The sequence below is a fragment of the Dioscorea cayenensis genome, chromosome 12 (assembly GCF_009730915.1).
Source record: "Dioscorea cayenensis subsp. rotundata cultivar TDr96_F1 chromosome 12, TDr96_F1_v2_PseudoChromosome.rev07_lg8_w22 25.fasta, whole genome shotgun sequence".
Taxonomy (NCBI): Eukaryota; Viridiplantae; Streptophyta; class Magnoliopsida; order Dioscoreales; family Dioscoreaceae; genus Dioscorea; species Dioscorea cayenensis.
In genome coordinates this window covers 21,197,806-21,336,156 of record NC_052482.1, presented here as the reverse complement: position 1 = coordinate 21,336,156, position 138,351 = coordinate 21,197,806, and the positions used below count along the sequence as shown (strand labels likewise).

General features: G+C 34.6%; 23 protein-coding genes and 3 pseudogenes across 30 annotated transcripts in view; 14 read left to right on the top strand and 12 right to left on the bottom strand.

Moving 5' to 3' along the window:
• LOC120273990 (E3 ubiquitin-protein ligase XB3-like) overlaps nucleotides 1-1,091 on the bottom strand; it is a 3,025-nt gene extending 1,934 nt beyond the window's left edge. Inside the window, exons 1-5 of the mRNA XM_039280738.1 lie at nucleotides 763-1,091; nucleotides 608-667; nucleotides 437-508; nucleotides 212-333; nucleotides 1-98 (exon numbers count right to left, since the gene is read on the bottom strand). The exon at nucleotides 1-98 is cut by the window's left edge and continues 43 nt beyond it. Coding sequence (XP_039136672.1) covers nucleotides 1-98; nucleotides 212-333; nucleotides 437-508; nucleotides 608-667; nucleotides 763-945 — 535 coding nt within the window. The 5' untranslated portion in view covers nucleotides 946-1,091. The remainder of the gene's footprint in view (nucleotides 99-211; nucleotides 334-436; nucleotides 509-607; nucleotides 668-762) is intronic.
• LOC120273321 lies at nucleotides 965-7,706 on the top strand (annotated as a pseudogene).
• A 7,219-nt stretch (nucleotides 7,707-14,925) lies between these two features.
• Nucleotides 14,926-16,820, bottom strand: LOC120273379 (dof zinc finger protein DOF2.4-like). The gene is made up of 2 exons (XM_039280004.1): nucleotides 16,394-16,820; nucleotides 14,926-16,178 (listed from the first exon to the last, which is right to left on the bottom strand). The coding sequence occupies exons 1-2, from the start codon at nucleotides 16,442-16,444 to the stop codon at nucleotides 15,225-15,227; spliced, it is 1,005 nt and encodes a 334-aa protein (XP_039135938.1). The 5' UTR covers nucleotides 16,445-16,820; the 3' UTR covers nucleotides 14,926-15,224.
• A 10,499-nt stretch (nucleotides 16,821-27,319) lies between these two features.
• On the bottom strand, nucleotides 27,320-29,947 carry LOC120273424. Its single transcript, XM_039280052.1, has 9 exons — nucleotides 29,845-29,947; nucleotides 29,709-29,770; nucleotides 29,532-29,622; nucleotides 29,070-29,156; nucleotides 28,592-28,645; nucleotides 28,216-28,400; nucleotides 27,955-28,037; nucleotides 27,751-27,851; nucleotides 27,320-27,639 (listed from the first exon to the last, which is right to left on the bottom strand). The coding sequence occupies exons 1-9, from the start codon at nucleotides 29,902-29,904 to the stop codon at nucleotides 27,427-27,429; spliced, it is 936 nt and encodes a 311-aa protein (XP_039135986.1). The 5' UTR covers nucleotides 29,905-29,947; the 3' UTR covers nucleotides 27,320-27,426.
• An 844-nt stretch (nucleotides 29,948-30,791) lies between these two features.
• On the top strand, nucleotides 30,792-33,977 carry LOC120274107 (geranylgeranyl transferase type-1 subunit beta). Its single transcript, XM_039280866.1, has 10 exons — nucleotides 30,792-31,035; nucleotides 31,109-31,243; nucleotides 31,330-31,469; nucleotides 31,931-31,986; nucleotides 32,087-32,163; nucleotides 32,283-32,328; nucleotides 32,618-32,742; nucleotides 33,171-33,238; nucleotides 33,323-33,410; nucleotides 33,508-33,977. The coding sequence occupies exons 1-10, from the start codon at nucleotides 30,877-30,879 to the stop codon at nucleotides 33,652-33,654; spliced, it is 1,041 nt and encodes a 346-aa protein (XP_039136800.1). The 5' UTR covers nucleotides 30,792-30,876; the 3' UTR covers nucleotides 33,655-33,977.
• Nucleotides 33,978-33,996: 19 nt separating this feature from the next.
• Nucleotides 33,997-35,434, bottom strand: LOC120274108. Of its 2 annotated transcripts, none has more exons than XM_039280867.1 (3): nucleotides 35,312-35,434; nucleotides 34,319-34,505; nucleotides 33,997-34,255 (listed from the first exon to the last, which is right to left on the bottom strand). In XM_039280867.1, exons 2-3 carry the CDS (start codon nucleotides 34,487-34,489, stop codon nucleotides 34,181-34,183), a joined length of 246 nt encoding a protein of 81 aa, XP_039136801.1. In that variant the 5' UTR covers nucleotides 34,490-34,505; nucleotides 35,312-35,434; the 3' UTR covers nucleotides 33,997-34,180. The 2 variants fall into 2 exon arrangements, with proteins under 2 accessions (XP_039136801.1, XP_039136802.1); XM_039280868.1 differs by lacking the exon at nucleotides 35,312-35,434 and adding an exon at nucleotides 34,605-34,730 and having other exon boundaries at nucleotides 34,117-34,255.
• A 367-nt stretch (nucleotides 35,435-35,801) lies between these two features.
• LOC120272962 (beta-glucuronosyltransferase GlcAT14C-like) lies at nucleotides 35,802-38,275 on the bottom strand. The gene is made up of 4 exons (XM_039279596.1): nucleotides 37,595-38,275; nucleotides 37,237-37,312; nucleotides 37,026-37,141; nucleotides 35,802-36,657 (listed from the first exon to the last, which is right to left on the bottom strand). The coding sequence occupies exons 1-4, from the start codon at nucleotides 38,082-38,084 to the stop codon at nucleotides 36,143-36,145; spliced, it is 1,197 nt and encodes a 398-aa protein (XP_039135530.1). The 5' UTR covers nucleotides 38,085-38,275; the 3' UTR covers nucleotides 35,802-36,142.
• A 3,478-nt stretch (nucleotides 38,276-41,753) lies between these two features.
• On the top strand, nucleotides 41,754-44,655 carry LOC120273067 (vacuolar protein sorting-associated protein 2 homolog 1-like). The gene is made up of 5 exons (XM_039279708.1): nucleotides 41,754-41,923; nucleotides 42,045-42,175; nucleotides 43,026-43,130; nucleotides 44,052-44,312; nucleotides 44,404-44,655. The coding sequence occupies exons 1-5, from the start codon at nucleotides 41,887-41,889 to the stop codon at nucleotides 44,536-44,538; spliced, it is 669 nt and encodes a 222-aa protein (XP_039135642.1). The 5' UTR covers nucleotides 41,754-41,886; the 3' UTR covers nucleotides 44,539-44,655.
• Nucleotides 44,656-46,908: 2,253 nt separating this feature from the next.
• Nucleotides 46,909-49,483, top strand: LOC120273670. Its single transcript, XM_039280346.1, has one exon. The coding sequence runs from the start codon at nucleotides 47,406-47,408 to the stop codon at nucleotides 48,999-49,001; it is 1,596 nt and encodes a 531-aa protein (XP_039136280.1). The 5' UTR covers nucleotides 46,909-47,405; the 3' UTR covers nucleotides 49,002-49,483.
• A 1,363-nt stretch (nucleotides 49,484-50,846) lies between these two features.
• Nucleotides 50,847-54,369, bottom strand: LOC120273452 (annotated as a pseudogene).
• Nucleotides 54,370-55,797: 1,428 nt separating this feature from the next.
• On the top strand, nucleotides 55,798-59,491 carry LOC120272965 (pentatricopeptide repeat-containing protein At3g24000, mitochondrial-like). The gene is given in 3 exon segments (XM_039279600.1): nucleotides 55,798-58,488; nucleotides 58,491-58,985; nucleotides 59,151-59,491. Coding segments are annotated over 2 exon segments (2,811 nt in total). The 5' UTR covers nucleotides 55,798-56,091; the 3' UTR covers nucleotides 58,905-58,985; nucleotides 59,151-59,491.
• Nucleotides 59,492-64,536: 5,045 nt separating this feature from the next.
• On the top strand, nucleotides 64,537-67,238 carry LOC120274028 (annotated as a pseudogene).
• A 511-nt stretch (nucleotides 67,239-67,749) lies between these two features.
• Nucleotides 67,750-69,419, bottom strand: LOC120273402. Of its 3 annotated transcripts, none has more exons than XM_039280029.1 (3): nucleotides 69,265-69,419; nucleotides 68,161-68,751; nucleotides 67,750-67,971 (listed from the first exon to the last, which is right to left on the bottom strand). In XM_039280029.1, the coding sequence occupies exon 2, from the start codon at nucleotides 68,680-68,682 to the stop codon at nucleotides 68,185-68,187; it is 498 nt and encodes a 165-aa protein (XP_039135963.1). In that variant the 5' UTR covers nucleotides 68,683-68,751; nucleotides 69,265-69,419; the 3' UTR covers nucleotides 67,750-67,971; nucleotides 68,161-68,184. The 3 variants fall into 3 exon arrangements, with proteins under 3 accessions (XP_039135963.1, XP_039135966.1, XP_039135964.1); XM_039280032.1 differs by having other exon boundaries at nucleotides 68,205-68,751; XM_039280030.1 differs by having other exon boundaries at nucleotides 68,161-68,742.
• Nucleotides 69,420-70,228: 809 nt separating this feature from the next.
• LOC120274090 (cysteine-rich repeat secretory protein 55-like) lies at nucleotides 70,229-71,144 on the top strand. The gene has a single exon (XM_039280842.1). It carries the CDS (start codon nucleotides 70,247-70,249, stop codon nucleotides 71,030-71,032), a length of 786 nt encoding a protein of 261 aa, XP_039136776.1. The 5' UTR covers nucleotides 70,229-70,246; the 3' UTR covers nucleotides 71,033-71,144.
• A 1,159-nt stretch (nucleotides 71,145-72,303) lies between these two features.
• On the top strand, nucleotides 72,304-73,362 carry LOC120273478 (cysteine-rich repeat secretory protein 55-like). The gene has a single exon (XM_039280104.1). It carries the CDS (start codon nucleotides 72,353-72,355, stop codon nucleotides 73,139-73,141), a length of 789 nt encoding a protein of 262 aa, XP_039136038.1. The 5' UTR covers nucleotides 72,304-72,352; the 3' UTR covers nucleotides 73,142-73,362.
• Nucleotides 73,363-76,337: 2,975 nt separating this feature from the next.
• LOC120273666 (glutathione hydrolase 3-like) lies at nucleotides 76,338-80,383 on the top strand. The gene is made up of 7 exons (XM_039280341.1): nucleotides 76,338-76,517; nucleotides 76,581-76,933; nucleotides 78,466-78,984; nucleotides 79,065-79,300; nucleotides 79,387-79,651; nucleotides 79,727-79,864; nucleotides 79,946-80,383. The coding sequence occupies exons 1-7, from the start codon at nucleotides 76,424-76,426 to the stop codon at nucleotides 80,219-80,221; spliced, it is 1,881 nt and encodes a 626-aa protein (XP_039136275.1). The 5' UTR covers nucleotides 76,338-76,423; the 3' UTR covers nucleotides 80,222-80,383.
• A 1,378-nt stretch (nucleotides 80,384-81,761) lies between these two features.
• Nucleotides 81,762-82,099, bottom strand: LOC120273667. Its single transcript, XM_039280342.1, has 2 exons — nucleotides 81,908-82,099; nucleotides 81,762-81,808 (listed from the first exon to the last, which is right to left on the bottom strand). The coding sequence occupies exons 1-2, from the start codon at nucleotides 82,026-82,028 to the stop codon at nucleotides 81,762-81,764; spliced, it is 168 nt and encodes a 55-aa protein (XP_039136276.1). The 5' UTR covers nucleotides 82,029-82,099.
• A 4,545-nt stretch (nucleotides 82,100-86,644) lies between these two features.
• On the top strand, nucleotides 86,645-87,173 carry LOC120273932 (histone H4). The gene has a single exon (XM_039280681.1). It carries the CDS (start codon nucleotides 86,692-86,694, stop codon nucleotides 87,001-87,003), a length of 312 nt encoding a protein of 103 aa, XP_039136615.1. The 5' UTR covers nucleotides 86,645-86,691; the 3' UTR covers nucleotides 87,004-87,173.
• A 2,014-nt stretch (nucleotides 87,174-89,187) lies between these two features.
• LOC120273931 (ACT domain-containing protein ACR9-like) lies at nucleotides 89,188-92,567 on the top strand. Its single transcript, XM_039280680.1, has 6 exons — nucleotides 89,188-89,394; nucleotides 90,141-90,350; nucleotides 90,438-90,543; nucleotides 91,397-91,739; nucleotides 91,921-92,202; nucleotides 92,307-92,567. Exons 1-6 carry the CDS (start codon nucleotides 89,235-89,237, stop codon nucleotides 92,451-92,453), a joined length of 1,248 nt encoding a protein of 415 aa, XP_039136614.1. The 5' UTR covers nucleotides 89,188-89,234; the 3' UTR covers nucleotides 92,454-92,567.
• A 3,353-nt stretch (nucleotides 92,568-95,920) lies between these two features.
• Nucleotides 95,921-107,701, top strand: LOC120273491. Of its 4 annotated transcripts, none has more exons than XM_039280117.1 (19): nucleotides 95,921-96,365; nucleotides 97,927-98,006; nucleotides 98,386-98,436; nucleotides 98,558-99,088; nucleotides 99,252-99,509; nucleotides 99,986-100,051; nucleotides 100,525-100,704; nucleotides 101,410-101,461; nucleotides 101,539-101,826; nucleotides 102,269-102,379; nucleotides 103,175-103,366; nucleotides 104,066-104,341; nucleotides 104,732-105,352; nucleotides 105,822-106,330; nucleotides 106,416-106,476; nucleotides 106,593-106,661; nucleotides 106,769-106,951; nucleotides 107,207-107,287; nucleotides 107,461-107,701. In XM_039280117.1, exons 1-17 carry the CDS (start codon nucleotides 96,114-96,116, stop codon nucleotides 106,853-106,855), a joined length of 3,684 nt encoding a protein of 1,227 aa, XP_039136051.1. In that variant the 5' UTR covers nucleotides 95,921-96,113; the 3' UTR covers nucleotides 106,856-106,951; nucleotides 107,207-107,287; nucleotides 107,461-107,701. The 4 variants fall into 4 exon arrangements, with proteins under 4 accessions (XP_039136051.1, XP_039136050.1, XP_039136049.1 ...); XM_039280116.1 differs by having other exon boundaries at nucleotides 107,207-107,365; XM_039280115.1 differs by having other exon boundaries at nucleotides 107,207-107,701.
• Nucleotides 107,702-112,020: 4,319 nt separating this feature from the next.
• LOC120274143 lies at nucleotides 112,021-115,596 on the top strand. Its single transcript, XM_039280902.1, has 2 exons — nucleotides 112,021-112,075; nucleotides 114,589-115,596. Exon 2 carries the CDS (start codon nucleotides 114,604-114,606, stop codon nucleotides 115,285-115,287), a length of 684 nt encoding a protein of 227 aa, XP_039136836.1. The 5' UTR covers nucleotides 112,021-112,075; nucleotides 114,589-114,603; the 3' UTR covers nucleotides 115,288-115,596.
• A 1,613-nt stretch (nucleotides 115,597-117,209) lies between these two features.
• LOC120273089 (THO complex subunit 4A-like) lies at nucleotides 117,210-120,626 on the bottom strand. Its single transcript, XM_039279735.1, has 5 exons — nucleotides 120,338-120,626; nucleotides 120,091-120,219; nucleotides 119,106-119,174; nucleotides 118,847-119,028; nucleotides 117,210-117,552 (listed from the first exon to the last, which is right to left on the bottom strand). The coding sequence occupies exons 1-5, from the start codon at nucleotides 120,500-120,502 to the stop codon at nucleotides 117,390-117,392; spliced, it is 708 nt and encodes a 235-aa protein (XP_039135669.1). The 5' UTR covers nucleotides 120,503-120,626; the 3' UTR covers nucleotides 117,210-117,389.
• Nucleotides 120,627-121,900: 1,274 nt separating this feature from the next.
• On the top strand, nucleotides 121,901-124,508 carry LOC120273613 (cation/H(+) antiporter 20-like). The gene is made up of 3 exons (XM_039280273.1): nucleotides 121,901-122,157; nucleotides 122,244-124,067; nucleotides 124,161-124,508. Exons 1-3 carry the CDS (start codon nucleotides 121,933-121,935, stop codon nucleotides 124,491-124,493), a joined length of 2,382 nt encoding a protein of 793 aa, XP_039136207.1. The 5' UTR covers nucleotides 121,901-121,932; the 3' UTR covers nucleotides 124,494-124,508.
• Nucleotides 124,509-124,570: 62 nt separating this feature from the next.
• LOC120273615 (probable ADP-ribosylation factor GTPase-activating protein AGD6) lies at nucleotides 124,571-128,045 on the bottom strand. Of its 2 annotated transcripts, none has more exons than XM_039280275.1 (4): nucleotides 127,911-128,045; nucleotides 127,035-127,829; nucleotides 125,837-125,926; nucleotides 124,571-125,213 (listed from the first exon to the last, which is right to left on the bottom strand). In XM_039280275.1, exons 2-4 carry the CDS (start codon nucleotides 127,809-127,811, stop codon nucleotides 124,734-124,736), a joined length of 1,347 nt encoding a protein of 448 aa, XP_039136209.1. In that variant the 5' UTR covers nucleotides 127,812-127,829; nucleotides 127,911-128,045; the 3' UTR covers nucleotides 124,571-124,733. The 2 variants fall into 2 exon arrangements, with proteins under 2 accessions (XP_039136209.1, XP_039136210.1); XM_039280276.1 differs by having other exon boundaries at nucleotides 127,035-127,821.
• Nucleotides 128,046-128,351: 306 nt separating this feature from the next.
• Nucleotides 128,352-129,016, bottom strand: LOC120273619 (histone H2B.11). Its single transcript, XM_039280282.1, has one exon. The coding sequence runs from the start codon at nucleotides 128,950-128,952 to the stop codon at nucleotides 128,491-128,493; it is 462 nt and encodes a 153-aa protein (XP_039136216.1). The 5' UTR covers nucleotides 128,953-129,016; the 3' UTR covers nucleotides 128,352-128,490.
• An 8,365-nt stretch (nucleotides 129,017-137,381) lies between these two features.
• Nucleotides 137,382-138,351, bottom strand: part of LOC120273621 (actin-depolymerizing factor 7) — a 1,464-nt gene continuing 494 nt past the window's right edge. Inside the window, exons 2-3 of the mRNA XM_039280287.1 lie at nucleotides 137,878-138,143; nucleotides 137,382-137,774 (exon numbers count right to left, since the gene is read on the bottom strand). Coding sequence (XP_039136221.1) covers nucleotides 137,624-137,774; nucleotides 137,878-138,143 — 417 coding nt within the window. The 3' untranslated portion in view covers nucleotides 137,382-137,623. The remainder of the gene's footprint in view (nucleotides 137,775-137,877; nucleotides 138,144-138,351) is intronic.

Here is a 138,351-nt window from a genome sequence, read left to right as displayed (position 1 = left end):
GTAGAATATGGACACAATTCGGCCGTCTATGTCTCGCAGCAAGGTGCAAAGGTGTTGCGCCAGTATCATCTCTGACATTCACAAAGCGTGTGAACCCCCTGTAATTCAACATTATAAAACAAAAACGAATGAACAAAAGATTCAAATGATGATCAAATTCTCAACATCTCAATTAATTAGAAGCATCCACTGCTCTGTAATGAACTCCTACCAAGAATCAGTAACAGGACTGGAACGGGCAGCATCTAAAATGACTTGCAAGCAATCTGAATGCCCATAATAAGCAGCATAATGCAAGCAAGTCCTCCCATGCAGTGAATCAAACATCAAGATCTAATACAAACACAAACCATACCAGATCAAACTTCCATCAACTCAAATGACAAAACACTAAAATAAAAACAACAAAAAGTTGAGATTTTAAAATTTTACATACATTAGCACCAGCCTGGAGAAGCTTATGCACGCAGGCGACCTTCCCATGCATTGCAGCCAACATCAACGGAGTCTAAATTAAAGAAAAACCAATAAAAATCACATCTTTATGCACAACAAATTTGAAAAAGGTAAAGGAATAAAAGATCCAATTTTTATGAAGAAATCATACTTGTTTATGCCGGTTCAACAAATCAGGATTTCCAGATTGGTCTAAAATCATACAAATAACCTGAAAAACACAAAGAAAAAAAGAGAATCAAAACCCTCCAAAAAGAAAAACCAAAAAAATGCTGAAAAGAAAAGTGAGGATAAAAGGCGACAGACCTCGACGCGGCCATTAGCAGCGGCGATGTGCAGGGCGGAGAGGCGGTCATAGATGGTGGTCTGAAACACCATCTCCGGGTCTCTCCGGAGGGCAAGCTCCACCAATTCTAGATCGCCTGACTGCACGGCGGTGAAGAACTCATGCTCATAACTCGAGCGGCTGCAGCTCACCCCCTGGCCCATCTTCCTCTATAATCCGATGATGCCCCCTTCTCTTCGTCTCCGGCGACTCCTCCGCCACTCCGAACGGCTCACGGTGGCCTAATCATGCGCCGTTCGCAGAGGAGAAGAGAGCTTCGCAGTGTCCTTATTTTACTGTTGTGTGGATACCGTCACCTCTGTACCGGTGAAGTTACCTCCATCCGTTTTAATAACGATATTACTTAAAAAAAATCCTCATTTTTTTTTTTCAAAAAACTACCTGATAAATCCCTTATAGCAATTCTCCTTAACGTCCCCATAATTTATAAAGGTAGAGAGACACTAAAAAGGAGATAGATAGAGAGATATGTTCATGAACATGATCGAAACAGTAACCAATGAGTGTGCTTTGAACAAACGGGTTGGTATCATGTTTTTCCGGTTTTGTTTAGTTTAATTGGTTCTTGTACTGCTGTAGGTCCAGTAGAAATGAGATTGTATTGTTTATAAGCACAGTGCTATTATTTCTCAAATAATTTATCATCGTTGGATTCAAATCTAATGGTTCGTAGGATATTCAACCTCATATATATATATGTTATGAATATTATAAATTGATGTCACTGTAGCAATAAGATTGTAGCAGATTAGTATTACTATAGCAACCGCCGCATTGTATCAACTACTAGTACTATTACTATTCCACATACTCAGTGGTATTTTAAACCATCAAATCAAATTAATTATGACCATTCATTCAACTCTTGTAAGCCTATAAATACCCCCTCATGTGTATATTTGTTGATATAGAAAAATAATAAGAGATAAGAGGACTCATGGTGTTTAGTAAATATTTTAATTATTCTCTTTATACTTATAATATAACTATAGAAATATATATATATATATATTTATATTGAGGATGAGTTATTAGTTGCTTTTACAATAATATTTTTGTTTTATCATGTATAAAACTTTTGTTCATAATCTTTAGCCGTTTGATATTATATGTGAATATGTTGGTATAATTTATTGGAAAAATATTATTTAAATTTATTTGTTTTAACCTACTTATTTGATATTTAGACATATAAGTGAACTAGAGCCCTCTCTAGTTGTTTACCAGTGTTTTGTATTTATGTCGCTCTTGTTTGATTTATGTTTTAATTATTTTAATTGTTTATTATTTGTTAGTTTTCATGGATTATTGTCTTTTGTATTTTTTTATTCAAAGTGTTTTACTTATTGGTCTGTACTTCTTCACTTTATTGAATGAATGAAGTTTATTCAATTTTCAATATATATATATATATACTTATTTAAATGTGTTATGTATTTGCACACATTTATTTTAACTTCATAGTTCATACATAAAAATTATTTTAAAAAAATCAAAAGTTTAAATTACAATAAAATCATGGAGATTATGATGATTAAACTCTTATCTATAATAAAAAAACTATGTTTATTTTTGTTGATATGAAATTATCAATCATCTATCTATTATTTAAATATATATATATATATATAACAGATGCTGAAAACACCTAACACCAAAAATGAAAAAATAAAATAAAACAAAATCAGAAATTATGAGATATTTATGCTGTAAGTGATAAAAATAACATGTAATTTTTCCATTTCTTAGGGGGCGGCAAGTAAAAACATTTATTATGTATTAAAGTATTAAACAAGGGAATCACGCGAACTCCTAATTATTCTAAAAAATAATAATAGTAATAAATAAATAAATAAATAAAATTAATTGTTATTCTCACCGGAAGTGACCATACCCCTCCACTGCGTCAAATGGAATACAGTCAAACACTCAACAAAGTCCGAATCCGACATCTTAATCGGATCCTTGTTCACACTTATCGGATCCGACAACCCGTTCACCATCCAAGACCGTTTTATTAAAATAATAATATCTATTCAATATTCCAAGAAGACCCACTTAATATATATAAATATATTATATATGTGTGTGTATGTATAATGAGAATAATAAAAAAATAATGAAATTTATACTTTGATTAAACATTCTTTGCCTCTCTTGGTGAGAAAAATTCAACCATCCTTTTTGGAATAAAGTTATGAGATTATGATGTTTTGAGTTACATGCACTCAATTTGCTTGTTTTTGGAATAAAGTTACAATGTGCTTTTTTACAATCTTTTGATTAACAATTCTTATTCATCTTTTCCGTACGAAATTTATTATTTTATTATGTTAAAATAAAACTTGCTACTAAATTTCATTATTTAATACTAAAATATAATTACTTTATTAATTTTATGTTAGGTTAGTTTATTTTAAATAAAGTAACAAAATCCCACGCGTATATATATTATATTAATAAAAGCTTTGATTTATAATTTTCCCACGCGTTGAGAATAAGAGAAAAACATAAACAATAACATCACCCAAATGAGTGCAATTTAAACTAATCTTTTTAATTATTCTTTATTATTTGTGAAAATAAGACAAACAAGAAGTCAAGGTGGGTTGAGCTAAAGCTTATATTATATTTTCTTTGCTTACAATTACACTCCAACTATATTGATATACATATGTATATATTCAAACTTGTAGATGACTAATGAGGAAAAATAATACAATTTTAATTAATGAAGTTAAGTTAAATATAATTTATTGGGATTATATTTATGCCACGAGGTTGATTTAAATTGGTACGTTTGGTTGTTGTCAAAGTGTGATGTGTTAACCATAAAGTATGATTCTTAAGATATTTTTCTAAGATTTTTCTTTTCTTACTTGATATAACTAAGTAACTTTTAAGACTTTTTCATTGAGCAATCATAACACCAAAATTAATCAAAGTTAACTCATACTCTAACATTAAATCAATTTGACTAACTCTTGTGGTTAGGGAACCTTGGGCTAGCCCAATGGTAACTACCCATGATTATAAGTGAGAGGTCTCGAGTTCGAACCTCTCAGTTTATAATTCATATTTAGGGTCCCCTATAGGATTTCTGTGTGAGGATTACTCTCGTTCTCCCCTCTTGTGGTTAGTATATATAATTGGGTTAGTTAATGAAATGTTATATATTTTTAAGATTAAAAAACTTTAATATATTAAATAACCCTGGCCAAGTGTTTTCATTAAAAAAATTATATATATATATATGTTAAGATAACACATGAAAACAAAGGTGTTAGTCTGTTCCCTATGTAAAATTTATTATGAAATTATAATTATTATTAAAAAAATTATTATTCACAATTTTATCATAAAATAAATTATAAATATTATTTTTTTAAATATAATTAAGCAGTTTTTTTTAATTTAATAGTACAAGTGATCCCAAAGCATTTTCATTTGCCTAAATTGCATCCCTAATTAATCAAACTAAAATCAAACTTTGCTTCTCACATTCCTAGCTAACTCATACGGTTACTTTGGACATGGTATAGTCAATGAAATGATTTGCCTAATTTTTTCAATATTTTTTTAAAGAGACCTAATTTTTTTAAATAAAAAGTATATATATATATATATATATATATCTCAAAATAATGCATGAAAATAAAGGCGTCAACCACATTGACCTCTTCACTTTAAAAATTCATTATAATTTTTTTATTTTGATTTGAAAAATTATATTAAATTATTTTTTTTATAAAAAAATATAAAAAAAGATTTATTTTTTTCCCCCAATAATATAACCAGGCAGTAGTATCGATTAGAGTATTATTATGGATCTCACAGAGCAATTGAAAGTCATCAGGCCCATAAACCAAACACGTTAGTCGGGCTTAACATAGAAAAAGGCCCATAAGCTTCTATTCAGTTGCAACCGATCTGAACCGTAAGATCTAGTAATCGAGCGTCACTATCTGACGGTCCAGATCTTGGGTAGTTTAGTCATTTCCTGCTCCTCAACACCTGTATATATATTCGGCTAAGCAGGAAATTAGGGTTCTTGTTCGCCGCTGCCCGCTAGGGTTTTCGCAGAGGTATGATTCACGATTTTGCTCTATTTCATTCGCGTATTATCGCCATTTAACATTGATTTCCATGTGTTTGGTGTTCTAATTTCAAAATCTTAGCTCAGAATGTTTAAAAATCAGCATGGAAACTTTGGATTGTTAGATCTCAGTTGTCTGCCATTTTTTTCCATTGATTCAGCATGCGTGCTTTAATTCAGAGTCCATCAGTGATCACATTTTGTGCTGTTTTGATGACAAAGGTGTTGTTTTTTTATTTGTTTGCTATATAGAGTTGGGGATCGGAGAGATGGCGCCCGGCGCAGCCGAACAGTGGGCTCTTTGTGGGTTTGAACAAGGGTCACATCGTCACCAAGCGCGAGTTGGCCCCTCGCCCATCCAGCAGGAAAGGGGTAAGAGTCTGAGAGATCAAAGGAACTCTTTTGTTAATCTTATTGTATATTTTGATGGCGTGCTAGTATAATTTATGCTCAAACAGCCCCATATCTTAATACGCAATTCCAATGTAGTTGGTACTTAAAGAAGCAATCTTTCTAAACATACATTTTTATGCTCAAAGAGTTTGATATCTTAAGATGCAATTCGAATGTAGTTAGTATTTAAGAAGCAATCTTTGTTAATATGCATTTAGTTCTTGGATGAGTACTTGGTTTTTAATAGGTTTTGGGATTCCGTTTTTGTGAGTTTCTTTGCAGTTATTGCCTCATATCATGCCGGTGTTTATCATAATGCACTAATAACTCATTTTAGTGCGAAATACAGAGCAACAGTAGATAATTCTAGGTAGTTGCATGTATACCTGGCTGTTGGAAGTTTTAGATGGCAATGCTGTTTGATTTGATTTTATTTCCAAGTTAAACAAACAACAATAAATAATTGCAGGTACATGCAATGTGATCCTAGATGTTGGAAGTTTTAGATGGCTGTTTGATTTGATACTATTTTTAAGTGAAACATTTGGTAAGACAAGCAGCACTAAGCCATGGAAAGTTAGTGAGAAACAGGGAAAGCAACAGTAAATAATTTTAGGCAGATGCAACGTGCTCTTTGTTGCTGGAAGTTTTAGATGGCCATGTTGTTTGATTTTATTTTATTTTAAGTGAAACATTTATTAAAATAAGCTGCAATAAGTTATTACAAGCGAGTGTGAAGTATGGAAAGCAATAGTAAATAATTGCAGGAGATTCATTGTGCTCCTAGTTGCTGGAAGTTGTAGATGGCTGTGCTGTTTAATTTGATTTAATTTTTAAGCAAATTATTTGTTAAAACAAGCACCTATTCATGATAAATTAGTTTTGTCTTGTTTGTCATTCAGTTTAGTTGATGGGATGATACCAGTGTATTGACCATATGGAAGTTTTGGATATTTATGTAGTGATCATGTACTGTTGATTTGGTTAAAACACTGTCAAGTTATTTATGCCTTCAAATATTTAGCTGGTTGTTTGACATTGTTTGAGATTTTTGTGATTTTCATTCATTTTGTTTTTAGTAAATTGGATCTATAATGAAACGATTGCCTACATTTTCAAGTAAGTCAGTATCCTTTAGTTTGTATTTTTAGAGTTTACTGTTGAATTGTTCGATTGATTATTTTTCTTCATGGGCAATGTAATTATTAAGTTGTCTGGAATTTGCAAGATATTTGATACAGCTGCATTCTATCTTTCAGAAAACCAGCAAGCGTGTGCATTTTGTCAAGAATTTGATCAGGGAAGTAGCTGGATTTCGCTCCTTATGAGAAGCGAATCACTGAGCTTCTCAAGGTTGGGAAAGATAAGCGTGCGTTGAAAGTGGCAAAGCGAAAGTTGGGAACCCACAAGAGGGCTAAGAAGAAGCGTGAGGAGATGGCTAATGTTCTCAGAAAGATGAGGTGAGTGCTGATTATTTGCTCAATTGTTTTTTGAATTGGGTTTGAAGTTTGCATTAATTAATGATAGAACTTGGTGCATGTATCAACTTATGATTTCATGATCCCGACCCAATTTTCTGGTTCTCATGATATGTGATAAAGTATATGCATTGCATCCTTTTCTTTAGAAAATATTGAGATGGTAAACAATTAAAGAACTTCATTCTGATCTAAGTAGGAGATTATTTTATCCCACGGTAGGAAACTATGATTTTTGAGTTTGACAATCAAATCTCTCATTGTTATTATCTTAGCTTGGTTGGATTTCTGTATGTTATATATTCATGCATTTGTATCCATCCTATCTTTTCTTCAATTTCTAAGAGTGGCCAGTGCAGATTTTGTGCATTGTTAGATAGATCTCACATGTTTCAAGATGCATAAATGCATGTTGTTACATAGATCTAGTTAAATGGAAATATATCCTATGTTTTTCGTAATATCAAATTATAAATTTGTTGGGCTGGGCCGGCTGGCTATTTCTGTTCTATTGGGCTTTCTTATTCCAATTTCAGTGTTCATTTGGGGTGGTGGTTGTATATATTTTTGATTCTGGTGTTCAATTCAATGTGCAGATCTGCCGGAGTATCTGATAAGAAAAAATGATCTAAGTTTCAGATGGAAATGCTGTAGCTGAATGTTTCATTTTGTGTGTGTGTTTTTTTTTTCTCTTTGTAACTCAAAAGACCATCTTCTTTTTCTATTTAGAATCTTTAAGACTAATGGTCTGTCTCTCAGAGTTTTCTATTGTTTGTGGTAATCAAATTTTGAGATGGTTCAAGAACTGTGATGGTTCCGTCATTTATCTATTTTTACCAAGTTGTTCTTTTCCCAAACCCCTCATGACTACTTCATTGCAAGAAGAGGATTGGTCAGACAATATATGATGACTTATGAGCAAATTATTATTATTCTATTTTGTGCTTTTTTTGCTGAACTAGTACTGAAATACCCCATGAAAAATGCTTCAGGCTTAGCAGGTGTCTTGTATTCTCAGAGGGTATGAAACAAATCAGATGATCTGTCTTTTGAATCTGTTATTAAACACAAATGAAAGAAATATCTGATTTATATGAGCAGAGTAAAATGTAATGTGATAACTACTTTTTCTTATTTGAAAGTGATCACTACTTTTATGAAGCAAAAATGTAATGTGTGGCTGAGCTTTATTTTCTTTATTAGGTAAAGTATTTTTTTATCACATTGATTTTATTTTTGTTGTGCCAATTCTTTACTATGTTTATTTTGCCTTTTTATCAAATGGAGATAAGTTAGCATATTGGACTTTGCCTGCTTTGTAGAAGTAGTGATAAGGTTTGCTTCTCTTATCCCTTGCATCATCAACTAGACCTAACATCAACTTGCAAATGTTTTCGCCACATTTCTTTTGATTCAAATGAAAAAAAGAAAAAAAGAAAAAGGAGAGCAAATCTCTTGTATTTTTCCATGGACAAATGAAGTGGCTGAAATTGGTTCTTTTTTCTTTTGCCTGATTATAATGCACACACACAAAAAAATTAGTTGAGTTTTTAAACTTTATTGAATTGTTTCTTTTGATTTTTTTGTTTTTAATGTCTTAAAAAGTGATGGAATATACTTGAGTATCTGCAACATCTATCACATCCTTGGATAGATTCCAATTGATTTTGAGACAAAGGTTTTGGGACTTGGAGAGTATTATTGGACTATGTCTTTCTAAAAGATAAGTGCAAAGGAAAGGAAAGGAAAGGAAAGGAAAGGAAATGCACATGTTAGTGATATCACCCTGCACCATTCCCACCCTTTCAATTGATGTCATTATACTTTGGTCTTAATCAACCATCAAGTATAACAGTTTCTCCACTCCCCTTATTTTTTCCCTTTTATATATATATATATATATATATACATTTATAATAAGTTTTTTAAGTGTGTTATTAGTTTTTTTAAAACAATAAAACGAGGATGATAGCTGTTAAATTATGATCTAATCATTGTTATTTATAAAAGTGTGTACGTAATCTGTTTAATTAATATATTATTAAATACTATTAAATATTGTTAGGTATTGTATGAGAAATCTTACTGTTATTATGAAATATTCTTAAATTTAAATTCTACGGACATCTTAGAAAATATTTTAAAAAATACATTATACATAGAGTCTTACTATTTGTTATATTAATCTCCACAAGATGGATCACTCTCTTTTGTACTATTATATATGCAAATATTATAATTTATTTGTATTGTATTTGTACAGTTTGTTTTGTCTTTCAAATGTATTTTGAGCCGTTTATCTACTATTTTTTTTAAAATAATATATTTAAATAACATAGATGTATTAATTTTAGTCTTTTGATGACATTTTATTATGCTGCAATCCATTGACCAAAGTGAAACTTTTTTTTAATTACTTTAAAAAGATCAATATAAAATTGGGATAAAGTGAAAGAATTAACTGTAAAATTACACTTAAAAAAATTATTACATTTGTTAATATTATATTAATTTATCTTGTCAACCATCCGCAAGTGTTTGGTTTTGCATGATGATTATTGCTGGTTCACTAGAAAATAATTAATCCATGTGGTCATGTCATCTTCCTACATCCATGTAAATATCACTTCATTTAATTTGTTATACATTTATATACAGTAACACAGATTTGTATCTTGAATTGCAGTATAATAAACTGCACTGATATTAACAGTAAATATCTAAGAGATATATATAGTTTATTATGCCCATGCACCACATATTTAACAATACATTCAAGAGAAAAAATAAAATAAAATAAAGGTGTTGACCTTGTCTGCCTTAATGAGCATAGTTTCTTGAAAATTTTCCTTGGAATCTAGTGAATATCATTATCATATTACAGTGGATAAAATATTAAAAACAATGAGGCACATACATAAATATAAAATTAATATTTTAATATATTTATATTTTTTATTTTATATGAGTTTTAGGATTTAATTTCAGGTCATTTTTGAAATTAATATTTTACACAAGAGATCTAGTGTCAATACGTACTCTTATATTCTTTTCTCTCTCTATTTCTTTAAATCTCTATAAAATTCTATAAATAAAGTTTAACATTTACCTCTCTATTTATTAATTTTCTTAGTTATAGGCATATGCTTACTTTTATCATAAACTATAAATTATTTGTAAAACATTCAGTTTGATTCTAAATAAAAAATAAAAAAATTTATTGTAAATAAAAAAATTAAATAAAAATTTAAAGTGGAGTATAGAATTTCTTACTATTCATATAATTAATGAAAATTTTCTTGTTCTAAAATTAAGTACATGATTATATTCATACATTTATTTTTATGATATACATTTCACAGGATTTTCACAATAAAAATCTCTTTAATTTTTCAGAGTAAAGATATTTATTTAGTAATTATATCAAAATAAGGTTTGGCATGTAGTGTTAGATATATCATGATATTACATTATATATCTATATTATCCTATACTAGTCTTTATATTAAATTGTTGCTTTACAAAGCTATATATATATATATATTCCAATTAATATTGATAAATATCTTCATTTATAATATTTTACAATAATTTAATTAATATTTTTTATCATATATATATATAGACAAGCCACGTCAGGGATATGCACATATATAACATTACCATCTCAACGCAGTCGTACCTTTATTTTGTGTGAGTTTGACTTGAACTCTTATTTTCGGTAAAACACAAAAATCTTATGCTGGAATCAAATGTCAATAAACAAAAAGATTATTAATTTTTATATTATCAAAACTATCATTTTTAATCGAAAAGGTATACTGTCTTGTTATTATTATTTTTAAATAATAAATCTCTTTCAATACACACTGAACTTTATGATTCATATATACAAAGAAGTGAAATGCGCAACATCTCTCTCTATCTTAATTAAGATAAAAACACGTGTATGTGTGTATATAGATATCTATATATAAGAAATAATAAAAAAAAAAAGGTAAATGATTAAATGAAGCTATCAAGCCGCACTTGGTCCAAACAATGTCAAATGTCAATATCAAAGTGACGAGTCCAAGCAATGAATCAAAACATATTAGTCTTCAATCAAATCACTAGTGTGTTATGACATAGGCTTCCTCATCTAATCAATCTCTCTCTCTCTCTCTCTCTCTATATATATATATATATACAATTCATGAACAACACAAACTCTTCTTCATTTCATGCATTTTTTATAATTAATTAATTTGCCAACTTATAACATATATGTCCCTTATGCATCATCACATATAATGTCAACATCCTCATTGCACATTCAACAACACTTGGACATTCTCTTTTGAATCTCAATGGAACAAGATCATGCAATTAAATAAACATGACCAATTAACAAATGTATGGAATCTTATTCCAACTCTGATTCACTTTGCCATTTTCTATATTTTATTATTTTTCATCTCTCACTCATGATCCACCTCTTCATTAATTTAATCTAATTAAAGAAAACAAAATGAGACTAAGATTTTGAAGCAAATTAATTAAGAGTAGATATATAAGCCTTGTTGGCATGCAAGCTCATTCATTGCAAACTATTCCTGATGTAAAAGAAGATGCTCATTACTTTAACTTTCTAGCAACAATATATATATATATATATATATATATATAAAGAAGAAACAAGAAAGAAGAAAAGAAGATAAAACACAGCAGCAAAGTGTGTCTCAAACCCTAATGAGGAAAAAGCTCACAAGAACCCATGCACACCCACAAGCATAGAAAAAAGCAAGATCCTCCTTCCTTCTACTCTAATAAGACTAATGTTTATATATATATATATATATATAAACAACATATTATTATAATATAAATTACATACTAACTGCATTTCCGAATCTTATTATCTGGCAATCAAAGTTTGGAGTTCTTTAGATCAGACTTAGGATTGTGTCCCATGATTGACTTCATGTGATCAAACGTGAAATGATACTAGAGAATGTGTGTATGTACATGAGTGACATATGTGCATTTTTTTTAGTATTTTTAGTGAATTAAGATTTTTTTTCCTTTAAATTTTTGTCTTTATGATATTTTTAATTACGAAGAAGACTTTTATGAAAATTTGCAAATTTCAATGTTTGTTTTGCGATAGTTATATATAAAGCAATAGATGTGAGAATTTATTACTTATAATTCTTCTTTTGATTCTATTGCTCATAAGGGAAGGAAATTGGCAAAATTACCAAATCTCATAAATGTTTGTGTATAATTTTAAGTTATTAACTTGATTTCTTACTTTCATCTTAAAGTGTTTATACCATGAATGGCTTTGAGGAGTGTTAATTGCAAATAAAATTACATGTTTTTTCTTTTCTCTTAAAGGATTTTCTGCTTTCATCTTGCTTGTCAATATTATGAAGGGATGAGTTTAGGTAGAATTTTTATTAGAAAATCATAAATTTGTCATTCGTGAATTTTTACCTTTCAACTAATTATTTTTTTAAACTATGATTATCAGAGAGGATTTCATAAAATTTACTTAAAAAGTTAATAACTTTTTGGTCTATTGAAGCCGAATCTTTTATCTAGAGTGTTCATGTCTTATTAATGAACAAGTTTAAACATTAGCTCATGTAAAATAAAGACACAAGCATAAAGGTATACTGACTTCACTCCTATATATGCACACCTTTAACATAGTTTATTCGTATTAAAAAACAAAAGAATTTACATTTATAGCTATCGTCACTTTTCTCTTGCTTATCAACACCATATAACAAAAGATTGCCATAAGAATTTGTGTAGAAAATTATACCATGTACATAAGGATTTACAAAGTTTTTTTTATTTTGAGTGGCAAATAGCTTTTGTCTCTTGTAATTATATATATACACATCACTAAAATACTTATAGAATTAACAAAGGAATTATCTCTCAAATAATAGCATCTTTCAATGCACTTTTTGTCACTGTATTAATAATTTCAGATAGGATTTATCTCTTATAATTAACTGATCACAGATAACTTATAATACATATAAAAATTTAAAAAGGAATCAATTCTAAAACAACAGCATCTATAATCTATATATCTCTTAATATACTTTTCCTTACTTCATTAATACTTTTTAAATTTAAAAAATATATGTATCTTTCATGATCTTAGAATCAATAGTTGACTTGTATCTTTATTTTATAGTAAAAACATAACTTTTATTAAAATTTCTCAATTCTTGCTATAATTATATGTAAATTTTCATATTTGATGAGAGTGCAATTTATGCAACTTTTCAAGTTTTTTTTACCACATCAATAATCTCTTATATAATTCCTCAATAAGTAATAATCTATCCATATTCAAAATAAAATAAAATAAAATTACTAAGCATCATAAATAATTATAATTCTAATTTGTAAAATTAATATGTTTTTACTTAATTTCCTCACTCATCTTTGCTTCCACACACACACATATATATATATATATATTGATAAAGCTTCCACATATATATCGTTTTCATAAACCAATCACATATATAATAATAATAATAATAATAATAATAATAATAATAGAGACGGTGTCTAGGCACAACCACTATCCACTCATATACAATATCAAACAATATCTAACACCTCTTAACAACATCAAAACACATATTAATAAACACTAACTCGATATATTACCTTATAAATAATTACCATTAAATCGTTACCAATCAAACCGTCCCTAAATTTTAAAAAAGTCAGGACCTCTACAGGAAGCATCTATCAATAATAATAATAATAATAATATATAAATTATATAATATGTAGTGTGTGTGCGCATGAGAGAGAAAGAGAAAGAGAAAGAGAAAGAGAGAAAATTTTCATGGTGGTGGGCACTGAGATCTTCTTTTTCTTTCACTGTGTTTGTTGTTTGAGGAGCTGCTATGAAAAGCTAAAGCTGCTTCTCTTCTCTCCCAACACATAACAAGACTAGTAAACCTCATGCTCTCCAGTGCATGGTTTCCACTTACACTGTTACAAAGAACCTATATCTCTCTCTCTCTCTATTCCTCCTATAACTTTTTTGTTTTATGTCTTTCCTCTCATGGTTCTACATATATTAATTTTTGTGATTTATCTCCTCCTCTCAAAACAATAATCTACATTCATATATACATGGTTTCTCTTTCCCAGCTTTTTATGATGATGTTTTTCTTTTCCTACATGGCTGGCTGGCTGGCTGGCTGGCCTCCTACTTTATTCCTTCCTATTAGGGAGGGGTTGGCTGCCTTGATCTTTGTGAAAGCTAATGAAAACTAGATTCCCCTTAGAAATGGTCACATTATAAACAAAGAAATAATGCTTGTCTCTTTGCCCTGCCAGCTCTCTCTCTCTCTCTCTCTGATTTCATTATACCATCCATATCTCTCTCTTTTTCCTCTTTTCTTGTGTTTCAGTGCATGCATGCCTCCTATATACCTAGGCTTTGTTTGTTGTTCTAACTTCCAACTTCTAACTTCTAACTAGTTCTTGTTGCCATCCATGCATGGGCATGCATGGATTTTAGTGATCATATCTTCATCTTCTTCTGGTTCTGGAATTCCTATAAATATATCTGAATATATAACTTCTTAAATTAATTCACATGCATGTCTCTAAATAAAGTAAACAAAAAACATGCACATTTGAGGCATTAACTGTTAAAGTGCATGTGTCTCAGTGTACTCATTGTACCTTTTGTCTAAATAACTCTAGAGGAGTGAAAACATGGATGCTAGAATGAAGGACTTATAAAAGAAGTGCAATACTTACAGGATTTTAAAAAGAGATAGCCTTCTCTTTTACTGACAAGATAAACAGTGGAACTGCATAAGAGGAGATATATATATATGTGTGTGTGTGTGTGTGTGTGTATAATTCTCATCTCATGCATGAGACTTGGTCAAAGGGAACTGAGCTACAATGAAATCTCTCAAAAGATGAGAACCATCACTTAATCAAGGCTTTAATCTGCATGCAATCATGTCTAAGAAGAGAAAAGACTTCAAAGTTAACATTTTAGTTACCTCGAAGTAATATATATATATATATATATACATATGTTTTCATAGAATAAGAATAATAATAATAATAAGAAGAAGAAGATGAAGAATATTAGTGAAGAGAAATAAAAGTAAAAATAAAGTGTTCCTGCTCTTCATGTTGATCAGAGAGAGATATACCAAATTTTCATGCATGCATGAACTCATACACCCCAAATTTTGTAACCAAACTATAGAAAATTAACAACAAATACCAATCCAGATAAAATCAAAAGATTAGAAACCTACTTACCATGTCTCAAGCTCTCACCTTCAGAGATAATTAACACCATTAATTCAAGACCTTCCACTTCTTTACCGATCGAAAAAAAGAACTAAGCATCCAAAGTATAAGGTCATTCATGGCGAGCGATCGATCGATCGAGCTTGAATTATAAGAGATTACCAGATATATCAGTCCATTCGGCATTACCGGTGCCAGTGTTGCCACCGCCGACACCACCACCGATATTACTATTCCAATACTGATCATGAGTAGTAGCAGTAGTAGTAGTAGTAGTATTCCTTGAAGCTCCACCCATATACTGTCTAAACCTTTGAGAGTTATCTTCCATCTTAACTGAAGCAAACTGTGAAATGAGTCCTGAACTTGAAACTAGCTTGTATGGCATCATCCCTTCAGCTGGATCAAAAGGGAAAAGAGAAGGAGAGGAAGAAGAAGAAGTGTGTGCTTGTGGATCCATGCCACCCAAGAAAGGGAGTTGCTGGATTTGCTGAATCCTCCACTGCTCCAAACCTCCATCTTGAAACCCTACAGAGGGATGATCAATGGCTTGCATACCAGTGAAATTCAATCCTAGGTTTTGAACACCAAACTCTAAAGGGTGTAAAGAAGACATGAAATTAGGCAACTGAGTTAGACCAGTAGTAGCAGTAGCAGTAGCAGTAGCATGAATTGCACCAGCAGTGGAAGCAGAGGTGGCAGTTGAAGAAGACGTGGTGTTCATAGAAGGAGGTTTTGATGAGCTACTACTATTATTTCCACTGGATTTGCTTCTCTTGTTGCGACGGCAGCCACCGCCAACCGGAACGTTACGGAGAGCTCCTCCGCGTGTCCAGTATCGCCGGCAAGTCTTGCAAAAGTGACGAGGCTGAGAAAGAGAGTAGTTGTTGAAGTAGCAAAACTTAGTATTAGTAGATTCACACCGAGGACATTTGAGAGAAGTATCCGGTTGAGGGATTTTAGCAAGACGTGCTCTTTCGGCCATGGAATTAGGCCTGACCGAAAGAGAAGAATTGCCGTCCAGCCGTGGCAAAGCCACGGCACCGTGAGCTTGGATAGCTCCAGGATTGGTACTAGTGCTTCCTTCTTGATTTGCTTGAGCCTAGTGAAATTATAACATCAATAAGAGAAGAAGAGAAAGATTAGTAAGTGATTTTCTAGTGGTATATTCAATAAGGTATAGAGGATGGAAAAAAGTGAGAGAATATGAATATTATGAGCTTTTTAATCTTTGCTTTTTTCATTAGGAAGCTATGGATGAAAAAGATTGGAATAAAGAGGAGATGAAGAAGAGAAGAAGAAGAGAAGAAGGATCACCTGGTTCCAGTTTGGTGGATCTAGATAGGCAGGAACTGAAGGGAAGACCATGGTTTCTTTCTTTCTTGCTTTCTTTCTCTTCTTGCTTTTTCCTCTTTGTTGAGAAAAGTTGATGAGAAGGTGGAGAACCACACAGCCACAAAGAGTTGCAGAGATGTAGAAAGAGAGAAAGAGAAAGAGAGAAAGAGAAAGAGAAGGATAATTTTTACTTAGGCTTTAAGTATATATGAGAAGAAGGTAGTGTTTCATGCATGGAAGTGGAGGTGGGAAAGGACTTTGGAAGGGAATGGAGTGGAAGTCCAGGGAAACCCTAATTGGAGGAGAGCACTTGAGGAGGAAATAATAAAAAGAAGTTTTTGTTTAGTAACAGACAACCTCCATTATGTCTTTTGTATTATAAAGAAAAAAAGTTGGTTTTGGTGGGATGGCAATGTCTCTCTCCCTCTCTCTCTCTCTCTCTCTCTCTCTCTCTCTCTCTCTTAGGTCTATCTCATCTAACATACACTTGATCATACACCATGTTTCAATATATAGATGTGCATGTATTAGATGTTATGTGTATGTATATATCTCTGTGTCTCTTTCCTGAATGAACTATTTATTGTTGCAATCATGTATGTGAGAAAATCATTAAATTCAATTTTCATGGTGATAGAGTGAAAATAAATGGTGTAAATAAAGTTTTATTAGCATATGCTGTTTGTTTAATAGATTTATTTTAAGTAAATTGAGAGATATTCAAATTGATATTTTATATATTCTTTACTACTATTATTATTATTATCATAAACATACTCACTATTAATGTCTATAAATAATTATTACCAGTGATTTTTTTGGTTTATTAGTACTAAGTTCTTTATGTAAGATATTTGTTAAAGAAAAAAATCTGATATCAAAATTCAAAACCTATGTAAAATGAGAGCACATGTGCGTTGAAATGTTAACCTCATGCCTACACACATTTTTTTTTTTAAAACAGTGGCGCTTGCCACCTATTTATTAAAAACAAAAAAAAACTAAAAAATAAATTATTGCAACTATATATATTCCTGGAATAAACTTGATTGAAAAGTACATTAGTAGGGATATGTTTACAAGTTCATAGAAGAGTGATGTCTACTCATTTGTCAAACTATGAAAACAACAATATATATCAAACTAATTAAAAATTTTCTTAAAATTATTTTGGCTAGTCTTTCAATTTCATGAAGGTGAATCAATCAAATCTGTATCTTGTTATAATTATTAGACGATGAACAATAAGGTTGATTAGAACAAAAGTTTGGGTTTTATTCTCTTGATTTTACTTATTAACTATCATGAAATGTCAAGATTATATTTTATTTTTCTTTTAAAGTTACCATTATATCCTAATACTCTTTTATGTGACAATAAACATTTTATTAATTATATTATTTTATTTTAAAATTAATTTTTTATTTAAAATTGGTTTTTTACTAATATAAATCCTAAATTCAAATGAAACTCTTTAAATCAAACAAGTGCTATTAAATTATATATATATATATATATATATATATATAATAATAGGAAACTCTTTATAATATCTCACTTGCCACACCATGCCATCAAAATAAAACAATTGAAGTAACCATTTTCATAAAGAAAAAAATAAATAAAAACTAACATTTACTTAGATTTAAAAAACACAAAATCTTTAAACACACACACACACATATATACACACACAATAACTTCAGGAATATAATATGCATCGTCAAGAAAAGAATAACTTCAAAAATATTCGAGATAATAAATTAATTCATTTATATTGCAAAAATCAGCGAAAGTGATTTTGATATTAATCAAGAGATGATATAACAAAGAATGTTTTAGCACATGACTTAAATATATAGGGTGTTACTACATCATGTCATATATGTAACACCAAACCAAAATCAACCTTTGTAGATGTCATGTAATAATTAAATATGTGGTCTATAGTTCATATTTTTCAAGGATGAGAGAAAGTCATGAAACACATTTATTACAAGGAAGACTCTCAAAGCATTAAAAAAGGTAAAACGATGCAATTGTAGAATTTTCACAATATCTGAACTTTTATTTCATTGTCAACCCACTGATTCAAACAGAGAAAAATAAAAACCTAGAAGACAATTGTCATTAAAAAAAGAAATAGAATAATAAGGTGGAGAAATGATAATATTACATGGATTCTTTATAATTGTTTGCTTTTCTTTTGGTAATATAAATAGATTAATCAAAGTCATTATATTATAATTAGTAAAAAATTACTAATAATTGCACCATTGTGTGACATTTTTGAAAAAAACTAAGTTGTGCCAAAATAGTCTTTATCTTATAATTAGACTAGTGTAGGATATATTATTTTTTTCTCTTATTATTGCTCTCAAATAATTCATGGTTATATGCTGATTTTGGTTAGACATCAGTTATCTATCCTAAACTCTAAGTAGTGATTATTATATCGGATAACATCATCCTCCAGTATTAATTTGACCTAAATAATGACAAAAGTTATGATTATAAATAATTTTCTGCTCAAAATTAAGCATAGCAATTAGCTCAACAAAAAGTAGAACATTTTACCTTTAAAAGAATTGAAAAACAAAAACTAATCCTAAATAAATGATGAGTAAACCATAGAGAAGCTCACAAAACCTTAATCAACTAAACAATTAATTAACTTTGCTTTGTAAAAAATTCCAATATTAAATAAAAAGTCAAGACCATTGATCCTATTCAAAGTACAAAAACAGTGATGACATGCAATGAAGATAAAATTGATTAGAGGTCTAGTCAAATAGTTCTTGATAAAACAAATTAGTTGGTTCAGTTAGATATGATGAATATATTTAATCAAAATGAATATAAAACCCTCAATTTCAAATATGTCACATACACAACCACATAAGTGATCAACTTAGATCAATTGAGGATTAACAAAATTAAAAAAAAAATATAGATCAAACTGAATAATAATCCAAACTATGGTTTTAATCCTAAAATTTTAATACCTAATGAAGCTAAGTATGTTGGGGGGTTTTCAATTAATCTTCATCAAATAATGCACATCCTTGAAATTGATGATGATGATGACAATGATTGTGAACATGGTGATGATGATGATGATGATGATGATGATATATGATTCTGAAATGGAGAATGGAGCTGTTATTAAGGGAGGTGATGAGCAGGAAAAGAAGCCTTTGTTTTGACCCAAATATTGAAAAGTAAGAGGAGAGAAGGGAAGGGGGAGACTAATGGGCCAAGCATAAGATGCTTCCGGTCGGGCGGGAAAAAATGGGGGAGGGATTTTGGGTGGGGTCCACGTGGGACCCAAGGAATATATTTGTCGGTGGCATTCCACGTTGACGTCTAACCTATCTATATATCTATCAACCTAACTGAACCTTCCCAATCCCCATCGCTCTCAGGTTTATTCCTCCTGTCTCATCTCCATCGTTCATCATCATCATCATCACGACCACCACCACCACCATCATCATCAGCAGCATCATTCATCCTTAACTTTAAATAATGTCTTTTAATTCGATCATAAAAACTTATTTCATATTGGCAGAATAGAATCGAATAGAATTTATGCTTCATAAATTTTAAGGTTCCCCGCCAATTTCTATTCAATTTTGACGTTAAATGTTAACAATTGAATTATATATATATATAGAATTAAATGATCGTGATTGATTTAATTACATGTACATCTTTGATTGAACGGTTTATATAAAAATATTGTATATTCTATTTTTTTACTGTGCTATTTTTTTATAAATACAATAAAACTATTTAGCTGAATGATAGAGACTGTTGGATGATAATCCAACGGCTCACGATCAACTTGAGTAGATTTAAAATTTGAGAACCTAGGTAGTTGATGCAACCTCTTTACATATATGTATATATACATATTTAATTGTATTCAATCTTTATTTATTTATTTTTTTTGAAAAAAATAGATAAATTATATTAGATGTGTGCGCAAACATAAAGTTAATACCTTAATGTGTATGTACCTTTACTTTGAGTGAGTTGAAATTTGAACCCTTCTACTCGATAAAAACACAAATAGCCTGCACAAAAAATCCGATAACCATATATGAAAAAATCATTAACTCTTAAAATATTCATCATAGCAACGTGACAGTATATATTAAAATCTCGTCATTTATTATCATAAAACTTAATAAGCTTGCAGTTAATCTATGTAAAGGATCACTTTTATTTTTATTTTTTTTTAATTAAACTGAAAAGGAGTTTTTTATATGTGAATGTGTATGTATATATATATCATACTGTATTTCATATATTTATTTTAAATAATTCCTGAGGTCCTTTAATGGTACACTAGAAAAAATAGGAAAACAACCATATGGAAAAGTAGACCTGACTAATCATGCCCACAAGAAAAACATGCACCATGCCCTGCTTTCACCTAACATCATATAGTACCATGAAGCATAATGAATACATATACATCTGTTTGTATAAATGAAAGATAAATAGCACATTCATCTCCATAATAATATCATATTAAAAACTTAAAATACATATATACATACATACATATATACATGTCATCTCCAGACTAACGCTACACTACGAGGAAAACTAGGTCTAACGTCCATGCCAATACTAAAGCAATGCATCATGGCCCTACTTTCCACTCATGATATCAGAACACTTAAGAAGTAATACATAGATATAATATATGTTTGTTGTATGAGTGAAAAACAGATGGGCATTTCCTAATTAAGGCTTAATGAGACAGTGGAAAAGATGCTTGTGGTGATAGGAAGAAAGTGAAATGTCATAAAGAACACTGGTGTTAAATTAAAGATATCCATGTAACATCATCTTGATGAGTTGTGTTACTTGTGTGTAATTAATGTGATAACTCATGCATGTGCATACAGTGCAAGTGTACATGAAAAATAGCATGTGAAAAAACAGTCAAAATTGACGCTAAGTGTGGGTGTTTTACTCTCCACACAGGCCTTGTAGGTTGGTAAGTAAAAAAATAAAAAATAAAAAATAATAAATATATTATTATTTAATTATTTATATTTTTAAGTGGTCACCCATGTCTTTTATTAGAGATAGATCACTAATATTAATTATTAGATTTTATCATGAGGACCTTTCATTAAAAACAAGTATAAAAAAATGACATAAAATAAAATAACAAATTAATTTTATTATTTGCACTTGTTTTATTTTTTAAAATAAATTAATTTTACTAATTTTATAAAATAATATATATATATATATATATACTAATTACTTAAACTGGAAATTTTTATTTTTCTTCTAAATTTTCTTCATTTTAATAAAACTTAAGTCCTTCGAAATTGTGAAAAGAAGAAAATAACATTACCGTTTCATCTAACCCTTGCACTACTTGAATATCTCTTTGGACTCATCGATTTGATTGATTTATTTATTTTTATTTCTTAGATTTATAGTTTGAAATATTTCTTAAATCTCAAATTGTATAATATTTATAAGTCAAAAATTTAATTTCTTTCTAAGACACTACTTTGATGTCCTTTAAAGTTTTAACTGCTCTCTAGTGCAAATTTACACAAAACTCCTTTATCTTTACAATGATTTACAAATAATCTTTCACTTTTTTTTGCTTTATAAACCTCTCTAATGTTATTTTTGCACAATAAACCCCAATTTCTCCGTCTCATACAAATTTCATAATTTATGGAAATAAATTCCAAACATTTTTCTATTCACATTTTCACTAACTTTGCCAATAAACACAAAATTTTCACATTTTTATATTTTTCATACTTTTTTAAAAACATCTCAAGCATTGATCACTTTTTATATTTTCCATAAATTTTGTATAAACCCTCAAGCACTTCTTTTTTTCAAATTTTTTATGAAATTTCCAAATCAATCCCCAACCTTTTATTTTCCATAAAAATTTCAAATAAATCCCTTTTCATTTCTTTACATTATGAATAAATTTGAAAATAAATCTAAACACTTTATTTATTTTTAAGGGCATCCATTTGATTGTTTCACTAATGTCACATAAACTAAAAATAGAGGCAGAAAGCACAAACACTATCATTAAACTTCCAACCTCTCAGGTTCAATCACAACTTAAAACATCCTTTTCCACACTTTAAGGTGTACCATTTGAGAATTAAACTCTATCATGTATCTCCAATAAAACTCTCATTATTTCCGAACAATAAAATAAAATAATATACGTTTCCTCAAACTTCCATTCATTTGGTCATTCCATCTGTTTAATCCATGATTTCAATCACTTACTCTACTTTTATATTTAATTTGATTAATAAGCATTCAACAGAGTAACTTATTATCCTTTCATGCAGCATATGTTTTAAAAAAACATAAACATATGAATCTTCAGCATCATATACATTATCCATAACAGCATAGTCATACATCAACTTGCTTTTTAAAATATTTAATTTTTGATATAAAAAAAATATTTTTCTAAAAACACTGGATACCTGAACAACAAAATGTGGAAACATATAAAAATATGAGAAAATTTAAACAAAAGATGTGAAACTTACTTAAAGAGGAAATTTTAACAAAAACAAAATAGGTGATAATGATGGCAAAACAATTTTAGCAATAAGAGAAAATGACAGATAATCTAAAATTACAAAAAATATATATTTGTTAAGAATTATGAAAAAATCATGAGTAGGAAAAGAATGAAATGCTAACTACCATATTGCAGTAGTTATAAAAGAAACATTCATCATATTGTAATGTCAATAAAAAATAATTGAAGATCGAGAAGAAAGCTACACAAATTTTCAAAATCATATTACGTAAAGTGACAAAATTTAAGTGAAGATGAAATAAAGTGACAAATAATTGAAGAAAAAAAAAGGTTTATTGTTTTGAAAGCATACATAATGATTTTATATGATAGGTAAAATAACATAGTTATTCAAATACATCAAGACTGGCTAGTGGTCAAACAATTTGAATTCTTTAATATAAAAATAATAAAAATAAAAAATTGATCAAAAACATCTCAGTGGACTATAAAGTGAAATCCACATCAATCTACGCCTTCAAATATAGTTTAAAATTTCAAAATAATAAATATTTTATATTTGAATAAAAAAATATTATCTTGGTCAACAACATGTTTATGGAAGTTTCTTTTGGATTTATATTTCAACATGAACAATGAATATTAATTATTTTCAAAAGTGCACGGAAAATAATCCAAAAGAAAATTTGAGTATTAAACTATTTGATACTACATACATACATTAATACATAACCTATGAAAAACCAATGCTGACCTATATAACATGGGATTGATTAAATTTATAAACTTATTAACAGTAAGTGAATAACAATCTCATAAAATCAAGGAACATACCTGCATTGTCTGATATCATCCAAATTGGAAGTCATGTTCCACATGAAATGGAGGAATTTCATGATGTCTCGGCAAGTGTTTGGAAACTGAAAACTCTTGGATTTAAGAACAGTGAGCATTACGTGCATGTTTTCAAACACTAACCAAAGCTGGGGGCTGCATATCTATATTCAACATATAATAATGAGGGTAATTAATAAATGTAGAAATACTCCTAAAAGCAAGTGAGTTAAAGTAATTGAAATTTGTGCATGATTTCAAATAATTTCAAAATGACAACATATCAATCAAACTTTTCTTGCAAATGGAATTTTAAAAGTTAAAAAAGCAAGGTAAGGAGGCATCATCAAAGTATCGTTAAGTAAATGGTTGGCCCTTGGCCCATTGGTGCAAAAGAGATAAAGCAAGCAAACATGACAAGCCATTCAGTTGTTCAATATGCACATGTCATAAGTGCCAGCACCTAGGAACGTCCTGGAATTGATGGAATTGCAAATGCTTATGTGTCAGCTAGTTATTGTAGCTTGACATCAGTCTGCTTGTCATTAAATAGTGCTTGAATACATCAAAGAAAATGGTGGTCTAGATTCAGAAATTTGTAAATCAGTTGAACAACAACATTCCTTTCATAAAAAATACTAGAATTTGAACTTGGTCATCAATCAACATGGGGAAATTAATCAAACAACAACATTCCTTTCATATCACTGTAAATCAGTTTTATGGTAAAGAAACTTTTGCTTGAAATACTTCAACAATATGAAACGGCAATTAACATGAATACTGGAAAAAAACTACTGGAAAATTTTTTACTTTGAAGACTTCCTCTGAATCATTTCATGAGAGAAATGTCAAGGCAATACTATGGCACACTGACAAACTCTGGCATGGGAAGAAAAAGAAATTTCTACTGTGCCTCTTAACTAAAACACCTCTCAGTAATTCATGCGGTAAGACACTGTTAAAAAGAGTACGTGTTATCAAGACTCCATTGACCATTTAGCTCCAAGTACAACAGCCAACTATGAGAGTTTGACATCCAAATAAAAGGTGTTTAAAGAGATACAAAGTGAAAAAATAATTCATGTAAATGAGCGAATCCATCAAATTTGTGTCTTTTGATAAAATGACATCCACCAAAAAACAGCATTAATTATTTAAAAGATGAACTAGTCAGTACTTCAAAATTTCAAAGACACAGCTTACAGCTTTTTGGGAAAGCAACAACCAAATTAAAGGCCACGTCAAATTATTTCCAATCAATCCAATCCACTTCATCAATTGATATGTGTTGTCTCTATCATCTTTTAACATGAAAATATTGCATCCGAATCAAGATTTATCTTGCAGCTAACTGAACTTATATGGTAATGTCAATGAATGTTCAAACTATATACACAACGTGTGAGTATATGCAAAAGGGCTGATGTATACTGAGGCTAATGTTAACACTCTAGATAGATAAATAATAAGACATGGATGATATGAATCCAACCATATTTTACCTACTATTAACTTTTTTTAGCTGATGTTAGTTTCAAATAACAATTCAAAACAAACCAAATTCTCTGGCAAAGGGAACAAAATTTCTCTGGAGAAATTATCAATAAATGATTAAATCATTCATTAGTAATGGGTAATGCCATGTTGTGCAGCGGAGGAAGAGGAATAAGTTGGTACCCATGTGCATGAACCATTAAGTGAAGTACCTTACAACCACTCAATGGATGCCAAATTAAAGAAGCTCTTCTTAAAAAATCAGTTTTATTGTGTACTTTTAGAACCAGTGAACCTGAGCACCAAAAATTTGGGCCAAACATTCCAAAGAAGTCATCTCAAGAGGATGGCAAAAGCTGTGGATTTTGTTGTTTATGATCCAATAGATAGATATTTTCATATAGAATTTCAAGCTAAAGATTGTCCAATGAGAGAACTTTCTGGTAAGAATAATGAGACTAATAAACTGACCATATCTATTCAAATATAAAATCATCTTTGTTTATCATACAACAGAATTGTAGCTCATGTGTGCTTGAAAGCATGAAGGAAAATTAATTTTTGTCTGCAATTGAATGAAGAAATTAAAATGGATAAGCAAATGAAGGAAACATTATTGATAAAGTGTACTCCTTTTCCTTCCATCCTTTTCCATCCTCTCCATCTTATCTCAATACAAACACACTCTTGAAAAGTTATTATGTAGTACCATAGATTCCTCATGATCCATTGCTATCAATGGTGGAATTAAATAAATTATAATTACAAAAATATATGGACGGAAAGTGATATTAGAACGGCAAATCTCATGCAAAATTATCCAAAACTTAGTGTTGGGATCTATATTCACTTCTAAGATGCAAAGAGGCAAACCAATCCAAGGGCAAGCAACCAATTCAACAACCACTATCAAAATACACAAAAATCAGCACATATATAAAGTAAATGACTTGTAATTACAAAAGTATATGGAGAAAAAGGTGTGTTAGAACATCAAATCCCAAGCAGAATGATCTGAAACTTTTTCGATCTAAGATTAAAACACATTACCAGTTATTTCTATCTAGATCAATTTATAATCTCATTAATCAACACAAATATCAGAATAAATACCTAACGATTCAATCAAGCTACCTAGGAATGATCAACACATCAAAATTCTCAAAAATCCAAGCATATATAATGCAAGTGACTTATAATTACCAAAAATACATTAGAAGGTAAATTAAGGCATCAAATGGCAAACAGGATGATCAGAAACTTCATTGATCTAAGAATGAAAAACAAATATATGCGCAATGATAAAATATCAAACAATTTCGAGGATTAAACCACACGGTAATGATCAAAACATCAAAATCCACAAAAAAAAACCCACAAAAAAAGCAGCAGAGGTGGAGCATAGATGCATCTCAACAAGAAAACACAACGAGAAAAAAAAAATGGTGACAGGGATCTGAAGAGGATCACCAGAGACGGCATTGATGGAGATCAAGGGTTTCAAATTTCATCGGAAATGCGAGATTGAGACGAAGAACGAGAAAGAGGAACAGAGTGATGGCGCTGGTATTCCACCGTCAAGGGTTTTAAATGCCGATCTGAAAAAGTTGCGCGGGAAAGGATTTTTTCCATTTAGACCCTAAAAAGTAAGTTAATTACTCATTTACTTATTGAGTAATAAAAAATGTACATATATACCCCTACAAATGTTATAAGAAAAAGTGAATAACTAAAAGAGACTTTGCTATTTTTCTATTATGCCCCTACAAATGTGTATAATTGAAGAAAAATCTTTTAAAAACACATATTGTGGTTTAAAAAAAAAAAACTAAGTTTTTAGAAAAATATAGGTTTCCTTTTTCTAGATATATAGGCAAAAATAATTTTTATGTGATATGTATATAAACATCCACTTTTTATAGGGGTACATATGCAAGATTGCCCTTTAAAAGTTGTAAACTGAAAATTATGTGTTTATTTACCATACATCTAACCTTTGATAGCAAACATGTTGAATAAATGTTAAAATGGATTACTTCCAGGGACCATCTGACAATTTTCTTTTAAAAAAAAAGATTAAAAAAAAAAGGTTCTTTGGAAATACAAAGGGCAAGAACTATCCAAGTCCACTGTAGCTCTTGACACTCTCAAGAGCTTCCTCTTCTAATTCAACTAACAATCTGCAGAAAGATTCAATGTCAGAGGCTTCTTCCTTGAATGTAAACCTGAACTCCTTCCAATTGTATTGCTGATTCTGGTTAGAGTCTACTTCAGGGACTTTAGCCAAAATATCGAAACCTTTCCGATCAATGGAGAGCATCAATGCATCCTTCAGACAGCATCAAGAATTCCATCAGTTCTTTAATCATCAAACTTCGGGTTGGTTATAAAGCAACCGATCAGTTTTACATGAATTATTTGTATCATGTGGTGTACTTACCCGTGCACTTGCATTATGGTATTCCAAACAGAAGAGCATCAAAGCTCTGCGTCTTGCTTGACTTTGATTGATCCCGTCGATCAGCTTCTCAGTAAACAGTGCTAGGCAGAAGAAAGCATAGAAAGTTTCAAGAAGGCAATAAAAATTTGCAGGGATGTCAAAGTAAAAGATGCAAATCAACAATATGATAAATGCAATTCTTACATATTTCGTCTGCTTTAGGTGCAGTAATTTCTTCATTGTCCAAATCGTGAGCACACCCACTGCCATCAATGTAAGTGCAGGAACTGCAAGAAAGATTTGGAACATTAAGTTTGCCGTAATTAAGGTCTAACAATACAAATCTAATGGTATGTCTAATACTATCTTGTTGACAAAAATAAAAGGAAAATAAAATCATCAAGCATGCCAAGTATCATGAACAACATTAGCTACAAAGATGCATTGATAGAGAAACTTGCTTACTTTATGTCAAACTTATACACAGTATATTTGTCACTCTCACCCAAGATCTCCAGGAAGTTTTCACATCTTGATCCGCAACTCGCGCCAGCGGAACTTAAAAGAGCAGAAACTGTATAACTAGCTTGGTTTGCTAAGTTATATTCCATCAAAATTGATTCTCTTAAACTTTCTGCAACACGATGGACCTGTACTCAAACACCAAATGTTTTGGCTATTTGACAAAAAGTTCGAACAATGGCAAGAATAAATGCACAGCAATCAAATTTTAATTGATTGGCAAAACTGTTCAAGATAATATATGTATAAAGATATATTTGCCCAGATGAAATTGCATACAACCACAAGAAGATGCCTTAGATGGTGAATAGAATATTACCTTCTCTTCTTTTAGAGCTATGAGATCACCAGTCAAAGCTACACGAGCTGAAAACTGCAAAAACAAGTTCAGAACTCAGCTTTCTAACCCAAGAATCTACATAAAGCTTTCACTGGTATATCTGACTCAACAAAAGAGGAAAAAGAGTGGCATGAACTCAAGATCATCCTTCCACCGCATCATGATATCCCACAGTCTTTACAGCCACCAACTGTAGGATGGAGACGGAGATTCTATTACTAAACATCATTTCACCAATTACCACCTAATTGGTAGATCCATGCTGCTAAAAGGGCATACCATATCAACCTTGAATTAGTTTAAATATCAAGTTCACTTTTGTCATCCAAAAACTTCCTTCTGAACTACATTCAATCTGGGTGAATAACAAATTTATCTTTCCTAGATTATTTGCTATGGTCTATTGACATATCAATCAAAACACAAAGTGAAACAGTAAAACCAGTATTGCACCAACCTTTCTAATAGATCTCAGTAAGCTCATCAATGGACCTGGGACATTGCAACTTATAGCCAAGGAAGCACGCTCATCGATGATTGCATTCTGGAAACAAAAATCAAAACATATAAGCTATCAAGGAAATTGTTCAGATCAGTGCATGCATGTTAGATCCTAAATCCACCCAAAAGTCTAGTTTTTGTAGTCAGAAATTAACAAATCGAACAACAGAACTAGAAGATGAACTCAGAGCATCCAACTTGTTCAAGAGAACACTTATCCAAAATCTGTACTTAGATTGAGGCCAAACAGGGAAAGAAAGAAACTTTACTAACAGGATTACTTTCATTTTCTCATCTAACTTATTCTCTTCATTCAACCAAACAAAAGAAGCAAACTTTCCTCTTATTTCTCCCTCAGAACACACAAATCCAGAGTATTCAAGGCTATAAAACCAAAACTCTTGAAGAACATGCTCACCGTGTTGTGCAACTCCCCCTCGGGAATCCAGATATAAGGCCTTCCCCTCCTGAGCATATAATGAACCTTCGAAGTATAAATGTCCTCCTTGCTACACCAAACCGGTTCAAACGAAACCCATCGCACATCATTCAATCAAAATCCAAACAAAACACTATAAAAATTCACAAATTTTACCTGCCCTTGGAGTCGGCTTTGATGGTGTTGAGATGGGCTTGCCAATTCGAAGCCAAGATGTTCTGCAATACAAGAATACGAATCACAGCAAAGACAACAAGGAAATCCAATCAATGATCAAGAAATCGAGACTAACCTTGCATCTCTCCGCGACGGAGAGCGCCACTGCTTTGCTACTCCCCTTCAGCTGCTTCATCTCGGCAATGCACGCCAAGTGCTCGGAGAAATGCCTCACTGGCTTTTTTATAAACAAACCCTTTTTGCAGCAAAACCCAAAATAGAAACAATATTACTTGAATGTTTTTATTTCATGATATAAACCCTTTACTTTACTAATATTTAGAAAAAAGTAAACTTTAAATCCCGCAATTCAAGCTGAAACATTATTATCCACTAAAGTTATAATTTTATCAATTCAATTATTGAATCACTTAATCATCAATATTTTTTTTATTTTAAAGAGAATTTGGTTTTGTGATAAAATTTAAAAAACTATATATATATATATATTATTTGTCCAATTGCATGTCAATAATTCAACAAATTATTCACATTATCAAAAAATTGAAAGTGAAAAAACTTTAATTAATAATAATAATTAAAATTCATAACAAGCATGTATTTTTTTATAATTTTAAATCACTCCCATCTATTTCTATTATTTGTAAAATTAATCACAGATTTTTTTTTTATGATCTTCTATAACTCCCAAAAACAAATAGATTAGAACCGAAGATTTCAATATATAGAAGCCTCAAGTTTCTTCTTAAGTCCCAGATTGATTCTAAAAAAATAACAACAAATCTAAACACCAATTAAAAAGTGTATTAAATATTTTTTTCCATCCCGAGGACTTATAACCTGCTTTGTCTTTTAGCTTCTTTTCTTTTATACTTTTTCAATTATTTTTAACAAAAAGTTATAGTTAATCCATTTAATTAAAAAATGGCATATAATTATATCTAATAGTCACATTTTTCAGGGGCATATCAGGAAAAAAACAAACCCCTTACATTTTTAGGAAAAGATCCTGTGAATTATAAGATTTAAAAAAATAATAATTTTACCTTTAAATTCGAATAAAAAATAATCAAAGAGTGCCTTTTGCTCGTCTCGCTCTTCGGAGAGAGAGGGGCGAGAAACGCACGACGATCTCATCGCCGGAGAGATGGATCGGAGCTCGGAGTTCGATAAGATGCGGCACGTCGCATCCCTGGAGCTGATGATGGAATGGATGCCATCGCCATACGAGTCGCAGGAGATAAACAGGCTCACTCTTGCCCACTTCGCCATCTCCGGTCTCGCCATCCTTGGCGCCATAGATCAGGTACTCTGTCGCCTTTGTTCTTGAGAATTTCGATCAATTTGTGCATTTCGTGAGGTTTGTTCATTGATTTTAGATCGACAAGGACCGCGTCATCAATTGGGTTTTGTCATTGCGAGCACTGCCCAAAGACAAAGCCGAGCTTGAGAAGGGAGAGTTTTATGGATTTCATGGCTCTAGAAGCTCTCAATTCGATCGGCATGACGGCAAGGTATCATTTTGATACTTCCAGTACTAGAAAGCACTCGTTTTTGCTTGTAATTTTGTGAGAATATTGAGTTAATTTCATAGTAACAGGATTTAGTCCCCAATGGTAGTCATCTGGCGAGTACTTACTGTGCCCTGGCTATACTCAGAATTATTGGGTATGATTTGTCAAGCATGGACTCCGAATCTATCATAATTTCAATGAGACACCTTCAGCAGCCTGATGGGAGGTGCTCTTACTATACCTGAAACTCTTTCTTTGCCAATTAGTCAAAAGTTTTCATTAATGGAATGCTGCATTTTCCTTGTCAAAGAGTTCATTGTTTTGGTACCATGGTGTGTGTTTTCATCCATACATGTTGCTGTTTTGTCTGATCCTGCAGACTTGTTTGCTTTGTGATAAGTTTATACTTATGTGGCAATGATGATCACTACTAAATTCAGTAATTTATTAACAATTAAGAAAACCAAATTCTTAAAAAAGAAAAAAGAAGGAAAGACGTTCTTTTGTGGGGTAGGATTCATGTAAATCCAACAAATGTGTCAGTGTCACAGTACCGAAAATTATATGTATTTGGAGTGTGTGCCTAACAATGTGGGTTGTGGCAATTAATAGTTGTTTCCTTTCTTGAATCAAACTAATGTATAATTGCTATCACATGAGATAATAATTCTCTCTATTTGATGACAGTTTTACTCCCATTCATCTTGGAGCAGAAACAGATCTTCGGTTTGTTTATTGCGCAGGTAAGAAATACTCTTCTAGGTCATTATCTTGGATCAATCTTCATAATGATGAACAATCATCTTAGTAAACATTTTTACATTTTTTTTTTAATTCCTTCAGCTGCCATATGTTACATGTTCAATAATTGGACTGGAATGGACAGAGAAAAGGCCAAGGAGTACATACTCAGGTGCCAGGTGTGTGGTTGTTAGCTTCTTCCTAATCTTATTCCTTTTGGCAAGTTCATTTTTTTAAAATAAGTCATTCTACATTAAACTGCCACAAATTACTTAATTATTTTAGGTATTTCTTGCAGTCATATGATGGAGGCTTTGGTTTGGTACCAGGTTCAGAATCTCATGGTAAGTACTTAGATTTTGTGTTTATTAAGTTCACTTTATCTTCTATTTAAACCATAAAAATAGCACAGCTAATGTACATATTGTCTCCCTTGGCCTCAGTTTTTCATATATTTAATTAGAGTACCTGTACATATTATTTGGTTATGTTCATCAGCTTCTCTAATCAGACTTCCCCACCAAAGGGCACTTGTCTACATCCTGTTCTTATTTCATTTATTTTCCCTTTTGTTTGTGAATATTTCTTTAACTTTCCCACTTGGACATAAAAAATTTATTTTTAGTGCTACAGGTGGTGGGACTTATTGTGCTGTTGCAGCTCTCCGACTAATGGGTTTTATCGAAGCTGATATTTTGTCAAAATCAACACTAGGGACAACTATCAATGTACCTTTGCTATTGGAGTGGTGCATTCAGGTATTATTCAGTTTGAGCTTCAATCATTGCTCGGAACATGATTTGTATGAATAAGATGATGGTGGACATGTCAAACAAAGATCAATTTGGAAATTAGAATTCATGTCAAAGGAACAATGTCGAAACCCAGTTTTAGGCTTTTAGTGCTGAAACATCATTAGGCTGGTATGTACTATGGACATATTCAGATGCTCATCAGTTATCTATATTTGTCCAGTACACACAGCTTTCCTTGAAACTGTATCACTTTCAAGTTGCTTGTGACCTTTTGAGAAGATGAGGGAATGCCAATTTTCTATACTTAAATGGTTTCCATAAGTATTTTGTTTTTTATTAGTAAAATGAGAACATTTTCTAAGTTAATTTCATTGTTCTACTTTGAAAAGGTCGCCCTAATTTGTTTTTCTTAACTTGTTTCCTTGTTGCAGCGGCAAGGAGTTAATGGTGGATTTCAAGGAAGAGCCAACAAGGCCAGTGATACATGTTATGCATTTTGGTAAAAACTAAACCTAAACATAGCCATTGAGCCAGACCACTTATACTAGCATCACCGATAACAATCTTCCTGTGATCCATACAGGGTTGGTGGAGTCTTAAAAATTCTAGGGGCCTACCATTTTTTGGACAAGAATGCATTGCGAAGATTCTTGCTTTCTTGCCAGTCTCAGGTTTTACCATTTTTCTTTCTTTGATCGACTCTTTTATAATAGAGTAATCGGTCCGGGCATAAGGCCTATTGTTTTACTTTTATTCTTTTATTTCCAGTATGGCGGGTTTCAAAAATTCCCAGAAGATGCAACGCCTGACCTTTATCATTCTTACTATGGCCTCGCCGCATTGAGCTTGCTAGAGGAGCCTGGACTCGTGCCACTTTGTGTCGAACTAGGCATTCCTTCTCCAGAAATCGTCTGAATATGACCATCTTATGTTTTTACTGATTTTTCTCTTCTTATTCAAGAACCAGCACACCTGATTCATCGTATTTTGTATCTCATTACTTATGATTGACATCTTGATAAGGTATATTTGTAACAACAGGTACTATAAATTCATTAGATCCAGACTCAGTTTCACCAACAAAGCATGTGTTATTGCAACATTGCAAGCTCTGATTTATGTGCTTTATTCATCTTTCTTGTTTATTTTCCATAGCAATAGCATGATCAAGAGCTTACTATAGCAACAATGATCAACATCCAAAGCAATAAGCATTTGCTGCAAAACTAACTGGAAAACATGACGATAAAAAGCAACAACAAATACAAGAATGCAGCATTATTCTAACTCTTTCAACATCGTCTATTTTGATCGGAATATCACATCATTTGGTTACACCTGAAAATGCCACTCTTTTTTATAACCTTGACATATTACTTCAAAAAGTTGTCAACAGCAAAATCAAAAATCAACAGCAGGCTAAATGAAAACATTCGGTAACCTAAAAAAACTTGTCTCTCCCAAGCCGCTGCAAATGATAATTGATTGTCCTTGCAGGATTTTTCGGCTTTCCTCTCTACAAGAAACACGAGAATTAGTTAACAATTCAAGGTGTTACTAAAATAAAGTCGAAACTTACCTGAGATTCCACACACGCAAGTAAGAGATCCTTTTGTCGAACACACTTATCATCGTTGTTCTTGTTTAGAGATAAACAGCCAAGGAAGCTCACCATTTCCTTCATACAAGGCTTTCCAACAGCACCGAATTTCTTCGGGTTGATGTACAAACCACCGGCCTTTCGACCCATACTTCAAACTTTCAACCTACAAAACAAGTGACAAACAATTAACCACCGATCAATCTCACATGAACAATTTAACGAACCGAAAGAATCGAATGATGAGCGTCAACAATACTACTACCTATCGTCTCTTCGGTTCAACAAAGTTTTCTTTTGGTGTAATGTTTAGCTTCGAAGAAGAAAAGAAAGCCGCAATATTAACCATCATTTGCTTATCTATATTGTTTTCTTTATTCAACAAAACACAAAGAAAATAATTTTCCTTCTTGATTTCTTCTCCATTTTTTTGTTTTTCATCCATCTCCCTCAATCCAAACATATTCTTTGTTTTGTGATCTAGTGAGAAAATTCCAAAAATTCAAAAAATCAAGCTATTTGTTCATCCATACATAGAACACAAAAAAAGGGAAATTTTCACATCATACATTGATCAAAATATTGCAGATCTTCCAAACAATGAACTTCAATAGCAAAGCACAATATAACATTAAAAATGGAAATATAGAACATTCTCTTCAATCAATTAAGACTCACAAAACAAAAATTAAACATTCAAAAAAACATGAAAAATTCTAACAAACTAAAAGTCCAATGTCAGAAACCCTAAATAATCAAGACTCTGGAACATAGATTTCTATTTTCATTCTTCATTTTGTTTTGGCTGCAACGAAATGGAGCATCATAAATATCACAAGAATAAGATTAAAAAAAAATAAATTATTGTTTGTTTGTCAAGAATCCATACAAAACGATAAATCCAAACTCTAGCCTAAAAAGGAAAATGCCCTAGATCCAAAGAAATTTTGGAAAAGAGACATGTTTCCTCACCGAAAAAGATCGAACTCCTTTCGATCTTAAGCTTGAGCTCTTCTTCAACTTCTTCGAAAGATCGATCTTTTCTCTGGAAAAAATGAGGCGGCGATGGAGAGTTTCTTGAAACCGGGAATATGAGAGAAGATGTTTTTACATTTGACACCCTCGAAAAGTTTAAATTCTTTGTTATCACTCCATTATTCCTCAAAAGCCCTCGGCAGTAATTTATTTACAGAAACATCCCTGGTAGGACAAGAAAAAGAGTGGAGCTATTTCTATTTGATTAATATTAAGAAGAAAAAAAAACAATGACAAACACAATTCAATAAAATCATAAATGGAAATAAACAAGAAATAAAGGCCGTAAAAATATTTACAGGAATGATTCAAGCTGAAAATTTACTGGTAGATTGACTGGGCAATTTAAAGTCACATGCAACAATAAATTATGGAAAATGAAAATCAAACAGTAAAAATCCTTAAGAAGAAAGCAAAAAACACAATATTCGCGAGTAATTCACTTTGTTCAATTCAATATAAATGGATTTTCCGATTTTCATTGCAACCCCGATTACAAAGATGAACTCAGAAGTTGTCGAAGTTACAATGTCTCTTTAACAATCTACAATGGAGATTGCTGCAGTTTCTATACAATTTTCACATCCCTCCTAAAAAAACAGCAGGTTTGTGACTTTCAGATTCTAATGCCTCTGACAGTAAAAGAACCAAAGAAAAAAAAAAGGGCTATCCATGAAATTAACATTGCTCTATAAACTGCCGGGAAGCATCTTTGCTGTTGGCGGCCAGTTAAGCATTCACCACAATATTGATGTTGCTACCTGTGAACTATTTACACTGGCCGGACTTGAAGTTTTTAGGATCAAGGAGCTTTAATAGCAACCTCTCTAGTCTTTTGGAGCTCGTACTTGGTCTAATAACATTCGGCTTCTCATGAACTGAACATAAATCCATGGCAGAATCAGAATTCCCGACACACCACCCACCAGGAGTAAATCGGCTCCCTGATCTTTTCAATAGCTCAAGGTCAATTATGTCTAGGACTTGCTCATCCTTGATGAAATTGTAGGCAAAAGGAGCACCACTTTCAACCATTTGATCAAAATTTGCGGAAGTCAAGTTAATTGGAGCAGGGCGAGGAGGATCATCCCACATCACAAACCGTAAATCATGGTTAACTGTTGTATTCTGGAAGTCCCTGGAATTGCAGATTACTGTATGAAAATAACCTTCCGATGAAGATATGAAGTTTGTGTAGTACATGAGCAACGTCCGTGGGAGATTGTCCCAACCCCAGATGCAAAATTCAAGAAATGACCGGGATAGCACCACAAAGGAAGAACCTGCATTTCATCAATATGACTTCATACTGAATAACAAAGTATTACATTAGTATAATTGTGCAATATTTAGCTCAATCCTCCATTGAGAACCAAAATAAAAAATCAATCTTGACGAAACATGCATGGGATAACAAATTTCCAATGAATTATGCTACTAGCATGAAGTAGAGTACAGAAGAAAAAAAAAGGACCAAGTGCATGTGGTTCTGTCAAGATACAATATTAAAGAACAGCTCAAAAGAAAACTGCCTATTGCAAGTTGTGACATGAATAAGAAAATATCAAAAAGAAAGTGATCCTTTTTAAGGCATAATCTTTTCCTACCCTTTAAAAATGAACCTTCAAACAGAAAAGATTCAAAGCTATACCTGCAAATAATTTGAAGGAAGAAGGCAAGGACCTTTTCTCTTTAGCCAAAAATACATCTTTTCTATTTGAACCATACAATCCCGGATCTACTATGATAGGCCTTGCTCTTTGATATCTGTAAGAAAGAAAAACAATGAACAATCTTTTAATATCCATTGGCATAAAGGAGGATCTCACAAACATAACCAAAAACTGCCTAAGATCAATTACTCTTTCAAGCCAATATCACTTGTATGCTCAATGAAGTTCAGATCCCTCGGCAAATATGAGAAAATATGAAGAAGATCTGCAAGATTTCGTGTGACAAAGAGGAAAGTTAGATACCGAAAAGAAGCATGCTAAGACCAAGTACTATTGATTCTATATTGAAGTAAGTATGAACACATTGCCAAGAAGCAGATTTGTTCTTCAATCAAAGTTACTCAAATATTAACTATAAAGCTTAAGGTTTTGTGCAAAGGTAGGCAATGATAATTGCTTCACTTTCCAGCATTCATTCATCTCAACAAAATGAAAAAAAAAAAGGCATCTTTCTGGAAAACAATGCATTGAGAGGCAAGAAATTCACCATCTTGGGGCATGAGAGGATAATCTCCAGCGCTGAGATTGATGAACCAGCTCCAATCCTTGCATTCCCTCAATAAAATCGCAACAGCATGAAGAGTAGAAGCGATCATAGTCGGCCCCTTGCGCGTCACCTCATCAGCATCTCCAGCAACCCAAACATTCCCAAACTTCTCAAACACCGCATCGGAAGCAACAAACTTCGCCAGATCCACCCGCTCATCCACCGCCGCGGCAGCGTCCAGACTCAACAAGTAGTAGTTCCACGGATGGTACACGGCTCTAAGGAGCCTCGCGAGGCGAACGCCGTCGCCACTGGATCCGTAGATCAGGTAAGCGAGTCTGGGGACCGTCGGGGGTTGCCGGAGGGGCTCGGAGGAGGAGGAGGTGGAGATCAGGGGAAGCAGGATGAGGGGGAGAAGGAGAGGAAGAGAGAGGAGGAAGAGGAGGAGGATGGGAAGACAATGGCGATCCGAACGGTGGGGTTTTCTCATCGGAAAGGGATTAGGGTTAGGGTTAGGGTTAGGGTTTTAGATTGAGGGCATCGTACGGCGGGATCGGACGGTGGAGACTGGTTTGAATTCCGGTCGGAAGAGTAGTAAGAGTTTCCAGCTCATCAGTTTGGTCTGTCTGTTTTGGTTTGAAGAGGAGCTGAAATTTTTATTTTTTTTTATTTATTATATAATGGAAATAAAAAATTAAAAAAAAAATCATGCTTAAAAATTTGATAAATTTTAATTTAAATAAATATTAAAAATGAAAAATATTATATTGATTTAGTATGTTATATTGCAAAAATATATATATATATATTATACTGTACTTATCGTATTTGTCAAAAATATATATACATAAATATATATATATATATATATATATTTAATATGTTATATTTATATGTTAACAAATTGTTGGAAGTGCACTCTTTGTTGTTGATTAATAATAATATTTTGTATTTAATTATATAAATTTTTTGGTCATGGAAAGAAGGAAAATATATATGGATGAATTAAACAATAATTGTTAAAACTTGGTTATTATTAATATTAAGTAGATCTTTACCCTAAATATTAATTTTAATATAATTTTTTCCCTTTTACAATTATGGTCAAGGTTGAGAAGATAGCGAAATAAATAAGGATTGTGTATTTTATATAAAAATTAATATTATTAAAAAATTGTATATTTTTTAAATGGTGTGATTTTATTTTATTTAAAAATCAAAATAAATATAGAAATGTGGAATGTTTTATTAAAGAGGACATCATACTCATACATTGTGTATGTTGAGATGTAAGGTCATGTTTTGTTTGAGATTTAAGTTATCTTTAAAAACTAAAAAACATTTCTTATTAAATAAAGACATGCTGACAGTATGAGAAATGGGTTGTTGGGATTCTTGGGAAAGTTGTGTTTATTTTTTAACCTCCCCAAAATTATATATTTAATATTCAATTGTTTGAAGTTTCATATTAATATTTATATTTATAAAGATAATGATAAATATCTTATCTAATTTATTCTGTGTTAAAGAACCAATGACAGTAAAAATCTTCATTTCCAAACAAACATTAAAAACACAACAAAAAAGGAGATGACCACCAAGGTAAAGGTACAATAAATAAATGTACATATTTAAAGTAAGATAAAAACATAATGAATTTCTGTTTGATTTTTATTTTTTATTTTTTAAATAAAATAGATAAACCACTAATTTATTAAAAAAAAATAATGCAGGGAAGTACAAAGTATAATAGTAGCAACGATAAAAAAAAATAAATAAAAAACTGAAAACCTCACCAGAGATGAGGAGAACAGAGAGCAAAAAAAACATAAAAAACACACAAAAAAAAAAGAAAAATTTGGAGCCGGTGAAGTCAACTATTTGGAGACACAGACATGTCCAAAAACGGATGTAACGGATTACTCCTGGCTTTTGATTTTTCCAATTTCACAAAAGGAAAAAAACATTTAAAATTTTCATACCAAACAAAACTTCATTTGCTTTTAAATCTAAATCTACATAATCCTCTACATTTGTGCATAGTGGGTGTGATGGTGATATAACAAATTACTAAGAGAATAAAGATTAATATATATATATATATATATATACAGAGTGATAGAGAATCAGCTTCCTATCAAAATTTTATAGAGATTCACATGTCAGCTATTAAATTTAAATTCAATCTGTAATAATAATGAAATCATCAACAAAATAATTGAAAATAATTAAGATGATGAAATCAAAAGATCATCTGAAACAGTCTAAAAAAATCCAAAGAAAGCCTAAAAGCACAAAAAAAAAAAATCAATCCAGACAAAGGCTAATCCGGAAAAAAATTAAGAAGTGGCATAAGTAGGAGCATGTACACTAGTTTAGCATGGTTTAAAAGGTAAAAATATCTTCTCATCATCAATCACTGTAAAGCTAATTAATTAATTAATATATATTAAGAATATGGGTTCTAGAACGAGACAAAACGTGAAGAAATGATCGTTTAGAGTTCACGCTTCTGTTCATCTTTTTTTTACTTCTTCTGAATAAGCATGCCCGTGCATAATATCGTGGAAATAAGCACGCCCATGTAGAATACCGTGCTTCGCAACACATCTATCAGAATTCACATCTTTTTTCGGTCATATATATATCATATATCATTTATCCAGCTTAACAATAAGTTCAACGATAACCATTGACAGTGCTACATAAATAAAAATAATAAAAAGTGAGATAAATAGTATTATAATTTTTGCTCCATTTTTTCCATGTTTTTTTCTCTCTCTTATTTTCCATTAGTTGGTACAATGTATGGCTATATATATATATATATATATATCAAAGAGATAACAGAGGAGGTTATAAATTACTATATATTTTTCTTGATAGTGTTAAAGTAGGTGCTAGGTGTACCGTGTACGGTAATATAAATTTATTGTTATAATATATAAAAATATATTTGGAAGAATTGACCTCTCACCCAGTGGTGTCAAACGGGCCGTGCTTGGCCCAGCACGAGTTGCGTGCTTGCTAAGCATGCGTGCTCGAGATGTGCCCGGGCATGACGCCAAACCCTGAGTCGTCTTGGGCTAGGGATTTGCTGACCCTCAGTCGGCATGGCTCATGGCCCGCTTCAGCCGACATGGCTCAGACGCCTAAAATCGCAAGTTTTTTCCATTTCTTTTTTAATTTTTTGATATATTTTTTGTTTTTTTAGTCAATAAGGCTTCTAATTCTATATTTTTGAATTTTAGGATATTTTTTTAATATTTTTTTTAGCAAATTTAAGGTATTTTTTATATTTTTGGGTTTAAAAAAAATATAAATATAATATAACCGGGGCGGACCACATGCTGGGCCGACCTTGGTGGTTGACGGGCTGTGCAGGCCCGAGCACGCATAGTACGTGGGCTGTATAGGCCCGGACCTGCTCGTTTGACACCACTACTCTCACCTATATATTCCAAGTGTTTTAAAATGTCCTTTTTCCATTGGGACGATTTGATTCACTTTTCATAAAATTCCAAGTTTTTTTTTTTTTATTTTATGTTTTAATACACAGTGTACTTGACTTATTTTATTTTATCTTATTTCATAATGTAGAATTGTAGATAAGTCACCCAACTCATACACTCTATAGACATATTAAATTCTCAACCATTCCATATTGCTTTATTATTCAGCTATTATGCAAGTGAAATATTTCAATGTTTGTGCATTGATTGTTTTTTCACATTTAAAACTATCACTAATAATATTATTGATTTAAATGAAAATACTACAAAGATTTATCATACTTTTACTTTTTCATACTTTTAAAAAATGATTATTTTGCTAAATAAATTAATTATATTGAAAACGAACAAATAAAAACATTGTGTTTTTAATTTTAAAACAACTTTTATTCAAAAACGATATCAAATAACTAAAATTTATTTAAAATTATATGTGTATCATAATGGGAATTTTAGTAATTTTGTATATTTAAAAACTAAAAAAAAAAAAATTGCCCAGCAAGGCATAACTTGTGGGCCGTCCAAACTCGGCACATCACGGCCCACGAACGGAACGGCAAGACTGACACTTCGATCCAAAGCCCATAAACAAAATTTGAAAAATCAAAGGGATATATATATATAAATTAAAAAAACAAAAACCAGTTGATGCTTGGAAGCACGAAGCGCGTTCATTGATCCCATTCAGCGAAGCGAAAGCTTGAAGACCATCCTTCGATCGAGAACCTCAAAGATCAACGCGGAAACGATCTCTCAATCTCTCAATCTCGAAAAATCACGATGAGTTTTCTCTTCGGCAATCGGAAAACTCCCGCAGGTAGTGGGTTTTTTTCGCTTTTTTATGATCTTTGATGAACGCTAGAACCCTAGATTTGTGAGTATTTGTTCGGATTCAGATGAATTTGATGGTTTTTTTTTAAAAAAAATTTTGGTTTTAGAGTTGTTGCGGGAGAATAAGCGGATGCTGGATCGATCTATAAGGGATATTGAGAGGGAGAGGCAGGGGTTGCAGACCCAGGAGAAGAAGCTCATCGTTGAGATCAAGAAAACAGCGAAGCAGGGCCAGATGGTAATCGATCTTTTCTTTGATTTAGGTTTAAACGTATGTTGATATTAGATCTCGCAGGCGTTGTTCTGTTGGGAAATCTTCATGGTTTAGTGGTGCAAATTGATGTTTTTAATATTTTTTTATCACTGGTTTTTAATCTTATTTATGATTTATCTCTGGCTTTGAAATCTGTAGTTCTTTATAATGCATCAAAGTAGTCATGTCTTTTGTATGTAGAAAGTCTCTAATTGTATTGAATAATGTTTGGATGATGATGAGCTTGTGAAATTTAATTCATCCAATTATTTCAGCAGTCATATACAAAGATGGTATGTTAGGTCATGTAGAAGATGAGAACTTTTTAACTATAAATCGGGCATTGCTTGTCGAAAAGCTGGAGTAATGCTTTGAGCTGAGAGCAGTGCAATAACTTAGGATTGGAACTGGAGTAGTCTTTTTTTTCTTTTTAACACACTTGTCTGGTTATTTATCCTGCAATTTATCACCTTCGTATTTGTCACAAGTACTTCTGATCATGTTCTTTTTCAGCATCCTGGTGAAAACTGTATATTACATGATGAAACATGCCTGTTTTCCATTTGCACATGTAAAAATTTGGACATCTGCAGCATATGTTTGTGTAGTGCCTTGGGTAGTGTTCATCTCACTCTGTGTCAGATTCTGGGCAGAGAGCTGAATGTTATCTTTTTCCGCCTATCATGGTTCTGGTTCTTTTAACTCCCTGATTATCAGCTTGTGCCATTGTACAAAACGTCCATTGATATAGTTTGTATGGGGAAAAATAGTTGAATTTTTCAACTAATGTTATCCATATTTAATCTTGTTCTTTATGGTGTGTGTTCATTGACAGGGAGCTGTTAAGGTGATGGCAAAAGATCTTATCCGAACAAGGCATCAAATTACAAAATTTTATGCACTCAAGTCACAACTCCAAGGTGTATCTCTTAGAATTCAGGTAAGATTTTAACTTTATTGCCATTTGGAATGACTACAAAAGTCCCATTGCCTTGAGTTTGTTCTAATGAAAATTGTGTTGCAGGTTCTCTAACTACTTCTGAGTTATTGATTAAAATTTGCATTTTAATTATTCTTAGAAGTCATCATGCTATTTTCTGTTGCAAGTCAAAATACTTTATGTGTACTTGTATGAGATCATTGTAAATTATGTACATTTTAGAATAGTGATGCTATTTGTAGCAGGCTTTATGAAACAAAAAGCAAGATGCTGGAATCCATTGCCAATGCAAAAATTACTTAGATAGCCAATGTTCATAAGGTCTCCCCAACGATTGCAGTGAGATAATAGCAGGGAACAATGATATAAATGACATCGTGTTGCCTCATAAATTAGATTTTGCTCTACTCTAGTAACCTTAGTAATGCTTAAATGAAGTGCCATACTTCACTCTCAGTTCATCTCTGGATAAGGAAGTCTCTCACACCTAGAAGTACAAACTGCTGGCTAAGTCATCATAAGGCCACAGGCCAAGCCCATAGAAACATAAAATTTCTTTGCTTTCTATCATCATCAAGATGTAGATTTTTCAAACTTCTTTTTTTCTAAGCAAGGACTTCTAGACTTGGTTTAACACTAATGAGTTAATGGCCAGATTGCTGTGTATAGTTGTTGTAAGACATTCAAAACTCTACCATGTTCTCTGAAACCAAAAAGGAAAATTGGCAATGCCTTTTAGAATACCAATTATTGAAAATTCTTTTATTGGAATTTATTTTGGAGTTCCTTGGACCATAGCATGTGAGTTAGCTGCTGGATGTTTAGTTCCATTTGACTGGAAAGAAATTTGAACATATTATTTCTGTTTATCATTTGGCAAATTGTGCCTTTTAACTAAGGAACGGAATGTACTTCTTGCAGACACTGAAATCAACACAAGCAATGGGTGAGGCCATGAAGGGTGTTACAAAGGCCATGGGACAGATGAACCGACAAATGAACCTGCCTGCACTACAGAAGATAATGCAGGAGTTTGAGCGGCAAAATGAGAAAATGGAATTGGTCAGTGAGGTGATGTCTGATGCCATTGATGATGCCATGGAGGGAGATGAGGAAGAAGAAGAAACCGAAGAACTTGTCAACCAGGTCCTTGACGAGATTGGAATTGACATCAATTCAGAGGTACGTCTCAGATCTCACACTGATTATTACCTCTTTTTGCTTAGTATAGTCTGAGATAAATGGCAACATCCTATGTTCATTATTTGCGCAGCTTGTCAAGGCTCCATCATCTGCAGTTGCAGCACCTGTTGGTGCCAAGGTTGCCCAAGCAGAGACAGCTGGGCAGCAAGATGGTGCCATTGATGATGATCTTCAAGCAAGGTTAAACAATCTAAGAAAAATGTGAGTTGCCATCTTTAAAATATCACATATTACACCATATACACTTTACTTATATATTATTTAATCTGATGTACATTTATACTTAAGTTTGCAATAAAAGACATCATCTTCAGACCCTTGCCATGTTTGCGCTACTTGTGATTACATATTAATATATAGAACTCTATTGGGATTTGGGAATGGAATCCTTTATGTATCAAAACCTAAATTACAGAGCATAGCCTCTGATTGGCACAATGGGCAGTTAGAAACTTAGAATGAGAATGAAACCACATACTGATGCATGGAGCATGGAAGCAATGCATGCACTCTGGCATCACTCCACAGCTTCTCCATCTTTGAATTCACATAAGCACACTGCACTACTGTTCTCTCCTCCGAACATCTCCGAACATCGCCTCTCCCTTCCCATAAACCCTGGCCGGAGGTACTAACCCGTCTGTGGAGGTGGATGCCTCCAAGCTGCCGGTAGGATCTTGTTCGTGCTATAAACTCAACTGCTGGGGATTGAACCAGGTGATCATGATGCAGTGGTAGACAGTGATTGCCATGATCACGGACATGACTGCGAGATCGGTGATGATGACCAGTGATATGAACTCTTCCCTTGTTTTCTCCATGGATTGAGAATCAAATGAATGGTTGTGTTCAAAGCTTGGACTTGCATGGTTTGGTTTGAATAGCTTGAAGGTAAGCTCAATGCACTCATTTATTGAATAACAGAGTCTTTTTTTACTTTTTAACCTTTGGATTTTGCCATATTATCCAACCAGTCATTTTTTTAATCATTTGAAACCTTTAAAAATGGTGATGCTTTTAGTGTTTTTGGGATGTTTGATTGGAGAGTGATAGCATATAAAATCAAGTGATTTGCCAACCTGACGCTTAACATCTGAGAAGATGATCTTAATGGCATCAATTTTTTGAAAAATATTTGTTTTGAAATTCAAGCATGTCTCTGTTAGAACAGACTGGCTGATGATGACTTACTGTGTGTTACTACTTGTTTCTTATTTTTACATAATTAATTATTGAAATAATTAATTTAACACTTTATATTTTGTTTAAAATTTATGCAAGGAATGGAAGACTTTTTTGTTCCAGTGGGAAAGGACCTTATTTGGTCCCCTTCTTTTATTTACTTAAATTGTAAATTATTATTTTATTTGGACATATTAAATGAAATTTGTAAATATATATATAATAATTAGATTATTTTGAAAGAAAGATTTTTATAAATATTTTAAGAACATGTTTTAACGAAAGTCATATAACCAATGAACATTATATCATTGATAGAAACTAGAATAACTAATCCTCTTTTGGGTGATTAATTAGGGGCTAATTATTTTAATTGAACCTCATCTCTTTTGATTTTTCACAAACCAAAACTTTAATTTTAATTTTCTTTTAGGTAAGAAATCACATCTCATGCAAGAATGGCATCAAGTTTGTGGTCAATATTGTTTGTTTGTTCTTTGACAAATATATATATATATATATAGTTTGTTTTGCTAGTTTTGAAATTTAAGATTTATATATATATATTTTTAAAAAAATATATTAATTGGCACATGTTAATGACCTTGACCAGTGTAAATCAAGTGCTAGAAACTAACAGCCAACTTTGTCTAAGCTTTCACATTGTTGGCAGAGGCTTTGCTTGTGAGTTGTAGTAAGGTTTTTATCATATTACCATATTGTAGAACGTTATCTATGGACCTCTACGTCCACATGTTTAAAAATATGAGAGAAAGAAATAAAAAATTGGGTGTAAAATCACCAGGGAAGAAAAAAGATTAGACGGCTATTAAATATTGATCTAACAGCAACCGAGACATTTGTAAATTGAAAATTTAGTAATGTTCCATCTTTAAAATCTACTGCCGTCCCAGAAAAATGAATGTCTTACTATATTAATGTTAAATCACATTATGATTGTATAAAATAATTAATTATAAATTTTCATAAAGCTTATAAAACAGCTTCTAAATAAGGAAAAATCATTTAGATTTTAAAATCAAATAGGAGATTATCTATAAGGGAGGTGAATCTCATTAAATTTGGAAGATTTGCTTAAAATTTTCATTTTTAGACAAAAAAAAAATAAAAAATAAAAATAAAAATCAAGTGATGTAAAATATTAAATATTAAATAAATAATTAACAATAATCAAATACTTAATTCTATAATTCTTGTTAAAAAATAATAATACGTTTATGTACAACTACAAACAGCGCATAATTAATTAATTAATTAATTAAGAAATTAAAAAAAAACCTCCGTCACCGTCTGTTAACGGCGTCTCTCATCTTGTGCAACAACTCTTTGACGGCCCCTAAAACCACAACTCCGTTACCGTTTCGCAGCTCTATTTCTCTCTTCTCTCTCGTTTCGAGGATGAACGCTTCTCTGTTTCTCAAAAGAAGAAGAATGGGAACGACGATGGAACCCTAGATCTCTCTCTCATCTCCTCCACGAGGTAATCAGAATCAAAACCTAAGCCATGAATCCTCTTTCGGTGCTTGCGATTTGGGTTTGTGAATCGATGTGGAGGTGAATACATGGCGGCTTTGTTCTCATTGATCCCTTTTTTTCCAACGATTTCTAGGGATTTCAGTGGATCCCTTAGATTGTTATCGTTTTTGGATTCTTGTGGTTATTGGATCTAGGGTTTTGAGGGACTTGGGGGAATTTATGGAAAGGGATTTTGAGGGATTTGGAAGCGATGCTTGCGCTGGATGTTGCGGAGACCCGAATCCACCCGATAGGTAGCGCCGTCGCTGCTGCCGGCGGAGCCGGAGGGAGGAGGGGAGGGAGGAGATCGAGATCGGGGAATCGGAGAAGAAGAGGAAGAGGGTGTGCTGGGAGATGGGGGAATCGTTGCTGACGACGTTGTCGATGGAGAATAACCATCATCCATCCACTCTTCTCTCCATGGATCCATGCGCCACCTCCGCCGTTGCCGACGAAGACATCGACCGCGAGCTCATGATCCAGCCACCGCGCCAGCACCCCCATCAGCACCATCTCTCGCGGCCGCCGGACATCAACCTCCCCCTCTCCGTCGACCCTTCCCCTCCACCGCCGCCTCTTCACTGGTCCTCTTCTGGTCACTCTCCTGACCCCTGCGACCTCCTCGATGTCGGCCTCGCCCCTCACCCTCTTTACGACCCCGACTCCATCCTCAACCTCCCCCGCCCCTCCTCGGCTGCCGCCTCCGGCGCCATCCCCCGCAAGTGTGCCCGTCGCGGCGACAGTATCTGGGGCGCCTGGTTCTTCTTCAACTTCTATTTCAAGCCCGTCCTGTCCGATAAATCCAAGTCCAAGATCATCACCCGCGATGCCTCCACCGGCGGCGCCAGCTTCGACAAGTCCGATCTCCGCCTTGACATCTTCCTTGTCCAGCACGACATGGAGAATATGTACATGTGGGTCTTCAAGGAGCGCCCGGAGAACGCTCTTGGCAAGATGCAGCTCCGCAGCTACATGAATGGCCACTCTCGCCTCGGCGAGCCCCAGTTCCCCTTCTCCGTAGACCGGGGCTTCGTTCGCTCCCACCGAATGCAGCGCAAGCAGTACCGCGGCCTGTCCAATCCCCAGTGCGTCCATGGTATCGAGGTTGTCCGCACCCCCAACCTCTCTCATGTCTCGGATGTGGATAGGAAGAAATGGGCTGAACTCACGGGGAGAGATCTCAACTTCTCTATCCCTCCGGAGGCTAGTGACTTTGGTTCATGGAGGAATCTCCCAAACACTGAGTTCGAGCTTGAGAGGCCTCCTCCTTCATTGAAGAACACTATGTCACAAACGCATTCAAGGAAATTGCTCAATGGATCAGGTCTCAACTTGTCGACCCAGCCGTCTAACGGTGGTGATGGGATGGACCTCTCCCCGATGTGCAGCAAACGCCGGAAAGATTTCTTTCCTCATGCCATGGAAGAGGACTGTTGCTTGCCTGTGGGTTCATCGTCTCCGCAAGATATGGATATACACCCAATTGAACCTTTGTGGCTGAATGAGTTCAGTGGTGTGATGAGGCATGCTTATGGTCCAGTAACTGCTGCAAAGACGATCTATGAGGATGATGAGGGGTACTTGATCATGGTCAGCTTGCCGTTCTCTGATCAGCAGAGGGTGAAGGTTTCATGGAAGAACAGTCTTACCCATGGGATAGTGAAGATATCTTGTGTTAGTACCGCTAGGATGCCTTATATAAAGAGACATGATCGCACTTTCAAGCTCACAGACCCTTCTCCTGAGCACTGTCCTCCTGGGGAGTTCATAAGAGAAATTCCACTTGCTACTCGAATCCCGGAGGATGCTAAGCTGGAAGCATATTATGATGAAACTGGAACTGTGCTAGAGATCATGGTCCCAAAACACAGCGGAGGACCAGAGGAACATGAAGTTCATGTGTGTATGCGCCCGCCTCATCTCGGAGCTAATGAGCTTCTACTGACATGAGATGGAGAATTTTTATGTGCATCGGTGGTTGCCTTGGTCAATTTTCCATTGTTTACTAACTTTGTATCATAGAAGGAAATCCATCAATTCACAGTGCATCCTTACCATGCCTATTTCCTTTTGCAACTCCTATCGGGATGATTTGGTGGCGATTCACTCTGGTATGGCTTTTAATCATGGGTGCTCTGAAACGCTGGATACTTGAAGTTCCCAAAGGAGAGTGGTAAGGATTTCACTGTATTATTGCAGCCTTTTATGCTTATATGTTGACATCTGAATTAAGATAATTTATCTGTTTCAACTATTGCCAACCCTTATTATAATTGTAGACATAATTTTCTTCCACCTGTTTCTTTGATATGTTGGCATTGTTCCAGTCACTAATTTTTCAACAGAACATGATGAATCAACAATTTGTATAGACATTCATATTGGATGAGGTAGTTGAGGTGTTCCAGTGTGGTTCTGTGATTCATTAAAAAGGAATTGTCTTTTATTTTTTATTTTTAGTGGTGATGTTTGATTGCCCGTTTTAAGTTATTACAAATTTACTATTTGGATGAAATTACTGAAGTGTTTATAGTTTAAAATTTTAGTATCTGAATTAAATGTATATTGCTGTTTTGACATATTTTGTGGCAGGCTTTACATTACAACTGAGAAATCCTTTTCTCTTTTACAGCTTATTTCAGATTGTTGAATGTTATGGTGTGTTTACAAAATGATTTTGTAAAATGTTATGACATTTTTCTCTTTCTAGGTCATTGTAAGGGGCTGCTATATATTTCTACTAGTATAGTATTAACTCTTAGCATGGGTTTGTTTGCCTTAACATTGCTAAATTAACTTGTTTTAATTTCTTGTCTTGCTTGTAATCTAGATGATATCCAGTTTTCACCCTCTTGATGGTATTTATAGTTTTATATTTATTGGAGTTCTGAGTCTCTTGATATTATTGTTCCTGCTTTGGTTTGAAAGTGGTGATTAGAGGCAGTCTATCTTGCATGCTGTGATGTTTAAAAGTTTTAGAAAGGACTTCTTAGTTGGGATTTTGCCATTCATAGAACTTTCAATCATACCTTGCTTTTAGCTTGTTGCTAGATATTTGTAAATATAAAGTTTTCATAAAAGGCCTTAATTTTCCTCTTATTCTCCATGATCTATTAAAGGAGGTTGGTCTTCCTTTTGTTTAGAGACTTGCATGTAGTTTTACTGCTTGATACTTCTATCAGATAATTTTTAAATTTTGGATGAACTGTGAACACCTTGTTTCTTCAGCTTGTATTGATATGTTTGTTTTTGGATGCAACTGAATTAGTTGATGTCATTATTGCTAGCCATCATCTCAAGCAACAAAGTTTCATCATGCCTCTAGTTTGTATGTGCGAGTTGATGACGTGGATGCATGCTTTGTTCATCAATCTTAGCATCTTCTGCCTTTTTATATATATATATATATATATATTTTATTAAATATATATATATATATATATAATGGATTAGAGAGGGGATGTCATTCATGGGACTTATTATTGAATGCTGTTAGTACAGTTGCTTACTTTATATCTGCCCTCATTGGCTTGTATGATATCATGCTTTCTACTTGTTTTGGTAGGCCCTTTTTTTCGCTTTTTTTTTTTTAAATTTTATTAATATGTAGGAGACTAGTGTGCAATTCCCACTTTGCTGCCTTCTATATTCTATGGACATCCCACAAAAGAAAAGACGGTGTGTATTATTCATGACAATGCCCAATCGGTTAGGATTCCCTCTTTTACTTTAGAACCGCTACCTATATCATAGCATAGCTTTTCAGACAAGAATTCAACAAACACTATAGCAGGTTAACAAAAATACAAGTTTGTACTTCTCTTTTTATTGTTTAAAAAGCATATGATGTATCATACTACAAGTCCAGTCTCCAGAGATACAAGAAATGAATGGAATGTAAGGTAACTACATGACCAAAGTCATTCAGCTTGCTTGACTTTGCACACATCGGCACCAACAACACGGCGAAAGTATGTTTCTCTTGGTGCCAGCAGAATGCTAGCTTGCCTCTTGCTTGTTCAACTTGACAATGATGGGATCGCAAAAACTTTTGAGCCTCTTCATCTTATCGTCAACCTCATTCGCCTGCGCGTGCTGATTCTTATCCAACCATCGTATTGTCTGATGCACAGCATCCTTAGTTAACTTCCTTTTTTTCTTTGTGAGCTTCTTTGCATTCTTCTGATCCTTGATCATGTCCCTCATATGATTGGCATATTTCTCCAAATTGTTCTTGCTTTCCATCGTCTTCTTCAGCTCTTCATCCTCAGCCTCGTACACCTGGGCAGCCTGCGCCATTTTCTCAATCTCTTCTGTGCTCAGTCTGCCCTTGTCATTGTTGATGGTTAGCCTGTTCTCAACTCCTTTGACATGCTCCCCTGGTGATACATTGAGGATGCCATCCTCGTCGATGTTGAAGCAGACATTGAATTTTAGCTTACCTTGGGGAGCTGGCCCTTTTAGCTTACCTTGGGGAGCTGGAGCTGGAGCAGGGCCGGAGATCGTAAACTTGCCTACTAAGTTTCTTATAGTTTACACTTTCTTCCTCACCTTCATACACCCTTATAAGAACTTGGTTGTTTGAGGAGCTTGTGTGCACTTGCTGTATTTTAGCTGGGATTGTTGTGTTCCTGGGAATCAAAGCAGTCGTGGATCCACCAAGTTTATGCAGATAAAGAGGAAGAGGTGTGACATCAATCAGTTGCAAGTCCTGCACCTTCGTATCACCCTCACCGCTCAAAATAGCAGCTTGAACAGCAGCACCATAAACCACAGCCTCACATTTGTTGATAGTATTGCGGGGCTCTTTACCATTGAACAAGTTCCGCAACATCACCTGCAGATGGGGGGTCCTTGTTGAACAGCCAGCAAGGACAACATCATCTACTTGCTGTTTCTCCATCTCGCCTTCAGTCAAACACTTCTCCACTGATTTCATGCACTTCTCAAATAAGTCCTTGTTGAGACCCTCATATTTGCCTCTGGTGATGATAGAGTGGAATTTTTGGCCTTGATACAAGGAATCAATATCAATGGTAGTTTCAGTAACGTTGGAGAGTTTTCTCTTGGCTTCCTCACAGGAAGTTCTCAGCCTGCTCATAGCTTCGGTGCTGCCGCTGATGTCCATCCCGCCATTCTTCTTCTTGAACTTCTTAACAAAATGGGCCACCATATTGTTGTCAAAGTCCTCACCTCCAAGATGAGTATCTCCTACAGTGGCCTTTACTTCAAGGGTACCTTCTTGAATGGTGAGTAAGGACACATCTAATGTACCACCACCGAGGTCGAAGATAAGGACATTCTTCTTGTCGGAGCTGCTGCCTTTCTTATTTAGGCTGTAAGCGATGGCTGCCGCCGTTGGTTCATTAATGATGCGTATAACATTGAGGCCAGCGATGGCACCAGCATCCTTGGTGGCCTGACGCTGGGAGTCATTGAAGTAGGCCGGAACGGTGATCACAGCATCTGTAATGGCTGTGCCGAGATAGGACTCGGCGAACATCTTCATCCTCATGAGGACCATGGAGGAGATCTCTTCAGGAGTAAACTGCTTGTTTTCGCCCTTGTATTGGACGGCGATCATGGGCTTTTCACCGGTGGCTTCGATGACCTCGAATGGCCAGAGTTTCATGTCATTCTGAACATGGTCATCACGGAATTTCCTCCCAATCAAACGCTTAACATCTGCCTCATTAAATTATCCAGAAAAAGTAATACACTTATGCTAGCATTTTGCTGAATTGCATGCTTAGTAGACATCATTAAATTAGAAAAATTAGAAAGAGTGGGATGATATGATACAAGATGATAATATATACAGCTATCCATGTTTAGCAAATGAAATATCATCATCTTTGGGTTATGTTTCTGTTATGAGGATACATTAGAAGTTCCATTTTAACTAGATATCCTAATTGTATAAAATCAGTGAAAAACCAGACACAATTAAGCAGGGTTAAGATCTTGGACACATAAGAGAGATAAAGTATGAAATATCAAGCCCTAATGTTGCAAAAATCAGTATAAAATCAACAAACTTGACCTGAATAACAAAAGAAAGACTCTGTAGAAGAGAAATCATTAATAACTTTTGTTTTTCTTTTCATTTAAGTAGACCCTAATCAAACAAATGAGATTCCATTGAAAAGGATGAAGATCTTGGCAACATAAGATGAAACAAATGAAACACACTCATAAATCAATACATATATCAACAGATCCATCCTAAAGAAATCCTAATTATATAAAATCAGTGAAAAATGAGACACCATTAAGCAGGGTTAAGATCTTGGACATATAAGAGAGATAAAGTATGAAATATCAAGTCTAATGTTGCAAAAATCAGTACAAAATCAACAAACTTGACCTGAAGAATAAAAGAAAGACACTGTAGAAGAGAAATCATTAATAACTTTTTTTTCTTTTCATTTAATTAGACACTAATCAAACAAATGAGATTCCATTGAAAAGGATGAAGATCTTGACAACAAAAAATGAAACAAATGGAACACACTCATAAATCAATTATATCAACAGAATTAACCCAAAGAAATCCAACATAAGAGAAATCATGAACAACTCCTTTTTTTTCATTTAATTAGACCCTAATCAAACATATAAGATTCCATTGAAAAGGATGAAGATCTTGGCAACATTAGATGAAACAAATAATGAAACACACTAAAGAATCAATACGAAATCAACAAACTCAACCTAAAAAAACCATAAATAAACTATAAAAATAAAAGAAAAGAAAGACATTGAAGAAGAGAAATCATTTAATTAGACTCAAATCAAACAAATGAAATTCCATTGAAAAAGGTGAAGATTTTGGAAACTCAAGATGAAACAAATGAATCACACTCATAAATCACTACAAAGATCAAGAAATCCTTAAATTAACACAAAAAGAAAGAAAGTTAGAAAGAAAGAAAGAAAGAGAGATACACCAAAGATCTCATCTCACAACCTTGGCATAAACAAGCAATCAACTTGAAAAACATGAAGATCTCGGTGAGAATGGAGTAGAAAGCGCTTACCAAAGATGGTGTTTTTGGGATTCTCGGCGAGCTGTTCCTTGGCTGCGTCTCCGATGAGCCGCTTAGTGTCGGTGAAAGCAACGTAGGATGGAGTAAAGCCCTTCCCCTGATCATTCTTTATGATTTTCACACGACCATGCTGCCAAACGGCGACGCGCGAGTAGGTCGTCCCGAGATCAATCCCAATTGCAGGACCCCTGACCTCCGCCATTGATCTCAAGAACAAGATCAGCGATGGTGAAACCCTAGAAATCAGAGCAATTAGAGAACAAAGAACAGAGCTTTTCAAGAACGATCATTCGAGAGAATGAAATGGAGAGACGAGTGAACGTAGAGTGGGCTTTTATAGGGAGCTCGCTGGGTTTCTGCCAGCTTCTAGAATGGAAGCTTATCACCCGTTGGATCGTTAGGATGGACGGTGCGATGTAGTTCCCGCGCAATCGTGGCCTTCTAATATATGGTTCGTTTTAAAATTTTAACAGTAATATGTTTAAATTGTTAATTATATATATATATATATATATGTTAAAAATTATTATTATCTGTATATATATATATATTTAAATAGGTAATATACATATATGAAAAAACTTAATTTGGAAAAGTTTATAGAATACTGATTGATTATAAAAATAGAATGTCCGTCGATTACAAAAATAAAAGAGAGTGAAGCAAGAGAAGAAATACATAGATAAATAGTGTGTAGAGAGAGTGAAACATAAATAAAAACAGTACTTAGACCATTGTAATCGGTTTGAGTGAAGTGACAGAATGCTGAAATTTTGTTGTACACCTCATTTTACTATAAAATTCATAAAAATTACTATACATTTCAAATCAAATCAAATTCGTTAGATTTGTATTGGATGCGATCTACGAATGTTTGTAGATGAAAAATCTATAAATTCATAGATCAGTAATCTACAAATTTCTTAGATTTGTTATCTACAAGCGTTCACAGATCACCATTCATTCCAAATTGAATGACAATCACATGGAATACACCGTAAACTTTATGAATAGTAAAATACAATGAACATTAACAGTGAAAAATGTGATGAGTGTTCTCCTTTTTAATAAATTAGTACTTTATTTACTTTATTCAAAAAATAATAATAAGCTATACAAAATGTGTGATAGAATCTGGATCATCAGATCGTTCATCGAAACAATAATAGTAAACAATAATAGTGTAATCTGAGTCGATCTTATTGTTTTCTCTCTCCATAGTATCATGTATCTGTTTCTCTAGTTTTTTCCTCTCCCTATCTTTTTCTAGTACTCAAGCCGAACTCGCCCAGTTCGCTTTGGGCACAAGGACACAAGAAACCACTATGGAGTATCTATGAATGTCTGTAAATTACGTTTAGTGTAAGTACATATATACATATAGTTTTTTATCCACTTTATTTAGTGAAAAATGTGATGAGTGTTCTCCATTTTAATAAATCAATGTTTTATCCACTTTATTTAAAAAAATATAATGAAGCAGTAGAAAATGTGTGATAGAATCTAGATCATCAGTCGATCTTATTATTCTCTCTCTATAGTATTATGTATCTGTATCTCTAGTTATCTTTTTGTAGTTTATGGATGTTCTACGAATGTCCGTAAATTATGTTTTGTGCATATGTTCATATAGTTTTTTTTTGGAAAATTTTTTTTAAAAAAATTATTATTATTTCAAACTCTTTATATGACTTTCAGGTCCGCCCGTGGATGTCGAGCGAGAAAAACAGAGAGAAAAACTGGCAAAGTGGATCAAACGAATACAAGCGCTCAAGTTCAAACTCATCGTCTTCCCTTCCTTTCACTCCCTTCATTCCCAAACCAAACCCGATCCCAATGGCCTCTCTTCCTTCGTTCCAGATCTCTCTCAGCTCCTCCGCAATGGCTTCTCAGAGATCTCCAGCCTCATCAATGGACGCACCCTTCACGCCCTCTCCATCAAGCAGCACGCTCTTCATCTCAGTCTCTTCCACTACAACACCCTCATCAACATGTACTTCCGTTTTGGCCAACCCCACATTGCCTTCAAACTGTTCGACAGAATGCCTCTGAGAAATGATGCGTCTTGGAATACCGTCATTTCTGGCTGTGCTCGAGCTGGATTGTTTGTTAAATCTATTGAGTTGTTTCGGAGCATGCGTGGAGATGGATTCGGTCCTAATGGTTTTGTTCTTGCGAGCATTTTGTCGGCTTTTAATCAGTGCAGGGAAGTGATTGGTAGAGGGATTGAGTTTCATGGTTTTGTTCTCAAAGTTGGGATTTTGAATGATGTTTATGTGGCTACTGCGCTGTTGCATTTGTATGGTACGCATGGGCTTGTATACAATGCGGAGAGACTGTTTGATGAGATGCCGGAGAGGAATGTGGTCTCTTGGACTGCATTGATGGTGAGTTATTCGAAGAATGGGTATCCAGAGGATGCTGTCATTGCTTATCAGCAAATGAAAAGGGATGGTGTGCCTTGCAATGAGAATTCTTTCTCAGCAGTGATCAGTTCCTGTGGGTTGCTTGCCAGTGAAACTATTGGTTTTCAGATTCTAGCACATGCTGTGGTTTGTGGCTCTGGGAATGATGTCTCGGTTTTGAATGCTGCAATTGCTTTGCTTGATAGTCTGGAGAGAGTAGAAGATGCGGAGAGGGTCTTTTATCAGATGAAGAACCGTGACAGGATAACATGGAATTCGATGATATCTTTGTATTCACATTGTGGAATGTGTGAGGAATCCTTGCAATGTTTCTCTGATATGCGTCATGCTAATGTGCGGTTTGATGCGACTACACTGTCCAGTTTGATATCTGTATGTGCTTCTGTGAATTGTCCAAAATTCGCGAAGGGCCTCCATGCGTTTGCTGTTAAACAAGGTCTTGATGCATCTGTTTCCGTGGCCAATACACTTGTTAGTATGTATTCTTTGGAGACATTGGAAGATGCGGAGAGTTTGTTTCATGCCATGGTTGAGAAGGATCTCATTTCTTGGAATTCCATGATCTCTGCTTATGCTCAATGTGGGCAGCTCATGGATGCATTGAAGATCTTCTCTCAATTGCTTCTAGGTAGAAATGTAGTTAATCATGTAAGTTTTGCTAGTGCGCTGGGGGCATGTTCAAGCCCTGAAGCTCTATCATATGGAGAGATGGTCCATGCCCTCATGATCCAATTTGGACTTCAAGGGAATTTGTTATTGGGGAATGCTTTGATCACTATGTACAGCAAATGTAATGCTATGAGAAAAGCTGAGTTGGTATTCCAGAGAATGCCGGCATATGATGTGGTTACATGTAATGCACTTATCGGAGGGAATGTAGAGAATGAAGAGCAGAGGGAGGCAATGCAAGTGTTTAGTTTGATGAGAAGGGTAGGAATAAGGGGAAACTACATCACAATGGTGAATGTCCTCGGTTCTTGCTCAGCACCTCAAGACCTACTGCAGTTTGGAATGCCCCTCCATGCACATATAATCTCTTGTGGATTTGAGTCAGATGAGTTTGTGAAGAACTCATTGCTTACAATGTACTCAAAGTGTGGAGATTTCAATTCGAGCAAATTTATTTTTGATAGACTGGCAATCAGAACGACGGTTTCTTGGAATGTAATGGTAGCATCTAAAGCTCATCACTTTCATGGGGAGGATGCTCTAAAGCTATTCACAGAAATGCGTTATGAAGGAGTGGAGCTGGATCAGTTCAGTCTCTCTGCTGGCCTTGCAGCAAGCACTAGCTTAGCATCTGTAGAGGAAGGACAACAGCTTCACAGTCTGATCATAAAATTCGGATATGAAATGGATCTCCATGTGAGGAATGCCGCAATGGATATGTATGGTAAATGTGGTAACATTGATGATATGTTAAAAATGCTTCCAGAACCGAGCAGCCGGTCACGACAAACATGGAACATTATGATATCAGTGTATGCGAGACATGGTCTTTTTGAGAAAGCTGAGAAGACTTTTAAGCAAATGCTTCAAATCGGACCTAAGCCGGACTATGTAACCTTTGTTTCTCTCCTTGCTGCATGCAATCATGCTGGTCTAGCAGACAAGGGACTAGATTACTATGCATATATGACTTCAGCGCTTGGCATTCAACCGAGGATAGAGCATTGCGTTTGCATGGTTGATCTGCTTGGACGTTCTGGAAAGCTCATCGAAGCAGAAAAGTTTGTGGAAAACATGCCAGTACAACCAAATGATCTCATTTGGCGTAGTTTGCTGGCATCAAGCAGAATACACAAAAATTTGGAGCTGGGGAAGAAAGCCGCGCAATGCCTGCTAAAGCTGGACCCATTAGATGACTCTGCATACGTTCTTCTATCAAATGTTTGTGCTACTACTGGAAGGTGGGAGGATGTGGAGAAGGTGAGAACACATATGAAATCGATCAATTTGAAAGAAAAAGACCTGCATGTAGTTGGATTAAAGTGAAGAACAAGGTAAGTTCATTTGGCAGTGGAGATAGGGGACACCCACAAGCTGAGCTGATATATGCAAAGTTGGAAGGGATGTTGCACATGGTGAAAGAACTAGGTTATGTTGCAGATACATCCTTCACGCTGCATGATATAGATGAAGAACAGAAGGAACATACTCTTTGGAACCATAGTGAGAAACTAGCCTTGGCTTTTGGCTTGATGGGTGTACCTGAAGGATCTATAATTAGAGTTTTCAAGAATCTTCGTGTTTGTGGTGATTGTCATTTAGTGTACAAATTAGTTAGCAAGGCTGTTGGTCGAGAACTAGTGTTAAGAGATCCTTTCAGATTTCATCATTTCAAAGATGGGAAATGCTCATGCTTGGATTATTGGTGATGAAGTATTGTCAACAAGGCACAGGAAGATGAAGATATGGCACCATGAACATGTTGGAATATCTGATTAATTGCTCCTCAGGTATCCTAGTTCTCTTCTTGACTTCTTTTGATTAACTGGTAGTTGTCAGGATAGTAATTTCAGGTGAAGTTTCATGCTTAGTAGTGACACACACACACACGCACTGTGGTTTGGGCCCAATGCTTATCTGAATTCTCAACCTTAACCAGATTGAAATTCTTGTAGGCATTGGATTGGTGGCAGTTTACTGGACTTGGTGAATCTGGTTTTCTAATTCTTCCTGCCATTCTCAAGAGGTTAGTTGCACCTTATCTTGATTCTCGTTAAGTATTTTTTTATTTTTCAAAAATACAATAATAAAACCATACCATGAAACCAAATGACTGTAAAAGTATAAACCATCAACAAAGGCACTCAAATTAATTTTTTAGTTGTTTTACACAATAAAATGTTCGTCACTTAGCTGGAAATATCTTCTGATAGACTGACTATGTTTATTTGCTGGTATTATATTCCAACACAAGTACCAACACCCAAAGAAGAGAATCTGATCCCTCTGTCTTCAGGAACCTCTCTGGTTTCTCTCTTTGCTTGTTTTATGTTTGGTTGATTCCTACCTCTAGTGCATGAACTTGGTGTTATAGACGTATATTTGTCTGGTTTCCGGTAGCCTTACTTTGAATGCAATAAACGATGTAATCATGATGACACCACCCTTGTCACCATTCCTTCTCAAAATCAAAAACCTTGGCACCTTGCTAGCTCCAGTTTGCCACGCAGATAAAGACAACAGCTACATCCAAACTCCAAATCTTTTAAAGAATAATAGATTGACAAAGCCCTATAAACCTCTCTATAAACTCATCTCCAGTTCCTCTACCAGGACTCCCTACCATCCAAAACCATGGGCCCTTATCTTTTTCCTTCTTTGATACTTAGCCTCTGACCACTTTTATCTTTGTTTTTTTATAGTTGATACTTCTTGAAACATTAATTTAGATTGTTGTGTGGAGTTTTTGAGCAAAATTGAGTAGGTTTTAGTCAAGGCAAAGAGATCATAATTCAAAAGGGAACAAAAGGGAACTATGAAAGAAGGTGTAATGAATAAAGTTTGAAGCAGAAGATGTCTCAATCTACTTATTATAGCTTGTGAATTGCTGTGTGTTTGCAGAACTTAGAGAAAGCAGAAGAAAATTTTAGTTTTAAGTGTTCATGGATTGATTTGATGATAAAGAACAAACAACCACTTGAGATTTTTTTTTAAAAAAATAATAAATAAATCATAAATGCATTAAAAGGAAAAAAAAAAGCCACCTGGCAAGCATAACATGTATGAAGATGCCAAGAAAAAATTTGCAGGTTTGCCTTATTCCTTTCTTGGATAGAGAGTTACAAACATCATGAAATAAACTATATTTGTGGGAAAAGTTTGGTTCATTTCATCCATTTGAGTCATATGTATTGAAGGGTATTGAATGATGGAAAGTTTGAAAGGCATTGAAGAATGGAAACATGGTGGTCATGATTTAGTCTTTGCTTTCACCAACCAGTGATTCCATGATTTGATGCCTTGCATTGCAACTCCAAGTGGATGATTAGCTTTGCTTGAATTGTGGATGACATCATTCAGTTCTGCAATCAAAATTTTTTTTTTTTTGTTTCACTTCTTCAAATACAACTGTAACTCATATTTACTTAGATTAAATATTCATAATCACAAACATGGATTGAAACAAAGAATTTAGAGTTTATTAAACCTTTGTATATGTATATATATATAAAAAAAAAAAAATTCATCCTCTTAGAATCTGTGATTTTTTAAGAAAACTGATGGATGGGCCAATCATTTACAAAAACTTGTATATTATAAAGTTTAGTTTAAAAATTATTATTTGATTTGGTTGAGAATGGAATGGAAAGGAATAGTCAAAAAGAGATTGAGATTGAGAAAGGAATAGTCAAAAAGAGGATACAGTGTGGTAGAGCTTAGCCTTAGAGGAGGTGTCCCGACAATTGAACGGTCAAGATTGTCGGAGACAGTGATTCTGGCTTTAGGGCAAGTGTGTGTGTGTGGGTGGGGGGTCGGGGTATAAAGAAATCCTGGGAGGACACCAAATTGGCAAATTCGAAGCATCCGCCGATAGGGGTGGACATGGGCCGGGCGACCCATGGTTGGCTCCCGAACTCACCCCAAAAATACAGGGTGCAGGTTTAGAAAGTTCTTGAAACCCAGGGTTGAGCTCAAATGTTTTAGCTGATTGAATTTCGACTGGTTTTGGGCTCGGATGACTTTTGACCCTGACCCCAGGCCCGACCTTCAAATAAATAAATAATATATATATATCATATATTATTTATAATATATATAATTATATATATATAATAGTAATAGGGCTTTGAAAAAGAGTAAACATTTATAATACTTGTGTTATATTTTTTAAATGTTTGAAAAAAATTTTTAGAGGTTAGTAGTAGTAGTTTTATTTAGCTTATTTTCAATTATTTCATAAAAAAATTAATTATTTTTTTGGGTCGGGTTACTGGGCACTGGGCCTAATGACAATTGAATGGGTCGGGGTTTGGATCAAAACACTTGGCTTAACATGGCTCGACCCGAAATCGAATATATGGGTAGTATATTTGAGTCTAGCATTTCAAAACCCGACCCAGTTTCTACCCATGTCCACCCCTATCCGCCGACGCCCAACTCTCATCATTTTTATCATACGTCACCACCGATTATTTATTTATATCCAAATTGTTTATTTATTTATATCTAAAGTGTTTATTTATTGCCAATGACCAAATAGTCTATTGGTATACGGGTTACTGATAGAGAGCTCTTCACCGAATGGTGAAAGTTTGATTCTCGGCTGAGGGCATATTATTGGGAGATGTGAACGGTGGTTGTGTGCGGGCCCAGAAGTAGGGATTGCTAACTCTAGAACCGGGATTAGTATTCGGTCTGAATTTCGGCCAAACTATTCGGCATGAATAGCGTTGTTTTTAGATTTAATATCATGATTATGTGGTGATCTTGTTAAATTTTAAAAGATTTATAATTTTTATTATATTATAAGATGTGATTTTTTTACCAAATAAATTTTGACATAGCAAGTGGGTGTGGGGTCGCATATAGAGATTTTCAGTACATAACTATTATTTATATTTCCAGAAATATGTTCTCATTTGTGATTTGAAAGTTTGAATTTTTATCACTTAAGAAAAGTTTTAATAAAGACCTAAATATCAATAGAACACTTGGTTGCTGGTATTATAAGACGTGGCTTTTGTTGCATGGTACAAATGGCATGAAAAATATGTGAGAACAGTGAGATTATATCATTGATGGTATTGTTAGTCTGATTATTTGGCTGTTTTGGATATTGTTATGTTAATAATATCAATTTAGAATTGTGTGAATTTATCAGTCAAAGAGGTCAAATTAAATAAATATAATATGTTAAAATCTTGTAAAAAAATAATGGGAAGTTTTTCTTTTATAAATACTGGGACAAAGTAGGAATTCAAATCCTTAATTTTTTTAGTTTTAAAGGAATGAAATATGAACTCCCATACGGTAAAGGTGGTGAAAAATTTTAGATATGTAAAAAAAATTATTTAGTTTATAATTATTATCTAATAATAATCATAAATAGGAGAAAAAAAGTAATACATACAAAAATATTACTCTGACCCTTATTTACATATCTTCTTTTAGAATTTTTTTTTCCTGTTTTATATGTCCACCTAGAAAAATTTGTAAATTTTTTTTTAACTTACCTTTAATATCTAATGTATTTTTATAGTTTCCAATAAATAATGAAAAAGAAATATTTTTGGAAATTTGAGAGAGGGAATAAAAGATAATAATAATTAAAGTAGAGAGAAATTAATGGAATATTAATGAGTTTTTAATAAGGCTAATTTTAGAAAATTAATACAATTAAAATAATAAGTGGTGGCCAATGACCTCTTCCCTAAACTCTAAATCTTTAGGAGTCGTTTGGTTCGCATATTACTCAATGAGATTATCAGTATATGAGTGTGAATGTTATATGGTTGGAAATATTACGGTAATTTAATATAACCATGTTTGGTTAGGAATTCTTATTATCTGAAATAGTTCATTACCGTGTTTGGTTGTGATAGTAATATAAAAAATTATAAGATTACCTGACACTGGTAAATTACCACTTTTCGGTAATATTTATAAGTTGGTAATATGATATTACCATCTATATTACTACCGGACTTTCTCCAAAAATTTTATGCCTTCATCCAAATCCATTACCAGTGGCCTTATAGTGGTTTTTTTCCAAAGATCTAGGATTTCAATTTGGGTAATATCTATTAATTATTGTATTTGTTTAATTTCTTGGATGCTTGATTTTTTTTTATCTTTGAATTTTTTAAAGATTGAATTTGTTATTTCTCAATCTTGTTTTGTAACTGATTTTGATAATTTAATATCTTAAAAATCATTGGGTGGGGTTTCAAATATTCAAGTGAATAATTTTATTTTTTTCCATTTCTTTCTTTCTACATGCTTTCATGTGTAGTTCTAATTGTTGCCAATGATGATCCAAATATTATGAATAAATTAAAAAAAAGTTGCTGAATTTGTACTTGTTGGTTGTTTTCCATTATATTTAACTATTTAGGAGTAGGATTTAATTATTTAATTGATATGTATAATGAGATTATGTTTTTGTGATTATTATGGAACATAATTTTTGAAACTCTACTATGAATTAGTTTTATTTTGTACTTTTATTTTGTCTCTTTATTTTTTATTTATAAAAAATTATTTTAAAATTTTAAGGTAGAAATTACTAAAACTTTTGACTCAAAATCTGTTATCGATGATTTCATTTTCTTAAAAATATGTCATATAGAGTTTTAACATATTAATTTTATTCTACATCTTTAAATTTCTTTGTATATACTGTTTATGTTTTTATAGATATGAAATATTATATATAATAAAATTTTAAAAAAAATTATGTAATAGTTACATATATAAAATAAATTATACTAAATTTAGTTTGGCCCTCATGATTGCTCCTCGCTACCGGTGATAGGATCAAACTCGAACACCATATAAATTTTTCGATAAAATATTTGTATATAGTATAATGCAAGCAAAGATTTTTTTTTTTTTTGAAATTTTAATTTTATGAGGTGATAATTTAAATATTATATATACAAACAGGGGAGAAATTGCATAGGCCAAAAATATTTAAAAATATAAAATTTACGAACAATCTGTTTCAAATTATTAGATTAAAACGGTCTTTAGATATGAATGAACAGTAATTATTATATTTATAAAATATTAGTAAGTGAAAATAATAATAACAATGAAAAGTGGTTGCATAATGTTTTAATCTCAATCGTAAAATAATATATATATTACTGTATTTATAGTTGTATACCTTAATTTTAGAAAAACAGAAAAATTAAGTCGGTGGTGGATCAATGTGCTTAAAACTAGGTACGCATACTAATTAGCAAAATTTTGAGGGTTTTATTTGTGAAAAAACAAATAAGTGATAAAGAAGGGTTGAAAAGGGAAAAAGTACACTATATATATTCTCTTCATCCCCTTTGTCTCGCATTCTCTCTGGGCTCTTCTTCCAGAGCCCTCTTTGTATATAAATATCTCGATTTGGCTGCTAATCCAGCGTGATTCGTGAAAAAGCTTGCTCCTTTACAGCGGTTTCGAGCCCTTTGAGGTCTTAGACGAGGCCCTCTTCATCTCCTTGATCGTTGTCTCTCATGGCGATCTCTAGCCAAGCCAGTCTCCTCCTCGCCAAGCAGCTTAGAGGTACGGATTTGATTTCTTGGAGTTTGTTTGTGGATTAGGTTTTGATGGATTGAAAAGTTTGGTGTTTTTCTTTTTTGATTGATTAGATCTCAGCAAGAACCCCGTGGATGGGTTTTCGGCTGGCCTTGTGGATGATAGCAATGTCTTTGAGTGGATCGTGACGATCATCGGGCCGCCGGATACGCTTTAGTGCGTGGTTTTCTTTGGTTTTGATCCCAGATATTGGAAATTTGTTTGATTTTTTTTTTTTATGTTGTAGTTGCTGGCAATCTGGGGTTTGGATTTGGATTGATTTTAGTGTTATTTTGGTTGGATTGTTTGTGATCTATGATTTCTAGAAGCTATCTGTAAAAGTTTGCTGATTCTTTCCGTATGTGGAGTTTTATATGGTCTGCCTAGAGTCAAAGATGTGATTTTTTTGGGAATTTTTGTCTTTCTTTTTTTTTATATATTTTTTTAATTCAACCAGTTGGCCATTGTCTTCAATGTTTATTAGATGAAAATTTGATCGTCTGCTTATGCTTCTTTTGAGCTTCTTTTGATAAAGGATTTTATGTGCTTAGTTTTCTTTATTCTGTAAATGACATTGCCAAGGTTTTGGTTCTGGACATCAGGTATGGAGGGTGTTTTTTTTTTTAAATAATTGATAACATTATACTTGATGATCGAAGGACTCACTGGTGTGATTTTCTTTATATGTACTGTTTTATTGTTTCTTTTTGTTTGATTGATCTCACTAATGATACATTTTTGCAGTGAGGGTGGTTATTTTAATGCGATTATGAGCTTCCCTTCTAATTATCCCAATAGCCCTCCTACTGTTAGATTTACATCGGAGATGTGGCACCCAAATGGTTAGATATTTTCACATGCTTTGTAGGCTACCTCGGATTGTTGAAAGACGTGATTTTTGTTTGTGTTTGTCAGTTTATCCTGATGGGCGTGTTTGCATATCAATTCTTCATGCACCAGGGAGATGACCCAAATGGGTATGAGCTTGCAAGTGAGCGTTGGACACCTGTCCATACAGTTAGGTGTTTTTTTTAGTCATTGTTCTATGAATATGCAATTTGTCGTGATGATTTATACATTCATTTATTTTTCTATCACTTGCAATGGGCATGCTTTATAGATACTTTGCAAAGAAACTTCAAGCTGTAATCGCATTGTTCAAATATGCATGTTTGTCAGCTAATGATCTTGATAATTAAACTATGCAGGTTGAAAGCATAGTGTTGAGTATTATTTCCATGCTATCAAGCCCCAATGATGAATCTCCTGCTAACATTGAAGCCGCCGTGAGTATAAAAAGAAAATTAATCCCTGCCATCTTTTTTTTTTATTCTGAAACCCAATTTTCTGCCATGCTTTGTTTTCTTTTTGCATTTTCTTTACTTGATTATACTGAAATTCCTGTGGAACTTAATTTTAAGTCTGGAAATTGTTGATATGATACTAAGAAATTGGAATGGGAAATGAAAATATAAGATCTTATGCATGTAGGTTGATGTAGCCAGTTGTCTGCAAGCATCTTTTATATTCTTATTTCATGGAAACAGGCCCACTTTTTCTTGCGTATAATCTCAAGGTTTAATTGATTCATCCCGTTCAGCTCCCAAACATAATTTTTAAATTCTATTGATTCACAAGATCGTGTCTATATACTGTTATCCATTTGCAGTGATCATGTTTGTGGAGTGGACTATGATTAAAAAATTCATTGGTAGAACTTCTAACGTCTTCAATAGTAGATGGTATTGGACTGCTTAAGACTTTATTTTAGACCACTTGGTATTCATTTTCCTTAAATCAGAGTTCTCAGTTCAAAGATCTCTAGAAATTTAAAATGACTGTATGGTGGTAAAATTATATCTAAAAAATGACTAGGCATTTGTTGATGTTATGGTAGGGAATCTGTTTATTTTCTTCATGTTCAACTGAATATATTAAAATTTGATTATAATTCTTGGAGTCCTAATTCAAGGCTAGAAACGAGGTAGGTTTTTGAATCTCTGTACATTTAGAAGGTTTGGTCAAAACTATTTTGAAGTTGTCGTTTACACATAATATCCAGTTAAATATGCAACCCAAAAAAAATTACTATTTCAATTGTAGGTGTTAATTACTCGTTTTGTTAATATCGCAGAAGGAATGGAGAGAGAGGAGGGATGACTTCAAGAAGAAAGTTAGTCGTATTGTGAGACGATCTCAAGAGTTACTCTAAAAGTGAAATCAGAAACTCTCACTTAGAAACCAAGCCACATGATTGATATATTATGGCTAGAATGATCTTTGTTGATTTTGTGGTTGTAGTTCTTGGTTACTTCTCCGAACAGAATGTTGCAAACATTTGCTGCCAACCATTATGTTTTCTCCTAAAGGAACTTGGAAACATCCCTGGAATATATTATGTGTTTTTTTCAAACAATGTCTGGTTAATGCTGGAAGTGCATTGAAGTTGTGTTGACAATTTTGTGATTTTATTTTGCTCTGTTCTTTTTTTTATGTTCTTCAAATTTCAATTCCAATTGCTCCTTTTTACTTTTAACTGTGGTTGAATAAATATGCCTGTTTGGTCTTTTCCAGGACAAGTATAAACCACCCACTCTGAGGTTAGGCTTGTTCTTTGAGCCAAGATTTCTAGCTTAGTAAAAAGTAATGATCATCATATCAGAAAGCCAGCCCCTTTTGAGTTTGGGCTTGTTCTATTTTAATGAAGATTTTTATAAAATCTTATTTCATTATATGATGGAAGTCTAATTAGAGGGAGGAACCAGGTTGCAGTCCATATTATAGTTTCAATTACCTCAAAAATTCCTATATGTTTTCAAATACCCAAACAATCTAGAAAAGATTAAAGGAAAAAAAAAAAGAAACAAAATTAAATGAAAAGTAGAACTGAAAAAGATAAAAGGGATTATTTAGAAAAAAAAATCCACAGAATTTTAGGTTATTTACATTTATAATTATGGTTTTTACAGGACTTGTACTATATCATCCAAATCCAAACACTAACATATTGAACAAAACAGAGATTGAGTTCCCATAAAGTTGGTATTACAAACTTAACATCTACCACTTAATCCCTGATTAACCACACTGGAAAAATAATACCAAAGTTCACTGAAAGAGTGACCAAATTGCTAGATCAAACAACATCATCAAGCATTTATACAAGTCATAAGATGGCCAAATCTTGATCCACAAATCAATCATCTGCAAGACAAGAATCAACAGTTAGACCATATTATGTGGAGGAATATTGTGACAATTGCACTCAAATCCATCTTAAAAACAGTAAAATCACAAGCAAGTTGAAGAAGAGAGAAAAAGGCAGTATTAAATATCCATTGGTTGAGAATTTGGAGCAAGCAGTTCCAACATTAGGATGTCAGAAAAACTTACAAGATTTCACAGAAATGATAATAATCAAGTAGACTTATTCTGACCATTTTCTTCTTCTTGAGACTGAGCACTTTCCTTCCTTTCCATGACTTGTTTTATCCCTTCTTGATAACCTTCAATGAAGCTCTTGAGTGCATCTCTATACGCTGCGGCGCGCATCATATACACTCTTTGCAAAGCAGGCCTTAGAGTCTCCATTCCACCTCTAGCCGCTACGGCAAGATCCTCTAATGTCGAAGGTTCTTTGTTCTCAGATTTAGCATCATCGTCCCGAGTTTCATTGTCACTCTCATGATCTTCCTTCTTATAATCATTTGGCCTAAGATCAGGACCGATATCTCGTACCCAACTGGCAGCATAAAGCCTAGAGGCCTCCTTTAAGACTGACCACCTTTCTTTCCAGGTTAGCTTTCTCCGCTTTATGATATGCGGAGGATCGGGCAAAGACGAAGGGAAAGCGATTTCCTTGAGATCGTATCGAACATAATCATACAATTTCCGACAAACCACCCTCAGCTTCATTCTGCCCTTCAACAAGTCCACTCAATCCCGAGCCATGAATATCTAAAGAACAGCATGAACCTAATGAAACTACATCAGAACACAGTCATTCACTAAGAGCATTGGTTTTCCTCTTAAATTCTTCACTTGCTTCAGTAACCAAACAGTGGAATTTTCTCACAAGCAATTCATCAAGCAATTGATAGGCAGTGTCATTTTTCAACAAAATTCTTAAACAAATCTAATAAACCTAGACCATCAAAAATTCAAAAAAACACAACAATTCAAAAACCTTTTGATTGTATTGATAACCAAGCAATGCAGCCTTCTAACAAACAATTCATCAAGCACTTGATAGACAGTATCATTTCTCACAAATTCTCAGATCAAACTCCAATCACATACTAAAAAAATTACATTTTGGACACAGTTTCAAGATCAAATTAAAAAAATAAAAAATAAAAACTGATATTCACACATCCATCCATCTTGAAATAAATCAGGGAGCTTATGAACAATGATAAAAACAGCAAGAAAAGAACTGAATGACATGAATTGAACAAGCAAAACAAGAAATGGAAAGAGGGAATTCATCCTTCATACCTCAAAGGATGTCGATGCCGAGAAAGTGAGGTTTTTTTTGGATAAACCCTAGCAAAGTGGAGGGCGATGAGGCAATTAGAGAGGTGAAGCCATGAGATGAGATCAGCCTGTTTCTGAATATGAAATTATTCTTATTTTATGAAGTTATCCCTTTAATTTGCAATATATATATATATATATATATATATCAAAGCTCTCGGAAGGATTAATAAGTAAAACTTCATAAAGTAAGTATTGTAAAATAACAATAATAATAACAATAATAATAATAATAATAATAATAACCACCAACTTTTGTTTTTATTTTTTCTATTTTTTTATGAAAATTAATTACATACTGTTGTACAAAAAAATTGAGTGAAACTCTCCCTATGATATGACATAGATAAAATAAATATGTAGTGTGATTTTTATCGACATTTTTTTACATAAAATACGAAATTAGATTTAATGAACCAAATTCTACCATAAGGAGCACACTCAACATATCACAAGCCCCTCATTTTTTATAAGAATTATAAATCCAACTTATTGAACGAAGAAGACTGGGTGCCGCTGAGCTAAAAATTTTTTGGCTATTCATCGATATTTTTAATTATTTTCAATCATTAAAAACTTTTTTTTTCTTAGAATAATAAAGTTCTTTTTTTGTTTTTGATAAAAATAATAACAAAATTAGAATAATCAAGTAATGTGGTTTTTGTGGATTTATTTTTTCTTGGAATTAGGGTTTTGAGAGCCCGGGCTCTAAAACGGAAGTTTTTTTCTAGAATAACAAAACTAGAGAGTAGAGACAAGATGACGAAGACTTTGACTTTTGTCTTTACCCAATCAAAGCCTATCATTCACAATTCAAAAAGTCATCCCTTCATCTCCATTTGTCAACATTGTCTGCCATCTCATGCACACTACTAATTAAGCAAACATAACATTATAAGAATCAAGAAAAACAACCAAATTAAGACTCCAAAGTAGTCAACAAATGGCACCACTACTTCTCCTCTTCATCCTCCTCCTTCCTCACTCCACAACCTCAGACTCCATTGGCCAATACTGTGACAAAGATTTCCAATCCCCACAAATCCAAACAAGCATCACCACAGTACTATTTGACCTCCAAACCAAAGCTCCAATCTCCGGCTTTGCAACCTCATCCGCCGGCCAAGACCAAAACATAGTCTACGGTCTCGCACAATGCCGGGGAGATGTCAGCTCAGCTGACTGCACTTCATGCATAGATGAAGCCACACAGAAAGTAAAAACCATTTGTCCAAAGAAAGCCGACGTTAGAATCTGGTATGATTACTGCTTCATGAGATTTAACACTAATAACTTCATCGGCAAAGCCGATACCGGTTATGCTGTGATTTATATCAACGTTGAGAATGCTACTGATCCAGAGAGGTTTGATGTGGAGGTTGGGTCATTGATGAGTAAGGTGAGGGAGAAGGCAGTGGTGGCAGGGAATGGAGGGTTGGGACGTGGGAAGAGTGAGTTTACACCATATGTTACTATCTATGGGTTAGCACAGTGCACAAGAGATCTTGAGCCATTGCCTTGTGCACAGTGCTTGTCGTCGGCGGTGGAGAAGTTCCCGGAGTATTGCCGGTACCGGAAAGGGTGTCAAGTTCTTTATAGTAGTTGTATTGTGAGGTATGAAGTTTATCCTTTCTTTTACCCTCTTGATGATAATACTAGTTATTTTGGTAATAGTAATATTACTAGTGATCATGTTGGGCAGTATCTTGTTGTCACTGTTGTTACTTAAGGGTTAGTTTTTTTTTTAATGCATGCATAATATATATGTTGATAATAATAAGGTGTTGTTTGGTCTGAATGGTTTGTAAGTTGTAACTTTTGTTGTTTATGCATTTTCAAATTTCAGTTGTGTTTCTGTTTTAAGTGATTTAAGTGGGGTTTGTGGAGAAGTGTGCTATGGATATTAATTGTATTTTATATGGTTGTGTAATAACTAATAAGGTGTGATTTGTTTTTGTGTTGGTAGATATGCTTGTTTATTTGTTTGAAATTTCAGTTTTTTAATTGCAAGCATATCTTGTGCTTTCCTTTTTTTTTTCATGGGCTTTGGATTTGTAGTCATTTCTTGCATTTTTATTTATTTTTTTAAATAAAAAGTGAATAAATCACTCGATTTATTAAAATTTAGAATGATGAACACGAGAAGAAACATGAAAGTCTGAAAGAAAAATACAAAAGACACTGAAATACAAAATCCTCACCGGAGATGAGGAAAAAAAGTAGATCTTTATGTAAGGAAAAAAAAGTAGATCTTTATTTTGTATCTACTTGTAAAAAAAATGAAATTAAAAGATTGTTTTTAAAATATAATCAATGAGAAATAAGTCTTATTTATATAAAAATTAAATGCAATTTTGGTTTATATTTGAGTGTGATGTTAGTTTCCATACATGTACTTTTCAAATGTTCAATATTTCTTTTTTTTAAAATTCTGTCACAATAATTATTCTACATCACTAAAAAAATTAAAAAAATTGTTATCACAACCAACTCCATATTAATCACCATGTATAACAATAATAATAATAATAAAAATAAGGATATATTTAATGAATGTACACATGCAACATTTTGGTTTTTTAACTCACAATATTGAAATCAAGTACTGGCTTTGCTCACACAAGTGAAACAACCCCATGAAAAAAATCCAAATAATTGCAGTTATATTTTTAAAACTCACTTCCCTTTTTAAAATCATGAAATTTCCATTTTATTTTATTTCCACAAATCTCTCCATAAATAATATATAATCACACAAAATTTAACATACATACAAACAAACAAACAAACAAACAAATATACATAAACCCCATTAAAGTTTAACATAACAATAAACAAATAAACAAACAACTCCCAATCCCCCAACAAACCAAAGAATCACCTAAAGTGTGACACAAAATAACAGGACATCAACCATACATGACCCTTTTTATACACATATATATATTCATATAAACACACTCACATAAATAACAACTAATTATAATTATTCCTCATTCCTATATATATAAACCCCCCATTAATATATGCACTACACTAATCTCCACCAATGGCATCCTTCCTTCCTCTCCTGCTCCTCCTTCTCCTCCTCCTCCTCCCTCTCTCCACCACCACCACTACCACCTCTGATCCCACCCCCATTGGCCACTACTGCCGTCCATTCTCAACCTTCACCCATCTCCAACTCAACCACACCCAACTCCTCCACGATGTGGCTGATGAAGCCTCCATTAGTGGCTTCGCCACGAGCTCAATTCTTTCTATCCCATTCTACACTCTCGCCCAATGCCGCGGCGATATCAACTCCAAGGACTGCTCCACCTGCGTTCACGCCGCCGCCACTGCCCTCCCCCAACTCTGCCCTCCCAATACCTTCGACGGCCGTATCTGGTTCGATTACTGCATTATGAGGTTCGCCAACTATAGCTTCTTCGGCCAAGTTGATGCCACCTACTTCATCAACTACGCCAACATCGACAATGCTACTGACCCAATCGAGTTCATGAACAAGACAAGTGAGCTCATGAGCCATGTGAGTGGCGCCGCGACCGAGCCGGGCAATGCCGGGCTCGGTCGAGGTGAGTATAAGTTTGAGCCTCAGATTACTATCTATGGTTTGGCTCAGTGCACCGAGGATTTGGAACCAATGCCATGCGCACAGTGCTTGTCTTTGGCCGTGGCCAAGTTCCGGGATTACTGTGAGTTTAAACAAGGGTGCCAAGTGCTGTTTACTAGTTGCTGGGCTAGATATGAGATTTATCCCTTCTTCTTTCCTTTGGATGTTAATGCCACTACTACTCTGCTGCACCATTCTGTTGTTGCCCAAGTTAACACTTAATTTGACAGTAGCTATATATATATATATATGTCTTTTTTATATATGTATTACTGTCTGTGTTTGATTTAGGTATGTTTTAAGTTGTTATTGTTGTTGTTGTTGTTATTATTATTAAGGTGATATATATGTTGTGGTTGATATGGAATAAGATGGTCTGTGATGATGATGATGATGATGGTGGATTATTGATAATTAATAAAATTTATGGAGTTATTTATTTATTTTTTTCCTTCTGTGTATTAAGGTATTTGGACGTGGCTTTTAATTGCCTTCTTGGAAGGGAATTTTGATTAATGTTATGCTTTAATAGCTTCCTTTTAATTTCTTTGTTTGTATATACTAAAAATTTTTATTTTAAATAATTAGAGGTAATTAAAATCACTTCCACGTTTATCATCCAAAACACCTAAACGTTTATGTGATGTAAAATTATATATATATATATATATATTACATTTTAGTCTTTGTCATGCCTCACTTTTCAATCTTGAGATATTTGTAGAGAAAAAGGGCAAAAAACACAAACCTACAAAACCAAAAAGATTTCTTCTTTCATTGTTAATATTTTTTTTTAAAGACCTTTTATATAAAAAAGTTTAATATAAAATCAAATGGCAATTGTATGAACTATCATCTTATCCAACTCTCATGCAATCCAAATTAACCAATATATCAAATTAGCGAAAGAATGTTAGAAACTTTTTTCCATCTCTAATATATAAAATTGCCAATGTAGTATTTATATATAGATCTTCACAAATGTTTTTAGTTGTTATTTTAGATATCATGGACGTTGAAAATCAATTTAATTAAAATTTTTTATGAATCTCTATTTCTTTATTATAAGATGGATGAAGAAAAGAGAGTTGAAAAAAAATATATATGTATTTGTTTTAGTGAAGTTTTTTAAGTGATCTCTAGTATAAATCCAAAAGAAATAGTATTTACTAACTGTACAAGCAGTTGATTTTTTTTTTTTCTTTGATTTCCTTTTATCTAGAATTAGATTTAAGTTCTCTCTAAATGGGCATTGGATTTGTATGGCCGCTAAAAATCAGCAGAAATTATGAGATAATAATAACGTTCAACAACTGCTCATTAATTTGCTAAAGTCTTAATGAAAATGCTGAATTTTATGTTAGTTATATGTTTAGACACGGAATGCCTTCACAATTGAATCTAGACAATAATGAGGGTAAGTTCTTAGTTCATAAGGTCTAAAGATGATGTTTTAAGACTAATGCAATTGGGGCAGACTAACACAAGCTGAATCAGAAAACAAGATAAATTGGTCACAAACTTTTCATGGAATCTACTTGAATATTTATTTATTTATATAAAAATGGATAAATTATAAATTTATTGTCAAAATATATATAAAAAAAAAGAACCAGGAGCGACATAACAAGAGAGAAGTAACAAAGAAAAAAGACGATAAAGACCTAGTCACCAGAGGTGAAGGTTGTGAAAACACAAAGGAAAAAGCACTATTTAAGAAAATGGATAATGAGCTGCTTGGAGTAGGGGGGGGGGGTTCAATAGTCTCGTCTGTCATAGCTGGCAAACCAGGAGATCAACGTTTGTTGGAGTTGACAAATCTTAAGGGATCAGAATTTTAAGCCCTGCAAAGACTAAACTGCGCTTGACCTTAGGGATCGACTCCTCGAGAAAAGATCTGGTCGACTCAGGAGCTCCATCAATCCAAGCGCAAAACAAGTGATTAATTTTACAGATAATAAAAAATCAGTCTAAATCAGTAGAAGAAATCAGATGGGCCAACAAATGGAACTGAAAGAAGGAAGCCAAGGGCCAAGAGGCTTTGGAATTGTGTTTTAAATATATAAATTAAATAAAAACATTAAGTAATAATAATAATAATAAATGGAAATTGATATTGGTCCACTTGAGGTGATGTCTTGTCCTCACCAGCCCTTTACGTTGAAGACATGTGTGTGTATCATTATTTAAAAGTTGTCCAAAGTTATCAATCAGCTTCTGCAGTGCAAGTAAAGATATTTTTTTAATATTTCTTTAATGTCAATATGTCATTTTGCTTGCAGTTTGGTATTGCTTGTTGAAATTTACAACAATTATTGATCATAAATTGGTATCTCTTTCGTTTGTTGTTCAAGAAAAAGGTCAAAATTTTTCTTTCCCATACCCCCACTAAACAAAATCAGATATTTTTATTTTTTCTGTAATTATCACTTGCATTTTCTTTGAATAAATAAGTAATGTTAAAAATGAGTAAATTTTTAATAATTTTTTTAATAAAAACAACAAACAGTATAATTAGGTGTATATGTAAAGTCTAAGAATTAATTGTCTATTACCGTATCTAATAGGATTTGAATTCAAAACATTTAAATTTTCACATCAATATTTTTGTAAGACGGTCATAGCTCTGAACTATGAATTTTTTGGTTAAAAACGAACATTTAGTTTTAAATTATTTTATATGATTTTTTAAAATTATTTAAACACACATGCATTCACATTATACAAGAAATATTTTTAAAACTTCTTCACATTTAATATTTTCTTTGAAGAACAGTGGATAAATGTGGCTTGTGCAATTGTTAAAAAATAATTATGGTCAAATTATGAACCATATTATAACCATAGTTTCATAGTTGGTATAGTAATATATGTTTTTTTTTTGTTTTCTTAATAAAGAAATAATGAATTTATTAAAGAAAAAAATTCAACAAATAATAAAAATCAGATAAATAATTAAAAAACCCAAAAACCAAATAAGACGTAACCAAAACAAGTGCAATCTTTAGGGGTGATGTTCTCCGTAACAATCACTCTATAACAAAAAAAAACAAAGAATGACAAAACTGAGTTAGTAAAGTCCACATCCTGATAGTATGGACCAACTCGAGCTACCAGGTAGAGAAGATCACTCCATGGTAGCTTAAAAAGGAAAAAAAAATCAATATTTACTGCATTAAATAATTTCAAAAGCATTATATAATAATCAAATTAAACAGACAAACAAATTAATTAATTAATTAAACATGAGAATTTTTTTTTTAAAAAAAAAAAAACAAGATTTTCTTTGGTGAGCATGCCAGCCAATGGCTAAAAAACGTGCTATATACCATGACATATATTTGCCTTTACGTCAATATTCCAAATTAACATGGCATTTACGTAAATATATGAAAGAACAGTGGCAATATATATTATATATTTTAAAATATATCATAGCTAATTTAGAGGACAAGATTCCCACCACACGATTCCGTTCTCAGGCTCATCCAGCTGAGCTTCTCCATGGAATCCAGCGCTGATCTCGAAGCTACTCTTCTCGGCGATCGCTCGCCGGAGAGGCGAACCCGCGCCACCATCGCCGCCGTATCCCTCATCGGTGAGAACCCTCTCCATCTCAAACCCCCAAAATCCTGCTAATACTTCACTCGATTCACTGCAGTGTTGGGCTTGGGTTTCATCCTCGTCTTCACCGTCTTCCAGATCGATCACAATGATGGCCAGATTTGGAGAAGGGATGAGCCGCGCTTGCGGTTGGAGAGGAAGGAGGAGGTTGAATCGGAAGTGGGGGTGGTGGCGGCCGATGATGGGAGGTGCTCTGAGATCGGGGTGAGCATGTTGAAGCTCGGTGGGCATGCTGTAGATGCGGCGGTGGCGACAGCGTTGTGCCTCGGAGTTGTGCATCCGATGTCGAGCGGGATCGGCGGCGGGGCCTTTATGGTCGTTCGATCGTCCGATGGTGGCGATGCGGAGGCGTTCGATTCGCGGGAGACCGCTCCGGCCGCTGCTTCTCAGGTACGCTTCTCCTCTTTTGAGTTTTTATGTGTTTCTTTTTTTTTTCTCAGCTTAATTTTATAGATTCCAACTGAGATGTTTATTTCTCAAAAATAAAAAAATTTAAAAAAATAAAATAAAAATTTAAAAAAAAAGAAAGGAAGAAGAAGGAAAGAAGAAAGAAGAAAGTGTTCATTGATGAAAGTTTTGGTTAAGATTAGGGTATTCTCATTGGTGCATCTCAATTGATGATGATGTTTTTCTGGTGTTTACTATTGGATTTGGTTGAGTGGAAAAATATATTTAATTAAAAAAATATTAAAATAGAGTTAAAATATTAGGTTATCTATCACAAAGGTTATTTTTAGATAAACCATAAAGCAAGTATATATCTTTTTCATTGATTTTTAAAATAAACCCCCCGGGAGTAGGTAAAGCAAATATAAAGTTATATTTTTCATTTATTTTTAAAATAAAAAAAGAGAAGGAACAAGAAAAATCAAACCCTCTTATTTACGTAAAAAAAAAAAAATGATAGGTCCCTGTTTTTAGAAGTTTTTCATGTCTTAAATTTATATAATTAATTAAAAATAATAATAATATTTAATTTAATTTTATTAATTTTATTAAATGATTTTAATGTGCAACTTAGTTAATAAAATAAATATATAATATAAAAGATGTTGCATTAAATTTTTAAATTTAATTATTTTTTTAACTTTTTGTTTAACTTGTAAATTGTAATACAACGAAGGGAGTAATTTGAACTGGGGCCATCTGTTGCTAATTGATGTGCCTCTTCAATGTGCACCCCACGAATGGGCACCATTTGTTGCCAATTGATGTGACTTTCAGTGCGCATCCACTAATGGCGTTGGGAACATTGTTGGCCAGTTGTAGGATCCAAAGTAGGGGCAGTTGAAAATTGTCCTAGGAGAAGGAAGGACATCTCATTCTTCAATTCTTGGATATTTATATAATAAATTTGATCTTCGTCTTGTTTGAGTGTCCATGTCAAATATTTTTAAAATATACAGATGTAAATAAATATTATCTAAAATAATATTAAAATATTTTTTTAATATAATAATAAAACATTATAATTCATTTAGTCGACTAGGGCAATGAACTTTTTGATATATTTGCATCTAATCTCTTGTTTAAAGTGTTGGTATTTTGTCAAAAATAGAGATTCAAAATTCATATTTTATCTTAAAAAAAAATTATTAGCTAGTTATTAGATAGTTTTTTTTATCTATTAAAATTATTAGTAAAATTATTAAAAATACATATATTTACATTTTATTAAGAAAAAATTATATTTGTTAAGTGATAATATATATGAATAAAAATTCAGAATACACACGCACATATATATTTGATGATTTTGGCTTACGTGTACAGTCAACATGGATTACCATGCATAATACCCACTCGGCCAATGATTTGATGAAAATAAAATTAAGGGTATCCATTAGCATGATTAGAAGTATATGATGCAGTGATATTCTCAATATGTTTCTCATGCCAAACAATGCTACATATTGCAACAGAACATGTATGCCAAAAATCCATCCTCCAAGATCAGAGGAGCACTCTCAGCAGGAGTGCCAGGAGAAATAACCGGACTCCATGCAGCTTGGTTGAAATATGGCAAACTCACTTGGAAGTCTCTCTTTCAACCATCAATAAAACTAGCCAGAGATGGCTTTACAGTAACACCCTACTTTGAATCCATTCTCAAAGACTCAGAGGATGCTATAATGGCAGACCCTGGTTTGAGGCAAGTGTATGCACCCAAAGGGAAATTGTTGCAGGCCACCAATACTTGTTACAACTCTCAGCTTGCTAGCACATTGGAAATCATTGCTGATGAGGGACCACAAGTATTGTACAATGGAACTATTGCTGAAAAATTAGTTGAGGATGTGAAGAATGCTGGGGGTATTATCACAATGGAGGATATGAGACAGTATAGAGTAAAGATCACAAAGGCTATGGAAACTAAGGCATTGGGTTTCACAGTACTTGGCATGCCTCTTCCCTCCAGTGGAACTATTGGAATGACTCTGGTAAGCTAGCTATTCTTTGTATATACTCTTGCATTTTTCAGTGACAGTTTGTGTTCTGGCTCTCATGGTTTGTCAATCAGATTTTGAATATTTTAGGTAGCTACGGTTCGTCGGATGCTCTGAAAGGCCTCCTTGGTCTCCATCGTTTTATCGAAGCATTGAAGCATATGTTAGCTATAAGGATGAACCTCGGTGACCCTGATTTTGTCGACGCAACAAAATATGAGTCCCTGATGCTTTCATCCTCTTTTGCAGAGAAGATCAGACACAAGATACTTGATAACACAACATTTGATCCTAGCTATTATCTAGACAGGTTTAAGTACATTTTCATCCGTTCAATACCATTGATATAAAACTACTATCACACTGATTGCTGAAGAGATTGAACTGTATTTATAGGTGGAATCAGTTGGATGACCATGGAACCAGCCATGTTTCCATTGTGGATGCTGAAAGGAATGCGGTAGCTATGACAAGTACCGTAAACTATTACTTCGGCGCGAAGGTACAGTCACCGTCCACTGGCATTGTGCTTAACAATGAGATGAACGATTTCTCAGTTCCTGGAGAACCAACTCCCGACGAACTCCCACCATCTCCTGCCAACTTCATTGAACCAGGGAAGAGGCCACTGTCCTCCATGACTCCTGTTATCATCCTCAAGGCAATCTATCTCTGAACTTAAATAGCAACGTTTTTGCCTGCAATTATGCACTAAAAAGTCCTATCAAATTCGCAGGACAACCAACTTGCAGGCGTTGTCGGAGCCAGTGGTGGAATTTATATAATACCGGCCGTAACCCAGGTTTTCATAAAACATTATATACTGGGGATGGAACCTCTAGCTGCTATTCAGCATCCACGGGTTTATCATCATGTAAGTTTCATCGCAACGTCATACTATCATGTGTTGTTCCGAGTGACCTAATGTGTCATGTCATTGTGGTATACTATGCAGCTAATACCTAATGTGGTGACTTATGAGAACTGGACGACGGTGAATGGTGATCATATAGAGTTCATGGAGAAAGCCAAGGTTTTCTTGGAGGAGAGGGGTCACCAAGTCAAGGGAATGTCAGGAGGGGGATTCTCCCAGCTTGTTGTACATAACCTTACAAATCCGGTCGACATAAACAAGAGGAAAGCCGCGCCACTAGGAAAAAACAGTGTTTTCTATGGGATGCTCACTGCTGTTAGCGATCCACGGAAAAGTGGAAGGCCTGCTGGAATATAACTGATATGTCACATTGGGACTCTATTCCGAATCCCGCATATGAAGCTATACTATAAGTTGTCTATACATCTCTTTGTAGCAAAAAATTTAGAACTTAAAATTGAATCGAAATAAGCATTAATGCAGACATTCCCTGAAATCACAGCTTGTTTGACATGATTACCTGAGAATGTCTTAAATTTAAAGAGCAGATGTTCATAAAATTCATCAATGAAGAGATAAAACAGTGCTAATAAAAACATGAAACGGATTCAATTGATAAAAGAAGGCAAACCAAACTTTGTAAAAGAGATTAAACATCAACACACTGGAAGTCGCATATTATAGCAGAGTTAACAGTGGCTTATTTCCAGAACAAAAACACTAAGAAGTCAAAACATAGTAACATAACAAACCAAGGAAAATACTTTCAGAAGAAAATAGGTCCATGGTCTTATGACATGGAGAAACACAGTCCAAACCCAACTCACCCACAAGATATTCACCTGGAAGAGAGAAGATAATGATCGTTAGCACGCAAATAGGCGAGATTGACATTGTTTAGGTCATGCATTAATGTGAAGAATTAATAGAGGATTTGCATCGGCATGCAATATCCAGATAGTGTTGCAAGGCAGACCCTTGACAAAAATAAAATAATATGGCGATGAAAGCTATAGTTGCATTACATTTTTTTTTTTTTTAAGTCCAGACTAAAGCAAATGCTAATTACTACTGGATCACTAATAAAAGAGCCGATTATGGAGATATTGTCAATCAATCTAGATGTTAGTGAGCAAGTAAACAATGATTATAAGCCACCACATCTAAACTGAAGCCAGTTTTGTCCTTCCACACGCACTCACGAGCAAGTTTCTATTCTTGATTTCTTTTCTTTTTTTGGTTCTGGCATGATACTAAGATGGTAACTCTAATAGTCATGACATATAACTAAGCTAAGAGGAGAAGCAATTTACCCAGTTTCACATATTCATACCACAACTAATAAAGACTAAAACTAACCTTTAGAAAACAGGCATTAGCACACACTAATCTTCGAAATTATAGGTTTCTTAATCATTTCTAAACATACAATGATACCCTTTAATCTTTTAAATTAAACATCATTAGATCCATTAAAGATGGGTGCAATGGGTTACAACTACAAAAACAATAATTGAGACACTAAGCCCTAGACAAATAATGGATAATAAACACACAACCATATTCCATCCAAAATTTTTAGTTTGCTAATTGCCTTCTTTCTCCTCTTCCTCTTCCTTCTTTGCCATCCTAGCACTCTGATTTAATCATCAAGATCCGAATTTTAATGCAATTTAGTCTACCAAATAAGTCAGGAATGCAAGCGCTTCCCAAATCTAAGAAATATAAGAACATAAAACATCACAGATTGAACCTAAAACAAATACAGAGCTAAGAATGAACACCTAAAAAAAAGAGAAATATAACAATAAAAAAAAATCAAGCAAGCAAATCATGCAAACATGGACAAATTGGGGCAAAAATGAATTAGGGATTGAGAGGACAAAGGAAATCGGTCTCACCGGTTATGCTCCTGCACGAATTTGGAATTCTTAGCTTCCTCCTCTGCAAATCAAGAAACAAAAACAAGAGATTAGAATAAAAGATGCAAAAGAATCGGAGAGATGGAGATGGAGATGGAGATGGAGATAGTGATGGATCTACCGGTGAGGCCGGCGGTGAGCTTCACGATGAGGGCTCCGGTGATGGCGAATCCGGTGAGGAAGGGCCAGTTGCGGTTCCACTCTCTCCTGAAGAACACCGGCCATGGATCGAACTTCCTCATCTTCTCTCTCTCTCTCTCTCTGCGCCTCCCTTTCCTTCTCTTGCGATCGCTTTAGCCTTCAGGTCGCTCTTTAAATGGGCCTCCATTTATATAGACCATTTAAATTGGGCCTTCTTTCTCTTGGGCTGTAGATCTCGGCCCAGACTCATCTCCTGCTCTGTTTATTTTTCCATATACTATTTTTGGGGACAAGCCAATTGCTATGCCAACAATGGTTTTTTGGTTGCGGAAAAAGAGTATGGGAGTAAGATAATTTTTTAAAATATTAAATTAAAAAAATATATTTTAGCCAACTAAAATTGGACTTGATTAATATTAATAAAAAAATCTAATTATTTTTTTTTATTTTTCTAAAATAGGAATAAGATTTATTTAATAATTGAATAGTACTTATCCTACTTTGTTGAGAACATGGCTACAATCATTATGGTAGAAGTATTATATCAAATTTGAAAGGTGAAAGGTTATTGTTGTAAAACTTTTTTTTATCCAAATAATATATTTGTTGGAAGGAGAGAAATCTTGTGTAACCACAAAGGGCATCCAAAATATTTAAATATTTTTTTTTTTATATTGAACATTTGAACTCAAAAACACCAAAGGAAATTGAATTGAAATATAGAATCATAAGTTTTTTATATCAATCTATGAAGCATTGAATAAAGGAAGTGCAACACAGAGCTTTGTTTCTAACCAGTAGTAATAAATGAGGGTTTCTTTCACGAGCACACACATGTTATACAAAAGTCAGGAAAAAACAGTGCTTTTCGTTTTGGAGTATTAATTTGTATGAGTATGTAATGTGGAAAAATGAAAATAGAGAACCATGTTGATGATTTTATTTTATTTTTATATTGAATTTTAGTATGGTTAGGGTCATACACAATATGAAATTATGAATGATTTCAGGAGATTCATTGTATATGTGTGCCCTTGGAAAAATATATTCCATAATTAATGTTTTTTAGTTTTTTTTTTAAATGGAAAAACCACCAGCTTTAATAAATAAAAAGCGGAGTACAAAAAGCAAAAAATAAATAAATAAACAGACGGAGGTAGCCACTACAAGAGGGGAAACCCAAGAAAAAAAATGCATACCATGAAATGTGGGGGAGAAAGGGAGCCACCATGTTCCTAAGATGAGAGAGAGAGAGTCCTCCTAGGGAAGCCATCGCACTGCTACCTAATTATTACTAAGCGGGAAAACGTGCTTTGCCAAAGTGCTAGTCTCTGGTGCCTAGAGGTGGGCGTGGGTCCGTTAATTGCCCCGACGGACCCGACCCGTCAGGTTACGGTTCACCGGCCCACCAACCCGGACCCGGCCCGATTGGGTCTAGAACTCGTCGAGCCGGGTTGGCCCTTATGATCCGGCGGGTCCGGGTCAATGGAAGCCGGTCCGGAACAGGCCCGGCTTCCATGTTGAACCGGTAGGCCGGGCCGGGTTGTCCCGTCTAATAAAATAATTAAAAAACTAAAAAATTCTGAAAATTAAAAAAAAAATCAAAAAAAAATAGAAAAATTCAGAAAATTCAGAAATAATAGAAAAAAAAAAATCAGAAAATTTTCTAGACAAAAATAAATGGTAGAATACCCAAATTGATCCCTGTATTATTTGAAATGTGTCATTTTAGTCCCTCTCGTTTTATTTGCCCTTACAAGATCCTTTTATTGTTTCAAAGAGTAAAATCAAGTCCCGATCTTAACGGACATGTGATTTTCCGTCCATAAAAGCTGACATGGCGTTTATATATATATTTTATTAATAAAATATTATTTCCACCATCATGTCATGTGCTGGTTTTCTCACCGACTCTTCCCGTGCCTCCAGTTCTACAATTAAAAAAACAATGAAGAGAGGGAGAGATGGGAAGAGAGAGGATAGTTTTCAAAGATTCCTGTTGTAACCAACCCGACGATGAAGAGCATTCGATCGGCGTGGCGACTGAGCTCCGGGCGAGGAAAACATGCAAGATAGTTTGAATCGGAGTTTCCAATTTGGCTAGTGTTTTTTTTTCTCGCTTTTAGTACTAAAAATCGTTTGGCTTGGTTTTGAGATGCAGGACTTGGGAAGCTAAAGAGGAAGGTCTGCGTGATGAGAATAGATGGACGTGTGAGTGATGTGAGCAATGTTGAGCGGTGGGGCGAGTTGTTTTGCTCATCACCAGCGGTGAGGGTAGAGGGAAATGACACGTGAGGAGTGGGATACTTGAATGGGCTCTCGCCTTTGTGTTGTGGGTTTTGAGCTCTTGTTTGCACAGAGCGTTTGATGTTGATAACTAAGTTTGTTCATAACCAATTGAGAAGAAGAGATCCCTCAACATGGTGTGATTTGACATGGATGAAAATAATTCTAATGTTTCATGCTTGATGTTTTTTTTTTTTTTAATGTTTCATGCCATATGTCCCGAATTTGAATGGTGAATTTTTGGCATGAGCATATTGGCGACGGCGGTTGTGGATGCAGAGTGCGGTCGCCGAGCGGTGACTACGATTAGCGTTCTGAAGCGATGTGGCGGTTAATGATGGCGACGAAGGGGGTATCCTTAGTGTGCATGAAGAGCCATCCTATGTGTAGAGAAAATTTGGCTGATATTTCTTGCGCGATGACGACGGCGATGACGGCACGACTGCAACGATGAAACCATGGCAACGACGCCAGCGGGTAGGACGATGATGATGGTTTTAGCGTTGGATAAAAATTAATTTAAAAGTTAATTTTCATTTAAGTTTTGGATCTTATCCAAATTTGACCCAGATTAGGTTTTTCAAAATTTAAGAAATAATATTTTAATAATATATTATATATAAGTGCCATGTCAGCTTTTATGGACGGAAAACCACATGTCCGTTAAGGTCGGGACTTGATTTTACTCTTTGAAACAATAAAAGGATCTTGTAAGGGCAAATAAAACGAGAGGGACTAAAAAGGCACATTTCAAATAATACAGGGATCAATTTGGGTATTCTACCAAAATAAATTAACTAAAAATTGAGATTAAGATAAAAGTAGGAGTTGGGAAATATTGAGATTAAGATAAGGAGTTGGGGAAAGATGATAATTAATTACTAAAAATTCAGAAAATATAGAAAATTTTAAATTACACTAAATTTGAAAATAAATGGCTTGCACTTAATCCGTTTATTTGTCGAATCAAATTACCTACGTATCTTTCTGAGTGTGACAGGAATCAAAGCCCATGTAGTTATTTTACATTGTCTAACCGGTCACCCATTATTCAATGATATTCCTTTTTTACTAATATATGTTTTTATAATTGATATACATAATCTAAAACAATTTTTTGTAATTTTATTTTTTATTTTATAAATTGAAACAAAATAATCTAATATATATGTGACAAATAAGAGTGCCCTATTTAAGATAATTTAAGAATGTGCATGTGTGGGGACTTAGCGCTTATGAGCCAAAAGACGATTAACAAAATAATTATTTTTTTTAAAATATTTATGAAAATTTATTGTTTGATACTTTGATATTTTACATATTGATTTATATAAATTTTTAATTTATTATATGGTTTCTTAATTTTTTTTATAAATTAAATATATATGTAAAATATTTTGATCCATATCCTACATCTATCTATATATAAGTTTTGCCAATAAATGTTGGTTAAAAAAAAAACAATGACATTACAAAACTAAAAAAACCAACTTTAGTATTTGGAACCCAGTTTGGAACCGGGTGACCCGCCGGATCACGAGTTGGGAAAGACACAACCCGTAATCGGTTCGTCTACAATACAGACCGGTTAAACCCGGCGGGCCGGGCCGTGTTGCCGGACGGCCGTGCCCACCTCTAATCCTGCTGCCTATTTGCCGTAGAGGAAAGGAACTCCAAGCTTAATTTGACTTCGAATTTCTAGAATAGAGCTTGACACTCCTTTCCTTTTCCTTGATTTTTGTGGTTGTGGTGTGAAGCCTGCTTCTTCCATCCAAATCCATCTGGACGAAGATTTTATAAGTTAGATGCTTCTTCGAGTTCCCTAAGTTTGTTCTTCATACTATCTATGTGCAACAATCTCCTAATTTTCTCTTCAAAATCAGACTCAGTCATCTGTCTCTTGTATTCTCACAGTTTGGCATCTTTCAGTTCCTCATCTTCCCACTCAGCTAAGGAATCATGAAATGTGTTGCCATTGTTAGTGGTAGACATCTTCTCAATATTTTTGGAGAATTTTTCAAGTAAATGACATTTTAAAAAAATTAATATTTTATTAAAAGATATTCCTTCATTTATGTGATTTATTAAATTAGTCAGTGCTTAAAAATAAAAAATAAAAACAAAGGACTTTTCACGAATACAACAAATTCACAATAGCTCTAATCAGTCAAAACGAAATATTAAAGGACCTATCTATAACTTTCCCCTCATAAAAACTAGAAAACAACCTGACCACCACACCACCGTCCGTTAAAAAATCAACGGTGATAAAGGGTCTAATGAAAATAACAAGGATCGATATCCACCACCGTCGATTTAAGACAAATCCAACGGCCAGTATAACTCCGCGCCATAAGCTCTCTCCCAAATTCGAAAGCTCTTATCCTCTCCATCCTTGTATATAAACCCCACCATATCCGCTCCCCGATCATCACTTCCAATTTCCAAACCCTAGAAATCAAAGGGATTTCATCGACGATGTCAGGCCGTGGAAAGGGAGGCAAGGGGCTCGGAAAGGGCGGCGCAAAGCGCCATCGCAAGGTCCTCCGTGATAACATCCAGGGCATCACCAAGCCGGCAATTCGTCGTCTTGCTCGTCGTGGAGGAGTTAAGCGGATCAGTGGCTTGATCTATGAAGAAACTAGGGGGGTTCTCAAGATTTTCTTGGAGAATGTCATCCGTGATGCGGTTACTTACACGGAACACGCCAGAAGGAAGACTGTCACTGCCATGGATGTGGTTTATGCTCTCAAGAGGCAAGGTCGCACCTTGTATGGCTTCGGAGGTTGAGAAGGTCCTCTGATTTTAGTGTACTTTTACTTGGATTTTCTTTAGGGGTTTTCTAGATCGGTTCTTGGGTGTTGAACTTCTTGTAATTTAGTTTACCTGTTTTGCAAGTACTTTGTATTTTTATAAAATTTGCGTTATATTTCACTAATTATATGAATCTATGCATCCAATTTAGTGTTTTTCGATCTGAGGCGTGTTGTCTTTTTCACAAATTTGGTTTTTTGTTTTTTTTTTTTTGGAACTTTAATGTCTCATAAGCGGGCATAATGCATACATATGTGGTTTTTCTTTTGTGGTGTTTAATTTTGTCTTAATTAATTTAATCATTCATAAATAAGTTTAAGGAGAAGTTCATGGGTTTAATCATTCATAATGTTTTCTGTACTATTCATATACTATTCACTCGGGATTTTTATAATATTCTCATATTGTAAATATATTGTATATCTGGGTTCCAGTATTGTTTATATTCATAAAAAAAGGGCGTTTGTCGTCTATTATTTAAAAAAAAAAGTTTATTTGTATGGTTCTAATTTGTTTTTTGTATTTTTTTAATAAATTGTGATCTACAAATTTTGTTTTTTTATCACAAGTTATTATACTTATATATATATGGTAATGTGAATAAAGTTACTTCATGCATTTATATATATGTTTTATGGAAGAAAATCGATCACTCTCACAATTGGGGATTTTTTTTGACATTAATATCAATCACCTTTTAAATTTTGGACAACAGAAATTTTTATAAAATATTTTTCGTAATTAGTCCCTATCATCATACCAAATTCTTTTTTTTTAAACATAATTTGCATATATATAGTAATTCATGAGATTTATTGGCAATATGATACCAAATTTTAAAAAATGAAATCGTTTAGAAATCAAGGTTTGTTTTAGAGTCGGCACATTTTGGTTCATTGGTAGTTACCCAAGATATTTAATACAAGGTTTATTGGAGAAGTAGTTTATGTTTTCTCAATTGGTTAGGTCGGCTTGTTCACTAGTTTTTAATGCTTGTGATCACTCTATTTTGATTTTTTATGTGGTTTCTTAATTATTATTATTATTATTATTTGGACAAAACTAATGCTTTCCACTTATGCATTATTTATTTATTTACTTTTAATGAATAAATATTTTTGTGCATTGTTAGGAAAATAAAAATAAAAACTATATTCTATTACCTATTTCTAAATTTTTTAATTTAAATCACTCACAATTTTTTGGATGTCTTTTAAAAAGTTTATCCACCCCTTAAAAAAAACCTATTCATCTCTGTTTTGGATGAAATAAAGCAACATAAAATAAGCTTTTATGTGGATTTATTATCAACAAATCGTTTTTTTAATGCCAACTTGATGTATTTAAAATAGTTTTGTTTACATATATAGTCTACAATTGTTATAATTTCATTTCTTGAAAAAATAAATGGGTGGGTGCGTATTTATATATTAATTTTATATTTTTTAAATAAAAACAGTGAGAATTATTGATTATTAAAATTTAAAATAGAAAAACCAATGTGAACGTCAGTGAAATGTGAACATGTGAACTCTACACATATACTTATCTCTGACAAGTGGCTTGTATATATTTATAAAAAAAAAACCAATTTATATTGGCCATATTATTCAAATGTATCTTTTAATTTTCACCGTCTATCTAATTAAAAATTATTCTGCCAATTTTTATTATCTATTATTTAGAAATAATTATTATTGTCAACCACTCATAATTAATAAAAAAAATATTATTATAAAAAAGCAAAAATAATTTTCAGGGAAAAATAACTAAATTAGTGACATAACTTGTTATGCAATTCCCTCAAAAATAAATAAATAAATAAGTAAAAATCCAGGAAAAATAAACAAAAACAAAAATGGCCTTTTCAATAAAGAAAAATTTTAAAAACAAAAACTAAAACAATATGATTAATAAAACAAAAAAACAAAACCACTAAACAATTAAAAATAAAAATTAAGAGGGACCTAGACGTAATTTATCTCAAGTCTAATGGCGGTAATATAAGGATCATCAATCCAAATTCTAATCCAAATCTAAATCCAAATCCGATTCGCCGCGTGGACTTTGCCTTTCATTACGTGGTTCTTGCTTATCGTTTGCTATATAAACACTCAGCCCCGAACGAGACCTATAAACATCGATCATCGGCGGCGGCGAGAGGCCGCCGGCGAAGGGGTTGGTCTTCTTGGCGGCCTCTTGATCCAATGTCGATGGCCATGGATAGTGAGGACATTGTGAAGATTGAGAATGGCAAATCTCCCACTGAGCTTAGCGTTATCACTGTTAATTGCCAGGATAAGCTTGGACTTGCGTGTGATTTGTGCCGGATAATCCTTGACTTTGGCCTTCTCATCACCAAAGGAGGTTTGTGGATTTGGGGTTTTTGTTTGGATTTTTTAGGGTTTTGATTTGATTATCTTGTTTTTCTTCATCAGTATCATAATCCTGCTTGAATTTACGTCTTGTTTGATTTCGTTTGTTTCTCTTTTGTTCGTTGTGTTTGTGATTTATTATTTATTTATTTTTATAGATTTTTTCGATTGATTTAGCAGAGAAATTTTCCTGCTTTTTATTTGATCTAATTTCAGCAGATTGTTTCTGATTTTTCTTTTTGATAGTCTGTTTGTTTCTCTGATTCTTTTAACTTAGTTTTTGGAACCATTGGTGTGTTTGGATTGAGAGAAAATAGAGGAAAAAAGGGAACATGTGCGAAATTTGATGTTGTGTTTCAGTGAATAATGGAAATAATTAGATGAACAAGATAATGTATGTTGAACCTTTTCATGATTTTTTTTTTTTTCACTCACTTTTCTGCTTCAAAAGAATCAGGCTTTAATTTAAGTGTTGAATTAGATTCTTTTAGCTTTCAATGGTGGTAGATTTAGCCTAGAAGTGATTAATCCAATAAATTCATCCTTACATGCATTGTTTATCAAGTAAAAGGATTCTTTTTTTATAGGAGTTGAGACAATATCTTTTTTTGTGCATTGTTTAAGAAAACCATATAGGTAGTTCTTTTTCTTTTTCATTTATTGCAATCTCTGAGCTTATGTATTAATTACAGCTTTCTTGGTTTTATTTAATGCTTGATATTTTTTGTCATCAACTAGATTTATCCACCGATGGAAGATGGTGTTTTGTGGTGTTCTGGGTCGTTCCTCGTTCTTCATCAACATTTGTTCAATGGACCAACTTGAAAAATAGATTAATATCTGTCTGCCCAACTTACCCTATCCCCTTCATTGATTTGGTGGATCCAGTGAAGTCTAAGGTGTACCTTTTGAAGCTATTCAGTCTTGATAGGAAAGGATTATTGCATGGTAATGCTCCATGTTATCTGTTGTCTTATATCGGATAACATGTTTTATGTGTAATATATCAATGTTCCCTTGTTCAATTTGATGTAGATGTCACTCGCGTTCTAAGAAATCTTGATCTTTCAATTCATAGAGTGAAGGTCTCAACCACTCCAGATGGGAGAGTCATCGACCTCTTCTTCATCACAGATGGCATGTAAGTGTTCTCCAAATTTAGCTCATTGATCATGACTACATTAGTCAGGTTAACTTTTTACACTAGTATGTTTCTTCTTCTTGTTGTTGTTTATGTGGTCATTGTGATTTTATTTCTTACCTTTAATTTGTGGATTTGAGTTATATTGTTCTTTTCATTTCTAGATCATGCCAAGCTTGACTTGCAAGTTGCGTGATCATGTGACCTTTTCTTTTAGTGTTTTGGCTTTTTGCACTACTATTTCTATGGAGTTTCATTATGGTCTTTTCATTGATCGACTACTGTCTGGCTAGGATGAGATGTAGTTTTTGTTTTGCTTGTTTTCCTTTCAGAATAATGGCATGAGGAAGCAAAAATAAAAAATGGAATATGCTTGGTTTTTTTGTATCCTCATCCATCATTCAACTTGGTACTAATGTTGGGACGCAGTGGTTAACCTAGTCCATAGTCCCACATCGCCTGTGAAAGTCAATGTCCCTAGCCTTATATATCCTAAGTCAATTCTTCCTTCTAACTCGAGTTATGGAGAAGTTAGGGTGGTGGGTCTTTATATTAACATGGTATCAGAGCTACTGTTTCGATCGGCCGTGACTAGGATCTTGGGTCCCACATCCGCTGTGGGCCCAGGGGGTGTTGGGACACAGTGATTAATCTGGTCTATAGTCCCACATCACCTATGAGAGCCGATTTCCCTAGCCGTATATATCCTAAGCTAATCATTTTCTCTAACTCGAGTTATAGAAAAATTAGGGTGGTGGGTTCCTATATTAACAACTAAGATATGAAATTTTATTTCATTTTTCTAGTGTAATTGGTTTTACATTTTTCCTATTTTTTCCATTTTGGCCTTCAGGGAGCTCTTGCACACTAGGAAGAGACAAGATGATACATGTGAAATGTTGCATGCTACTATGGGAGATTCCTTTATTAGTTGTGAGATTCAATTGGCTGAAGATTTTCAACAATGGTGCTCTTCCCTTCCTGCATGTGTTATTGAGGAGCTATTCAGCCCTGAATTGCCGAACATCAAAGACTGTTCGCAGGGATCAAATACTGAGTTGGAGAAGCTGAAAAGCCCAAGTATTACTATTGATAATAAATTGAGCTCTTCCCATACTTTGCTCCAAATACATTGTCTTGACCAGAGAGGGCTCTTCTATGACATTCTTCGGACTATGAAGGACTGCAACATACGGGTAATTTAAGCTTTCATTCTGAATTTCACAAATTATAAGTGTTTGTGTTTTCTGCCAATCATCTCAATGTTTAAAATGCATCTATTAACTACACTAAAAAAAAAAAAATTGTTCATCTGACAATCACAGGGCTACTAGAGCATGCATTTACATTCCTGATATGTTATATTCGTTTGTTTAGATTGCTCATGGGAGGTTCTCCCTGCAAAAAAGAAGGTTTGCCGGAGACTTTTTTATCGTCAAAGGAGACGGCAAGAAAATAGTGGATCCTGAAAAGCTCAATGCACTACGTTCTCAACTGAGACAAGAGATGCTACATTCCTTACGAGTAATGTTTGTAAACAGAGGACCTGATAATGAACTCCTGGTTGCCAACCCTGCGGAGTTATGCGGGGAGGGAAGGCCTCTTGTCTTTTATGATGTCACTCGTGCTCTCAAGGTTCTTGGTATCTGCATCTTCTCGGTATGAAATTCAACATCTTCATGGTGTATATATATATATATATATTTCCGGTTCCTCTCATCTTATGTTCAAACAATTTAATTTCTTTGTATTGTGTTTTTCAGGCTGAAATTGGTAGACACACTGAATCAGGTAGGGAATGGGAGGTATACAGATTCTTGTTAGATGAGAACACAAACTTCACATTATTTAACGCCAGAACTAAAGATTACACAGTGGATATAATTAGTAGAACACTGATGGGATGGTGAATTGTTTATTCTTCTGATCTTTCTTTATTCTTTGCATTCATTCCCATACTAGATTACTAGTGTGTATCAATAGCAGTGAAGATCTAGGCTTTCAGGTATACAGATAGACAGATACGTCACTGTTTTATGCAGTACTGTAAATTAGTATTTTTTTAAAAAAAATTGTGATTATTAGGAAAAATGTGGCCTTTCTCATAGAGATGTCAATGAGCCCCGTCCCCGATGGGGAACCCGATTCCCCGATCCGTCGGGGCCGGGGTCGGAGCCGGAATTGGGGGCATGAAAAAATTCCCCGTCGGGGTCGGAGCCGGGGTCGGGGAATACCCTTCCCACCCCGCCCAGGCCCGGCCCCGAAATAATAAATATTTAATTTATATATATATATATATTATTGGTTGATAATTTGGTTGTTTTTATATGCTTTTTATTTCTTTTTCATAGTATTAATTGATTAAAAATAAAAATAATAGTTTTATTTGAGATGCATGTGGTAATTTTCATTGAGTTATGAGCATTTTATAATATAATATAAATTTTATATTAAATAATAATAATAATTTAATTTATTAGTCGGGGTCGGAGAATCCCCGAAACTAAAAAAATCCCCGAGGGGACGGGGACGAGAAAAAAAATCCCCGTACTCGGGTTCGGGCCCGGGGTCGGGGATAGGGGTGGAAAATCGGGGGCGGAGCCGGAGAATGTATCCTCCGGTAAATCTCCGCCCCGTTGACATCGTTTCTTTCTCAGTTTTTCTTCCATTCTTAACTTTTTTTAATTCTTTATTTTGTGACTCTTTCACCCTTTTGATTTGCCATTTGTCGTATCACACATGAGAACATGGGCGGCCTTGGCACTTTTCCTTTGTTTCCATTCCAGAGTGAATGAATTTTGAATTTCTTCTTTTTTCTGTTGAAAAAAATAAGGATTATTCACTCTGGTTTAGCTTTATAGATATCTCGTGCAAGAGTTATGTCATTTGATTTTTTTTGTTCATGTTTTTGTGAAGTCATTGCTTGTGTGAAATTACAAAATACTGATCTAAGTTTGTTAATTATTTCTTTGAAGTATACTTCATTAATTATGGATTGAACATTGATTTATTCTGTTTTTTGTTGTGCTTTGTTTGATAACTCCAGTCATATATCAGCTGTAAAGCATGATTTGTGGCTGTTTCTGGTTCACATTATCATAAAATAAGAGCTTGTTTGCTTAGCTTTCAAATTTAATGTTAAGTAAATAAGGAGCATATGAACGTATGTATCTATGTGGATGCCCAAAAGACACATATTCCCCGTATACATTAGATTTGTTAATATTTTTCGATTTAAGCATAATATTTTATAAAAAAAACAATTTATTCATTTTTAGCCTACACTCTCTTATATATATCTCTTGTATTTATTATTTCCTAGAGGAAAAAATGGTTTTGGTAAAATAAAAGTTCAAATTTGCTTGCGGAGTTGTACACACAAATTCTTTTTTTTTTTTTTTAACCATATTAACATAATTTTATAATTTATGACCTACACATCCAAGTACTTATTGAAACTTTAAAATATAGATAACTTTCCTCTATTTATTTATTTATTTTTAAAATAAATAAATCACAATTTATATAAAAACAACACAATTAAAAATATTTATCTAATGATAAAAAAAATTCTCCATGCACTCTACTAATCTTTACCGATTTGAAAATTCGACATGTAATACTTCTTTTCCCAAATACACACATCCATTTCCACATTGATCGAAAAAATACTTTATCAGTTTAAATTTTTTTAATCATAACCAAATTACAAATACATGATTAAATCAACAAAATTAAAATCCCAAATTTGTTTTTTAAATGAATAAAACACTGATTCATTACAGAACGAGAACAAAAAACAAAAAATGAAAAAGATAGACAAACAAAAAAAAAAGAACTAGAATCACCAAAAGTAAACTGAGGCTAAAACATAAAGAGCAAACATAACTGTTAAAAGAAAAAAAAAAGAAGCACATCCAACACTAAGGGGCCGTTCATGTCACTGTAAGTGAGGGGAAGTCAGGAAATGAGGGAAGTGCCACTTCTCTGAAGTGGGGGAAGTGATATCACTTCTGTGTTCATTTGTCAGAAAGTGAGAATAGAATCGAAGAATTTAGGTGTTGGATGAAGTTCTTTAAAAAAAAGATTTTAAAAGTGAAAAGAAAGTTTTTATAAATTAACTCACTTCCCCCCACTTTAGTAAAAAAAATATTGAAGTGAGCCTAGTTCAAAAACCACTTCAGTCGAAAGTGGGGGAAGTGCCGAAGTGGCACTTCCCCCACTTCAGCACAAATGAACACCAGAAATAAAAGAAGTCAGACCATTTTTCCTCACTTACCCCCATTTTTCTTGAAATGAACGTCCCCTAACGGAAGGATAGATACGAAATTAAAGAGACTAAAGTGGCATCATAAAAAAAAACATCTGGTTCGCATAATAGAGCTGACTGATCAGGAGGCACTACTAGTTTACTTGCCAAAGCTGGTTGTTCAGAGTAGTCAAAATTTTTAGGATCCGCAAAAACAAGACTGAGCTTGATCTTTGGAAGAGACTCCTCGAGTGAACCCAAAAACGTAATACTAAACCATGGACAATATATATATATATATATTACTATCATTTATTTATTTTCTTTAAAACCATCACTAATCTTTGAAAGCTGGCGGTACTTTAGTCACTGCTTACCACTTCTAGATCCCAATAACGAACTCATCTCCCTTGGTTTTAGAACCAGGGAATACCTTGGTTCTAACATATTAAAACCTGACACGTGTCCCCATTTACAATAGAAAAAATATAATAACATTATATGGGACATGTGTCGGAATATGATAGGCTGGAACCGGTGTATTCCCTGATTCCAGAACCAGGGGAGGTGAACTCCCCAATAACCAGACATAAATTACATACATACATCTCTTCAATACATACATATATATATATATATATAAACATATAAATATCGCACAGTGAATGAGCCTTTAGTCCAAGTCTTTTTGAATTATACTAATAATATACTATATATATGGGTAAACATCATCTGCGGACGTTCGTAGAACGTCCGCCGGTGAGCACAATAACTTTAATTGTGCTACAGTGAGACAAAATTTTGGTTTAGGGATGGGTTGATCAGTTTAGTTTGGGTTTAGTTTTGGTTTAAATTAAAATACTGTACATCTTATTTTTACTGTGCTTATAAATAGTGCACATAGATATTATTGATATAATAGTGATGTACCGTTCGATTAAAATCGAATGGTTGATACGAACGTTCGTAGATTTATGGTTCGTAGATGATGCAACCCCTATATATATATATATTTAAAAATTTTTTAAAAAAAGCTTTTTTTTTCCAAAAGGCGGGGCCCAATCAGCATCATTGCCAGCTGTGTCTCCTCTTCCGTAAGGGTCCAACTCTCCCCCTCCATTAATACACCTCTCCCGAGAACTCCCCCTCGGTTTCCTCCCAAATCCCACGATCCCACTCTCCTCCTCCTCCTACTCCTCCGCCACCACTCTACATGCCTGACGACCCCCCGAAACCCTAGCCTCTGAATGCCATCGCCCACTCCCTCTCACACCCTCAAGGAGACGGTGGTGATCCGGGAGACCATCCTAGGGTTTCGGGAATGCAGGTGGACGAGCAGCTGCGGGGATCTCGGAGAACCCTTCTTAGCTACAGCCCCTTGCAGAGCCCCGCGGGATCCAAGCTCTATGGTGCTACTGGAACCTCACAGAGGCATGCCCGCCCACCGCCTTTGTCTAAGAAACCGCCTGAGCCGCTCCGTCGGGCCGTCGCTGATTTCCTTTCCGCCTCCCCTTCTCATGCTCATGGGAGTGCTCCTTCTGCCTATTCCTCTGATGCTGCTAGGATCCTCCGGGTTTCGCCTTCTTGCTTTCATCTCGCGTTCTTTATTTGTTCTTTTGTTTCGCTTTTTTTGGGTTCTTAATTTTAATCTGTTGGTGTGGAATTTGAAGAACTTAGGGTTTTCTGATTTAGTCGTAGTTTTGAAGACCGCGTTTTTATTAGGAGATGGAATTCTTTGAGTAGTCTATGGAGGCAACATAAATATTTCCTTAACATCGTTGTTGGATAAATCAGGCAATCTTTGGTGCGTGAGTTGGACTTTGAGAAATTTAGATATTTCAGGATAAGGATTGTTTCTAGGAGGAGATTCGTGTGAAAGAGATTGTAGCTTGTAGCTGGTTTAGAGTGTCTGACTTCACCGAATTTACTTGCTTTGGGCTTGCATAATCTAGAGCTGGGAATATTGTTTAGTTTCAACTGTACTTCCCGATGTCACGGTTCGACTTGTAATACACTGCTTCCTTGTTTTAGTTGGAGCATCGTGGTATTGTCGTTTATTGAGCACATATAATTGAAGTAAAAAGATGTTCTTGTGATGTGGCAAAAGCCTTAGAGCTGAATTCAGCATATGTTTGGTGAATATTTGAGCACATAAAGGAATTTATCCACGCCAAATCCTGAACCCTAGTCGTTCTGCTTGAAATTACACTCACGTGTGCTTCTTGAATGGAATATCATCATTCTGAATTCATACCAACTGAGCGTTTTTGGATAATATTTAATGTACTCTAATTTAGAGGGTGTATAACATCATCGTCCGCACAATGGACAGTTATTCAAAAGTAAAAATCGCAAGAATGCAAATAAAGGAGATGATCATATATGACAAACCAAAAATGCTGTGTGATAGCCACCAATTGACCTGGCTGCATGGCAAATAAAGTAACAGCATAACATGTGTCATGGTTGTGTGATAGATAGATGTGTGGCACCAATGGTATATTGACCTCAAGCCATTAGATTGGTATTGGCAATACTTTCTTTAATTTTCTGTGCTACTTACTCGTGTGTATGGAAATGCCTTTCTAATCTCTCCACCTAGTTTGCACCTTTTTGTCATAATGGTCTTGAAAATTTATGTTATTATCTTTTGTTTAATATTAATGAAACATCATGTTTTAAGTTCTCTTGTGGTTCAGAAGGTTTCTCTCACCAAAATGTGTAGCCTCACTTTTTAAGATCTGGTCTTCTTATGGGGCTTCCTAGCCAGTTTATCTAGTTGATTCCAATTTGTCCCCCTTTCCATGATTATTTTAAGTAATCAGAGACTCAACTTGCCAACTCATCCTACTAAATGCAAGGTTCATCACAGTCAGCTTTTTTAATTGCCAGCACTAACAGCTTGAGCCATGAGCTGTGTGCCCTTAAGTAGATTAGTATGTCACCAGCACCTTTCTGACTGCATGTTTTCTAGGTGAATATTCTATACTGTATACCCCTTGACCTAATCCTTGATGAGCTAGCTCTGCTCGTCTTGTCATGCCACCACTTCATCTTGTTTGTATATTCGTTCCATCAGAAAAATGCTCTCGAGTAAGTTTTATTTATTTTGACACTTGCACTTCTTCTGGCAGGATTATATTGCAGATCCATTAACAACTGATATGGCTTACAATGCACTTCTTGAGCATGCACTTGCAGAGAGGGACCGCAGGTATTTAATGCTGTCACATAGCTTTAGTCTTTGAATGTTGGTAGTTTTTGCTGGTCTGGCCCATCGCCTTTTCATTCTGTCTGTAGTGAAACTACATGAATTTTATGGAAATGATGCATACATTAGAACTAATATAAATTAAAATATTGTTCGGTCTTCTGAAGTACATGACAGAGGACTGAGTTAAGAAACTTGAGCATCTGTAGTGTGATGTGCATATTTGACATCATGCATTTGAAGAATGAAGGAATTTTTCTAATATGGAAGTTTTCATGCATTGGCTAAAATATACATTTGTTAAAATTCGTCAAAGTGAATTTCTTTTCTTACACTTAATTGGCAATTGCATTATGCTAATGCCTGCTGTTTCATGGGCCAGCCCTGCTGTTGTTTCCCGCTGCATTGCAATATTAAAGCGGTATCTTCTCCGGTGAGTACCTATATTCCCACCAGGCATTTCAATGCCATTCAGTTGTTATTGTTTTTGTAGTTTCAAACACAAAATCTTTAGGTTTTTTCTCATATGTGTACTATGACGCCTTTTTTGGCAGATATGTACCAAAGGTGCAAACATTGCGGCAAATAGACAACTTTTGTGAAAATTCCTTAGTAGAGTGTGAAACTTTATCCTGTCAGAGGGTGTCGTTATGGTCGAAATCATTTGGCCACAGTTCTGGAACATCATCTGTTCTCTCAAATTCCTTTTCTTCTTTAAAGCCAAATTCCAATTTTGCATCTGCTTCTTTGATAAAATCCATAAATTATGTCCGTTCGTTGGTGGCACGTCATCTTCCTAAAGTTTCGTTTCAACCTATGGCCCTTTCAGGGGGCTCAACTGTTCCAAGGCAATCACTTCCAAGCTTGTCAAGTTTGTTGAGCCGGTCTTTTACTTCCCAGCTAAGCCCTCTGGTTGTAAATAGTTCTCCTGAAAGGAAAGGCATCTCTAGTCCTTCGGCTTCTACTGTCTCATTAATTGACATTGTTGATGGAGTAGATAATAGCAAGTACATAATCTCCGACCTCCTTAAATGGCGATGGAATGGTGACAGAGAGCAACAGTCATCACCTCTCATTAGGGAGAGGTGTGTTCTTGCTATAAATTTCTTATTATTTGCCTTGATTCATTGTGGTAGCCAAGTTTGTTAAACTCCGTTCTTCTTTTTAAGGTTTCAAACTGGTTGATTACATATATATTCTAAGTATTATAACCACTGTAAATCTCAATTGGTTATTCTTCTGATCCAGTGATGGTGTTATGTGGCCCCAAGATACTCGCACACATGGCCTCTTGGAAGTTGGTGCTGCAGCTCTTATAGTTGGGGACATGGAGGTTAAAACGAAGGATCAGCCCTGGAAATATTCTGGTAGTCAAGATTTACCTGATATTGAGCAACTCTTGCAGCCTTCAGCTACTACAACAGCAACTAATTTTGCATCAGCTCATATGCATTTGAAAGTTATAACTGCTTCAAAACGCCTGAAAGCCGGGCCTCATACAATTTGGTAGTCTCCTGTTGCTTTTTGGTGTTATTATGTTTCTTCTTTTGGTTTTGAGTGCATCTTTCTGATTTGTATACAATAGTTATACTTCTCATTTGCTTCATTTTTCCTGTAATTGTCTGTTGTCATACACTCAAGTATTTAACCTGCTGGTTTGCACATGTTATTACGCCATGCAATTGTTCCTTTTCATACCATTTAGAAGGGGCACTTTGTGAAAGCTTGAGATAATGATGCTTCTTCTATAGGTGAAGATATTTATCTAGCCATAATATCAAACCTTGAAAACCATTGGTAGTCTCCAATTTTCTTATATACAGATGTTATAGTTTGGCTTGAAAAGGCCGTGTGATATGGTTTACTTCTACATTACTTGCATGAATATGTTAATACTGAAAATTAGAATATTTTTATTATATGAAATTGTGTGTTATCATGAGATTAGTAGCATATAGTTAAAGATTTTTGTTTTCATCCAGGGCCAGTGTGCCGGAGAGCACCTTCCGTCCAAGGGCCCGCCCACTTTTTCAATATAGGCACTACAGGTACCAAATCAAGTCCTTGATCTCTGCATGTTCTCTTATATGAGTTTTTAGTTGTCTTTGACTTAAATGTATTCTTCATATGCCATGTTCTAGCTACACTAGTATTATCACCTTTTTGATCTGTCATCATTCAGATAATTTTGAGGCCCTTCCTCTTTGTATCATCTAATTATTTTGAAATCATGAAACATGCTAAATCTTTAGATTGCTTAGGCCAGTTGTTGAGAAAACTATATGTATATACGTATTGTCATGTTAGTGTAGCCAAGTTTTGTTAAGCTTTCATTATGTGCTAGATTGAAATCCATGAATTAACTGAACTCTTTCATCTATATAAACAGATTCCAGTATGTGTCAGATTGATATTCATGAGCAAATTGAACTCTTCCTAAATTGGCTGAAATTTTGTATACCTAAATTTCTTTTTTAATCAGTACCAAATTCCTTTTCCTAACAATTTTGCCACCATTTAGTGAACAGCAACCTTTGAGGTTAAATTCTTCTGAAATATCTGAAGTCATAGCTGAAGTCTGTTCCACAATTTCTTCGACAATTGTTAATCTTACTACAGTCCGATCACAATTGACCGATCGCAGTGGGCAGCCTTCTACAGATGTTGCAGTCAGTGTCCTCATTAAACTGGTCATTGACATGTATGCTTGATGGATCTAAACTCGTTTACCTTACTGAGCTTTCGGTTATTGAATTTCATTTCTTTGGTTGCTTAGGCAAAGTTCTCTCTTGTTTCTTTTTGTTTGTAACTTTGTATGTTGCAGGTTATTTATCTTCTGTTTCTAACAAGTTACTTTTCCTCCAAAAATTTTCTTGTTTCTTTTGGCACAATGTTCTGCTCCTAATGGCTGGATTAGTTGATAAATGAAGAATGTAGGCATTTTCTCTACATCTCACTTTTATGGTACCCAACTGTTTGCAACTTCTTTTCCTAATCGTACTTGGTAGTATCATTCTACTGCACACAATTCATAGCCTTTGTCTCTTGTGCTGTTAAAATTTTTTTAACATAATTTGGTTGGATAGAATTGCAAACTTGTGTAGGATTTAGATTGGAAATGGAGTTGGTGCACTATTTAAAAGTAGTTGTTTTGGAATAAAGAAGTGATGTTGGTCAATGTATGTATATGTTTGTGTCTATGTTCATATACATTTCTCTAGGAGTTATTCTCTGTTTATAACCATAGGCTAAAGAATGCAGTTTGAATCTTATGAGTAAATCAAATGAATATTGTAGGACTAGTTTATATGCAATTTATATTATTCCCTTGCAATATCTATGCTTGATTTATATTGATTTTTCTTTTCAATCTATGATTGTCTGAAATGCAAATTTTCTTTTTTAGGTACATGATGGATTCCAGAACTGCTGCCCCTCTGACTCTTTTTATGCTAGAGGTGATAATTTTAGCATCTAGATTTAATTGACCAATATCACAGCTAGTTATTAATTCTTTGTGTGGTTTATGTTTTAGGATATGCTTAGCTCTCCAAAGGTGGCTTGCAGGACTAGGGCTTTTGATGTAATGTTAAACTTGGGTATTCATGCGCATCTCTTGGAACCCATATCATCTGATGATACTCCCTCGATTGAAGAAGATGAGGCTTTACGAGAATCTTCATCAACCAACACCGACCGGTCTTTGAGACTTGGAAATATAAATTCTGAACCCACCATGCAACAAAAAACATCTTCAGCTATTGATAACTTTGAGTCTTGGCTTTTGGTCATTTTATTTGAGAATCTTGGCTTTCTTGTTCAGGTTAGGCATCAGTACCTGCACTGCAACATATGTTTAGGAAAGCTGCCTTTTAATAGCTCATGCTTATGCATTGGCATCTCAGGTTTTCAGATGATTGGTTTTGCCTCAAATAACATAAAGGAGTTCTAGTATTCTACATAATGCTTTTCAATAATGTTGTGAATGCCCTTCAAGGAAAAATATCCCTACTATGAATAGTATATTTAAACATGCATTTGACTATTATTTATATTGCCACATTGCCTTGCCATCTACTTTTCACTTTTTTTACTATCGCATATGGTGTCCTTTAGTTTTTGATCATCTGCACGCAGGCTTACTGATAGATGGGATTTGGACTAGTTCACCTTTTTTAATTATAATAGTCTAGCTTCTTTCTCATATATATTTTTTTGTTGTTACGGATAATGTTACTTATTTATCTATAAAAACATCTTGGCAGATGGAGGAAAGAGAAGAAATTGTCTGGGCTTCGGCTTTAAGTTGTTTATTCTACTTTATTTGTGACAGAGGAAAAATCTTGAGGAACAGATTGGAAGGTCTTGACATAAGGGTGAGATTCTTTTTCTACTTTCTCTGTAATATATGAAAATGACCTCTAAAATTTTATTATTTGTGTAACATAAGGTTGGTACTTGCACATCTGCAAATGTAATCTCTATAAAAAATGTCTATAGACTGAACCATCTGAAATTTGTCTTCTGAAAGCTGAACAGAAATTTCTATAGACTGAACTAACTGAAAACCAAACTGAATAATCAAATGTTCGAATTGAATTATTTGTTTTATTTATGTGTTTTTGTGATTTATTAATTTTTATATAATATAATATTATGTATATGATTTGAAATACGGTTTTCAGTTATCTGAAAATTGAATAATAAAAAAACAAACCATTGGAAACCCCCTAAATATTTCAGTGGGGTTTTATTTAGTTATGACATGTATTCATTGGGTTGACTGAACTAAACATACCAGTTTATCTCTATAAAAAATATGATTTGAAATACGGTTTTCAGTTATCTGAAAATTGAATAATAAAAAAACAAACCATTGGAAACCCCCTAAATATTTCAGTGGGGTTTTATTTAGTTATGACATGTATTCATTGGGTTGACTGAACTAAACATACCAGTTTATCTCTATAAAAAAGATAGGTTCGAGCTGTTGTGAATCATCATGCTTTTGGTCATGTTTTCTAATTGTTGTTTTTTCACTGCATAATCTCTGCCTATCTGAGTGTATAATGGAACAGTTGCATAGGGTTGTGGGATTAGTTTGTTATGGGAATACATTGTACTTGCATATCTCCTGTGCCTTACTTAGCATCTATATGCACTTGTTACAGGTTGTTAAGACCCTTCTGGAGATCAGTCGAGAAAACTCTTGGGCAGAAGTGGTTCATTGCAAGCTCATTTGTTTGCTGACAAATATGTGTTACCAAGTTAATGATGTTACTGGAAAAGCTGTTTCAGAAACATCCACATTTCTTGTTGAGCAAGTTGATCTCCTTGGAGGCATTGATTTCATCTGTCTTGAGGTATGTCCTCTGTGTAACTTCAGTTTAAAAAATTGATTTCCATGTTGGCTTATCAGTTTCTTTGCACAAATAAAGTGGAAATTGGCTATAAAGTTATGTTTGGAAGCAGAATTAAGGGTGGAAGAAAAGTCCTTTATCTTGGATTAAGAACCAAAGAACCCACTAATAGCTTATTCCAATATAAGTATATTTGGCTATCTATCCAGGAGTCGGTCTTATTCCATAATAACCTAATCCATCTCACAATGGGATTAGCTTATTTTTGTGACAAGACAAATGCACTTAATTTCAGTCCACCCTTGTTCGCTAATCCAAACACAACCTAATATTAAGTCACACATGTGGTAATGTGTGTCTATTAAAATTTGGCTTAGTAAATTTTGCATCTTGCTCAGAGAATGAGTTAAATGCTTAAAGATCATTCATATGACAACACAACAGCTCAAGTGCCTGCATGGAAAACGTGTGCTATCCAAAAGTAGTGCAGTATCAATTATCTAGTGAAAAAAGGACTCCACAAAATATTTTCGGTAACGTGCAATGTTAAATTTTGCTAATGACATGAATCTTGCCTCTTAGCTGCAATGCGATGAACCAGTTTGTTAGGAGAACAATTAGCAGTATTTCGAGGCTTGTGTGTAGATGAATTCACTGATGAGAATCCCCGTTCTGCAACTCAATCCCATTTTGTTCTTGCAGTATTCACAAGCCAACTCAAAGGAGGAAAGGCGTAATCTTTTCCTGGTTCTTTTTGATTGTGTCTTGCATCAGATAAATGAGACATGCCAAATTAATGGAACTGCTGCTTATCTACATGATGAGATTCAACCTGTTGCTTCCATGCTAACTCTTGCAGATGCACCTGAAGCATTTTACATTGCAGTTAAGCATGGTGTGGAAGGAATTGGAGAGATTATGCAAAGGTCTATTTCTTTTGCACTTTCTAGGTCGCCAAACTGTGAGCGCCAAAATATGGTAATTTTTTCTTACTAAATAATAATGTAAAAAAAATTATGTTGGAATTAATATGCAACTCTTCGTGCTTTTTTTTTTTTTTAACTTTTATCTGGATGTCTCAGCTGCAATCACTTCCCTAATAGTTATGATTTTTCCATATACTGGTCCTCTGTTTTTTTTTTCAGTACTCGCCATTTCATGAATTTGTAAACTTATGAGATTGCAAGCTTATTTATTCAACAATTTCTGTTGCATACATTATTTGTGCTCCTGGCTGAGATTTTACGAGTTCATCTTTTCAAGTAAAACCTGCTGGATTTTGAAATATATATAGCTGTACTTAAATATAAAAGTGCGACACTTTCGATGGTGCTTAACTGATTGTATCTTTTCTTCCGCTTCATGCAGCTTTTAGAAAGAATCACCAGAAAAATTGATGCTTCCATAAGTACTTATACTCGTTTAGATCATGAGTTTTTGTACATGATTCAGCTAACAAAATCTTACAAGTCACTTAGCAATACTGATGGACTTGGAGATGCGGATGTCTGTGCAAAGGCCAAACTTTCTTGGGCTACATTACACTCTCTTCTTCATTCAGAGCGGCCTGCCTACCGGCAAAATGCATATATTTGGTTAGTGGAGTTGCTACTTACAGAAATTAGTGAAGATGGTCAAGGGAGTATATGGCTCAATATTAAAAGATTACAGCAGCATATAGCTGATGCTGGCAATCTAGATTTGTCCTGTTCGTCAATTCCTCTGCCTGTTTGTATGCTATGTGGCCTTTTGAAGTCCAAACATAACTATATCAAATGGGGCTTCCTTTATGTTCTGGAGAAACTTCTTGTGCGCTGCAAATTATTGTTGGATGAGAGTGAACTTCATTATGCAGGTCATGAGGATAGTGTTAGCCATGACTCTAGTGGAAATCGTTTGAATAAAGCAAATGCAATCATAGACATAATGAGTTGCGCGTTGTTTCTTTTGGTTCAATTCATGGAAACTGATCACATCAGTATCTTAAAGGTATCTGCTATACATTCTTTTGTCATTGAAACTGATTCCATACAGTATCTTAGGGGTATCAACTTTGTGTTCTTTTGCTATAGTTGTTAGTTCAAATTTCTGCAATCTTGATTACATAATATCTTGCTTGTATCAGCAATGTCATCATGGCCAGTGTTTTGTTTTAGTTTTACTTTCCCTGTCAATGGAATATAAGATTTCTTCAAGAAAGATGGAGAAGTTGTGAAACAAATATAGAATTTGCTTCTATTTTTTCTGTTTGCTTTTCTTTCCAGTTTAAGTCATTGAATATCATCTATAATTCATGCATGAAGAAACCTTGATCTTCCTTGTTTTGGTTTTTGTCTGTTTTACCTTTTGTTATAATGTGTTTTTCTGTCTGGCGCATCTTTAGTTTTTTCGATGATCCAAATAAGATTTTTATTGCCTTCTTTTTTTCTGGTATTTTCTGACTTGGGCATTTTTGCAGATGTGTGATATGCTATTCTCTCAATTGTGTCGGAGGCTTCACTCAACAAATAAAATGCCTCGAGACCTTAAACGCCTTGGTCGTCTTTCTGGATCTGTAAAGAAAAACTTCAGTAATGACCCAGAAAATATACAATTAGGTCAGGGAGAGAAAAACAATGTTCTGAGAGATGAGTTGCAAGGGAGTGGCAGCACTAGTGTTGGCAACAGTCTGCCCACCCTAACCTCTGAGACAGCATCAATGGCAGCAATGCTTCTGCGTGGACATGCCATAGTTCCTATGCAACTTGTGGCCCGTGTGCCTCCCTCTTTGTTCTACTGGCCACTAATGCAACTTGCTGGTGCAGTAACTGATGATATTGCACTAGGTGTTGCTGTCGGCAGTAAAGGAATGGGAAATCTTCCAGGTGCCACATCTGATATTCGGGCTGCTCTTCTGCTGCTTTTAATTTGTAAATGCACTGCTGATCCCACAGCTTTTTCGGAAGTTGAAGGTGAAGAGTTCTTTAGGTAAATAATTCTCTTGATATCAGATTTATATTAGTGGCTCCTATTTCTGTGCTTTACCATGACAAGAGCAACATCTATTTGGCAGGAGCCTTTTAGATGATCCAGACTCGAGAGTAGCGTATTATTCTTCTGCTTTTCTTTTAAAGGTATTCTGTTGCCTGGAATTCTAGGATTTTTGCATGCATAGGATAAGCATCTTGTTGCCTTGCATTCTAGTATTTTTACATGCATGGGATGCGTTAGTAACACTTTCATTTTGCAGAGAATGATGACGAAAGAACCAGAAAAGTACCAGCGTTTGCTCCAAAGTCTTATTTATAAAGCTCAGCAGGTAAATCTCAAGCATACAGCTTTTTTCTTTTCTTATTTTCTTTTTTCTTTTCTTAAGTTCCCGTGAGCATAAATTAATTACAGCATATTGTTTGTCTACTTCACTAGAACAATAATGAGAAGCTATTGGAGAATCCTTACCTCCAGATGAGGGGTATACTCCAGTTATCAAATGATCTCGGAGCTCGGTTGTAGTTTTAGCAATTTGTACCATATTGGGGTCCTCCTATCATAAGTCAGTGAGGTTGCTTGATTGCGACAAAATTTTGCTCCATTGATAATTCCCATAAGGTACTTTGCTCTTTAGTTCAACTTGATTTATTTGTTTTGTGGGGTTCCTATCCCTGCTGAATGATTGAATCAAATAATTAGCTGAAAGCATGTGTCTGATTGGTCAAATGGTTCATTTTTGCAACTAAATGCTCTTAATTCCTTGAAATTACAGACCACAAAGTATAAGTAGGTTACTGCTTATGTAGCCGTATTTGATTGCCTGTATTTCTTCTGACTGTTTCCTTATATTATGTTTTGGTAAATTGTTTCCAGGAGTTTTGAGCAATGTGAGCTATGTAGTCAGGTTAATATTAGCCAGAAGCTGAAGCAAGTGATGTACAGGAAACCTTTCAGGTAGCTTTATTCATTTATTGATTTGATTGTTTATCTTGTGTTTGTGGTCAGAACAAGAAGCGTTTTTTGTTAGTTCAGGTATCACCCCTCCCTTCAATTACTAATGTTGTTTTTTTACCATTCTTATTGTGATGGGGATGGCTGAACCATCTTACCCTTATTTCTTGTAACAGATAGGTTGAATTCTGGCATTGAAGGTGGGAATCCACCATGGATGACCAAATTCACTGCCACTAATTTTTGTAAGCTTATGCATAGAGACCAAGGTCCATGCTTTTTTTTTTTGTGAGGCATCCTTGGGCAATAAATTATCTTAGGTGCGTTTCTTTCTTTCTTGTATTCCTCCTGGAAGTTAACCTGTATATTAACAGCATTGGCTCAGATTTACTGGGGCAATGTTACCCTTTTGTTGTATTGCGTCTCATAATTGGAGGGTTCTTGGTGATATATATATATATATTGATGTATAAAACATCTTGCTGCTAATTTGTTTCGTCTGTATTTGTTTTGCCGAAGTTTTAAGGGTTCCGTGTGTGTAATGCTTGGGGATTCTTGGATTTTAGACGTGCCCTTTAACGTTTGTGGTGACAACGGTCTTCTCATAGGCTGATTTTAATCTTCACCAGGGATGTTGTTATATGATCTTAGGTTTTCTATCGCAGAAGTGACACATCCTGCCTTTTTCAGTATATTATACAGTAACGGAAAAGAATGTAGCACGTACGTTCAATGGTTGATATTCCACTTTTCTCAGCCGTTAAGGCCTGCTCGGTTTGGAGTTTTTTAAACTTATTTTTTAATTTTGTTTCTATAAATATTTTTTTAATATTTTTTTGACAAAACGATGCTTGTTAGAATTTTTTTTTTAATTGTTAAATATTTAAATAAGTTTTAAAATATAATGTTTCTATATCATAGAAGGTATTAATACCAACGTTTTAAGACCTGATCTGGGATGGGTTTATGATCTGGGATGGCTTCCACGTCATGGGTCGAATTGGGTCAACTTGAGTTGATCCAGTCATAAATATAATACATATATTTTTAAATTTAATTATATATAAATAAAAAATATATATTATAAATAATGAAAAATTTTAAAAAACAACAATATAAAAGTTGAACAAGGAAATGATTTTTCTTATAATTTATAAATATTAATTTAATATCTTAAATACAAATTCAAACAAAATATAATATAATAATTAATACAAAGTAACACAATCACAATAAATAAAATTTAAAAATCTGGCATTGAGCTTTGATTTTGAAGCAAGTTTGATACATAACCCTTTTTATACATAACATATTTATTATTTAAAATTTTAATTTTAAACATATAATAATATAATTAGATTGACCGAATTCGATCGGGTTGCGTTAATCGGGTCAATACTATACTCGGCTTGATCAGGTTTTTTGGCCGAGTCCGGGTCAACCCGGGTTTCAAATCATGGATTAATACCATGTTCGTTGGGTTCAGGAACATTTTAGCAATGTATTTGGAATAAAATATAATTATTTAAATAAAAAAGGATGAGCAATTAAATTATAAATTGCTGTTGATTTTAAAACATTAATTTAGCTATGAAACGAGTAACTAATCTTTAACAAAATATGTCAAAACAGAAAATATATATATATATATATATATGTAAAAAATCAGTTTAAAAAAAAGGCGCATGATATGAATTAGTTGATCTCAAGTAACTAAACGGTAACTAAAATACCTCCCACGACTATATATATATCTACGTATAAACACAATTGTCTCTCTTTAGAGAATCAAAAGGTCAAAACACCTGATCGAAGTGAATCAAAGAACATGGAGAATCAAGATCAAGAAACAGCATTTGGTGCTGCGCATGACGAGAAGACAATCAGAAGACCCTGGACACGTGCAGAAGACGATAATATGAAGGACATGGTACGTCTGCATAATCATAGATGGACACTCATCAGTAAATTCATGAAAGGGAGGACTCCAGGCGCATGTAAATTTTGCTGGAAAGTAATCTCCGAGAGGAATGTCAATCAAAGTACCACAGGTTAGTTTCTTCTTCTTTTTCTATGTTTTCTTGATTTCAGTGCTTTGTTTTAATCTTGATATAGAAACTGGTTATAATGCAGCAGCTCTCAGTGTTCAAGAACCAATGGATGATTTGGCAATGAGCTGGTACGAAATGTTTCAATTACCAATTTCATTTATGTAATCTTCTTTATTTAATAAATTTGTGTTTATCCATTTTTTTTTTTTTTAAATATTCCTATCTTGAATAACAAGATATTTTTAGAGAGAATCCTTTCCATGGTTTGAATTTTTTTTTTCTTTTTTTTTTAAATTTTTTAATATTTTGTTGGGGAAAAAAACGAGAGATATAGGTTGATTTATACTTCTCCTTTGCTCTATCTCCTATATATTTACTTTTTTCTTTGAAAGAATGGCTAATTAAAACCGTAAACAACCAAAGTATTTATGAATCCACCAATTGAGTGCTTGTTAAGACTTATTAAAATGCCATGAAAAAATATTGTGTTATTGAAGTTGAATTAACTAAGGCATATATGTTTATATTTTTTTAATAAGCCAAATTCGAGCATGATAAATGAAATTCAAAATAAACTTAAGTATGCACGTGGTTTATCCACTTTTTTTTTTAAAAAAAAAAAATAAATAAATAAACTTAAGTTTCAGCTGAAATAGTGCTAAGCCAAACATGCATGAATATAGCAAAGCTCCATTCAACTTAATTACAGCCTTACCTCTAATCACCTTGTGATTGCAATGCATCCCGATTTTGTTGTTAATTATGACGTTGTCTAATTATTAATTTTTTATGTCTATATTTTCAACAATTTTTAATATATTTAAGTGGTTTATCAAATTTTGTCTAAACAAATAAATAAAGGCATTTATTATTAGTTACGCACAGACACCAACACCGTCAATGTGCAGCCATCAAAGTCATTAAAAGTGTTTCATTTGCCACTTAATATCCATAGAAGAGGCTCATCTTGAACAAGCTGCCTCAAAACTGAGGGAAGTAAAACACCAACAGCTTTAGAAGCATTCAGCAAGCTAACTCTTGAAGATCAAAGTGCTCCAAAAGTGGAGGAAATATAATTAATAAAACACCAACATGCATGGAAACATTCAGCATCATTAATGTTGCAGAAATGGAGGAAAGAAAAACATCTGCATTAAGTTTCATGAACAATGACTTATTATCTCATCAATTCTCTTCTCTTTCGCTTGAGAAGTAAAAGTCAAACTCAAAGTCAAATGCAAATGGTCAAATACAAAGTCAAATGGAAATGCTTCAACAACAGCAACTACTTCAACGTCTGGCACGTGAGGCTAGTGCTCACACGATGAAGTTTCCTATGGAGGGTGTGAGGTTTTATCTTAATTTGCCTTATGATTTCAAAAGACTTAAGACCAAAACTCTGAAACCATTTGTGCCAATGAGTTTGATTAGTGAGTTATCAAAACATTTGGGTTCTCTTCCTCCTGAGAAGAGAATCTATAAAGATAAAGTAAAACATCAAATGGAGTTATGGAGATGAGAGCTCATGGGGGTGGTTTGAGGTTTGGACCAACTTTAACTCATGGTTTCAAAAGAGTAAAGAAGAAAATTCCAATTGCATTAGACAAGAATCATTTGCATGGAATTGGGTGCCCAGTGGTGAAAGCAGAAGGATAAGTTAGAAAGACATCAAAAGAAGAAGATAAAGATGGCATTGGGTCTAGCTAGGTACCAAACTTTTATAGTTTTTTTTTAATGAAAAGTGGCTAAACTACTGATTTTTTGAGAAAAAGAAAACAGTACATGGATAAAATTCTCTCACCAGAGATGAAGGAGAAAAGTATAACAAAACATAAAAAGGAAAATAAAAAGAGGTAAAAATCAGATCAGGCGTAAGACACCGTCTGGCATCTCAAACCTGGTCAGAAGATCCGGTGGTGCAACTACTCCTGAAGGGCGTCTTGATCGAGTTCGCCGGGGGATTTGATGCTCTATCGCTGAGAAAGTCAAGGCATCCCTTGATTTTCTGTGAAGCTTCATTGAGTGTTTGTTGATGTTTGTCAGCAGCTGTTGGGAACCGTGAAAGAAGCATATTAGCAGTTTTAAAAATTATATTGAAGTGTGGTAAAGCAGTCTGTTGAAAGATACGAGAGTTCCTTTTTGGTTTATTTAAGTTGTTTAGTGGTTCTTGTTTTTTTTTATTGTATTTTATTTTTTAATGGACATTAATCTATGTAAATCTAAATCCTTCTGCACTGGTTTATCCGCTCTTAAAAAAAAAAACTCTAATAATTCAAAATGCACTGATTCATCCGCTCTTTAAAAAAAACTCTAATAATTCAAAAATAATAGATAAGTTATTATTATTTTTACAAATAAATCCAAATCAAAACAAAAAATAGTTGTTCCAACCGAATCTTTATTTAAATTTTACTTTAAAAAAATAATATTCAATAATAACTTATAATTTATCCGCTTTTATAAAAAATAACAACAATAATATCCAATTATATTTACTGAATGCAATAGGATGGATCCTATTCGAGATAAACTCTGTTTTTATTAATTAGATTGATCATATCAGAGATAAACTCTGCTTTTTTTAAATAAAAACATTATATATATATTCACATAGAGTTATATAGATGTTAATAATCTTGGTGTTAATTGAGTGAAGGGGCTAATCGATATGGAGGACGACGAGAAGAATGTGGCAGGGTTGCAACCATGGAGCATCCCAATTAGCACCCCTTCTTGCCAAGTGAGGCCTTTTGATCCAGTCTTCTCTCTTAATTTCTCATTTTATTTTTGTTTTTTTTTTTTTATTTTAACAACGTGGATAACAATGAATGGTACACATTCTGTTTATTATTATTTTTTTGTTATTGTTTTGAGATTTTAACTTTTTTTTTTTTTGGATAAAAAAACCAAGTGTTATATATCAACACGTGCGGATTAAGAATCGATGATCCGATCAAATATGTCTAGACAGTAAGCTTATATCTATATCTGATTATATGTTATTACAATTACGTTTAATTTTTTTTATTTTTATGAATAATATTTATAATAATCAACTTTTCTTAAAATTAAAGATTAATGTTGTGAGATGGAGAATTAATGGAGTGGTGATTAAGAAAAATTTTAATTAAAAGATATTTTAGTCAAATATTCGCACCTTGAATAACAATATATTGTTGGGAAAATCCTTTAATGGTTTGAAAAGTATTAAATAATGATAATGATAATTTTTTATTTTTATTTTTTATTATTTTTAATAATAATAAAATAAGGCCAGTAGATTGATTAATACTTCACCTTTCTCTCTTATTGACCCTTATTTTATTTATTTGTTTTTTTTTAAAAAATGCTCAATTTAAACTGTAAATAGACAACCACTGGTTACTTCCGGAGTTATTACAAATAAGTATACCTATAGTAATATTGTATTAGTATTATAGTGGTACATGGTGATGTAGCATGCATTGTTATGGACCTAAGGCATTGTTTATTAGTTCCCAACAGATCCCTTGCGAGAGGTGATGTATCCCTCCCTTTAAAGTTGTATGATAAATAAAATTTTTTAAATCACCTATAGTGCACTATAAAAAGTCATAGAACTAGTACATCTCTGGACATATTATTTTCTAACAATGCTCCTGCTTTTATTAAAAAAAAAATTGTCAACTGGCAATGCATTTATTATAAGTTAAAGGCTCAGTTTAGCAAACAAGTGATCTCTGTACCTACAAATTGAGAGCTTATTAAGGCTCATGAAATTACTATATGTTTTACATTGTCATCTGTATATATATATATATATATATTTATTTATTTATTTATATAAAGCAGAAGTGTTGTATTACAAAAATTAAATTATGGTAACTATAGAAATGAGTTTGACCTTTATATTTCTATGTTGTTTTTTTAATGAAGCAAACTCAAGTATGACAACTGAAATTCAAAATAGACTCTGTTTTAATTGAAATAGTGCTAAGCCAAGTTTGAACATAATAAAACTTAGTTTGGCTCAAATGTAGCCCTACGTCTAATCACCACTTGTGAGTAGGGCTGTAAACGAGCCGAGCTTTGTCTTGTTCAAACTTGGCTCGTTACTATTTAATCGAGCTTGAACTCGAGCCGAGCTTTCTTCGAGCTTCATTTTTTATGTTCAAGCTTGGCTCGTTACTATTTTAACCGAGCTCGAGCTCTAATCGAGCTTCTTTCGAGCTTCATGCTTGAGCTCAACTTGTTAAGAAAATTCGAAGGTTAGACTTAGCTAGCTAACTTGATTAAGGCTTGACTATTTTTTTTTTATTTTATTTTTTTATTTAGTAAACTTATTTAATGAATCATTATCAAGTGTGGCTCAACTCGATTTGAGTTTGATTATATTAATGATTGTTACAAATAAAATTGTAAATGATACTATAAACGAGCTTTTAATTATACAATAAACGAGTTCTTCACAAGATTTAATGAGCCGAGTTTGGTGGTGTTCAAGCTTGGCTCGTTTATCTTATGAGTTCATTTAACTTAATGAACTAGTTGACCTGAGTTTTTAATGAGCTTAGCCTTTGAATAGTAGTTTATAGCCCTATATGTGTAACTCAAATTGACAACAATGACATAGTCACATATACACCTTAATATACATATACATATACATATATATAATGTAATATATATATATATATATATAAACGAGCTCAGAATCGAGCTTATAAACGAGCTTGTTCATGAGCTTGGTCACGAGCTGTGTTCGCGAGCCAAAACGAGCCGAGCTTTTGGCTGCTCAAGCTTGGCTCGTTTATTAATCGAGCTTGAAAATGATGTTCAAGCTTGGCTCGTTTACAATATGAGCTAAACACGAACGAGCCTTTATCGAGCCGAACACCGAGGTACTCACGAACGGCTCGGCTCAAATACAGTCCTACTTGTGAGTACAACGCATTCCAATTTTTATTTTTTTTATTTTTTTAAAATAGATAAACCCTATGCTTGCACAAGGAAGAAAAAGCATAACAACAACCATAAAATAATCCATTAGTAGTGGAAATTAACTGGTAAAGTACAATGCATCCCAATTTTGTTATTATAGTGTTATCCAATCATTATTATTTTTTATGGCTATATTTTCATTTATTTTTTATTTATTTATTTATTTATTTTTTGGAAAAGAACATATTTTCAACATTTTTAATATATTTAAGTGTTTCATCAAAAAAAATTTCAAACAAACAAATAAAGTCATTTATGATTTGTTGTGCACAGAGACCAACACCGTTTATGTGCGCCAATGGTCATCACCAAAGTCATCCAATGTGCTTCATTTGCCACCCAACATCCACAAAGGATTCTTATCTTGAACAAGCTGCCTCAAAACTAATTGAAAGCAAAACACCAACAGCTTCGGAAGCATTCAGCAAGCTAACTCTTGAAGATCAAAGTGCTCCAAAAGTGGAAGAAATTAATAAAATGGCAACATGCATGCAAGCATTCAACAGCATTGTTGTTGTAGAAATGGAGGAAAGAGAAACACCTGCATTAAGTTTGAACAATGACTTAAGGCAAATGCAATGGCTTGAATTACAGCAACTACTTCAACGTCTGGAACGTGTGGCTATTGCTCACAAGATGATGGTGAGAGTTGATGGGGGTGTGATGTTTAGTTCTAATTTTATTAATAGTTTCAAAAGACTTGAGAACAAAACTCTGGATCCAATGAGTTTGATTGAAGAGTTATCTAGACGTGTGGTAAACGTTTCTCTTACTCCTGATCAGCAGAGAATTTATTTAGATGAAGTAAAACGTCCAATGGAGAGGAGAGCTAATTATGGGGATGGTTTCTGGTTTGGACCAATTTTATTTCAACGCTTCAAAAGAGTTAAGAAGAAAATTCCTTTTGCATTTGGACAAAACTCATGTGGTGAAAGCAGAAGGATAAGGAGGAACGATATCAAAAGAAGATAAGATAGATCAATTGGGTCTCGTTACCAAACTCTTATTAGTTTTTTTTTAGGTTTATTTAAGTTGTTTAGTGGTTTTTGTTTTGTTTTATTTTATTTTTTTTAATAGACAATTAATTATCTAGGTAAATTCTTCAATTTTAGAATGGTTTATCCACTTAAAAAAAATTGATAAAAAGCATCGTTAAGCCCAACACAAGCACGCTCATTCTTCCTAATAAGTTCAAGTACAGCTAATTAGCTATGAGCCATTTGATTCTTTTTTTCAAAAATGTTTAGTGAGGATGGATGATATCTTGGTTGTAAATCTTGGCTATGGTTGTAATCTTCTCATCTAGTAAGAAGTTTCATTGTTCTCTCTATGTCTCTTATGATGCTTGTATGCTTAGGTTTACTTGATAGCATGTATTAGGGTTATAGTGTTTTCCAACACTAACCTTTGGTAGGCTAGCTTCTTGACGCTTGGTGGTGTGTCATAGTGCTGCATGATGTGATCGTGATGTCGATCGGGAGACAGTAACAGACAGGAACATATATACATTAAAATTTCCGAGGGCTGGTAATTAAAGCTTCAGATGGATCTACCACTCCAACTGTGCTAGTGTCCGTGGTGTCATGTAAAAGATATATGTATCATGGAGCTAGCTTGAAAAATTATAACGGTATGTAGTTCGTCAGTTCAATGATGTATATAAATACTGGTAGACACTAGTTCAATGTCAAGAAGTAAATGGAACCAAGCTAGGCTGGTCTTTAATCATGAAACCTACAGATCGAATAGCCGTTAAGCTACAAGGATGAATACCTCATATAGATATAGCGTCTGAAGTATCATCAAAATCAATAGATTTTCTCAAATGCTACCATCCCACAAAGAAATTTTTCTCAAACTCATTATATATGACTACTGTGAAATCTTGAATGGTTATCATTAGTCTCATCCACTTAATTATCAAGGAGAATTTGTTGTAGAGCCATAACTTAAATTGGAAGCAGCCTTCCTAAGTATGACCATCCCAAAATAAAAATATGAGAATATAATAACATATTTCCTAAAATATGTATTTAAATCTAGAAATTCATCTATTCAGTATTCACAATTTTATACATTTGGGTCATTTTCATATCAATGGGATGCATTGAACTAAAAAAGAGTGTATATCTGCATTGTACAAATGGATTTAATCAATCAGTGGAAAGGCGTCTAAAAGCGAAGGTTAAGGATGCTCCATGAAAATTTTTACATAAATAATTGCATGCACCCCCACAGATAGGATTTGCTCTTTAGGAGGATGCCATACTTGTAATATTACACAAAAACTGGGATACTCCAAAATATTTGCTATGAAACAAGTAATTAATCTTTAACTATGTGAAAAATAGGAAAATTTCTTTTATAAATCAGTTTGTACAATGAGCATGCAAACATGCTATTCAAAAAAATTTCATTTCATTTTTCAAAATTTTTCATTGCAATAAAAAAAAAAAAAAACAAAAACAAAAACACCGATCTGTTGAAAGAGTGTTTAGATGTCTCCTGAAGACATGAACAAACAAGACGACATGAATGACCAAGACACTCTCATGTATAACATTACTTCCCCAGATTAGAAGCCTTTATTTTACACATGAACAAACCAATTAATGACGCAAAAGGAACAAAACTCTACTAAATCAGTGGTTGTTTGCACCATACAAAACAGCTTCATTGCCATGATGATTAACATAGGGCAAAAACTATTAGCAATTGAAGATGACAACCAAATGGTTCCAATGTACTTACCACACTAAGCAGGTGCAAGAAGGTAAGAACTCAGGCCAAATTTCACCTGTCACTGCTGAAGGATATTGCTGGGCTGTGACCAAGACAGCTGGTTGGTCTAAGCAATGAATGAATGAATGCACACTGCCAAAAGGAATGGAAAATAATGACCAGCAGCAGAGAAATATCAATAGATCAACCAACATCAGTATCAGTTAGCCGGACATGTTCATCAAATGGTAGGCTATACAATCTCCAAAACACTATATCTGGTAGTTCACTGATGACTGTCTTTCTATTCCTACGTTAGCAGGATGATGACCACAAGCAGTGGTGCCAAGTTTTCAGTTAGTCTCCATCTCCTCCAAATGATACTTATCCAAATCAGCATCAAGAGCTTCTACAGATAAAGTTGTGGAACCACCATGACCACCTAGCTGTCTCCGTGCTCTTCTCTGTCCTTGTCCACCTCTAGGCCATCTTCCAGAACCACCTCTTCCATGACCACTGTTACAGAGAAGGAGGTGAGAAGTGTGTACAACCATCAAACCAAAATAAAACAGCAGAAAAAATGTGTCGGCAGTCCACAGATAAATCACCACAATCAAGGTTCTCACTGAAAAAGAAGTTCCCACATGTATATCATAAATCATCCAATTAATTCCCAAGTTTCAGGCTATAAATGGTGAAAGAAACATTCTCTCCGAGCCAACTGAACATGTACTGTATCACACTACATATTATGATTTTTCAGTGCCATGAACTTTTTGGTATCATCATTCATCAAGCGACTAAATTATAGTTTCTTTTATCATAAGACACTACAATGGTGACTAATCTTAAACAGGACTGATCTTTCAAGGCATCCAATACATGCAGGGATGTGTTGCAAAACCAAACCTGACACCAAGGAATGTGCTGATTAAATTTATTTTGCAAGCATTACATCCACCAAATTGGTTGAGTTTCAGTTTCCAACCCCGCATATCTCATTTTCCCATCTGGTTTTAATCATATTGTACATGTTGTACTGGTCACTGTAAAAACCTCTTGGGCATCCCAGCCCAATAATTGAACTTATATCACAAAAGGGAATTACTCCATACAGTAAAACACTCCCTATAATCCACAAATATCATAATAATAGCATATTTAATGAAGGTCAATGGTGATACATACAGTCTGCATACCATGATCAAATGAGATTTCGACATATCAACAAAGAAAGAAAACAAATCTCTTTAACGAGTCCTAGAAATTGCTTAAGATAAATATACTGATCTTCTATGCATAAACTAATATTTGAAGTCCACTCTGATGAGATATATTGGTAAATTCTTTCCAATAATCAGTAATAAGGCCAACATGATTGATACGATCTGATAACTCATAAAAATTCAGATTTGTACAAATCATTAACGCATAGCACCTCAACTAATCTTTGCCATCAGACCACAATATAATAAGCAAATGGCAAAAATTCTTGGCAACACTAGTATTACTAATAATACAATGCCCTACTCCCAAAAAGATATTCACTTAATCTGTATGTCTGCCATAGGAAAAAACTTTAGATTTGTCATCCTTGAAATGGCAGCCAATATTGATGGATTTGAAATCAGCAAGCAAAGTTAACAAATTTAATATGCAACACAGCAGTTTTGCTGCTTTCTCCGCAAATGCAGAAAAGGTGACCTTAATTAGTCTATCAGTCAAAACCATCAACTTTACCAAATGTATGTAAATATTATAAACAATATAAATCTGAATCAAACAGTGAAAAGGTTTACATCTCAAATACCTCTTTCGACCACCAATAGGTTTCACAAAGCCCACATTTATAGGCATTTCAGCAGAAGGCCTCAAGATATTCATTCCAACAGCTTCAATCCTCATTGGTTTACCATCAAGGCGCACGTTGTTGTAACTCTGCATAACAGCAAGCGCATCTTCCCTTCTTGTAAACACCACCTCTGCAGTTCCCTTAATACAATTCTCAAAGTAAGCCAAAGAAATTACACTATAAAAACTAAGAACCTCCACAGGGATCATCAAAATACCTTTGATCTCCCACTCTTGTCATAATGGATTGAATATCGCTTTATATCCCCTACTTCAGAAAATAGTTGCTGAACCGAATTAAGTATGATTAGAACAACCAAATAAACAAGAATGAATAAATAAACAGTATCTGATTGATAAAGTTGGAAAAAAGGGAGTTGAATTAAAATTTTCAGACTAGCAACTGGGTTCACATGGAGAGAGAGAGAGGCTGGATTGCAATTAATCCTGTATATCATTCAAGAAGCTTGAAATCACACTAAAAAAAATGAGGTATAAATAGAAGAGGTATATATACATGTGAAGAACAACCAGAAACATCATAGGCAAACTTCAGCTAACAAGATACACTTAACATTACACAAAAAGCATATAAAAAAAATGGTCAAGAAACTCAGTAGACTAACAACACAAAAAATAACATGATAACAATTCAATCAGAAGGAAAAAAACGAAGCTAAGTTAAAAGTTTCAATCAAGGGTGAAGGGACTACATTAATGTGAAGAGAGAAAGGGAAAAAAAAACAGAGATATTGCAAGTGTTACAACAAATTATCCAACAAGAAAGAAGAAAAGGTGTATTTGCAAAAAGAGGGAACCCTTAACAAATTAGACAATCATCAGCAAACCGGATAAAACCAAGAGATGCACAAAAATCATAAAACAAGAAAAGATCAAGAACCCAGTATATTATCAACCCACCCACACCAACTCACATAAATAATTATAAATAATTATGCCAGACTAAAATTTCAGACAAACAACATAAATAGCAGACATCACCAGAGAAAAATTGATGAAGAGGCATATATACAAGCGGAGAAAACCCTCAAACAAAATAGATGAGCTTCACCTAACCAGAAACACATAAACACACAAAAAGCATAAAACAAGAAAAGATCAAGAAACTCAGCACAATATCAACAAAATTAAAGATAAAAAACATGCTTAAGAAAAAGTTCAATGAGAAAACAAACATCAAACCTTGATATCCTCGTTGGAGACGTCATAGTCGAGGTTGGAGATGTAAAGCATTGTCCCGCGCCCGATCGAGGAGGACATCGGCATCGAATTCATAGTGTACAGGTCATGCTGCCACTTGGATTCTGGTGCCTGAAGCGATGGCGTCCATGAATGACGATAACGAACGAGATCTAGCAAATACCTACAGAGAAGACAAGGCAGATGGCCGGCGATCGAGATCGGATAGGAAACAAAACCCTAAGCATACCTTCTCCATAGAATAGGGAGCAGGTCGGTTTCCTGATCGGTTGGAAACCCAGCGAGCTGGCCCCGATCGCGAGTACCGGGCTCTCCCCATTGAATTTCCGCCGGAGGCGAGCTTCTTGCTTTGCTTGATGAGATCGTCGAGGGACATGTCAAACGCGTCGGACATAGTCGAAGCACAGCAAGAAAAGAGACGAAGATTAGGGTTTCAGAGGAGCCGATGATCGACAATGGTGAGCTAGGGTTAGGGTTTCGGAAAGACGAGGAGGGAAACAAAGAAAATCAAAACGAGATCGAAGACGAGGGAGAGGGAGGAGTTGAAGGGTGTATATATATCGGTTAGATGATTTTGTAATTTTACCCCTATAAATCTCCCTAATTTCATTTGTTCATGCTCTGAAGCTTATGAAGGATCTGCCTTTAAATCAAAAGATGTAGAAGGGTATAGTGATAATTCTCATTTCGTATGTAGGGATAAATTTTTTAGTGAGTCACTAAACTTTGGCTCATTTTCACTTTGATCACTGAATTTCAATTTGTATTAATTTAGTCACTCAATTTTAATTTGATTTTAACCGTTAATAAATCAAGGATTTCAACCCCCAATTTATTACATGGTTGTCTAAAAATCTATGTCAATCCTCTTATTGACACATTATTAAGTCTATTAGAGATGTCCACGTCATCGAAAAACAGCCACATCATTCATTTAGAGGTTGAAATATCTTGATTTACTATGAAGTGAAATGAAATTAAAGTTGAGTGACCAAATTGATACAAATTGAAGTTCGGTGATCAAAGTGAAAATGAGCCAAAGTTTAGTGACTTACTAAAAAATTTACCCTTCGTATGTATATACATGCGCGCAATAAAAATAAAAAAGATAGCAAAAAAACAAATATAATATTTAAGTTGATAAATATAATATTTTTTTTATTTATTTAGTTAATCTTGAATTAAAAAACAAATACAAGCAAGATTTAATCTTAATCCACCAACTTGATACCTAACAAAACATTTGATATGATTGAATGGCAAATGTACATTATTAGACAAGGTCAACTTTACAATTTATTAATCAAAGAGCATAGTTTTAATGAGAGGACAAAAACAAGAAGCCAAAGAAGTGAAATGGTGGCAAAGCCTTCAATCATCCAGTATCTTTCTTCACATCTTTCAAGATGTTTCAGTGAACCTGGAATCTGGATGACCAAACCTTATCAAACTCCCTTCAAATGGTTTCCAATACATCATGCTCATTGGGATAATCCCCCTCTGCAAGAACCTTGGTAAATGAAGTTGATGTTTAACTGCTCCATTTCCAATGGACTCTATATTGATATACAAATAAAAACAGATATATATATATATATATGGATCATTAAGATACAAGGAAGTTTCATGTTTCATATTTACAATTGAACAAACTCATCATCCAATGAAAACCTTACAACTAATTCATGAGATGAGTAAGAAGACCATGACTCCATGCAACTAGAAATGTATTTTTGTGCATATGTCCTGTTTTTTCCAAACAACTTAAATACCAATGCAACAAGCCTTTTAATGTTTTTTTGTTTCTTATAAATAGACATAGATATGCATGGAGTTGATGAAAGAGCAAGCATTAGAGAAGAATTAATCATGGCAGTGAACATCACAGCTATCAAGATATCATCAAGTGGAGTTTGGCAAGGGGATAACCCTCTTAACTTTGCCTTTCCTCTTCTCATTATCCAAACCATTCTTGTTCTATTCCTTAGTCGCTCTCTTGCTCTTCTCTTCAAACCTCTTCGCCAACCCAAAGTCATTGCTGAGATTGTTGTAAGTGTTCATAATATCATCTTCATTATGTTTGTAAAGATATATATATATGTATTCATCCAAATATAACCATGATTTCATGGCAGGGAGGGATTCTATTAGGTCCATCAGCACTGGGACGTAACCAGACATACATGCAAAGAGTATTCCCAGCATGGAGCACAACAATTCTAGAGTCAGTAGCCAACATAGGTCTCATCTTCTTCCTCTTCATCGTCGGTCTCGATCTTGAGCTCCGTTCTATTCAACGCAGCGGCCGTCGAGCTTTATCCATTGCAACTGCAGGCATTGCCTTCCCCTTCACCCTTGGCATTGGCATTGCCTTCATTCTCCGCAATGCCATCTCCGGTGAACACTCAGTTGGCTATGCCCCCTTCCTTGTCTTCATCGGTGTCGCACTCTCTATCACTGCTTTCCCAGTTCTCGCCCGCATACTCGCTGAGCTCAAGCTCTTGAACACGCCTCTCGGTGAGACTGCCATGGCTGCTGCTGCTTTCAATGATGTTGCTGCGTGGATATTGCTAGCTCTCGCTATAGCTATCTCTGGTGGTGATCACCATAAAAGCCCACTGGTTTCTTTACTGGTTCTCGCCTCCGGTGTGGTGTTTGTACTAGTGGAAATGATTCTAGTGAAGCCGGTGATGGCGTGGGTGGCGAAGAGGGCTGAAGGAAGGGAAGCTGAGAATGAGATATGGATTAGTTTGACAATGGCCGGAGTTTTGGTATCTGGTTTCATGACGGACATGATTGGAATTCACTCCATCTTCGGAGCTTTTGTGTTCGGGTTGACAGTGCCGAAGGAAGGGGAGTTCGCCGGAAAACTCATAGACAGGATAGAGGACTTCGTCACCGGGTTACTTTTGCCGTTGTACTTCGCGTCCAGTGGGTTGAAGACTAACGTGGCAACGATAAGTGGGGGGAAAGCGTGGGGCTTGGTGGTGCTGGTGATCGCCGTGGCATCCGCCGGAAAGATCATCGGAACGTTCTTGGTGGCGCTTGTGTGCAAGATGACTGTAAAAGAAGCGTTTACTCTTGGAGTTATTATGAACACTAAAGGACTCGTTGAGCTCATTGTGCTGAATATTGGGAAGGAGAAGAAGGTTCTTAATGATGAGACGTTTGCTATCATGGTCGTCATGGCTCTGTTCACCACCTTTATGACCACGCCGGCGGTCATGGCTATCTACAAACCGGCAATGTACAATGGCCGGAAAGTTCAGCAGAGCACCACGCATCCCTGCGATGAATTTAAAGAGTTTCGTGTGCTTGCTTGCGTTCATGGAAACCGTGATGTCTCTTCTTTGGTAAACTTCATAGAAATGATCCGTGGAGGTACTAAGAAATCAGCATTGAAGCTTTATATACTTCATCTGGTTGAACTCACTGAAAGGTTCTCGTCAATCATCATGGCGAGAGCCAGCGCACTGCCATTCGGCTGTGCAAGTATTGCACCTGACTCGGTGTCCGTAACGTTCGAGACTTACGGCCAGCTTGGCCGAGTCCAGGTCCGGGCAATGAAAGCAGTGTCGGCGATGTCAAGCATGCATGAGGAGGTGTTCAGAGTGGCAGGAGAGAAGCAGGCTTCTCTAGTTGTAGTTCCGTTGGTAGAGAACATGGGAGTTGAGTGGAGAGCAGTGAAACAAAAGGTCTTAGAAAAGTCACCGTGCACTGTGGCTGTGCTTGTGGACAGGGGGTTAAGTAGACGAGCTTCACAAGAAGGAACAGAGGAGGTTGGTTGGAAGGTGTGTGTGGTGTTCTTTGGGGGACCTGATGATAGGGAAGTGTTGCAGTTGGCCGGGAAAATGGTTGAGCACCCCGGCGTTGAGCTCACTGTGATGAATTTTGTCAAATCAAAAGAAGAGTACTGTGAGAAAGATGTCTACACATTCTCCACTGCTGATACAGAAAAGGTATATACTTCTTTTTTCTATACAATTATAAATATATGTATAGTGATTATGTGATGGCTCAGTATAATGAGATGTGATCTCTCTGATGTGTAGGAGTTTGACAATGCCGCGGTGGAGGAGTTTAGGAAGAGGACGGAAGGGAGAATGAGGTATGAAGAGCGGTCGGTGAGAAGCGCAGTTGAAGTGGTGATAGAGATTGGTCGGAGTGGGGAGTATGAATTGGTGATAGTGGGGAAGGGGCAATCCTATTGTCCGATGGTGGCCGAGCTTGGTGGGCGGACCGCGGAGCTGGGACTAGTCGGGGACACACTAATGTCGTCCGCGCACAGCATAGCTTCTTCGGTGCTGGTTGTGCAGAGGCATGACATTGAGACTCCGGTGTCTTTGGTACTAGACAATAGTGAAGTAGCTGTGGATATGCCATGAAGCTGTAATAATGTATAGGAACCATAGTGTTAGGAGCATTATACCGTATACAATGTGTATTAGTAATGCAGCACATCTGAACTTTCAAATTGCATTATAACAAGGCCAGCAAATGAGAGCATATAATTTTGGCAGCATTCCAACAAGAAATAGTAACAAATAACAAGTTCCAACTTGCCTAACAAATATAAAAATATCCGATTCTCTTTAACAATAACAAATAAAACAAATTATGAAAAGCTAACGGAAGCCACCTTCTGTCCACGCTGAACTTGATTTCCCATTCTGATTCACACCCTCATTTGATGAAATGTGGTTGTAGCTCTCATAGCCATCTTCATCCTTCACATCGTCCCATCCTGCCCAGCTATCACTGCTTGGTGTGCTTTTATTAGAAGGCTTGGCCTTTTCCTTTTCATCCCAATCATCCCAGGAACCACCAGCACTGTGTTTCCTGTTTGAATTATCTACGGAAGGGTTCGACTCATTACCGCTTTGCCTGCTATACTCCTGATAGTGACCATGTCTCTCTGCTCCGCTTTGTTGCCAATCATCTTCTTTCCAGTTAATACCTTCCTTTGTGTATTCTTCAATCTTCTGAGATGCCATTGCCATAACACCTTTCATGATTCCCCAAGTCTTCTGACCAATTTCGTTGGTTTTTGAAGTCACAACAGTCACTGTTTCATTCACCTTATGATCATAGCCGCCTTCTTTAACCTGTGTTTTTTAAAGGTAGGCAGACTTTAGCTTGGAAGATAGCAATATCAAATAATTGTGAGATGGAAAGACACCTCACTAAACTCTTTGGTTCAGTATATACTCTTGTTTCAGTTGTCACGAATATGCAAATAAATAGATGAGAGCTTGTGAAGGGAATTATACAAATAAAAAATGCTATGGAGTGATACAACATTTTTCATCGTGAACGATAACCTAAGTCAAATCATGGGTACTTTTTTCAAAGATTCTATATAAATTTCATATATAAAAACGAGATAGTTCCCTTTCAGAAAAATCTAACGTAGCTCACTATATGTATTCCATGGCCCCCTATCCATACCTGGCTATTGATTATGGTACACAACTTTCCTTGTTCACAGATATGAAGAAATCTTTCTCATTATCACAGTGGATCCTCAAAAAAACAGAGTTTGCATAAAATAAAGTATATACTTCGTATTTCGAGCAAATCTTTAACTTTCAGTTTTAATTAAATGCAACGATGAAGCCTTGATGATTCACTCATCATCACACTCCCAATCTTGCTCATAAGAATTAGAACAAGTTAAGCAGGATAGATAACCATCATTATAATTAAAAAATAAGATAAAATAAAATACCTTGGCTGTCAGTTCCTTTGTACCCGCTTGGACGGCAGTAGCAGCTGACTGAGCAGCAGATGCTGCAACCAGGGATAATCTGCCAAAACCCTAGGAACAAGTATTATGATAAGAGAACGAGCTTTGTAAGTGAATTTCAAACGCAAATATAAAGATAAGATTAACAAAATACCCTGCATCAAGAAAATTGACAACTAACAAAGAAGAGCTACATAATGCAAGGATTGATTATTTAACAACAAAATCATTAAGTTTAAAAGGTTATAATCCTACATCTATTGCAATGCATTATTCAACTCTCTATCTCCTGTTTTAATTACCACTCAGCTCCAAGAATCCAAGGTGGATATTTTGCCATACATAAAATAACCTAATAATAAAAAATTAAAATGGTTTGGTCTACTGTGACATAAGAGACATGAACTTTGCTTGCCATTCTTTCACTTTAGTTAAAATTATGGGAATATACCAGTTGATTCAACATATGTTGTGTCATATCCGCTTATCCACTTATGGTGGAAGATCTATCATCTATTATCTCACTCACCATCACAGAACACTAGCAATATTATCTTCGAACCAGAAGAGCAGACACATTATTTGCTGCAAAGAATTATATTATGTCTCATACAAGGTTGGTTAATGCTTTTGCTTAAGCATCATGTTCATCACCTTCCTGAAATTATTTCAACTTGCAGGCACTAAGAACAACCAATCAATCATTCTGCATCACCAGAAATTAAGCTGGAGTTAAGTCGAACCTTTGTTTTTAATTTTAGGTTTGCAGAACTAAATTAGATATCATATTGACATTTAAGACCTATATCACTAAACAGCTCTGAAAGTTTCATCACAGCTTCGAATATCATTCCTGTCATCTATGCGTCTTACCATAACCATGAATAACAAATTGTCTCCAAAGATAGATCTTTCCCTTTGATAGATATGGCTCACAAAAACTAAAATCAAAACTTGCATTATCTCCTAAAACAAAATCAATCTCATGAGCATTGCAGTTGATACTCTACTAATAATCAATTAATTAATCTCCACTAACAAAAAAAATCCTGAAATAAATTAATAGGCCTGTAAAACATATGCGCAGAATCATACAGATATAAAAAATATATATATATTAAAAAAAATAGCAATTCTGATCACGTCGAGTTAAATCCAAGAAAAGGCAGGGAAATTTCACCTGAGAAACAACAGAGAACATATCGCCTTGAGAAGTATTCCTCTGAGCCGATGGCGGCGGTGTTGATCCAAAGCCCACATACTTCCCACCCTGAGACGGTGGGAGTCCCTCTGGCCGCGAGTTATTCTCTGCCATCTTTCTCTCGAAGAAGCTCTCCTTGTTCGCTGCGGATGTCTCTAGCTGCGATCTCGTGTAGAGGTCCTGCGTCGACCTGGATCTCGTCGGATGTTCTCCTGTTCCCCTCCCGCCGTTCCCAGCTCTGAAGTCGCCCACAGTCTGATTCCTCTTCATATCCGAAGGTTGGAATTCATCGCCATCCCAGCTATCCCACCCTCCGTTCTTGGAAGAACCATGATTACTGATCGGAGGCTTACCAGCAGCCTTGAGGGTTTCCTTAACGACGGGAGGATCCCGCCACGTCCGACCCTCAGCAAGGGCCTGTATCCGATCTCGATAAACTCCAGCGGCGCTGGTATTATACTTGGAAACGATGTCCGTCTCTTTGGAGACGCCATACCCAGCGAGGAAAGCGTTGAAGCGATCATTGCCTCCAGCCTCCATCTTCTTAAGCTGGATCTCCGACCAGGAATCCATACTAACAGAACGGACGAAGCTGATATGCACCCCAAGGCCGCGGTGCTTGCCAGAGCACTCAAGGCACATGAAAACGCCATAGGACACCGACGCCCACTGAGGGTTCCTCTGGGCACAATCCACGCACGTCTTGTTCCCTGGCTGCGCCTGAAGATCCTTCAGCCTCCGTGCCGCCATCGCCATGCCTCCGGATCTGGATCTCTAATTAAAGAAAACCAAAGAAACAGATCAATGAGAAGAGAGAGATCAAAACCTTGGATCGATCTAGGGATTGGATGGAACCTGGAGAGATCTCCGAAAGAGGGGAGGTTCCCCTGCCTTTAGAGATTCCTCTCAATCTCGGCTCGGCGGGGTCGGCGACGACAGCAGCGAAGACGAAGGAGAAAACGCTTTCCGCGGATGTACAAAACTTTGACCCCAAAACATATCTATATATATATATATATAGCGAATTTACAAAAAGGTCCATTGTATTTAATTAATTTCTATCTAAATCGATAGATGTTGTCATATATTCCCAATATTTATTAATAAATTTTAATATTAAAAGTCTAAGAAAGACCAAAATTTGACCTTCAAACTGATCGAATTAATTTAGATATTGAATTTCTAAATTTAAAAAAAAAATAACCTCACGAGATATAATAAAGCATGTTGTTTAATGAACCACAAAAGGCCAAATAAAATATAGATGATAATGATATAATTAAAGAAACAAAATACTAAAATTAGATTAAAAATATATATAGCATGATTCTTCAGAGACACCAAAACAAGACAAAATATCAACAAAAACCAGAAAAAAGAAAGACACTAAAGCACGTCACAAAACCCTAAAAAGATGTTCACATTGGGGCGCCGCTCAAGAACTGGTGAACTTCGTCACCGCCTTAGTACCCTCGGATACGGCGTGCTTCGCAAGCTCGCCAGGAAGAACAAGACGAACAGAGGTCTGGATCTCGCGTGACGTGATGGTCGGCTTCTTGTTGTAGCGAGCCAGGCGAGATGCCTCCTGAGCGAGCTTCTCGAAGATATCGTTGATGAAGGAGTTCATGATACCCATGGCCTTGCTGGAGATCCCGATGTCTGGGTGAACCTGCTTAAGCACCTTGAAGATGTAGATCTTGTAGGTCTCGGTTCCCTTGGCCTTCTTCTTCTTCTTCTTATCCCCGGAGGCAGAGTCCTTGGATGGAAGACGCTTCTCAGCTTTGGGTTTCTTCTCAGCGGGAGCCTTCTCGGCGACGGTCTTCTTCTCCTTCTCCTCCGCCGGCTTCTCGGATGCCGGCTTCTTCTCCGCTGGCTTCTTCTCGGCCTTGGGCGCCATTGATACCAAGATTGAAGAGCAACTACGAGCGAGAAAGACGAAGTAGGGCTCACGAATACTGCGACTCTATGGGTTCTCAGGTTCGGTGATATATTTATAGGAGGACGAAACGTGCTGTGATTGGTTGACAGTGAACAGGCGGATAAATGACGTGGATATTGTTAAGCCGTTGATTTGAGAAAAGGTTTCTAATTGAATGGACGGCTTAGACGCACAGGCGATGACCCAGTGGAACACGTGGTCTCTTTCTATTGGGTTGTTTGGAAACCGTTGGATTGATGAGCAAGATGGTATTTTTCTTGGAGCGTGGAGGGAACGCTGAGATCACGTGCCAATAGATTTTTGGATAAAAAAATATTTATTAAGTATTTGTTTTTTCTTTACTTAAAAACTGAACATATACATTTATATTAGGGAAAATTACTGTTTACCCCTCGTAATTTTCAAAACTTCCCAAAAACCCCCTTCAACTTTTGACACCCCTGGACAGTCTCCGTTATATTTTACATTCCTTTTAACCCCCTAGGTAAGTTTGAAGTGGGTCAGCGATATGAAATTCCTTTTTTTCGCCTGCAAAAGTGGGAAAAAAATGGTCCTAATCATAACTTTTCTTTTATGCATAGTTTTTTTCAATTTTTTTTTCCTCCTGCTTGCTTTTTCTCAAACAAAGTTTTAGAAGGCTCATATCTTGTTCTTCTTGTTCTTGTTCTTGTTCTTCTTCTTCTTCTTCTTCTTCTTCTTTTTCTTCTTCCTCATTTGGTGTATTCGGGCTTTTAGCTCTTCCGATTAAATTATGGAGAGTTTTTGTGCTATTGCTAGATACTGACGGGGAGGGGACGAGTGCTAATGTTCACTGCACGACTTCTGGGGAATCGGTGTTAGCTGAAATATGTGAGCGATGGGGTCTCGATATTTCCCGTGTCGAGGGTGAAGTTTATCACATCCCGATGGACATAAAAGCAGTATGTCTCATATAAAACGAGGTTGACTTCCAGCAGCATGTGTCACGTGCACTCCATCTTCAAATGTTACATTGTTGATCTTGTTGTTGAGGGACGGATGATGTGGCATCGTATCCTCATCGAAAAGCGAGTTCTTCTCGTTGTAAGTTTCTTCTCGCTTTATGTCTATATAGTTGTAGAAGTTAATTATTGTTTATTATCCCCTGCCATCTGCTTACATTTATCAAGTTTCCATTTAAACACTATTGTCTCCGATTAACTTATTAACTTATTATTTAACTTTTTTTGTTTTAACGTTTAAGATTTATGTTTATCGTTTAAATATTTTTGTGTCTCTGCTTTAAATATTGATCGTGTTCGTTTAAACTAAAGTGTTGGCGGGAATTCGAATCTGGCGGTAGCTTCGCTCCACATCATGGCGAGCTCGAGGGTGTGGCATGCCTTCCTTCCTCATCCGATCAGTCGAAGTGTTGTCGTTGGATATTGGACAGATGTTTTGAAGGCGTTGAACATTTCGAGACGCACTTAGGAATTTTTGCAATCAAAAGGAATTTTGACTTCAAATTCTCGAAGAACGAGAAACACCGAGTGATCTGTGGAAGGAAGCTTCGACTTCAAAAATGGCGTATAAGGAAGCTATATTCCCCATACCGAGACGATGACGAGTCGATGGATGAAAATCGCGACTGCGTTTGCGACCGCTGTGACGAGAAGGCAACTCGGGTGTCCTGAGCGAAAGAGGATCGAGTCGTAGCGTCCCGAGGGTCCGCAGAGTTGCGTTGTAGCCATTGTACGCGTTTCGGTCACAATCGCAGATCGTGGAATGAATCGTTGCCGACTAGGCATTGTGTATATACTTCTTATTATTGTTTAAATATTGAACTTTATATTTAAATATATCTCTTACGTTTTAAATATTTTTATTCTCTGTTTAACTCGTTATTTTTTTTATCGTTTAAAAATAAATTTGTATCCGCTTAAAAATGTACAACGGGATGGTGCTAGCGGTTCCCCAGCGTAATTAATACACGCTCGGTTCCCCAAGCGTTTCCACTCCCGTCGCACATAAAAAAATCGGAACATTACATTACACTCTATAAGAGATTATTAAGTAATAAGGATATTTTTAAACGAGAAAATATTAAGTATATTTTTTTGTTGTAATTACATTGATATTATTAAATAATAAGGATATTTTTAAAGCAGAAAAATATTAAATTTAAACAGAGAAACCTAAACTTAAACAGAGAAAACGAAAGTTAAAGGGCAAAAGTTATCATTATACGATTAAAAATGAATGTTGATATTAGCCGATAATGAAAATGAAAAATGAAAACAGAACCCTACCCGATAATGTACCTGCGGACTACAATATCATCCAACAAGAACGAGAACCTCAAAAGCGAAAGCAGAATGAATTTAATTGAATTTAGATACATGTACATTTACATTGACAAAAATTTGTCATGTTCTTCGGAAAAATGAATTGAATTTAAAGCGGTTTTACATTTGAAACTATTACACCTATACTGATGACTATGACCCCGCTTGCGTACACTCCCCTACGGTTCGTTTTTACACGAGTAAAAGCGGAGTTTAAACAATTACATTGATATTTACACAATGAACTATATACTTAAACACCGAAAGTGTATGTTAAACAATGAATCTGGATTATTAAAGAAAGAATCGTGTATACAAATATAGAAAGAATGACTAAGAACCCGCTTGCAAGACTCCCTCTGGCTATGATGCCTGGGCTGCCTCCCTCCCTAAGTATGCGGGAAACATACCTTAATCGCAGATAAGGGACGTCGGTCTACGGTACCCGTAGCTTCTCACCGTGAGTAGCGCTCGATAAACCGCATGACATAGACGCTGCGATCGACACTTCCTTTTTTACGTCAGTGGGGCTTCGATGTACGTGAACAAGCGGGTACTTTGCGGTCGCCGACTCGCCCAACTCCATGTCGATCATGGGATGTCGAATAGGTTCACTGTCGAGATATACAAGTTCATATTAGAATGCCGATTATTTACCGAACACTATTACACAAACACAAATTATTAAAGCACTTACCATTTCTAGCGCGTTTTTTTATCGTATTCTTCGCTTTGGCATGAAGAATAATGCCCAGTATTCTTGTTTTTTTCATTGTCGAGGGACGAGCGACATGGAAGTGGCCACTCATAATTATCGGGAGGATGACGATGTCCACTTCATGCAAGTTCGCGCGGCATCTCCAATCATAGCCATCGTGGATTCGTATGCGTCGTCGCCTGCTTTTGACATGAACAAGGCCGGTGGGCCGGGTGTGATGGGCGCGCCTCTTATAACGATATGGCACTACGCTCATCGTCTTTTGCAAGATACATACGAATGCGTCCATCACATCGCTGCGCGACCATCTCCTTCCCCTCGAGCGGGTCGAATAGATTGGCCCGTGTGGTGTCGACGAGTCATTCTTCCACACGACAGTCTCTGTGGTTGAGCGGAACAAAGACATGTAAACAATGTTGTAAGTATAAAATTAAACGTTAAAGTATAAACTTTAAATTCTATATTGAATGTTTAAGCAGTAGCGGTAATATTTAAAAGGGTATCACTTATAAGTTAAATGTTATCTGTAAATTTTAAACGTTAACGCTCCTACTTAAATGGTAACTAAAACAGTTTAAACAATATCATAAAAACTTCAAACTTACTTGTCCATAGGGCAGTTGAGGAAGATCCTTATCAACTCCTGCTCGTACTTATTGAGGCGCGATTGGCCAACGTATTTTTTTTTCTTCGGAATGAAGACTTTCCGAAGTTCTTCTACTTTTTTATTGGCTTCCTTTAATGGGGGCACGACGGCAGCATCAACGGGAGACACTTCCTTACATGCTTCTTGTTCTTGTGGGATTGTGTCTGCCTTCGATGCGGCACGGTCAGCCGTTGGTTCCACCGTGAATTCCACTTCGTTGAGGATAGACTCAGCGACCTTCTCAACCGTGAGTTCCACTGCGGCGAGCATCGATGGGAGACACAGCGTTGTCCGGTTGTTCTTCTTCATGGATTGTGTCCATCTTTGATGCCGCATCTGTCGGCAGCCGGTTCCACCGTATGCATGATGTCGTCAACAACGAGTCGACGATCTTTTTCCACCACGGCAAACTCGGCGCCATCTTCGATCTCCTCCACCGTGATGGGCATGTCATCAGCGTTAACAACATCGACCGTCGATGGTGCTGCTATTATTTCATCGTCACGGCAGCGGGTGGAGACGAGGCATTATTGTTTTCCTCTTTTTGCAAGCTTCTTGAATGAGGCCGTCTTTGAAGGGCCACCCCGATGATGTCCTCGTCGTCGAACTCCGAGCCGTATCCGTCCCGGGTGCTTCATTTGTTTGAAGGGAAGGCGCGATCGATTGTGATCGTGACCGACTTTTCCAATGCCTCCACCCGAGCGACAAGCGAGGAAACTCGATCATCAAAAATCGCGAAAGCCCTGCATGAGAGTTGCGATGACATCCTCGCCCTAGTGCCCTGGCGAGGCGCCACGTTCGGGGGGGCTGACACGGTCGGGGGGGAAGCCACGGTCGGGCGGGGTGGGGGAGGGCTTCTCCGGCCTCGACGAATGCGTTTTGGCCTCGAAGCGGGAGAGCGAGCGTCCCAGCAGCAAGGGAAGAGGTTGCCCTCTCATCTTGCCTTTGAGCAAGCGGTTCGGGAGCAATAGCATCCGACCGACGGTTGGCTTTCGAACAAATACTTCTTCATCGACGATTCGCGGAACCATTTCAGGAAACTAGCATGTGTAAAAGCAAACAATCTTAGCGAAATTATTTAGTTTAAACAATTAAAACTATATTTACACATGTAACTCAGTATATTTAAAGCGTTATAACCTATTGTGTTAAACGATAGAACAAACAAATTAAACATTAAACTAAAAAGTTTAAGCGGTAGTTGAACAAAGTTAAAGCGGTAAGTTATAATGTTAAAGCGATAGATGAATAAAGTTAAAGCGGTAAATGATATGGTTAAAGCGTTAAAGTCTACGAGTTAAACAAAATATTTTTTTGAATTATTACCTCTTTTCCTTCGAGAGATGACAAACTCGTCTCTATCGTCAGCTTGCTTCCGGTAAGTATTTTCACCGTAGCACAGCATCCTTGGGATCTTGTAGAAACGGACTTTCTTTCCAGTTCCGGTCAGCTCGTAAAACCAGATATTAAGCGCGACCGTGCAACTCTTAACATATCCGGTGTTGGTCTTCTTCCCGCGCATCTAGATTGCACTCGGGTAGCGGCTTGTGGTATGTCCTCCATAAGCCACTGTGCGTCGCTTGCGCCCATGCGTAGCGCCCCATTCCGGGTAGATCATCGACATAATCAACGATCCGGTTAGGGAATCGGCAGGGGAGGTATTTGGGAAGAGGATTGTACCGGGAGGTACACCATCGATGGTTTGGCAAAATTCTCCTCTTCTCCCTCTCGTCCAGCGAGTTCTTTCGAAGAGTGCTCCCGATGGAGTCTCTGTGCTCTCGTACGTCTTCGATAAATACCTCTCTTGAAAGTCGACCGTGTTTTCTTCTTCGAAACACGATCGCCTCCCCATCGCATACGCAGCCGAGAACGATTGCCACATCTTCGAGGCTCGAAAGTCGAGATGCTTTCCCGATCCCGAATTTATTGATGCGGTTATCGTATCTCGCAACGAGAGAGTCAAGAAGGGCCCGCTCTTGGTATACTGACTTCCAACTCGATGAATCGTCGTGAGCGGTGTCCTTCGGATGATCTCCCGATGTCGAGGGAATATGTGAACTTTCAATTCGACCCACGGTCTCCACTCACAGGGTGTCAAGTAGCATCGCCCATTAACTAGATTGACCGCCATAATCACAAGCCTCACGACAATAATAGCACATTGTTAAGCGGAAATGTAATTTGTTAAAGCGGTAAACACTCGGTTCTTAAACACCGATATCATTTTTTTAAGCGATGGCGTATACTATTAAAAGCGAGATACAAATAATTAAACGGAGACGAACTAACTTAAACGGTAAAGCTCATTGTTTAAAGCGGAGACCCTCATTTTTACAATCGCAACCATATCAATCGAAAGAGTAAACGTAGATTATAAACATTACACAAAGCACAACAATCGGAAAACCATTTCGATCAGTATACATAGAGCGAAAAATATAAAACAAAACAAAAACCCTAGCCGAGACATCTCCCTGCAGACTAACAAAAACTCCGAAACGATTAATCCCCTCGAAAGCTTGATGTCTTCCAACAAAAAAACAAAAATCACAAACCAAAACCGAAAAAAATGTCTCTTCGTAACAGAATAGTTAACAAAAAACCATAATGAATACCTTAGACTGCAAAGTGACGAAATGCCGAATACTTGCACGGGACTTCTTCTTCGAGACGCCGGTGGAAAGGGAAGAGTGCTTGGGAAGAGAAGAGACTGAGACGCGAGTTGAGATGGAGTCGCGAGTTGAGAGAAGACAAGCAATTTGTAATGCCTAAGAAAAAAACCCACCCACTTCCTCTCACACGCGAAATGGGTGCGACCACGACTTCCGTGCAAGGGCATTTTCGATCCATAAAATTTTAAATACACTCCGTTTAATGCCGTTACGTACTTTGGGGGTTTCAAAATCATGGAGTTAAAAAGGAAGGGGTTTTTGGGTATTCCGAAACTATGGGGGTTTGTTTGGCAATTTGGCAAAATTGTAGGGTTTTTTTGGCAATTTCCACTTTATATTATTACTAACAAAGTAAAATTCAATATGGGGATTAAGGCAACATTTTTATTTTTCTCTAAAAAATAATTGAAATGAAATTCAATATGGGGATTAAGGCAGCATTTTTATTTTTATTTTTATTTTTATTTTTTTAAATAATTGAAATGTATTTTGTTGTTCCATTTTGCAATGAATAAGTGGTTTATCTGTTTAAAAAAAATAAAAATAAAAAAATATATAAGTGAACAGTATTTTTTATTAAAGAATAAGAATTTTTGGATGAATCTTATTCCCCAAAATTAGGGAAATCTCATTCTTTGTATTAAAAATGATATTTTTGTCATTGTTTTAAACAATTAAAATAAATTATTTAAAATTGTTAATAGCTATATAAATTATTTTATTTAAATGTTTAAATATAATAATTAAAATTGATAATAATAATAACAATTTGTTGTTAGTAGTTACATGAATTATTATATATAATTATTTAAATAAAATAATTTAAAATGGATAATAATTAAATAAATTTAAATTTTTTTGCAATCTATTAAATTTGATGATTATTATTATTATTAAACACCATCTATTATTTTATACAATATCTATAAAAAAACATGAAAGTAAATTTACGGTATTATTCTTTCATATATTTTTTTAATTTTTCAATTACATACCTTACCGCAAAACACTTCTATTACTGTTCTCATTCCCCATTTCCATTTTGCCTAATAAACCTCCTATCATTCCTATTCCACTAACCATACCATCATTCCCATTCCACAAACCATACCCTTGGTTTTTTATCTTCCTTTGTTATGTTGAGATTATGAATGATAATTTTGGTGAACAGGTAATTCAGTATGTACCTAAGTTTTTTTAAGTGGATTTATTACTAAACTCAAAGCCATTAATTTGTTGTTACATTTGAATCAGATGCCAAATATAAAAAGATCATCAACTGAAGTGGCTCAGGAATAAAGAGAATAAAAATCAAGAGAAAAGAGAATGAAAAGAGGGAACATAAGATGTGATGATACAAAGAAAAGGATTCCATCACACAAGTCATTTTCCACAACTACTTCAACAATTAGCTTTACAACTAGTAGGTGAGCTCCTCTTGATTCTCAAATTAAGAAAATGATGCCTATTTAAAATCACAAAATAACTTTCTAATAATTATTTTTGCTTATAATTCAAACTCAAAAATCCAATCTTCCATGTCACCCAAAAAAAAAAAATCCTAATTTCAATTTTTTTACTCAAAGCAACAAATAAGAAAGAAATGCATTACTATCTATCAGGTAAGTCTCAGTTCTCTACCAATTTTTCAAAGATTTAAACACTTTTTACCCAACAACTATAACATCAACTAATAAAAACTACAAACTCAAATCAATTACCTTTTAATATCAGCCAACATTGACAGTAGATTTCTTTGCCCTTCTTGTGAACCTAATAACATTTCCAGTATACCACTAATCCCCTCCAATTTCTACCTAAACTTGTTGCTGAGAATTCAAAAGAACTATAAATTCAGTAAAAGTCATGGGCAATATTACTATCAGCAATAGGTTACAATAACAACAATATATAGACTAGCAGTAAACAAATGAAAGGATTCCGAAACAATAAAACAGATAACATACAACATTTTTAACAAGAAAGAACCATGAATTGCAAGATAGACAGAACAATGGAATATAAATCAGTTGACTGCAAGATATACCTGCACCACTTAACCACACAAATTGTCGCATATCATTATCATGTAAAAATTCAGCTACAAGGACACACTTGTCATGTTGATTCCATCAAACCAAACCATATCATATATCCAAAATAAAAGTCACTTTTGGAAAGGAGATAATATCAACCAAAGTTCATCATGCGACAAGACTATAAACATTTCCGATAAAAGCTACCAATTTGCGAGATGGAGTATCCATTGCAAGAATTAGTAGCAGTTACTCTAGTAGGCACGGCCTCTAATCACATCAAGGCCCATCTCAGTTGGATCGGTCGCTTGCAATTCCACTTGAATACCATCCAGCTCCCTCTTGAACCTATCCTTCGAGCTCGCATACAGCATCTTGCTTCTTACTCTTGATGTGTCCGGGGACCTTCAAATACACAATCAAAGAACAAATGATCATAATGCATGCAAATGAAAATCTATGGATGTCAAAGAATGGGACAAAAGAAAGAGAAAGAAAGAAACTTTACCATGCAATGAAGAAGATCTTGCTCTTTTGGCAATTCTCCTCAGTCACAAAATCAAAGTCAAAAATTGCATATCTGCACTCATTGGCAGGAAGGCTGGCAGCAAAGTCCTCATAGCCCAACATAGGCTCACCAACCTTCTCGACGATAACCTGCTTCAGCTTCTCATCGATCTTGAAAACTATGAAGCGATGAGTTCGCTTCGCTTTCAATTCCAAGAATTTCAGCTTGCAATCGTCATTCACAGCCATCCCTGAAGCTGCGTTGGCCTGCAAAAAACCCAGAAGCACAACCCACAACATCCCATATCCCTCAACAAAAGCATATGTATTTCTGAACCAAATCTAATGTAACATGGAAGAACAAAGTAAGGAAACAGAGCAATAACAAATGTATTAAACTAGTCTCTATGACTATGCAATTCACAAACTAAATCAGTAAAAAATAGAACAATAATCCAAATAAAAATCCAAACTT

Bases quoted from the DNA above. Each gene is read 5' to 3' on its own strand.
- LOC120273379 (XM_039280004.1), bottom strand. From the start codon at position 16,444: ATGGTCTTCCCTTCAGTTCCTGCCTATCTAGATCCACCAAACTGGAAC. The intron at 16,179-16,393 runs GTGATCCTTCTT...TAATTTCACTAG, and splicing joins ATCCACCAAACTGGAACCAG to GCTCAAGCAAATCAAGAAGG.
- LOC120273424 (XM_039280052.1), bottom strand. From the start codon at position 29,904: ATGAAGCAGCTGAAGGGGAGTAGCAAAGCAGTGGCGCTCTCCGTCGCG. The intron at 29,771-29,844 runs GTTAGTCTCGAT...CTTGTATTGCAG, and splicing joins CCGTCGCGGAGAGATGCAAG to AACATCTTGGCTTCGAATTG. The intron at 28,038-28,215 runs GTAAGCAAGTTT...TCTTTCTTGCAG, and splicing joins GTGTATAAGTTTGACATAAA to TTCCTGCACTTACATTGATG.
- LOC120274107 (XM_039280866.1), top strand. From the start codon at position 30,877: ATGGATCGGAGCTCGGAGTTCGATAAGATGCGGCACGTCGCATCCCTG. The intron at 32,164-32,282 runs GTGTGTGGTTGT...TATTTCTTGCAG, and splicing joins AGTACATACTCAGGTGCCAG to TCATATGATGGAGGCTTTGG. The intron at 33,411-33,507 runs GTTTTACCATTT...TTTTATTTCCAG, and splicing joins TGCTTTCTTGCCAGTCTCAG to TATGGCGGGTTTCAAAAATT.
- LOC120274108 (XM_039280867.1), bottom strand. From the start codon at position 34,489: ATGGGTCGAAAGGCCGGTGGTTTGTACATCAACCCGAAGAAATTCGGT. The intron at 34,256-34,318 runs GTAAGTTTCGAC...TGTTTCTTGTAG, and splicing joins TTGCGTGTGTGGAATCTCAG to AGAGGAAAGCCGAAAAATCC.
- LOC120272962 (XM_039279596.1), bottom strand. From the start codon at position 38,084: ATGAGAAAACCCCACCGTTCGGATCGCCATTGTCTTCCCATCCTCCTC. The intron at 37,313-37,594 runs GTGAATTTCTTG...GAAATCTTGCAG, and splicing joins TCCTCTCATGCCCCAAGATG to ATCTTCTTCATATTTTCTCA. The intron at 37,142-37,236 runs GTAATTGATCTT...TCTTTCTTACAG, and splicing joins AGTGATATTGGCTTGAAAGA to ATATCAAAGAGCAAGGCCTA.
- LOC120273067 (XM_039279708.1), top strand. From the start codon at position 41,887: ATGAGTTTTCTCTTCGGCAATCGGAAAACTCCCGCAG. The intron at 42,176-43,025 runs GTAATCGATCTT...GTTCATTGACAG, and splicing joins CAGCGAAGCAGGGCCAGATG to GGAGCTGTTAAGGTGATGGC. The intron at 44,313-44,403 runs GTACGTCTCAGA...TTATTTGCGCAG, and splicing joins GAATTGACATCAATTCAGAG to CTTGTCAAGGCTCCATCATC.
- LOC120273670 (XM_039280346.1), top strand. From the start codon at position 47,406: ATGGGGGAATCGTTGCTGACGACGTTGTCGATGGAGAATAACCATCAT.
- LOC120273402 (XM_039280029.1), bottom strand. From the start codon at position 68,682: ATGAAGCTGAGGGTGGTTTGTCGGAAATTGTATGATTATGTTCGATAC.
- LOC120274090 (XM_039280842.1), top strand. From the start codon at position 70,247: ATGGCACCACTACTTCTCCTCTTCATCCTCCTCCTTCCTCACTCCACA.
- LOC120273478 (XM_039280104.1), top strand. From the start codon at position 72,353: ATGGCATCCTTCCTTCCTCTCCTGCTCCTCCTTCTCCTCCTCCTCCTC.
- LOC120273666 (XM_039280341.1), top strand. From the start codon at position 76,424: ATGGAATCCAGCGCTGATCTCGAAGCTACTCTTCTCGGCGATCGCTCG. The intron at 78,985-79,064 runs GTAAGCTAGCTA...TTTGTCAATCAG, and splicing joins GAACTATTGGAATGACTCTG to ATTTTGAATATTTTAGGTAG. The intron at 79,301-79,386 runs GTTTAAGTACAT...CTGTATTTATAG, and splicing joins CCTAGCTATTATCTAGACAG to GTGGAATCAGTTGGATGACC.
- LOC120273667 (XM_039280342.1), bottom strand. From the start codon at position 82,028: ATGAGGAAGTTCGATCCATGGCCGGTGTTCTTCAGGAGAGAGTGGAAC. The intron at 81,809-81,907 runs GTAGATCCATCA...CTTGATTTGCAG, and splicing joins GCTCACCGCCGGCCTCACCG to AGGAGGAAGCTAAGAATTCC.
- LOC120273932 (XM_039280681.1), top strand. From the start codon at position 86,692: ATGTCAGGCCGTGGAAAGGGAGGCAAGGGGCTCGGAAAGGGCGGCGCA.
- LOC120273931 (XM_039280680.1), top strand. From the start codon at position 89,235: ATGTCGATGGCCATGGATAGTGAGGACATTGTGAAGATTGAGAATGGC. The intron at 90,544-91,396 runs GTAAGTGTTCTC...TTTGGCCTTCAG, and splicing joins TTCTTCATCACAGATGGCAT to GGAGCTCTTGCACACTAGGA. The intron at 92,203-92,306 runs GTATGAAATTCA...TGTGTTTTTCAG, and splicing joins TTGGTATCTGCATCTTCTCG to GCTGAAATTGGTAGACACAC.
- LOC120273491 (XM_039280117.1), top strand. From the start codon at position 96,114: ATGCAGGTGGACGAGCAGCTGCGGGGATCTCGGAGAACCCTTCTTAGC. The intron at 99,510-99,985 runs GTAGTCTCCTGT...GTTTTCATCCAG, and splicing joins GCCGGGCCTCATACAATTTG to GGCCAGTGTGCCGGAGAGCA. The intron at 106,662-106,768 runs GTAAATCTCAAG...CTACTTCACTAG, and splicing joins TTATTTATAAAGCTCAGCAG to AACAATAATGAGAAGCTATT.
- LOC120274143 (XM_039280902.1), top strand. From the start codon at position 114,604: ATGTGCGCCAATGGTCATCACCAAAGTCATCCAATGTGCTTCATTTGC.
- LOC120273089 (XM_039279735.1), bottom strand. From the start codon at position 120,502: ATGTCCGACGCGTTTGACATGTCCCTCGACGATCTCATCAAGCAAAGC. The intron at 119,029-119,105 runs GTATTTTGATGA...AATTGTATTAAG, and splicing joins ACAAGAGTGGGAGATCAAAG to GGAACTGCAGAGGTGGTGTT. The intron at 117,553-118,846 runs GTATTTGAGATG...TCTCTGTAACAG, and splicing joins CCTATTGGTGGTCGAAAGAG to TGGTCATGGAAGAGGTGGTT.
- LOC120273613 (XM_039280273.1), top strand. From the start codon at position 121,933: ATGCATGGAGTTGATGAAAGAGCAAGCATTAGAGAAGAATTAATCATG. The intron at 122,158-122,243 runs GTAAGTGTTCAT...ATTTCATGGCAG, and splicing joins AAGTCATTGCTGAGATTGTT to GGAGGGATTCTATTAGGTCC. The intron at 124,068-124,160 runs GTATATACTTCT...TCTGATGTGTAG, and splicing joins CCACTGCTGATACAGAAAAG to GAGTTTGACAATGCCGCGGT.
- LOC120273615 (XM_039280275.1), bottom strand. From the start codon at position 127,811: ATGGCGATGGCGGCACGGAGGCTGAAGGATCTTCAGGCGCAGCCAGGG. The intron at 125,927-127,034 runs GTGAAATTTCCC...ACTTGTTCCTAG, and splicing joins TGTTCTCTGTTGTTTCTCAG to GGTTTTGGCAGATTATCCCT. The intron at 125,214-125,836 runs GTATTTTATTTT...TAAAAAACACAG, and splicing joins CAAAGGAACTGACAGCCAAG to GTTAAAGAAGGCGGCTATGA.
- LOC120273619 (XM_039280282.1), bottom strand. From the start codon at position 128,952: ATGGCGCCCAAGGCCGAGAAGAAGCCAGCGGAGAAGAAGCCGGCATCC.